Genomic DNA, 144,179 nt, shown 5'->3' with positions numbered 1-144,179 from the left:
CTCCAGAAGAATTCCTGGAGGAATTGCTGGACGAATCTCTCTAGAGGCATTTCTGAAGGAATCCCTGGATGAGTTTATAGGGGATTCCCTGCAGCAATTCCAAGAGGAGTCCCAGGAATAATTCCTTGAGGAATCACTGAAGAAATTCGTGGAGGAATCGCAGGAAGAAATTCTAAAGAAATTGCAGATGGAATCCTTGGAATCCTGGAAGCGATTCCTAGAGGCATTTCTAAGGGAATTCATAAACAGTCCCTGTAGCAAGTATTGGTTCCTGAAAGAATAACAAGAGGAACTCCTGAAGGAATTCTTAAAAGTGTTCATGGGGGAATACTTGGAGGATTTTTTAAAATAATCCCTGGAGTTCCTCCTGAAAGAAACACAGAAGAAATTTTCGGATGAATCCCTGGAGAATTTCTCGAGGGAAAACCATGAGAAATTCCTTGGGAAATCCTAGGAAAGCTTTCTTAAAAAATATTAGAAGAATTTCTGTAGGAAAAAAATATGAAATCCATGTTTGCAATAATTTTTGGGCAAAATATTGTTGGAAACTTTGGACGGACTCCCAAAAGAATGTTTTTTTTAGCAAATCTCTAGTAAAATTCTGGTATTCCTGCTGAGATACTTCGAATTATTCCAGATCGAATAATTGGAGTGGAATTCTTGAAGGAATATATCGAGAAATCCCTGAAGAAATCTCTGAAGGAACACTTACAGAAATACCTAAAAGAATTTCTGTTGAAGGGAATCCCTGGAGAAATTCTTGGAGGAATTATCGGTAAAAGCACTGGAACAATCACTGGAGGAACTTCCAAGCTTGTAATTTGGTAAAATTCTATGATAATATTGAAGAGGATCTCTTGGAGATATACTACGCGAAATTTCCTATGGTTCTCCAGTTTTTTTTACTTGATAATTGTGGATAAAAACCTTAATTATTAGAATAGTTCATTTCTCGCAATATTTTTTTCTGGAACTCAGAATTTTTCGATAATCTTTAAGTTGGCTTGATTTTTAAAAAATAAATCTATCGGTCAGCCCCCCCCTGGCTACGCCCATGTCGTTTCCTATCCGACGACGCGACACGGGAATGGACGAAAACGAACAAAAGGTGCGTTTCTGATAAAATTTAGGTCGCTGACGACCACAACGACGACGATGGCCTGCTCCTGTTTTACGTTCTTACAGTTCAACGGCTACCGATGGACGACAATATTAACGAGCAACAGGCTGCTTGTCTGGATGGTTTTGACTGGGGTCAGATGGTAATGTTTATGGGAATGCATGGTTTGCGTGTTGAGGTTTGCCCGGATAGATTCCGAATAGGTCAATTGAATGGATTCGTCATAGAAGTTCTGCGGTGCATCGAAACGACCAAACTAATGAAATTCAACACACTCTTCACTTTGGACTACTGAGGAAGCACGAAACATGAGAATAAAATGTCAATAAATTTAAGCAATGAAGCAACAATTTGCTTCAATTGTCAACACTGAGTGACGGACGGTATTCGCTGCATTCAAAACAGCGCGTTTGCTGACGCTCTGCGACCGACCCCCTGTCATGAATAATTCATGCATCTCGTCGTTCCCGAGTGTAAATGTTCATTTTCCCAGAAGATCAGCTTTCTTCCGGTTGAGTACCTCATGGGCCATTTAGATGCGGATGATTACCCTAAAGGTTTTGTCTCGAACGCATTACTGTTCCCACATCCCACTCTCGCAGGGTTGTTGTCCTTTTGGGCGACGGAGGCGAAGATCCGGTCAAGGTGTTGTGCGATTATTTCGCTTAGGGTCATAATTGAATTATGGCGGGCTCCATCCGTCTGCCTGGCTAACTTGGTTATCACTATTACCAGGAGGAATCGCTTATTTCACACGATTAAACACGGTACGGCGTGAGACATGATGCGAATCAGTAATGAAGGTGACATCTGCAGCTGACCCTTGGACTAGGGCAGATATTGTACTGCTTTATTCGGAATACCAGACTGGAAGCTGCGCAAGCTAACAAAACATCAAAACTGGGCTGATTCCATATATAGACTGTTTCAGAAATTATAAATACACTTTGTTCATTACATAACATGAACTGTTCTAATGATTTTTACCAACTTTTTTCAGAATATAGCATATTGTACTCCATATTTTTGTATTTCCTTTCAATTGTCTTGATATTTTGAAGAACAGTCGAGTTCTCAAACAATTAACTCCATTCTCCAAATTTGCATTTGCATAAAGGTGTTTTTTAATGAAATTTTATTCCCAGTGAAACGTTTAAACATTTATCCAGAGCATCCTACAAGGTTCTTCTCAAATGATTTTTTAAGCTCTTCAAGCGATCCCTCCGGGCATCTTTCCGAAGAATCTTTCAAAGATTGCTCCTTAGAACTCTCCCCATACATTTCAGAGGAAAACTCTGTAAATATCTTCAGAGATTTCAAAGAATCCTTTAAGAGAGCGTTTTCAGAATCTGTCTAGAGAACTCACTGAGGAGATGTCCAGAGACTCCTTCGTATACTTTGAAGATCCCTTTGTAAAATCATGCTAGGCATCTTCTAGAAAAATTCTACGAGGATTTCTAAAGATTACGGAGGACTCAACCACTGTATCATTTGAGGACTCCCCTTACTTACTTGATACTTGATGGGCTACAACTCGTAGCGGTGAGTCTACGCCGAATGAAGTATCCGCCTCCACTCACCTAGGTCCTGGGCCAATCGCTTCCAGTCGCACTGAACGTTTAGAGTCCTTAGGTCCTCCTCAACTGCAAAAAGTCAACGTGTGCGCGGCCTTCCACGAAGCCGACGACCCCTTCCTGGTTCTCTGCTGAATATAATTTTAGCTTGTCGTTCCTCCGGCATACGAGCTACGTGTCCAGCCCACCGCAGCCTGCCGTGTTGTATTCGCTTCACTATATCCACTATATCCATCTCTTCATATACTACAATTCGTAGTTCATGCGACGCCGCCAGATGCCGTCCTCCAGTTTACCGCTGAGTATTGTTCGCAGCACTTTACGTTCGAAGACTCCAAAAGATCTCCGATCGACTTCTTTCAACGTCCACGTTTCGCCAATAGAATTCGAATTCCAAGTCACCCCAAGAGCCAAATACTCAAAAACCTTTTTGGAAAAAAATCCTGGGACGACACCATCTTTTGTATATATGTACTTCTCTCACCGTACTATCCATCTCATGATTATCACTCAGCTTCAATTTTCAAATATAGTCATTAACAGGATGAACAACACGGTGGCACTTGGGGCACTTCTCCGGGAAATAATCACACTGATGGGTTTGACTGCAGCTTTGCACAACCCTCCTTTCGTCAACCAGACCACGACGGGACGACGGTCACGGTCGCCATGTGATTCGCATCCGCTTTCGCTTGTTTGCCCTTAGTTCAGCGGAAAATAATTGTCACCTTGCTCGGACTCGAACGGGTGTCTTTCGAAATTGAATCACACAGTTCTCAACTCACTCACCCACCCATCGACATAGAGACAGACCTGACGTGACGTGTGTGCCACGTATTCAATCGTTCGCATCCTGCTAGGGTTCGCCCTAATCGGGGAGGACCTTTCATCGCTGACAATCAAAGGATGATCTTGATTTCGTCGTCGTCGTCGTCTTCGTCGTCATCGCAGCCTATCCCAATTAACTGGGTTCTTTCATCTCATCGTGTCGTCGTCGTCGTCGTCGTCGTCGATGAGACGACCACCGACGGGCTGCTGATGAATCGCTTCTTAGTTACGTGAGTAACTTTTTCCCTCCAGAGGGGGTCTAGCTAGGAGATGATGACGAAGACGGCAACAGATTGACGGAAGATGGCATCATGTTGACGACGTACTCCGAGCAGGAGTTTCTTACGGTCGTGCTTCCTGAACCCCAGGAGAGCAGAAGAGGTTAACAATGACGACGACGACGATGTTGATAGTGACACGGATTGAAGAACTCAGTACCTAGGACGAGCTTTTCACACGGTCGTGGAGTGATTGTGCACCTTCACGTCAAAGAGGTGATTGGTGAATTGTTGCACGAAATCAGGGAATTATGTTCATGTGCTAATTTTCGTTTGTTGAAAACACATGTACGATAACTAACTGCTCATCATTATTTCTAATTGGTTTTAAAGGGGGAAATAATGGATTTTTTTTTATCTGTATTAACGAGATTTTTAGCCCTAGGCTAGTTCATCTTGGGACCCACGAAGGAAGAACTCACATTTTGTGAGTTTGTCGGGACTGGGATTCGATCCCAGGTCCTCGGCGTTATAGTCAAGTGTTCAAACCATCACACCAGGTCCGCTCCTCAATAATGGATTTGTTTGCTGCCTAGTATCAATTGCAAGTTACATACTAAACTTCATTCAAAGTCAAGCAGCGTTCGCCAAATTTCCAAGGGCTCTAGAAACCCTTTACCAAATACCGCCAATCTGTAATGGGACAGTACTCCACAGTTGCAGAGTAAAGTCATCGCGATTACTCCAAGTTACTCCCTTTGTTTGAGTACTCCCTTGAGGTTAAACAAAAAAAGGCTAGTATGAGCGCCCTCTCAAATAAAAAAAAGTTTTGCCCTTAAACCACGTGGTAATTTTTCTGGATTTTCATTCGAGATATTGGAATATACTCTGTTGTATTTTCAATATATCTGAATCACCTATGGCCATTTACAAGTTCCTTCATTATGTAAAAACTACTCTGATGTTGGATGATTTTCTTTTGCTCTCTCTAAAGTAAGGAAGTCTCCCATGTGGTTTTTATTATATGTTTGCGCTCATGAAATTCCTTGTGAATATTCCAAGCTTTCGCACCGTTGAAGGTGAAGAAAATTGTTTTTAGCAATGGGAAATTTGGAATTCTTTTTCCATTTTTCTAGCATAAGAATATCACTTCATTGTTTTTTCGATATTTTTGAGAAAATTTTAGTTTCCTTCAGAAGTTTCTCTATTGAAATTCTCCATGAAAAGTCTTCAACGCATTTGTATCTAAAGTTCATTGGAAAATCTTTCATGGACATCCATTGATCGTTTCAGAATTTTCTCTAGAATTTCCTTTGGATGCTCGTTGGAGAATTCTGCAGAAATTCCTCTAGAAAAGCTTCAATGAAATTCCTTAAAAATTTGGATGGATGTTTTCAGGAACACGTACGATTTTTTTAAGTAGATCATCCACGAATTCCATCAGAAATGCTTTTAAGCAATTCTTTGAGAAAATCAAGGGTTCCTAAAACAATTTCACCAAAGATTTCTTCATTAAATCTTCCACAGACTCTTACACAAACTTTTCCATGATTTTTTTTCAGAATTTTCTCTAGTGATTCCTTCAAACATTGTAAGTCCAAAGAAAGCCGTCAATGGATTTCATCCAAAATTTGTCCATGGATTGCTTCAGAAATTACTCCAGGCGTTTTTTTCCTGAAATTTCTCCGGAGATTCCTGCAGGAATCCATGCAGTTTTTTTTAAAGAATTCTCGGTACTTCTTCAGGAATTTCGGCAAGGGATTTCTACAGGGCTTCTTTTTTTTAGAAATTCTTCCAAAAGTTAAAATCTACAGCGATTTTTCTGATATTCTTCCCAGGGTACTGAAGAGTTCTTTAAGGAATCCTTGAAGGAATTAAAGGATTGTCTGAAAAAATTTCTTAAAAAAGCCCTGGAGATATCTTTGGAGACTCCTATAAGAAATTCTAGGATTTTCTGAAGGAATTCCTTGACAAAAAAATCCTTCGGCAATTTCTGAGGTTCTCTCAAGAGAAATTCCTAGATGAATGCCTAGGATAATACCGAGGAGAATACCTGAAAAAACACCTTAAGATGCCTCCTTAATTTTTAGAAAACAATCATGAGAGACATATGAAGAAACTCTGTAAGTAATTTCAAACATTGTTTCACTTGAGAAATATCTGAAGGGATTCATGTAAAAATCCATAGAAGAATTTTTGGAACTCTCGGAATATTGTGTTATACAATTTCTGAAGGGATCTGTACACAAAAATCCTAAACTACTGTCTGTGAAATTTCTGAAGAAAATCCTGCAGAAACAAAACAAAGTCCTTGAGGAATTATTTAAAAAATCATTGAATAAATTGAATAAAATATTTTTTGAAAGAATCTTTGAAATAACACCTGGAAGAACTGGAAAACCCTCTGCAGGTATTCATAGAAAAAATCTTGGAAAATTCCTTGAAAAATGCTATGCAATAGATTCTAGAGTTATTTCTGCAGGATATGTTAAAAAAAATTGGAAGAAAAAAATCTGGAAAATTCTCGATTTCTCAATTTCTAGGGAAAACCCCTAGTAGAATTTCTGAAGCAATCTTCGAATCTAAATCTCCAGTGAAGTTGCATATTTTGAGGAAATGGAGGAATTCCTGAAAAACCTTGGAAAAAGTCCTAGAAGAAATTTTTGAAAAAAATTCAAAAACAATTTTCGGAAAAAATCACAAACTTTTGGAAAACACTCTGACAATATTTCTAGAAAAGTTCGTTCAAAAATTTTGGAAAAGAAAAATGAAGAAAAACGAGCTTGAACTTATGCAGCAATCCTTGAAGAAATTTCAGATTAATTTTCAGATGAAACTTGTGGATCATTATCAAGATGAATATTTTAAAAATTACTTAATAAACTCTTGAAAAAGTTCCAAGAAAATTTCTTGTGGCAGTCCCTGAAATTTTCAAGGAACAACAGCAGTAACAGAGATACATTCTGAAGAGATAGTAGAAGAAATCTTTAGAGGAATTTCTGCTAAAAAGGAGTTTTGGCGTTTTCTCTAGAGATTTTACTGGAGAATTTCCTGGAAATTTCAAGAATTCTTGTTGAGTTTATCGCTTCCGCGATAATTACAGAAACATCTCGTGAAATAATAATGCATGGGGAGTTTTCCCAAAATAAGTCTAAGTTAAGCGCAATAGTGAAGTCATTTCCTGAGGGGCGCTTAAATTTGCAAAACTTGGGTAACCAGATCTGATTCTACCAGTACAGCACTGTTCATTAACAAAGACATTCTATGTATTTACAAGTATTACTTTAAAAGCTGTAGCTCACAACACCCTCGTAGAAGATTATCGGACAACAGCCCAACTAAAAAAAACTGTAATTAAAACTTGCAGCTTGACTCAATTTCAACTTCTATTTACCTTCAATCTGTGCACTTTCTCAAAATATTTACATTAGTCGGATTGCACTGCTGCTTGCACAGTATCCTTCTGATCTACTCTCCCGTTTTAAAATCAACTTTTATCTCGATACTATAAAAATATCCTTTCCCATGGCATCGTGTGTTGCTGCTTCCGGGCCCTCTCGAATCGGAGCGCAATGTCCAACAGCTTTTGGTGTGCATTGGAGAAAAGTTGTCCTCGAATCAGGACGGCTCCCGTTTCACATTCCCTCCCATGTCTTCCAGAAGACCCATTCTAACGAACCGTGTCGTGTTGCATACCCAGAACAGCCCATCTCTTGGTTAGTGAGGACAAACCAAGCAGCCAACCAACTTGGGTAGTTTGTTTTGAGGTTTGGATCCCTCTTTTTTATGAGACACTCCCCCGCCAGGAAGCTTGCCCCACATAGTAAGTACACACAGAAACACTTTCTCACTCCGCAAGTTGTTGTTGGGCAACTGTTGCTGCTCGGGAAGCCCCTTTCATGCTTGCTACGACGACAACTATCCACATAGAGAATGTCTTCTCCAACAAGTTCCCGTGTCGGCATGTAAACATCCCAGGATGAGACTGCTTTAATATTTATGGTGTCTTTTTGTTCCACTCGTTTCGTTAGTTTGGCACCATGCACAAACGAAACGGTGCTGTTGGTGGGGAAATCCCGTTTCCTGAAATGAAAGACTGATGAGGACGACGACATGGTTCTCTTTAGAAGGGGGCGAAGAGGCAGCAATGAATCTAAAAATAGGCCTGTGGTGCCTATACATGACCGACTAGTTTTTCATGACTCTTGCCGGATGCTGTCCTAGCACTACCTACTAACATTGCACTGGAGATGTGTTCTGGAACAGCAAACAACCATGTGATCGGGTGAGGAAAAAAGAGCTGCTTACATGCTATTCAGATGTCGAGTGGCTGGAACATGTTGCGGAGTAGGTACTTGACTCTGCTGGTTTGGTAACACTTTGCAACACAAACGGGAGGCATTGATAGAATGCACTTTTCTAGTCATTGGTATCTAGATTACAGGTCTAACCGATGAAATCGTCAAAATATTCCCAATTTATAAAACTTGAATCATTATTTTGATGTGTGGTCTAATATTGAATAATCATTCAATCTCTCCTACTAAGTAGGAACCAGAAGAGAACGTGCCTCTGGAGCTGACCTACTGATACCTGAAGTAGGAATCATCCATCAGCAACCCGTTAACTGTACCGCGTCATCATCCAAGATTTCATCATATGAATGTCTACTAATCGGAAATCCACACATCAACGTGAACCTCTGCTATACATCCATTTCTCAAACGCTCTAGCACGTGGACTAACTTGCATATCAGCAGTAGTATAAACAATCTGCCGTAGGCGAGTGACTGCATCATCACTTTCTCTCACTTTCAAATAACTTACTCTCGGTAAAGAATCATCGAAACCTAGCTGAGAGTTTCAGAGGCGTTTCCAGGCGTTTCCAGGCGTTTAAGGGTTCTTCAGGAGGTTTCAGAGGGCTTTTAGGGGGGCTTCATATGCTCTCAGGTGAACTTCACGGGAGTTTCAGATGCGTTCCAAAGCGTTTCAGGGCGTTTCAGGAAGTTTCATAGTGGTTTTAGAGGCGTTTCAAAGCGTTTCATGGCGTATCAGGACGTTTTAATACGTTTCAGGGCGTTGCAGGGCACTTCAGAAGGTTTTCGATGAATTTGAGGTGGCTTAAGAGGCTCGGAGGTGCATTTAACGGAGGTTTCATAGGAGTTTTAGGGGGGTTTCAAAGCATTTCAAGGCGTTTGAGGGCGTTCAGGAGGTATAAGGGAGGCTTAAGGGGGCTCCAGAGGCTCGTATATGAATTTCATGGAGGTTTTATGGGGTTTTCAGAGGCGTTTCAACCTTAACCCTCTAATACCCAATCCCGCCTTTAGACGGGGTATAGTTTTAGCATTTTTGTAATTTTTGTTTCGTGAAAAATCAAACTTTATACATTTTTGACTGATATTTAGGGCTGTTCTGTATATCTCAAAATGGTTTTTGGTGTATTTTGAAGCGTATTTACATTTTTTAAAAATCATTGAAAAATTGATGTTTTAGTCCCCTTTTAGAAGTCTTTGTTTATTTTGTATTAAATCGCTACAATTGACATATTTTAAATTTTTCCCAAATCATTTTATCCTTGTTTAATAGTTTAAGGGAATCGAATACACTCTAAAATTATTTTCCTTAAAATTACACGGAAAATAAAATTTTATGTGAAAAAAATTTAAAATAATAATATTTCAACAATAATCATAAAATCTTAAAATGTTTTCATCTCAAAAAATCCGTTCCCCAAATTGGCTTCCAGGAAAAATATAAAAGTGTGGGGATGTTCAAAAATAAAAATTAGAAAAATCAAAAACTGAAATTGACGAAATCGAGAATTAAAAAGAATCATCTTCCAAAACATGTTTAAATCGATTTTAGATGACGAAAAATGATATTTAGATCAAAATCAAAAATTTGGGTATTAGAGGGTTAAAGAATCATCGAACTCATCACTTGATAGATAATATCTACGTGAGGTTGTGTGAGTATGAACCTTAGTCATGAAGCTCTTAGCGACAATCAACTACTTTGGTAGTACCGAATAGACCTGTGCGCCGACTATATTTTGTTCGGCGGCGGCGTGAGTGCCATTTTCAGCCGGCGGCGGCGGCGTCATCGGCGTCACGCCGGTTGCAGCTTTCGGCGGCGGCGGCGGCGGCGTGAATCGGCGTGACCAAAATTTGACCATTTGGCTAAGCAAAGAAGTTGTTATTACGTTCTAGAATTTGTGGTCCGAGCTTTTTGGTGACATAAATATTTATTTCTGTTCGGGTCCGTCATTGCCACCAGTGATTATACATATTGAAACATTGCCTGTATCCATTGCAAATGAAGGGCAATAAAATATTGATTTTGCTATAGTTTTTGTTTTGTTTTCTCAGAACCTTCAGAAGCTAACAAACTTGATAATATGGTCACACTACATATTTACACTAAGGAATCCCCGAATGATTTCTAGGAGGAATCTACGAAAAATATCGAGGATGAATCTCTGAAGGAATTTCAGAAGAAATCCCTGAGAGAATACTAGGAGGAATTTTCTCATAGATCCTCGAAGGAATTTCAGAAGGAATCTCGCAAGGAATTCCAGCAGGAATCCTCGAAGGAATTCCAGCAGGAATCCTCGAAGGAATTCCAGGAGAATTGTCCTCGACGAAATATCAGGAGAAATCCCCGTAGGGATTTTAGGAGGTATCCTCGAAGGAAGAATCCCTCTGGAGAAACCCCCGAAGGAATTCTAGAAGGAATCCCCGAAGAAAATCTAAGAGAAATCTCTGAAGGAATTCCAAGAGGAATCCTTGATAGAATTCTAGAGAAAATCTCGAAAGAATACTAGGAAGAATCATCCCGCAGGAATTCTACGAGGACTCTCAAAGGAATTTCAGGAGGAATCTCTGAAGAAATTTAAAGATAAATCACCAAAAAAAAAATCAAAAGGGAATTCCGATGGAAATCCAGAAAGATTTCTCGACGAAACATCAGAAGAAATTTTACGGGGAATCCTCGAAGAAAGTCTAGGAAGAATCCCCGAAGAAACTACAGCAGAAATCCCTGAGGGAATCCCAGGGGGCATCACCAAAGGGATTCCGGGAGGAATCTCCAAAGGAATTCCACGCGGAATATCAAATGTTTTCTAAGAACCAACTCCATAGGAAGTTCAGGAGGAATCTCCAAAGTAATTCAAGTAGAAATCCTCAAAGGAACTCTAGGAAAAATATCAGGATTCCAGGAATTCCAGGAAGAATCCTGAAGTAATTCCATAAAGTATTACTGAAGGAATTTCAGAAGAAAACCTCGAAGGAATTCCAGGAGGAATCCACGACGGAATATCAATAGGAATCCCCGAAAAAATCCCAGAAGGAATTTATGAAGGAAATTTAGAAGGAATCATCAAAGGAATTCCAGAATGATGTTTTAAAAGAATTCGAGGAGAAATCCTCCAAGTATTTCTAGGAAGAAGCATCGAAAAATAGCCAGGAGGAATCCTCGTAGGAGTTCCATGAGGAACCTCTGAAATAATTCCACGAGGAGTTCCCGCAGGAATTCCAAGAGGAAATCCCGAAAGAATTCCAGCACAAATCCCAAAGAACTTTCAGCAGGAATCCTCAAAAATCAACGAAAAATATCCAGGAGAAATCTCTGAAGGAGTTCCAGGAGAAATTCCTGAGGAAATTCTAGGAGGAATTACCAAAGGAATTCCAAGAGAAATCCCCGAAAGAATTCCAGAAGGAATTCCTTAAGGAATTCAAGGAGAAATCCACGGAGTTCCAGTAGAAATCTCAGGAAGAATTCCCGACGGAATAGCAGGAGGAATCACCGAAGAAATTTCAGGAGGAATCCTCGAAGAAAGTCCAGGAGGAATCCCTAAAGGAACTCTAGGAGGATTCCCCGAAAGAATTCTAGAGAGAATCTTCGAATTAATTTCAGAAGGAAACCCCAAAAGGGCCAAAAGGAATCCAGGAGGAATTCCTGAGGAAGTCAAGAAGGAATATCCGACGGAATTTATGGAAGAATTCCTGAAAGAATTCCTGGAGAAATCCCCGAAGAAATTTCTGGAGAAATCCCTGCAGGAATCTCAGGTGGAACTCCTGGAAGAAATCTGGGAGGAATCTCCGAAGGATTTTCAAGCGTTATACACGAAGAATTTTCAAGAGAAATGTTCAGAGGAAGTCCAGAAGAAATCTTCGAAGGAATTTTAGGAGAAATCACTGAATCAATTCCAGAAGGATACCCGAAGGAATTCCAGGAGAAATCGCCTAAGGATTTCTAAGATAAATCATAAAAGAAATTTCAGGAGGAAATCTCGAAGAGATTTCAGGAGAAATCCACGTTAGAATATTAGGAGCAATCCCCAAGAGAATTTTAGGAGGAATCTCCGAAGGAAGTCTAGGAGGAATCTCTGAATGAATTCCAAGAAAAATTCCTAGAGGAATTATATGAGAAATCCTCGAAGTAATTGCAGGAGGAATCTGCGAAGGAATTCTTAGAGAAACCAGGAAGAATTCCCGATGAAATTCCCGGAGGAATCCTCGAAGGAAGTACAAGGGAACCCCTGACGGAAGTCTAGGAGGAATCCCCGAAGAAATTACAAGAGATATCTCTGTAGGAATTCGAGGGAAATACACGAAGGAATTCCGCTAGGAATATCCAAATGATTTCCAGGCGGAATCCTTGAAGAATTTTCAGCGGATATTTCCTGGTAAGGCGACGAGTTTGCAAGAGGTATTCCCTAAAAAAAATCCTAGAAGAATTCCAGAAGGAAGTCCTTATGGAATTCTTGTAGAAACTCCATGAAAGATCCCTCAAGAATCTCCTGGAGATATGGCTGGTTATAATCCTAAGGAAATTATTGAGGAATTCCTTCAAGATTCTCTAAAGGAATTCCTGAATGAGCTTCTGGAGAAATCTCTGATGTAACTCCTGAAGGCATCCGTGAGACTTCCTGGAAAAATCTCGATCTCAATCTACAATCTGAAAGAACCCCAAGAGCGATCCCTTGATTAACTTCTGGAAGAATCCCTAAAGGAACTTCTCGAAAACCCTGAAGTAATCTTAGAAGGAACTCTTATAGGGTGAAAGCACTAGACTTCGTCACTGCTCTAGTCTTCGCTCTCTAAATACAAAGACCATTTTTTATGTATGAAGTGGCGAGGATTAGAGCAGAATTTTGAGGGGTGGGCAAAGTCTAGAGCATTTACCCTTTAAAAATTCTTGAATATACTTCTGGGAGAATCCCTGAATTTTCCTAGAGGTATCCTTGGATCTTCCTATAAGATTCTCTGAAGAAACTTCTGTAGAGATTTCTGAAGGAACTTCTGTAGGAATCACTGAAGAAATTCAGGACGAATCTCTGAAGAAACATCTGCAAGAATCCCTGCAACTCCTGGATGAATCTCTGATGGAACTCCTGGACTAATTTCTGCAAATACTCCAGTAGGAATTTCAGAAGAATCCCTGCAGGAAACTTCTCACTAGACTCTTGATGGATCTCCAGGTGGCATTTATGAATCCTCCTGAAGAATTTTTAAAGAGACTTCTGGAAGGACTCCTGAACGAACTCCTGTTAAAATAGCCTGGGGAACTTCTGAAGGAATTTCTAATGATCACCCGGAGGTAACCCTGAATCCTCCTTGAGCTATTGGGAAGATCCTTTAGCGAACTCCTGGAGTGATCACCGAAGGAACTTCTGGAACAATCCTCAAAAGAACTCCTGAAAGAATCTCTGATTTTTTTCATGAGGCATCCCGGAATAATTCCAAGAAGAATCCCCAAAGGAATTTCTGGAGGGTTTCTTGAACAAATTCAAGGAGGGATACTAGATGGAATTCCTGTAGGAACCCTTGATGAAACTCCCGGAGTGATCCCTGAAGGATTTTCTTGAACAATCCCTACAAAACGTCAAGAGAAATCCCTTGTTGGAGTTCTAGAGGAATCTCTGAAAGATATCCGAGAGATATCTCTAAGGAAACTCCTGGACTAGTTCCTCAAGAAACTCCTGTATGAATTCTTGAAGGTACTTCAGAAGAAATCCATGAAGAAACTCTCAGACTAATCTCTGAAGGACCGCCTATGAGAATTCCTGAAGGATTTTCTGGATATTTTTTTTATGTAACTCTAGGAGGCATCCCTGAATCCTCCCGAAATATTTTTTGAAGGAACTCCTGGAGTTTTTTTTTCCTGTCGAGATCTTCCTGATAGATCTGCTAAAAAAAATCAATGATAAAACTCCTGGAGGCATCCCTGAACAATTTTCTGGAGGAATCCCAGGTGGATCTCCTGGAGGCATCACTGAATCTTCTGGAAGGATCTTTGAAGAAACTTCTGGAGAGATTTGAATGAGGAATAGCTAATACAATCTAATAAAAAAAAGAAAACAAAAGTTCTAAGAGTTGAGAAATCAATTATTGTAGTCAATCATTTATGATAATGATCATGAGATTTTTTTTTATCTCAACTTTATGTAAACTTAATTTTCTTCGTGCACTCATCACCGGCGCGAAAAATGAAAATCGGCGGCGTGACAAACAGCGGCGTATGGCGCGCCGCCGATACCTCGGTCGGCGTCGGCGTGGGACAAAAAGTGTCGGCGGCGGCGGCGTGGCGCGGCGGCGCACAGGTCTAGTACCGAATACCTATACTCAATGAAGCTCTTGGAGATCCTCAAACTGACAATGAACCCACCACTTGACGACACATAGTAACATGAGGCTCTGTAAGCATAAAACGGGACATGCCACAAAAGTTCAACTTATAAGACGCAGTGGCTTAAATTCCCCAACAGGGGAGGAAAAAATAGCATAAATGTTATTCATAATGCTCCAGTAGATCCTGATTAGGCTTGTAGATCAGCTGGCATTGACTCCAGAGAGTTTTTGGATACGCTATACTATCATAGAACCCACCACTTGATAGAATATAGATGCCCGAGGACTTGTGGATTTAAACCTCATTCTTAATGCGCTTAGATACAACTATAGTAGCCCTCGTAGATTTGATGACCTAAACTCAAGGGAATTCTTGGAGGCCCATAAAGAATTTCGAACTCCCAACTTGATAAATCATAGTTACCTGAGGTTGTGTGAGTATGAACCTTACTCGTAAATCTCTTAGAGACAACCAAATACGTTTTTAGATCCGATGACCCATACTCAAGTAAGTTCTTGGAGATCCTCAAACTGATAACGAACTCACCACTTGACAGTACATAGTTGCATGAAATTATACAAGCATCAATTTTATTCATAAACCTCCAATAGATCACTGATAACGCTTGTAAATCAGATGGCCTTAACTCTAGGGAATTCTCGGATATGCTGTACAATCATAGAACCCACCATTTGATAGAACATAGATGCCTGGGGCTGTGTGAGTATAAACCTCATTCTCAATGCTTATAGATACAACTAGTTGCCCTTGTAGATTCGATGACCTATACTCAAGAATCATTGGTAGATCCGATGACCTATACGCACGGAAGTTCTTGGAACTTGGAAGTACTCAAACTGACAACGAACGCACCACTTGACAACACATAGCAAAATGAGACTATGTAAGCATAAATGTCATTCATAATAATCCAATAGATCGCTGATTACGTTTAGATCAGATGGCCTAAACTCCAGGGATTTCTCGGTTACTCTTAAACTTTTAACACTTAAACACTCCGCAAACGTCCCTTAACACTTAATTCTGCTTTTTTCCCGTACCTACTCTAACTTTATATGTTATCTTGAGTACTCCAACTACTCTGAACATAATCAAATTCCATCTTGGTAACGTTACCTAAATGGTGGGACCTAAATAGAGGTTGCTGTGTAATTCTCGGTGATTCCTGAAGCAACAATTGAATTAATTCCAGCAAAAAGGATTTGAAACTCCTGAACACATCGACGACGGGCCAACTGCAAGGAACAAATCCCAAATGTATTTCTTAAGGTGATTCTGAGGAACTCCTGGCATAGATTCCAGAAGAATTACAAGAATTATTTCGGAATGAACCCAGGGCTGGAAATCTCTATAATGAAGCAATAATAATAATAATTGCTTCAGAAATTCCGAAAAATTCTCAAAGGATTCTTAAAAAAATCCTCACGGATTACTCAAAACAAATCCACTGAAAATTCTCACAGATTCCATCAGAAATTCTCCTAGAGATTCCTCCAAAAATATACCGAAAAATGCCATCAGGAAACCTTTAAATTTCCTCTAGATATTTCTTCGAGAATTCCGTTAGAAAATCTTTCTTGCATTTCTTAATGATTTTTTTACGGAATTCCTTCAGAAATTTCGCCAGAGTTCTTTCAAATATTTCTTGATGGATTCATTCAGCAAATCTTTTATGGCTTGCTTAAGCAGTTCTTCCTTAAATGCCATCAGAAGATGCTCCTTTTAGAAATTGCTCTGGCGATTCTTCCAAAAAATTCACCAAGGATTTCTTCAGAAACCTTGTACAGATTTCCTTAGTGATTTTACCATGGAATCATCCAGGCATCCACAAATCTCTCGAACATTCTTAAGCAGTTCTTTTAGGGACTATCTGTGATTTTTTTGCAGGCATTCTTCAAGAAATCTTCTATGGGTTGCTACAGAAATTGATACAGAAATTAAAAGATTCCTTCAGATGGTTTTCCTAAGCCTTCTTAAACGGTTACATACCTAAATTGAACGCAGGATCATGTGCAAACGAACCAAAAACGATAGCCACTAAACTACAAAGCCCGAAGATGCTCCGAAGGAATATTTGGAAGAATTCTCTTTAGAACATTTTTCCTCCAGGGATTGCTCCAGAATATCCAGTAACTATTCAAAGCATTCTTTAAAAAAAAATCCTTATGGACTGCTTAAGAAATTCCTCTCAGAGGGCATCAGGATAGAGAGTCGTTCAGAAATTCTCCTAAATAGTCCTTCATAAAATACCGTCAGAAAACTATCCATGGATTTCTTTAAAATTTCCCTATTTCTTCGGAGATTCCGTTAGAAAACTCCACATGAGGCTTTTTGGAAGTATTCCAGTGATTTCGTCGGAAATTCTTGAATTTGATTTCTTAAGCATTTCCTTATGAGGTTCTTTCAAAAATTTCCTGATTCATTTATTTCTTTTTGGGGTTACTTAAGGAATTCCTTCAACAAGTTCTTCGGATGTTACTCAAGAGTTTCCTTGCGAAATTCATCTAGCGATTTCACCAGAAAGTTCACCAAGGATTCCTTTTATAACCTTGTATAGTTTTGCTTAGCAATTTTACCATGTATTGCTGTACAAATTCATCCAAGGATTCTTTCAAAAATCTTTTCAGGGATTCCTCAGACATTACTGCAACAGTTCTTGCAGGCATTGTTAGAGATATTCTTGAAGGGGTTCTTCTTAAATTTTTCCTCAAATTCCTGCAGAAAAGCTCCCGGAAATTCTTCCAGAAAATTTTCTACGGATATCGTAAGAAATTCCTTCTAAGTTTACTTTTGAAACTCTACCAGAAACTCATTAAAAAAGATCTCCTAGGGATTCTTTTAGTCATTCGTCGATGGATTTTTTCAGTTATTTCATCAAGAACTTTTACACAAAATCTCTCACGGATTCATTCAAAGATTTTTCCAAGGTTTTAAAAAAATCTTCCATTGATTGTCACAGAAATTCCTCCAGAGTTTCCTTCAGAAATTCTCATAAAAGTTTCTTCCATAGATTTCTGCAGGAAATAGTAAAGGATTGTTTCACGAATTTCTCCAGAGATTCCTCCATTGGAAACTCCTAAAGCTTCTCCAGCAGTTTTTCTATGGATTATTTGGTCGGGGTTCTGCTAAACCGAACCAAAGACCATTTTTTGAAAAATTGAGTTTTCTTTACCATTGGATGAAGAAATTGATGATCTTCCTTCCATGTAAAAATGCAGTAATTCTGACAGCTCTTCGTGGAGTAAATTCAAAATTTCTGTTTGGCAGAACATACAAAAAATAAAATTGCATCCAACCAGAGTGAACTGTAAACCATTCCATGGAATCAGCGAAATGTTTTAGTGTTGGTCCAGATTAAGAACATTTCAAGTTATGCTCATCTCCGTCAAATTTCTAACTTCCAACCGACTCATTGTAACAATCTATGGGAGAACTGAACACGTTATTAGAAATACGGATGTTGGAGGATACAATTATGTTTCGATGGTGCTGATCGCCATTTTTCCAAATCTCATTCAGCCAGACCGAACCAAATCCACTACATTTTAGAATCTATTTATTCTCAACAATACAAAAATCAACTCCTTTTAAAAACCTGCGTTATGTCGACACACCTCATACTGATAATTTAACACAGAAGCCGTCATTGAACAACAAGGCTAATAAGAATAATAAAGCTTGAAAAAAAATCAAACAGTTGGTTCGCTTTGGCTGATCGAAAAATGGCGTTTTCACAAAAACCATGCTAGAGACGAATGTTTAGAACTTGATTCATACTTAACGACAGACCTTCAGCTAAGTAAAATGACCTAGAGGTAACGTGCTTGGTTATCACTTGAAGGACCCAAGTTCGAATCTCTTTAATATTTTCGAACTTTTTTTTGTCTTAGTTCACTTTGGCAGATCATTTTCATGGTTTTCTTCGACCAGTATAAATTTGAAGTACACAAATTGCTCCATTTTCACATCTCAGGACCTCAGGACATGCAAGGACATCATTTTACATAATCACTCTTGCTCTGTACCTGCACATGCACCGCCTATCAAAAAAACATAGGTGGGAAGGGCTGTGCTGGGAGGGCTTCCGCCGTTCATATTTCACACTATTTTGCAACCTCCATGCTACCATAATATACGCGTCCTCTCTGATTCGTGTAAAGAATTGTGAGTGATATCGATTTCAACTTCATAGACGATGAAAAATCGAGTTTTTCTACAATCCGAATGGTTTTCTATGAAACAAAGAAACACAGTCAGCCACACTGAACTATAAACCATATTCCAATGTTTTAGTTCAGCCAGAGTGAACTGAGTGCGAAGTACTGAAAAATTAAATGTAATTTTATCAATGATTTCAAATAATTTACATGTATTCTTCGTCTCTGATGATTAATAAAGGCTTGTAAGTTACATGTGTGTGAAAAAGTTTCAAATAATCTTAGCTGTTGTTTATTTGTGAGTGGTTGAACTTAAAGCTTAATTATCTCGGAATAAAGTTTTTGGCGCTTAGTTCGGTTTAGCAGAACCCCGGCCATTTGAGAGATTGCTACATAATTTCTTTCAGTACTTTCTGTAGGATTTTTTTCAAAGCTTCATTCAGAATATCTGGAGATTCTTTAGCATTGGGCAAATCTGGCTGAGACATCGATTTTTGTGAATCAATTCGAATCGGATCAGCAGAATCGATTCACCGATTTAATCGAATGCTTTGAATAGATGTTTACGCATCGACTCGATATTATAAAATATTACAAAACTATGAAATAATTCGTTTGCTGCATTATTTGTCTAAATAAATTCAATATCAAAATATTAGATTACTTCGCGGCTCTGAATCGAAAATGAATATAACGTAAAGGACAAGGTATTTGGAGTACATAGCTCAAAATTTCTAGAGCACTTTTTTTTAGAACCGTTGAACGGATTTGGATGAAAATGCATCACGCTAATTGTTCAGTGGTTGCCAACAGCGTGATGTATTTTAATCCAAATCCGTTCAACGGTTCTAAAAAACGGTGCTCTAGAAATTTTGAGCAACGTACTCCAAATACCTTGTCCTTAAAAAAGTGCATTCCGAAAAAAAAATTAAATTTTATATTTTTAAATCGAAAGAAAAACCCGAATCCGAATCGAAAGAATGTCCCGAGAGGAATTTTCCCAGAAGCCTGTGATAGATAGTCTCAGAATCCTAAGAGAAGGTTCCCTCAAAATACTGGGCGAGTTTGTCAAATAAACATGAAATAAACTCTCACAGAATTCTGGAAGATAGGATTCTCCAAGAAACATGAAAAGAATTCCTCCAGAATCCTTTTAAGTATTCTCTCAAAACTCCCCTGAAATTTTGGGTGGAATCCATTAGAATGCTGCGAATAAGTCTGTCATAATCCCGAAAGGTGTTCTCTATAATTCTACGAGTGATTCCTCCAGAACCCTAAAAGGGATTATAAGAGGGATTGTTCCAGATTCTTTAGAGAAATACATCTAGAAACCTAAGAGAGATTTTCCCGAAAATCTGATGAGGATTCTCCCTGGAAGGGATTACGAGAACTTCTGGAATGGACTTCTTCAGCATCCTGAGGATTCTCTGGAATTCTGAGAGGCATTCCCACAATAATCAGAAAAATTGCCGCAGATTCCTGAAAGACATTACCCAGAATCTTTGAAAGGGCTCCCCTAAACTCCTGAATGGGATTGCCCTGAACTCTGAGAGTGATGCCTCAAGAATAGTTCAAATTAATACACCAGTATCTCAACAGAATCTTCCTATAATCTAGTCAGGGATTTTTCCTGTTTACTCAGAGATATTCTCTCAGAATCCTGAAAGAGATTTCTGAGAGCAACTGCTTCAGAATACAGAAAACAGAATTCTACTGGAATTCTCGTAAAATGCTGAGAAGGATTACTTCCGAACCCTGAGAGGAATCACAAAATCTATGCGAGAGATTCTTCAAAATCCCAATTTCTCTAGAGAACTCTGCCCAGAATCCCGTGAGAGATTCTTCAATAATTAATAATTCTGAAAGAAAGTGCCCCAGCATCGTGAAAAATATAGCCCCAGAATCCCAAGGATTTTTCCAGAATCATGAGACAAATTCCGCAGAATCTTGAGATAAATTTTCCATAATCCTGGTGGCATTACCCCAGAAAGCCGAATTTTCAAAGAATCTTGGGAAGGGTACTATGTGATGTTCCCCCAGAATCTTAAAAGGATCTTACGCAGAATCCTGAGAAGGATACCACTAGAATCCTGTGTGGGATTCCCTCAGAATCCTATGGAATATTCCCACAGAATTCAGCGAGGGATTTCGCCACAAGTCTGAGAATGCTGAGTATGATTCTCCAAGAATTCTGAGAGGAGTTACTACTACTACGGAGAATACTTTTCGTCAAACGAAAAATTCATCATTGGACCACCGGGTGTCGGAAACGTTATCAGTTGTATAGTGTAAGTTATTTTTAATCTGGAAATCATGGAAAAAAATCGATGGAACTAGTGAAAGAAGTTCTGGAACAACCAAAGGTACTGCTGGAAATATTAAAAAAATACCTCCAGGAAGTCTTCCCCAATTTAGTGCAGGAAACAATTCTCGGAGAGGGCCCATACAGCCGAAGCAGTAAACGTGCAGGGATTCAGCAAGACTATGCTGAGAATAACAGCGCTCTTTTCCAACGTAGTTCAGAATCTTCTCGTTAGTAATATATGCTCGAGGAAATCTTGGTAAAGGTACGGGTACGGAAAGAAATCCTGGAAACATTCGTGGATGACTACATGGACTCCCAGAGAATTTCCAGGAAGAATTCGTGAAATCACTTCCGGAATCTCTTTTCAAGAGCTCTCGATGTATTTATTACAGGAAAAAAAAATCCAAAACAGGTTCGGAAGAATCCTCAAAGAAACTCCCGAAAAAAATCTCTGAGGGGCTTCACAAGAAACCCTGGACAAATTCAAAAGAAATACTCGATGGAACTCCTCAAAGAATTCCTGGAGGAAATAATGTAGAAATTCCAGGGAAAACTCAAAAAGTAATTTCTGGTGGAACTCCTAAAGGAATTCACAAGAGAACTAAAAAAGACATTCATGAATGAATGCTTGAAGGATTTACCAGTAGAGCTCCTAAAGGAACTCCTGGAGAGGCTCCCAAAGGTTTTATGAGTGAAACTCCAAAATGAATTCCTGGTGGAACTTCTAAAGTAACTCTAGACGAACTCTAAAAGGAACTATCAGCAATTTCTTTAGTGCTGATGAAGCTTCTAAAGAAAATCTTGGTGGAGCTCCTGAAGGAATTCCCAGTTAAACTTCTAGAGGAATTCCTGGTGGATTTCATAAAGGAATCCTGGTGCAATCCTGGAAGTATTCTCGGCAGTAGTTCTAGAGGAATTTCTGATTGAACTCCTAAAGGAATTACCAGTGGAACTTCTTATGATATTTCTGGACGAACTCTTAAATAAATTGACAGTGGAACTTTTATAGTACTTCCCAGTGGAACCTCGAAAGGATTATTAGTGAAACTTCTAAAGCAATTGCTGGTGAAACTCTTATAGGTATTCTCGGTGGAATTCCTTAAAGAATTCTTGGCTGCATTTCTGAACGAATACCTGGTGAGACTTCTAAGGGAAATCCACCCGGGTAGAGGTGAAATACTGACGATCAAAACGTGATATTGGTTTGATTGATATAAGAGATAAAAGATCTGAAAATAATATTTAAAAAATGTTCCAGGAACATCTGAAAAATATCAAAATTTGATATGTATTTCAAGATCAAACGAATACCTCGCTGCTATTGGTTAGATCTTACAAAATCTAAATATGATATGATGATGATGTTCCAGGAGTATAATTGTGAAATTATTTTCAGAGATCTTCTATCTCTTATATCAATCATACCAATATCACTTTTTGATCACCATATCCAAATATGCTATTATTTAGATCTTTTCTTCTACCCGGGAAGGTAACACTTCTGAATGAATTCTTAGATCTTCTGCAGGTATTCAAAGTAGAACATCCTTTGAGGAACTTCTGAAGGCGTTTCTGGCAGAACTCCTCAAGACATTCTTGAAGAAATTCCCTAAATAATTTCGGTGGAACTCCTAAAGGAATTCTCAATGGAACTTCTACATAAATTCCCTTTAGCACTCCAAGTGGGAAGCTCAATACTCTGCCAACATGATGAAGCAACAGCTCCACTATGCGGGAGTTGCCCCACCAACATCTCACCAACCAGTAAACGTACAATTACAATCTGCACCGAAACGCATAAACGACGACCATGTCATTAAGCGTACTATTTTCACTAAATTTAATATGTGCTCAACTAATTGGATTATTTCTCGCTCTGCATATATTGTGTTGCGCTTTCCCCGCAGCACAATCCCCTGCCAGGACTTCTTGCTTGTCTCTATGTGGAAGGAAAACCATTTATAACCAACGGGTGAGCAGGAGCTATGCAAACTCGGCATGGCAACCAGCAAGGGCTCCTCCGTAATGATGTGTGTGTTCGTACTGGATGGGATCATATTTGCTCTGCTTCTTCCTTCTGGCTAGCCAAAGCAACGTTAAAATGGGAACCGCCGACTTCCACCACCAGCAACAGCGCCAAGGACGTGTGAAAACTTTTTGTTTTACTTGTAAGCAGATTGAATGCAGTTTGGCACCCTGCAATGCCCTCTGAGCAGAGTGATTTATAGTGGGTGGCCAGACCAGGGATGTGTTGCTCTTTGAGACGAATCTGAAAATCTAGAGGAATAAGAGGAATTCTTGGAGGAACCTGATGGAATTCCTTGCGCAATTTCCGGTGAAATTCCAGGTGGCATTCCTGGTAGAACTCCTAGAGGAATTGCTGGCGAAATTCCTGGAGGAATTCCTGGTGGAATTCCTGGAGGAATTCCTGGTGGAATTTCTGGAGGAATTCCTGGTGGAATTCCTGGAGGAATTCCTGGAGGAATTCCTGGAGGAATTCCTGCTGGAATTCCTGGAGGAATTCGTGGTGGAATTCCTGGAGGAATTCGTGGTGGAATTCCTGGAGGAATTCGTGGTGGAATTCCTGGAGGAATTCGTGGTGGAATTCCTGGAGGAATTCCTGGTGGAGTTGCTGGAGGAATTCCTGGTGGAATTGCTGGAGGAATTCCTGGTGGAATTGCTGGAGGAATTCCTGGTGGAATTCCTGGAGGAATTCCTGGTGGAATTCCTGGAGGAATTCCTCATGGAATTCCTGGAGGAATTCCTGGTGGAATCGCTGGAGGAATTCCTGGTGGAATTTCTGGAGGAATTCCTGGTGGAATTCGTGGTGGAATTCCTGGTGGAATTCCTGGTGAAATTCCTGGTGGAATTCCTGGTGAAATTCCTGGTTGAACTCCTGGTGAAATTCCTGGTGGAATTTCTGGTGAAATTCCTGGTGGAATTTCTGCTGAATTCCTGGTGGAATTTCTGCTGAATTCCTGGTGGAATTCATGGAAGAATTCCTGGCGGAATTCCTGGAGGAATTCCTGGTGGAATTCCTGGAGGAATTTCTGGTGGAATTCCTGGAGGAATTCCTGGTGGAATTCCTGGTGGAATTCCTGGAGGAATTCCTGGAGGAATTCCTGGAGGAATTCCTGGAGGAATTCCTGGTGGAATTCCTGGTGGAATTCTTGGAGAAATTCCTGGTGGAATTCCTGGAGGAATTCCTGGTGGAATTCCTGGAGGAATTCCTGGAGGAATTCCTGGTGGAATTCCTGGAGGAATTCCTGGTGGAATTCCTGGAGAAATTCCTGGTGGAATTCCTGGAGGAATTCGTGGTGGAATTCCTGGAGGAATTCGTGGTGGAATTCCTGGAGGAATTCCTGGTGGAGTTGCTGGAGGAATTCCTGGTGGAATTGCTGGAGGAATTCCTGGTGGAATTGCTGGAGGAATTCCTGGTGGAATTCCTGGAGGAATTCCTGGTGGAATTCCTGGAGGAATTCCTGGTGGAATCGCTGGAGGAATTCCTGGTGGAATTCCTGGAGGAATTCCTGGTGAAATTCCTGGTGGAATTCCTGGTGAAATTCCTGGTGGAACTCCTGGTGAAATTCCTGGTGGAATTCCTGGTGAAATTCCTGGTGGAATTCCTGGTGAAATTCCTGGTGGAACTTCTGGTGGAATTCATGGAGGAATTCTTGGTGGAATTCCTGGTGGAATTCCTGGTGGAATTCCTAGAGGAATTCCTGGTGGAATTCCTAGAGGAATTCCTGGAGGAATTCGTAGAGGAATTCCTGGAAGAATTCGTAGAGGAATTCCTGGAGGAATTCCTAGAGTAATTCCTGGAGGAATTCCTAGAGAAATTCCTGGAGGAATTCCTGGAGGAATTCCTAGAGGAATTCCTGGAGGAATTCCTAGAGGAATTCCTGGAGGAATTCCTAGAGGAATTCGTGGTGGAATTCATGGAGGAATTCGTGGTGGAATTCCTGGAGGAATTCCTGGTGGAGTTGCTGGAGGAATTCCTGGTGGAATTGCTGGAGGAATTCCTGGTGGAATTGCTGGAGGAATTCCTGGTGGAATTGCTGGAGGAATTCCTGGTGGAATTGCTGGAGGAATTCCTGGTGGAATTGCTGGAGGAATTCCTGGTGGAATTCCTGGAGGAATTCCTGGTGGAATTCCTGGAGGAATTCCTGGTGGAATTCCTGGAGGAATTCCTGGTGGAATTCCTGGAGGAATTCCTGGTGGAATTCCTGGAGGAATTCCTAGTGGAATTCCTGGAGGAATTCCTAGTGGAATTCGTGGAGGAGTTCCTAGTGGAATTCGTGGAGGAATTCCTAGTGGAATTCCTGGAGGAATTCCTAGTGGAATTCCTGGAGGAATTCCTAGTGGAATTCCTGGAGGAATTCCTAGTGGAATTCCTGGAGGAATTCCTAGTGGAATTCCTGGAGGAATTCCTGGTGGAATTCCTGGAGGAATTCCTGGTGGAATTCCTGGAGGAATTCCTGGTGGATTTTCTGGAGGAATTTCAGGTGAAACTCCGGAGGAATTTCTGTAAGTGTAAAAGAGCCAACCACCCCTGCCTGAGACTTAAATTACCTCACCAGGTGGGACTTCACGAAAGCGACCACTCACTCACCCACTTCGTACAAATACGCACTTTGTTCCAGTAGGTTTGTTATGCTGGTATGTTGTGCCAGTCAGGCACCTATTGTTTACGTTTACTGACATCGCATCGTACATCACCGTTGCTATCCTGCCTGCCCGGCTCGCTTCTCTAATTCAATTTCCCGGGATATTATAATTTACATTTCAACGATAATTACATGCTTGTCGCGTCGTTCCATGTTTAGTGATACAAAGCTTTATTCACTGGGCTAGGAGGCCACTAATTCACTGCGCTTTGCTTTGATACTCTACACTTTTCACTGCTTATTCCTCACCACTTGTTTCTCACTCCTCATCCTTCACTTCTCACTCTCTGTTCTACACTACTCACTTCTCACTCTTCATTACATCTCGCTTTCCATTCTTCTCTTTTCACTGCCTCTACCCTTACAGTTTAGTGCTCACTTTTCGCTGTTCTCTCCTCACTTCTCTCTTTTCTCTGCTTGATTTTCACTTTTCATTGCCAACTTCTCACTTCTCACATCTCACATCAAATTTCAAAATTTGTAAGCTTCCGAAATTTCACCCCCGATGTCCATAACGAACACACTTATCCTGCATAATCGTTCGCAAAGTTACACAATGGCATATATTAATAACACACCGGTCTCGAAAGCCTCGCGCAGGAAGAATGTCATTAGGCGCAAAAATGTGAAAATGATTTATTCTCTCTGGCTGTGATTATTTCAGCCCCGTCAGTGGAAGAAGCGTTCCCATATTACCTGTATCACCAGGCTGTTGCTGGGCTGGGCTAGGCAACGGGTCTGGCCTGGGCACTGCGCAGGGACGTCTCGCGTAATCGCGTAATGAGTTTTCATCGAGCAACTTCCTGATTGCGAAATAATATTCTTCGATCGGGGCGGGGGTGGTTTCATGTGTTCATGTGCCCGAACGCAACAAAATTACCCTCTCAAGTGGCACTTACTGCTGCGGGTTAATGAGGAAACGATTGGGGACGGCAGCGTTCGAACAGGTGTTCACACAGGGGTTCGATGGTCGAATCGATGGTCAAAAGTACTCAATGCATTCTTTAAAACAGGAAGATAGAAGATAGAAGATAGAAGATAGAAGATAGAAGATAGAAGATAGAAGATAGAAGATAGAAGATAGAAGATAGAAGATAGAAGATAGAAGATAGAAGATAGAAGATAGAAGATAGAAGATAGAAGATAGAAGATAGAAGATAGAAGATAGAAGATAGAAGATAGAAGATAGAAGATAGAAGATAGAAGATAGAAGATAGAAGATAGAAGATAGAAGATAGAAGATAGAAGATAGACGATAGAAGATAGAAGATAGAAGATAGAAGATAGAAGATAGAAGATAGAAGATAGAAGATAGAAGATAGAAGATAGAAGATAGAAGATAGAAGATAGAAGATAGAAGATTGAAGATTGAAGATAGAAGATAGAAGATAGAAGATAGACGATAGAAGATAGAAGATAGAAGATAGAAGATAGAAGATAGAAGATAGAAGATAGAAGATAGAAGATAGAAGATAGAAGATAGAAGATAGAAGATAGAAGATAGAAGATAGAAGATAGAAGATAGAAGATAGACGATAGAAGATAGAAGATAGAAGATAGAAGATAGAAGATAGAAGATAGAAGATAGAAGATAGAAGATAGAAGATAGAAGATAGAAGATTGAAGATTGAAGATAGAAGATAGAAGATAGAAGATAGACGATAGAAGATAGAAGATAGAAGATAGAAGATAGAAGATAGACGATAGAAGATAGAAGATAGAAGATAGAAGATAGAAGATAGAAGATAGAAGATAGAAGATAGAAGATAGAAGATAGAAGATAGAAGATAGAAGATAGAAGATAGAAGATAGAAGATAGAAGATAGAAGATAGAAGATAGAAGATAGAAGATAGAAGATAGAAGATAGAAGATAGAAGATAGAAGATAGAAGATAGAAGATAGACGATAGAAGATAGAAGATAGAAGATAGAAGATAGAAGATAGAAGATAGAAGATAGAAGATAGAAGATAGAAGATAGAAGATAGAAGATAGAAGATAGAAGATAGAAGATAGAAGATTGAAGATTGAAGATAGAAGATAGAAGATAGAAGATAGAAGATTGAAGATTGAAGATAGAAGATAGAAGATAGAAGATAGAAGATAGAAGATAGAAGATAGAAGATAGAAGATAGAAGATAGAAGATAGAAGATAGAAGATAGAAGATAGAAGATAGAAGATAGAAGATTGAAGATAGAAGATAGAAGATAGAAGATAGAAGATAGAAGATAGAAGATAGAAGATAGAAGATAGAAGATAGAAGATAGAAGATAGAAGATAGAAGATAGAAGATAGAAGATAGAAGATAGAAGATAGAAGATAGAAGATAGACGATAGAAGATAGAAGATAGAAGATAGAAGATAGAAGATAGAAGATAGAAGATAGAAGATAGAAGATAGAAGATAGAAGATAGAAGATAGACGATAGAAGATAGAAGATAGAAGATAGAAGATAGAAGATAGAAGATAGAAGATTGAAGATTGAAGATTGAAGATAGAAGATAGAAGATAGAAGATAGAAGATAGAAGATAGAAGATAGAAGATAGAAGATAGAAGATAGAAGATAGAAGATAGAAGATAGAAGATAGAAGATAGAAGATAGAAGATAGAAGATAGAAGATAGAAGATAGAAGATAGAAGATAGAAGATAGAAGATAGAAGATAGACGATAGAAGATAGAAGATAGAAGATAGAAGATAGAAGATAGAAGATAGAAGATAGAAGATAGAAGATAGAAGATAGAAGATAGAAGATTGAAGATTGAAGATAGAAGATAGAAGATAGAAGATAGAAGATAGAAGATAGAAGATAGAAGATAGAAGATAGAAGATAGAAGATAGAAGATAGAAGATAGAAGATAGAAGATAGAAGATAGAAGATAGAAGATAGAAGATAGAAGATAGAAGATAGAAGATAGAAGATAGAAGATAGAAGATAGAAGATAGAAGATAGAAGATAGAAGATAGAAGATAGAAGATAGAAGATAGAAGATAGAAGATAGAAGATAGAAGATAGAAGATAGAAGATAGAAGATAGAAGATAGAAGATAGAAGATAGAAGATAGAAGATAGAAGATAGAAGATAGAAGATAGAAGATAGAAGATAGAAGATAGAAGATAGAAGATAGAAGATAGAAGATAGAAGATAGAAGATAGAAGATAGAAGATAGAAGATAGAAGATAGAAGATAGAAGATAGAAGATAGAAGATAGAAGATAGAAGATAGAAGATAGAAGATAGAAGATAGAAGATAGAAGATAGAAGATAGAAGATAGAAGATAGAAGATAGAAGATAGAAGATAGAAGATAGAAGATAGAAGATAGAAGATAGAAGATAGAAGATAGAAGATAGAAGATAGAAGATAGAAGATAGAAGATAGAAGATAGAAGATAGAAGATAGAAGATAGAAGATAGAAGATAGAAGATAGAAGATAGAAGATAGAAGATAGAAGATAGAAGATAGAAGATAGAAGATAGAAGATAGAAGATAGAAGATAGAAGATAGAAGATAGAAGATAGAAGATAGAAGATAGAAGATAGAAGATAGAAGATAGAAGATAGAAGATAGAAGATAGAAGATAGAAGATAGAAGATAGAAGATAGAAGATAGAAGATAGAAGATAGAAGATAGAAGATAGAAGATAGAAGATAGAAGATAGAAGATAGAAGATAGAAGATAGAAGATAGAAGATAGAAGATAGAAGATAGAAGATAGAAGATAGAAGATAGAAGATAGAAGATAGAAGATAGAAGATAGAAGATAGAAGATAGAAGATAGAAGATAGAAGATAGAAGATAGAAGATAGAAGATAGAAGATAGAAGATAGAAGATAGAAGATAGAAGATAGAAGATAGAAGATAGAAGATAGACGATAGAAGATAGAAGATAGAAGATAGAAGATAAAGGATAGAATCAGTCAAGTAACTTCCTTTCTTCCACCTCACTTTTCACTGCTCATTCCTCATTACTTGCTTCTCACTCCTTATTCTTCACTGCATACTCTTCATTCTACACTACTCACTTCTCACTCCACTCCTCTTTCTTCTCACTTCATCATGCTTCTCACTCTTCACTTTTCACAGCCCTTACCCTTATAGTTCAGTTGTCACTTTTCACTGCTCTCTGCTCAATAGGACACGATCGGTGAATTTTTGCATGCTGAGAAGGTGAATTCTCTGTTTCTGTAAGGAAATCGTACAAAAAGCGTGGGTATTATGATTCCTTGTCCTATTTGATGCTGTTTGAGCAAAACTTTGGAAAACTGTGCTGTTGAAAAGAAAAGAAATGGTGAAAACAACAACACAGTTTTCCAATGTATTTCTCAAATAGCATCAAACATGACAAGGAATCATAAAACCCACGCTTTTTGTATGACTTCCTTGCAGAAACAGAGAATTTATCTTCTCACCTTGCAAAAAATCAGCTCATTACTACAAATCTAGTACTTTACCATTCGTGCCCTATTGTCTATTACCGATTTTTACTTTTCATTGAAAACTCCTCACTACTCAAATCTCAGTGATCATTGCTCACTTCTCATTTCTTAAAAATAACTTCTTACTGTTCAATCCTAACTCCCCCTTCATTGCTTACTCCTAAAATAAAAAAAACTACATTTTTTACTGCTTAAGTCAGCAGACTAGTATCTCTTCACCGATCACCATTTGAACCAAACATGAGTCAGAAAAGATCTGAGTGTGTTCAATTGTTTGAACAAACGCAATTTTTGTTCAATTTTTTTGAACAGAAACAAAAAAATTTATTGAACTTGCGTTTCAGAGTTTAACGTTGCTCAACGATGCCCGTGAGAAGTCTAGAAATTGTTTTGACCAGACTGGAGATCGAGCCTGCCGTCTTCGGGTTAGCGAAGCTTTATTTACTAGGATACCATACATTCACTGCTGTCTTCATCACTCCACACTTTTCACTGCTCATTCCTCACCACTTGCATCTGACTTCTCATTCTTTACTGCTCATTCTTTATTTTACACTTCTCACTTTTCACTCATCGCTGCATCAAGCTTCTCACTCTTCATTTTTCACTGCCTCTACTCTTACAGTTTGGTGCTCACTTTTCATCGCTCTCTCCTCACCTATCGCTTTTCACTCCTTGATTTTCACTTTTTATTGCCAGCTCCTCACTTTTCACATTCTTCCTCTTCTTCGTTATGGCTCTACGTTCCCACTGGAACTTTCACGTCTTACTGCTCATTTTTTAAAACCCACTTCTCACTGTTCAATCATCGATCCACATTTTTTATTGCTCACTTTTCACTTTTCTCTCATCACTGTTCACCTGCTACGGACGTTCTGGCAAAGCTTCGAGTTGTCCACGGCCCAAGTGGTGGTACATGGGAGTATACAAGTAGACCAAAGCTCAAAGTTCTAATTCCAACTACAAACTACACTCGAGTATAAGCAAACTTCAATCACGAACCTCAACTAATCATTCCTCATTACTAACTCTTCTCTCCTCATTTCTCATTTATCACTACTTGACTGCTACTTCTCACTACGTACTCTACACTATTTACTAATTCATTTTTACTTTTAATTGCGAAAAAATTACGTTATTAATTATCTCTCCTCACTTTTCACTGATCACTTCTATCTACGCAATGCTAACTTCTCACTCTTCACAGCTCAATACTCACTCTTCACTGATCATTTCTCACTCCGCAATGCTCACTTCTCACACTTCACAGCTTAATACTTGGCTATTACTGTTCTCTACTACTACTCACTCCTAACTCTTTACTGCTAATTCCTCGTTATTAACTGTTTCAAACTCCTCACTTCTCACTTCAAAGCTCACCCCTCACTTCTCCATCCCCACACCTCACTTATCTATCCGCACTGCTTACTTATTAGTCCCAATTGCACAACACCCTTCATTGGTTACTCCTGCCTCACTGATTTGTCCACTTCTGACTCTTCTGTCACTGCTCACTTCTCAATGGCCACGGTTCGCTTCTCACTCTACCGCTCATTCTTTTTTCAAAATTTTAAACTTCTCACTCCTCACCACCAATACTTTGTGGGACAATTTCACATGTTCTAAGGTGAAATTTTTATAGCAATTCTTGGTGGAGTTTCTAGTGAAATTTCTGGAGGAATTCCTGGTGAAATTCCTGGAGGACTTCCTGGTGGATTTCCTGGAGGAATTCTTCTTGGAATTCCTGGTGGAATTCCTGGACGAACTCCTGGTGGAATTTCTAATGGAATTCCATGTGGAATTCCTAGTGGAATTCTTGGTGGAATTTCTTTAGGAGTTCCTGGTGGAATTCCTGGAGGAATTCCTGGTGGAATTCCTGTAGGTATTCCTGGTGGAATTCCTAATAGAATTCCTTGTCGAATTCCTTGTGGAAAATCCTGTGGAGCTTCTTGTAGAATTCCTGGTGGAATTCCTGGAGGAATTCCTGGTGGTATTCCTGGAGTAAATCCTGGTGGAATTTCTGGTGGTATTCCTGGAGTAAATCCTGGAGGAATTCCTGGTGGTATTCCTGGAGTAAATCCTGGTGGAATTTCTGGTGGAATTCCTGAAAGAATTCCTGGTGGAATTCCTGAAAGAATTCCTGGTGGAATTCCTGAATAAATTCCAGATGGAATTCCTTGTCGAATTCCTTGTGGAACTTCTTGTGGAATTCCTTGTGGAATTCCTGGTGAAACTCCTGGAGGAATTCCCGGAGTAATTTCTAGAGGAATTCCTGGAGGAATTCCTGGAGGAATTCCTGGAGGAATTTCTGAAGGAATTCCTAGTGAAATTTATGGAAGGATTCGTAGTGGAATTCCTCGAAGAGTTCCTAGTGGTATTCCTGGAGCAATTCTTAGTGGAATTCCGGGAGAAATTCCTAGTGGAATTCCTGGAAGAAATAAATTCCTAGTAGAATTCCTGGACGAATACCTAGAAGAATTTCTGGAGGAATTCCTGGTAAAATTCCTGGCAGGATTCATAGAGAAATTCCTGGAGGAATTCATAGAAGAATTGTTAGAGGAATTTCTAGTGGAATTCCTGATGGAATTCCTGGTGAATTTCCTGTAGGAATTCCTAGTTCTATTCCTGGAGGAATTCCTAGTGCAATTCCTGGAGGAATTCGCAGTGGAATTTCTAGAGGAATTCCTAAAGGAATTATTTCAGGAATTCCTAATAGAATTCATGGAGAAATTCCTAATAGATTTCCTGGAGGAATTCCTAGTAGAATTCCAAGACAAATTCCTTGTGGAATGCCTGGAGTAATTCCTAGTGGAATTCCTGGAGGAATTCCTGGTGGAATTCCTGTAGGAATCCCAAGTGCAATTCCTGGAGGAATTCATAGTGAAATTTCTAGAGGAATTCCTAAAGGAATTCTTTCAGGAATTCCTAATAGAATTCATGGAGGATTTCCTAATAGATTTCCTGGAGGGATTCGTAGTAGAATTCCTGGAATAATTCCTAGTGGAATTCCTGGAAGGGTTCATAGAGGAATTCCTGGAGGAATTCATAGAAGAATTCTTGGAGGAATTCCTAGTGGAATTCCTGGAGGAATTCCTAGTGGAATTCCTGGAAGAATTCCTAGTGGAATTCCTGGAGAAATTCCCAGTACAATTGCAGGAGGAATTCCTAGTGGAATTTCTAGTGGAATTCCTAAAGGAATTCTTTCAGGAGTTCCTAATAGAATTCATGGAGAAATTCCTTATAGATTTCCAGGAGGAATTCCTAGTAGAATTCCTGAACGAATTCCTAGTGGAATTCCTGGAGGAATAACTAGTGGAATTCCTGGAGAAAATCCTAATGGAATTCCTGGAGTAATTTGTAATGAAGTTCCTGGAGGAATTGCTAAAAATTCATGGAGGAATTGCTAGTGAAATTCCTTGAGGAAATCCCAGTGTAATTTCTTGAGGTATTCCCAGTGGAATTCCTTGAGGTATTCTTGTTGGAATTGATGGAGGAATTTCTTGTGGGATTGATGGAGAAATTCCTTGTGGAATTGATGGAGGAATTCCTAGTGGAATTCCTGGAGGAATTCCTAGTGGAATTCCTGGAGGAATTCCTAGTGGAATTCCTGGAGGAATTCCTAGTGGAATTCCTGGAGGAATTCCTAGTGGAATTCCTGGAGGAATTCCTAGTGGAATTCCTGGAGGAATTCCTAGTGGAATTCCTGGAGGAATTCCTAGTGGAATTCCTGGAGGAATTCCTAGTGGAATTCCTGGAGGAATTCCTAGTGGAATTCCTGGAGGAATTCCTAGTGGAATTCCTGAAGGAATTCCTAGTGGAATTCCTGGAGGAATTCCTAGTGGAATTCCTGGAGGAATTCCTAGTGGAATTCCAGGAGGAATTCCTAGTGGAATTCCTGGAGGAATTCCTAGTGGAATTCCTGGAGGAATTCCTAGTGGAATTCCTGGAGGAATTCCTAGTGGAATTCCTGGAGGAATTCCTAGTGGAATTCCTGGAGAAATTCCTAGTGGAATTCCTGGAGGAATTCCTAGTGGAATTCCTGGAGGAATTCCTTGTGAAATTCCTGGAGGAATTCCTTGTGGAATTCCTGGAGGAATTCCTTGTGGAATTCCTGGAGGAATTCCTTGTGGAATTCCTGGAGGAATTCCTTGTGGAATTCCTGGAGGAATTCCTTGTGGAATTCCTGGAGGAATTCCTTGTGGAATTCCTGGAGGAATTCCTTGTGGAATTCCTGGAGGAATTCCTTGTGGAATTCCTGGAGGAATTCCTTGTGGAATTCCTGGAGGAATTCCTAGTGGAATTCCTGGAGGAATTCCTGGTGGAATTCCTGGAGGAATTCCTAGTGGAATTTCTGGAGGAATTCCTAGTGGAATTCCTGGAGGAATTCCTAGTGGAATTCCTGGAGGAATTCCTAGTGGAATTCCTGGAGGAATTCCTAGTGGAATTCCTGGAGGAATTCCTAGTGGAATTCCTGGAGGAATTCCTAGTGGAATTCCTGGAGGAATTCCTAGTGGAATTCCTGGAGGAATTCCTAGTGGAATTCCTGGAGGAATTCCTAGTGGAATTCCTGGAGGAATTCCTAGTGGAATTCCTGGAGGAATTCCTAGTGGAATTCCTGGAGGAATTCCTAGTGGAATTCCTGGAGGAATTCCTAGTGGAATTCCTGGAGGAATTCCTAGTGGAATTCCTGGAGGAATTCCTAGTGGAATTCCTGGAGGAATTCCTAGTGGAATTCCTGGAGGAATTCCTAGTGGAATTCCTGGAGGAATTCCTAGTGGAATTCCTGGAGGAATTCCTAGTGGAATTCCTGGAGGAATTCCTAGTGGAATTCCTGGAGGAATTCCTAGTGGAATTCCTGGAGGAATTCCTAGTGGAATTCCTGGAGGAATTCCTAGTGGAATTCCTGGAAGAATTCCTAGTGGAATTCCTGGAGGAATTCCTAGTGGAATTCCTGGAGGAATTCCTTGTGGAATTGATGGAGGATTTCCTAGTGGATTTCCTGGAGGAATTCCTGGAGGAGTTCCTAGTGGCATTCCTGGAGGAATTCCTGGTGGAATTCCTGGAGGGATTCCAAGTGGAATTTCTAGTGGAATCCCTGGAAGATATCCTAGTGAAATTCCTGGAGGAATTCCTTGTGGAGTTGATGGAGGATTTCCTAGTGGTTTTCGTGGAGGAATTCCTGGAGGAATTCCTAGTGGAATTCCTGGAGGAATTCCTAGTGGAATTCCTGGAGGAATTCCTAATGGAATTCCTGGAGGAATTCCTAATGGAATTCCTGGAGGAATTCCTAATGGAATTCCTGGAGGAATTCCTAGTGGAATTCCTGGAGAAATTCCTAGTGGAATTTCTGGAGAAATTCCTAGTGGAATTTCTGGAGAAATTCCTAGTGGGATTTCTGGAGAAATTCCTAGTGGAATTTCTGGAGAAATTCCTAGTGGAATTTCTGGAGGAATTCCTAGTGGAATGCCTGGAGGAATTCCTAGTGGATTTCCTGGAGGAATTCCTGGAGGAATTCCTAGTGGAATTCCTGGAGGAATTCCTAGTGGATTTCCTGGAGAAATTCCTGGAGGAATTCCTAGTGGAATTCCTGGAGGAATTCCTAGTGGAATTTCTGGAGGAATTCCTAGTGGAATTCCTGGAGGAATTCCTAGTGGAATTCCTGGAGGAATTCCTAGTGGAATTCCTGGAGGAATTCCTTGTGGAATTGATGGAGGATTTCCTAGTGGATTTCCTGGAGGAATTCCTGGAGGAATTCCTTGTGGAATTGATGGAGGATTTCCTAGTGGATTTCCTGGAGGAATTCCTGGAGGAATTCCTAGTGGAATTCCTGGAGGAATTCCTAGTGGAATTCCTGGAGGAATTCCTTGTGGAATTGATGGAGGATTTCCTAGTGGATTTCCTGGAGGAATTCCTGGAGGAATTCCTAGTGGAATTCCTGGAGGAATTCCTAGTGGAATTCCTGGAGGAATTCCTAGTGGAATTCCTGGAGGAATTCCTAGTGGAATTCCTGGAGGAATTCCTAGTGGAATTCCTGGAGGAATTCCTAGTGGAATTCCTGGAGGAATTCCTAATGGAATTCCTGGAGGAATTCCTAATGGAATTCCTGGAGGAATTCCTAGTGGAATTCCTGGAGAAATTCCTAGTGGAATTTCTGGAGAAATTCCTAGTGGGATTTCTGGAGAAATTCCTAGTGGGATTTCTGGAGAAATTCCTAGTGGAATTTCTGGAGAAATTCCTAGTGGAATTTCTGGAGAAATTCCTAGTGGAATTTCTGGAGAAATTCCTAGTGGAATTTCTGGAGAAATTCCTAGTGGAATTTCTGGAGAAATTCCTAGTTGAATTTCTGGAGAAATTTCTAGTGGAATTTCTGGAGAAATTCCTAGTGTAATTTCTGGAGAAATTCCTAGTCTAATTTCTGGAGGAATTCCTAGTGGAATTTCTGGAGGAATTCCTAGTGGATTTCCTGGAGGAATTCCTGGAGGAATTCCTAGTGGAATTCCTGGAGGAATTCCTAGTGGAATTCCTGGAGGAATTCCTAGTGGATTTCCTGGAGGAATTCCTGGAGGAATTCCTAGTGGAATTCCTGGAGGAATTCCTAGTGGAATTCCTGGAGGAATTCCTAGTGGAATTCCTGGAGGAATTCCTGGTGGAATTCCTGGAGGAATTCAAAGTGGAATTTCTAGTGGAATCCCTGGAAGATATCCTAGTGAAATTCCTGGAGGAATTCCTAGTGGAATTCCTGGAGGAATTCCTAGTGGAATTCCTGGAGGAATTCCTAGTGGAATTCCTGGAGGAATTCCTAGTGGAATTCCTGGAGGAATTCCTAGTGGAATTCCTGGAGGAATTCCTTGTGGAATTGATGGAGGATTTCCTAGTGGATTTCCTGGAGGAATTCCTGGAGGAATTCCTGGAGGAATTCCTAGTGGAATTCCTGGAGGAATTCCTAGTGGAATTCCTGGAGGAATTCCTAGTGGAATTCCTGGAGGAATTCCTAGTGGAATTCCTGGAGGAATTCCTAGTGGAATTCCTGGAGGAATTCCTGGTGGAATTCCTGGAGGAATTCAAAGTGGAATTTCTAGTGGAATCCCTGGAAGATATCCTAGTGAAATTCCTGGAGGAATTCCTAGTGGAATTCCTGGAGGAATTCCTAGTGGAATTCCTGGAGGAATTCCTAGTGGAATTCCTGGAGGAATTCCTAGTGAAATTCCTGGAGGAATTCCTTGTGGAATTGATGGAGGATTTCCTAGTGGATTTCCTGGAGGAATTCCTGGAGGAATTCCTTGTGGAATTGATGGAGGATTTCCTAGTGGATTTCCTGGAGGAATTCCTGGAGGAATTCCTAGTGGAATTCCTGGAGGAGTTCCTAGTGGAATTCCTGGAGGAATTCCTAGTGGAATTCCTGGAGGAATTCCTAGTGGAATTCCTGGAGGAATTCCTAGTGGAATTCGTGGAGGAATTCCTAGTGGAATTCCTGGAGGAATTCCTAGTGGAATTCCTGGAGGAATTCCTAGTGGAATTCCTGGAGGAATTCCTAATGGAATTCCAGGAGGAATTCCTAATGGAATTCCTGGAGGAATTCCTAATAGAATTCCTGGAGGAATTCCTAGTAGAATTCCTGGAGAAATTCCTAGTGGAATTCCTGGAGAAATTCCTAGTGGAATTTTTGGAGAAATTCCTAGTGGAATTTCTGGAGAAATTCCTAGTGGAATTTCTGGAGAAATTCCTAGTGGAATTTCTGGAGAAATTCCTAGTGGAATTTCTGGAGAAATTCCTAGTGGAATTTCTGGAGAAATTCCTAGTGGAATTTCTGGAGAAATTCCTAGTGGAATTTCTGGAGAAATTCCTAGTGGAATTTCTGGAGAAATTCCTAGTGGAATTTCTGGAGAAATTTCTGGTGGAATTTCTGGAGAAATTCCTAGTGGAATTTCTGGAGGATTTCCTAGTGGAATTTCTGGAGGAATTCCTAGTGGATTTCCTGGAGGAATTCCTGGAGGAATTCCTAGTGGAATTCCTGGAGGGATTCCTAGTGGAATTCCTGGAGGAATTCCTAGTGGAATTCCTGGAGGAATTCCTAGTGGAATTCCTGGAGGAATTCCTTGTGGAATTGATGGAGGATTTCCTAGTGGATTTCCTGGAGGAATTCCTGGAGGAATTCCTAGTGGAATTCCTGGAGGAATTCCTAGTGGAATTCCTGGAGGAATTCCTAGTGGAATTCCTGGAGGAATTCCTAGTGGAATTCCTGGAGGAATTCCTGGTGGAATTCCTGGAGGAATTCCAAGTGAAATTTCTAGTGGAATCCCTGGAAGATATCCTAGTGAAATTCCTGGAGGAATTCCTAGTGGAATTCCTGGAGGAATTCCTAGTGGAATTCCTGGAGGAATTCCTTGTGGAATTGATAGAGGATTTCCTGGGGAATTTCCTGGAGGAATTCCTGGAGGAATTCCTAGTGGAATTCCTGGAGGAATTCCCAGTGGAATTCCTGGAGGAATTCCTTGTGGAATTGATGGAGGATTTCCTAGTGGATTTCCTGGAGGAATTCCTGGAGGAATTCCTAGTGGAATTCCTGGAGGAATTCCTAGTGGAATTCCTGGAGGAATTCCTAGTGGAATTCCTGGAGGAATTCCTAGTGGAATTCCTGGAGGAATTCCTAGTGAAATTCCTGGAGGAATTCCTAGTGTAATTCCTGGAGGAATTCCTAATGAAATTCCTGGAGGAATTCCTAGTGGAATTCGTGGAGAAATTCCTAGTGAAATTCCTGGAGAAATTCCTAGTGAAATTCCTGGAGAAATTCCTAGTGGAATTTCTGGAGAAATTCCTAGTGGAATTTCTGGAGAAATTCCTAGTGGAATTTCTGGAGAAATTTCTAGTGGGATTTCTGGAGAAATTCCTAGTGGAATTTCTGGAGAAATTCCTAGTGGAATTTCTGGATAAATTCCTAGTGGAATTTCTGGAGAAATTTCTAGTGGAATTTCTGGAGAAATTCCTAGTGGAATTTCTGGAGAAATTCCTAGTGTAATTTCTGGAGAAATTCCTAGTGGAATCTCTGGAGGAATTCCTAGTGGAATTTCTGGAGGAATTCCTAGTGGATTTCCTGGAGGAATTCCTGGAGGAATTCCTAGTGGAATTCCTGGAGGAATTCCTAGTGGAATTCCTGGAGGAATTCCTAGTGGAATTTCTGGAGGAATTCCTAGTGGAATTCCTGGAGGAATTCCTAGTGGAATTCCTGGAGGAATTCCTAGTGGAATTCCTGGAGGAATTCCTAGTGGAATTCCTGGAGGAATTCCTAGTGGAATTCCTGGAGGATTTCCTAGTGGAATCTCTGGAGGAATTCCTAGTGGAATTTCTGGAGAAATTCCTAGTGGAATTTCTGGAGAAATTCCTAGTGTAATTTCTGGAGAAATTCCTAGTGGAATCTCTGGAGGAATTCCTAGTGGATTTCCTGGAGGAATTCCTGGAGGAATTCCTAGTGGAATTCCTGGAGGAATTCCTAGTGGAATTCCTGGAGGAATTCCTAGTGGAATTTCTGGAGGAATTCCTAGTGGAATTCCTGGAGGAATTCCTAGTGGAATTCCTGGAGGAATTCCTAGTGGAATTCCTGGAGGATTTCCTAGTGGAATTCCTGGAGGAATTCCTAGTGGAATTCCTGGAGGAATTCCTTGTGGAATTGATGGAGGATTTCCGAGTGGATTTCCTGGAGGAATTCCTGGAGGAATTCCTAGTGGAATTCCTGGAGGAATTCCTAGTGGAATTCCTGGAGGAATTCCTAGTGGAATTCCTGGAGGAATTCCTGGTGGAATTCCTGGAGGAATTCCAAGTGGAATTTCTAGTGGAATCCCTGGAAGATATCCTAGTGAAATTCCTGGAGGAATTCCTAGTGGAATTTCTGGAGGAATTCCTAGTGGAATTCCTGGAGGAATTCCTAGTGGAATTCCTGGAGGAATTCCTAGTGGAATTCCTGGAAGAATTCCTTGTGGAGTTGATGGAGGATTTCCTAGTGGATTTCCTGGAGGAATTCCTGGAGGAATTCCTAGTGGAATTCCTGGAGGAATTCCTTGTGGAATTGATGGAGGATTTCCTAGTGGATTTCCTGGAGGAATTCCTGGAGGAATTCCTAGTGGAATTCCTGGAGGAATTCCTAGTGGAATTCCTGGAGGAATTCCTAGTGGAATTCCTGGAGGAATTCCTAGTGGAATTCCTGGAGGAATTCCTAGTGGAATTCCTGGAGGAATTCCTAATGAAATTCCTGGAGGAATTCTTAAAGGAATTCCTGGAGAAATTCCTAGTGGAATTCCTGGAGAAAATCCTAGTGGAATTTTTGGAGAAATTCCTAGTGGAATTTCTGGAGAAATTCCTAGTGGAATTTCTGGAGAAATTTCTAGTGGGATTTCTGGAGAAATTCCTAGTGGAATTTCTGGAGAAATTCCTAGTGGAATTTCTGGAGAAATTCCTAGTGGAATTTCTGGATAAATTCCTAGTGGAATTTCTGGAAAAATTTCTAGTGGAATTTCTGGAGAAATTCCTAGTGGAATTTCTGGAGAAATTCCTAGTGTAATTTCTGGAGAAATTCCTAGTGGAATTTCTGGAGGAATTCCTAGTGGAATTTCTGGAGGAATTCCTAGTGGATTTCCTGGAGGAATTCCTGGAGGAATTCCTAGTGGAATTCCTGGAGGAATTCCTAGTGGAATTCCTGGAGGAATTCCTAGTGGAATTCCTGGAGGAATTCCTAGTGGAATTCCTGGAGGAATTCCTTTTGAAATTGATGGAGGATTTCCTAGTGGATTTCCTGGAGGAATTCCTGGAGGAATTCCTAGTGGAATTCCTGGAGGAATTCCTAGTGGAATTCCTGGAGGAATTCCTAGTGGAATTCCTGGAGGAATTCCTAGTGGAATTCCTGGAGGAATTCCTAGTGGAATTCCTGGAGGAATTCCTAGTGGAATTCCTGGAGGAATTCCTAATGAAATTCCTGGAGGAATTCCTAGTGGAATTCCTGGAGAAATTCCTAGTGGAATTCCTGGAGAAATTCCTAGTGGAATTTCTGGAGAAATTCCTAGTGGAATTTCTGGAGAAATTCCTAGTGGAATTTCTGGAGAAATTTCTAGTGGGATTTCTGGAGAAATTCCTAGTGGAATTTCTGGAGAAATTCCTAGTGGAATTTCTGGATAAATTCCTAGTGGAATTTCTGGAAAAATTTCTAGTGGAATTTCTGGAGAAATTCCTAGTGGAATTTCTGGAGAAATTCCTAGTGTAATTTCTGGAGAAATTCTTAGTGGAATTTCTGGAGGAATTCCTAGTGGAATTTCTGGAGGAATTCCTAGTGGATTTCCTGGAGGAATTCCTGGAGGAATTCCTAGTGGAATTCCTGGAGGAATTCCTAGTGGAATTCCTGGAGGAATTCCTAGTGGAATTCCTGGAGGAATTCCTTTTGGAATTGATGGAGGATTTCCTAGTGGATTTCCTGGAGGAATTCCTGGAGGAATTCCTAGTGGAATTCCTGGAGGAATTCCTAGTGGAATTCCTGGAGGAATTCCTAGTGGAATCCCTGGAGGAATTCCTGGTGGAATTCCTGGAGGAATTCCAAGTGGAATTCCTGGAGGAATTCCAAGTGGAATTCCTGGAGGAATTCCAAGTGGAATTCCTGGAGGAATTCCAAGTGGAATTTCTAGTGGAATCCCTGGAAGATATCCTAGTGAAATTCCTGGAGGAATTCCTAGTGGAATTCCTGGAGGAATTCCTAGTGGAATTCCTGGAGGAATTCCTAGTGGAATTCCTGGAAGAATTCCTTGTGGAATTGATGGAGGATTTCCTAGTGGATTTCCTGGAGGAATTCTTAGTGGAATTCCTGGAGGAATTCCTTGTGGAATTGATGGAGGATTTCCTAGTGGATTTCCTGGAGGAATTCCTGGAGGAATTCCTAGTGGAATTCCTGGAGGAATTTCTAATGGAATTCGTGGAGGAATTCCTAATGGAATTCCTGGAGGAATTCCTAATGGAATTCCTGGAGGAATTCCTAGTGGAATTCCTGGAGAAATTCCTAGTGGAATTTCTGGAGAAATTCCTAGTGGAATTTCTGGAGAAATTCCTAGTGGGATTTCTGGAGAAATTCCTAGTGGAATTTCTGGAGAAATTCCTAGTGGAATTTCTGGAGAAATTCCTAGTGGAATTTCTGGAGAAATTCCTAGTTGAATTTCTGGAGAAATTCCTAGTGGAATTTCAGGAGAAATTCCTAGTGGAATTTCTGGAGAAATTTCTAGTGGAATTTCTGGAGAAATTTCTAGTGGAATTTCTGGAGAAATTCCTAGTGGAATTTCTGGAGAAATTCCTAGTGGAATTTCTGGAGAAATTCCTAGTGGAATTTCTGGAGAAATTCCTAGTGGAATTTCTGGAGGAATTCCTAGTGGAATTTCTGGAGGAATTCCTAGTGGATTTCCTGGAGGAATTCCTGGAGGAATTCCTAGTGGAATTCCTGGAGGAATTCCTAGTGGAATTCCTGGAGGAATTCCTAGTGGAATTCCTGGAGGAATTCCTAGTGGAATTCCTGGAGGAATTCCTGGTGGAATTCCTGGAGGAATTCCAAGTGGAATTTCTAGTGGAATCCCTGGAAGATACTTACCTTACCTTACCGGTCAGGCTAAGGCCGGGGTGGCCTCTGCTGTACATAGTAGCCGCCTCCATTCCACTCGGTCCATGGCTGTTTGTCTCCAGTTCCGCACTCTGCGTAGGGTCCGCAGATCGTCCTCCACTTGGTCGACCCACCTAGCTCGCTGCGCTCCTCGTCTTCTTGTACCGGTCGGATGACTCTCGAGAACCATTTTAGTCGGGTTGCTATCCGACATCCTGATGACGTGACCCGCCCACCGTAGCCTCCCGATTTTCGCGGTATGGACGATGGTTGGTTCTCCCAGCAGCTGATGCAGCTCGTGGTTCATTCGCCTTCTCCAAGTCCCGTCTTCCATCTGCACTCCGCCGTAGATGGTACGCAACACCTTCCGTTCGAAAACTCCAAGGGCGCGTTGGTCCTCTGCACGTAGGGTCCATGTTTCGTGCCCATGGAAGATATCCTAGTGAAATTCCTGGGGGAATTCCTAGTGATATTCCTGGAGGAATTGCTAGTGATATTGCTGGAGGAACTCCTAGTGGAATACCTGGAGAAATTCCTAGTGTAATTCCTGGAGGTATTCCTAGTGATATTCCAGGAGGAATATCTAGTGCAATTCCTGAAGGAATTCCTAGTGGAATTCCTGGAGGAATCCCTCGTGGAAGTATTTCTTAAATGAATCGCAGTAAATCCAAAATCTTCCTTGTGTTTTGATCTATGAATTTTAGCCAAGATTCATTTCCACCTTCTCCTCTGTGCCACCGTTACGGGTCATAACACACTTATCTATGCGACGCAACCGCCCGAGCGATGGCCCATGTTGATCATGGTTTAATTACGGGGAGGAGTAACTTAATTTGCTCGTAGCCGATGCCTAATTTTCCAAATTTGTTGCTTCCCTCTCGTTCCAGATATTCCTGCCGTTGTTCGGCAGTAGCAAGCCGCAAACCGCTGCACCGTAGCAAGCCATGAACGACAATAGCCCGCACAAGCGGTGACAGGGGCGCGGTGTGCCTTCTTTTCCGCATCCCAGCAAGCGTCGGAATCAATGGCTGCTGTGCCTATCGTCACCACCACCACCACGACCAATAGGAAGAAGACGGGATCTGCACCACATAGCAGGCGGCTGCGGTCATAGCTGCCAGGACTCGAAGACTACTCGTGCAAGAAACATCGTGCCTACGGCGTGCCATCATGGACGTTGAGAGCTATGACAGCGCGGACTACAATGCCACTGATTACGTCAATCGGACAACACCCATCTACTCGATTAATCCGGATTTTATGACACAGTGGTAAGAAACAAAAACCCAACTCTTTTCCTATCGTCATCCAAAATCAATATCCTTTCGATGAGGGGTTTCCCTTCCTTACATCTATACCTAGGATTGTTTCCGTTGGGCTATTTTTTGCTCGGATAATGTCAAGTGGACAAAAAAAAAGCGCGGGTACCAATGTCAGTGTGTGTATGCAGTCAGTGGCATTCAATGGGAAAAAGAACAAAATGCTATTATAAATCCATTTACATGTTTCTCCACCGGAAATGTGCTGAGCAATCGGCAGGGTTCGGTATTCGTGGTGGAGTTAATGGAAATAGTTCCAACGGCAGTAATTCCACAGCACATTGTGAAATCAATACACAATAATTATCTGGAGTTCAACGTAGCTTAGCGGTATGGGTCGATTGTGATATGTCCAATGCCTATTCCCACAATGTATCAAAGTTTTTGTTTTTGATTTACGTGCACAGAACGCATGATGAGAGAATGCCAAGACAGTTTTGTAGGAAATTAGGTATTTTGAAGTTCATGCCCATAACGGAATGCATGTTCGCGCTTTATAGAAAATGGTTTCCGGACACTTAAAGAAACTTGTCACGGACTGTGAAAAATACTAATATATTACACTAACAAAAAAATAGTGTACTTTGCGATATATAACAAGCACTAGGATGTGTACTTCTCGTGGCGGTAGATTTACTTCTGCTTGACTTGTAGTCAACTACCTTACATATACAGATCCAGCTGATCAAAGATCAAAAGATGATCAAAAACAGTACTGCCGATGATGACAACAACTCAAGAGGATCCTTGGATTACTTCGTAATCTTTTCCCCGTCAGACGGATTTGCTGAAGGTCACCTTAGGTAAGAAACACTTACTTTGACGGAGGTCCCCAAACCTTCGTTGAACGCCCGTGTGGCACATCTGATGAACTTCAAAACACTTCAATATTTTAATACTATTGATTTGCTCTCATGTAGCACGCTCGGAAGCAAGCAGATCGCTCGTACACAAGTAACTGACGTCAATGGTCCGCACGGTCACAACTCTGATGTTTCCTAGGGTGAACCTTGATCACCCGAGCTAACTTCTATTTCAGTAGTGGCAAATTATCCTCCTTGAGTATAACCTGGGACGGGACCCGTCAGGTGCTAGTGCAAATACGAAACCATTTGCCTGTCAAAAAGACCAATTCTGATTGGTCGATTTGACAAAAGCAGCGTTACGTCCCATTACGTTCGTTTACAAGAGGGCACTCTGTTGTTGAGTTAGCCGTGTTGCTAGTGATCACGGGTTTTCAAAACCTCGTAAAATTGATAACTAATAAATAACAACATATAATCATTTTTCTCATTTTCTGTGCTGTTTTTGTTCGTAGCATGACATGGTGAAATGAAGTGCAAAACGGTAAATTATGGGCGCAGTGATGTGTATAATTGTGGGCTTCATTTTTACTAATTTTCGAAGAACCCGAAGGTTCGCCGGCAAGGGATGAAAGTCTGTGCGAGGGATGCAAACGAGGAAGATCAGCTCATTCTTTGAAGTAGAATGTTAAATAAAACTTGTCAACAAGTTTTGATTGATTTGCATATGAAAATTGCTGGCAACACTAGAGCAACCCCCGTATGAACAGTAACAAAAATAATAAGAGGGCTTGTATCAGTGAGCTGTCACGTCCCGTCCCAGAGTATAACCATAGTGCTAACAGCTATGCTATCTCGTCCATTCCATCCAATTGCAAAGGTTGAACAATGAACAGGTATTGGTCTGTCCATTTCATCCACAACTTCTAGGTGAACTCCGTCATCTTTCTGAGGTCGAAAATCTGTTCTCAGGAATGGAATTCCACCAAGATTGGGTTCTAGAATAGCCGGAAAGGAGCGAACCTGGTGTGTTGGTTAGAACACTTGACTATCACGCCGAGGACCTGGGATCGAATCCCACTCCCGACAAACTCACAATATGGTGAGTTCTTCCTTCGGAAGAGAAGTAAAGCGTGGGTATCGAGATGAACTAGCCTAGGGCTAAAAATCTCCAGGGGTCTCCAGTTAGCCTAGTGGTTAAGGCTATGGATCGCCAATCCGGAGACGGCGGGTTCGATTCCCGTTCCAGTCGGGAAAATTTTCTCGACTCCCTGGGCATAGTGTATCATTGTACTTGCCTCACAATATACAAATTCATGCAATGGCAGGCAAAGGAAGCCCTTCAATTAATAACTGTGGAAATGCTCAAAGAACACAAAGTTGAAGCGAGGCAGGCCAAGTCCCAGTGGGGACGTAGAGCCAGAAGGAGAAGAAGAAGAAGAAGAATAAGAAGAAGAAGAAGCAGAAGAAGGAGAAGAATAATAATAATAATAATAAGAAGAAGAAGAAGAAGAAGAAGAAGAAGAAGAAGAAGAAGAAGAAGAAGAAGAAGAAGAAGAAGAAGAAGAAGAAGAAGAAGAAGAAGAAGAAGAAGAAGAAGAAGAAGAAGAAGAAGAAGAAGAAGAAGAAGAAGAAGAAGAAGAAGAAGAAGAAGAAGAAGAAGAAGAAGAAGAAGAAGAAGAAGAAGAAGAAGAAGAAGAAGAAGAAGAAGAAGAAGAAGAAGAAGAAGAATTCCGTTCAAGGATGCGGGTCCCAGAAACGTCCGGGTCGTTGCCGATCGTGGCTTTGAGTTCAAGATTGCTCTTTCTGCGTCAGCACTGCACTGTTTGCATCCTGTCGTATTCCAGGCTGTGCGTTAGTCGTTAGCTTGAACGGGCTCTTGAACGACTTCACCACCGATTCCCACGACTCCGCAGAAACCATGAACTGTTAACTTACGAACATCTGGTTTAGCTTAACCAGCATTTGTCGAGCGCCAACAACTGAATATCGGCCGTTTGCTCCAAATGCTGCTAGATGCACGTAGACTATAAAATACGAAGTATGCGATCGGTCGGGCTCGGCTCTGCTTTGATACGGAAAACATGTCCCAACTAGTTTTTTGCTCAGAGATTTCCAATATTGCACTAAAGCACTGCACACATTTATGAACAACCTGCCTTGCGAGATTCCTTGTGCTCGTTGACCAAAATTACTCTTGAACGGTCGTAACTTTCTGCTGTTGACCAGCGTGGAAGTATTTGCGATGATAATAAACTTCGACGATTCTCGTGGAAGGATGGTCGGGTATGCAAGAAGGCTTTCCGCTTTTTAGTTAAGTCGTGACCTTCAGTCGGCCTCTAACGCACAGTATGTTTTCAACTATTTGAGAATTGAGGTCCAAAACTCTAGAGGAACTTGATCCGTACCATGTTAAGCGATGTCTGCAAATTTCTGTGGAAAGCTTTTACACTTTCAAAGCTTCGCCAGCTCCTTAACTGTGTCGTTGGAACCCTGAGAAGTGAACGGTCAGCCGACCAATGAAACCAGCCGAAGTCATCGGGACTCGTACTTAAGTTGCACTGGGTTATCGTAGCCAAATTGCCAAAGCCACCCTCCATAATGTGCTGAATTTTAGAAACGCGAGTTTCCTCAAACTGCTTCTATCTCGCTGGTGACTATGAAAACCAGCAGACGATGTACGCCGAATCTGTTCAGTGACGACGCGACGTTGGTGTTTTAGGTGACGTTCTTGTTGCGATGAAAAAGCAGAAGTACTGATGACAACTCCAGACAAGATGATGAGAGCAACTTTCTTTTCTTCAAATTCTCGCCGGAGCCATCGGAGGTTTGCAAATCTGCATGTGTCAGTTACTGACACGTTCCCATCTGTTGCTACGGTACGCACGTATACCCATGGGCCGTATGCTTCGTTCGATGCATTGCAGAATCCGTGCAGCTCAACGGTTCCCGTGCTACAGTCATTCCAGCAATCCAACCCGTCAGAGAAATGTTGTCCCGTTTATTTCAGCTAAATTTCACACTTCCTCCTCCATTAGGGAATTTGTAGCTAAGTTCATCCCACTTACTATTTTGCCTCCAGAGATCTTCGCCTGGGTAAGCACTGGGCTCACCAAAATGCAACGCATCGTTATCTTTGCAGACTCATTCCAAGCGGGTGAATTAAATCGGAAGCAATCCGTGCTATCCAGCTGAAAGTTGCTGCATCCGCAAGAAGAGGAGCAAGAATTCCGGCCTAAGAAGCGATGGAGGGTGCGCACAGGAAGTTTGTTTTTACGTTGATCCAATTGAGAAGCATATGGAGGAGGAGTTACTCGACAGGGAGAAACCCTTCGCGACGTGGAAAAAGCTACTCACTCGGCAGAAGGCGTGGAAGGAAGAGCAGCTGAAACAAGAACAGGAAATTTGTAATCTGGAACTTCAAATTCAGCGCGAAATGGAGGAGCAGCAGTTGGAGCATGAACATAAGTTACTAGATGTCCAACTGCCTGCACATATCCAAAGAGAAACTAGCTGCTCAAAAAGCGTTGTCGCAACGCAACACCTTTCAAAGTTTTGGGGAGAGCCCAAGGACTGGCCGCTGTTCTTCAACAGCTTTAAATACACGACGGCAGTGTGCGAATTCTCAAATCTGCCGAATCTGAAGCAGTCGCAGGACTGCTTGGAAGGCGACGCTCTCAAGGCAGTTAAAAGTCGGCTAGTTTTACCGGATTATGTTCCGGACGTGATTCGTGACCTTCAGGATTTGTACGGATAGTCCGAAAAACTGCTGAAGACGCTACTGGCAAAGGTGAGGAACGCTTCAGCGCCAAAAGTCGATCGGATGGAGACCTTCATAAACTTCGGCATCACCATGAAGCAGTTGTGCGATCATCTCGAGGCCGCGCAGCTCAGAGACCATATCAACAACCCGATGCTGATGAAGGATCTGCTGCCGAGCTACAAGCTCGATTGGGTTCGGTATAAGCGGGTGAGAATGTTCACAAGTTTCATCGTTTCCGACGTTTCCGAGGTGACGGAATTCTCAACACTGTCGGTGAAGGAACGAGCACGACCAGAAAGAAGAGAAGATCCGAGGATAGCTACGCTGTCGGCAAGCGACTGTATGAAACCGTCACATTCTTAGACGAGGGATCGTCAGCGACGCTGGCGGACGATGCGGTAGCCAAACAGCTGAAGACAGAGGGAACTCCTAGCCGCTGATAATCACGTGGATTGACAGCATTAACCATTTTGAGAACGAATTCCGAATCGTGGACCTGGACATATTGATGTCGGCGAGGGGATCAAAGGAGAATTTCCCACTGTTCAACACGGTATCTGAGCTGCATTTTCCGAAACAGATTGTCCAATGTGCTTTAAGAGGGCTTTCAAGGAAGTTATAGAGGAGTTTCAAGCGAATTCAGATGATTTCAGGACATTTTTGACAAGTTTCTGCAATTCCAGGGAACTTTAAAGAAGGTATCGATGAGTTTCAAAGGGAAATTGCAACCTATGTGATTTTAAACCTCACTCGTAATAAACGATGGAAACTTTCATGCAATGGATTGGGGGGTGCAGTCATTGAAAATGTGCATAAATCTAAAACAAGATATAAAAGAGGGAATATTATTCAATTTCAATTGAAATTTTCAGGTGAAGTTTGTAAACAATGTTTTCAATCGTCAATGGAAGCAAGGCGCCGTCGTCGTCACCCAGTCCGACTGTCATCGTCACCGATGAACCGACGGTGCTGCGCCGTCGCAGATGCCCCTTTGTTTCGCACTCACAAGCTCACGCACGCTCGTTCGACATCGAATGAATTTCTCTGTTATAACTCAATTAATGAGTGTAACAACCGACAAATCTGTGTAATGTTTGTGTATGCTATGCATATTTTACTGAAATAGTCTATTACCCATAAAAAAATTAAGCAAACATACATTTTAGATAATTTTAAAATTTCAATTGAATCCCAGTCGGTGTGAAAATGAGCCGCCAACCGTCGTTGCGTCGAAGAAAGCGACAAGAAGGGCGGATGAAGCGAAGCGCTTGGATGTTGTTGTGATTGTTCCCGTCGTCGGCGTCCGTCCGATGCTGATGGGCGCTCGCTTTCAGCGTCATGTTTTGGTTTCGACGATGTAGGCCCCTGGCATCAAGTCAGTGCTTCGAATAAAAGAGCTTGGTTCGCTAGAACTTTCCTGTGGTTTGAGATCCCATATAACGTTTCAATGACCAATTAGTCTTCTAAATATTTTCTGAACCGCAAAAAAAACTCTTCTAGTCTATTTGAACTAAAAAGATACTTGGGATGGGTCCATGGGCGCAGCCAGAGGGGGGCAGGGGGGCCGTGCCCCCCCCCCTTCCCCTGGCCATCAGATTTTATTTTAATCAAGCCAACTCAAAGATTATCTAACTCAGAGTCCTAGAGAAAATAACTAGAAAAAAAAATTCTAATAATTAAGGTATTAAAATTCATCCACAATTACACTAGTTTACAGCATTTTTGAACTTGGTAAGCTGATGATCATTTTTGGTGTAGAATCATGCCCTGAGTTCGAAAACGCGAAAGAAAAAAATTACAGAAGAGCGGAAATTTTTTCGACTTTCCATACAAGGTTGATGATTTGAAATCGATTTTTGTTCTATTTTTATGCAAAGTCGCTCACTTCAAACATCTCTTTCTCCGTAATAAATGCTCCGATTGAGCTGAAATTTTTACTGTAACTCACCTACATATGGTCGGCGTTAAGTCAGACCGGACCATCTGTTTTTCAATGATTTCGAGAAAACGTCTTGTAAGCACTTGAAATATCAAATCTCTAGCAATATTTTCAGAAATACTATTATTCCTTTATGTAATGACACATCTGCATCAAAATAACGTCGAAAAGTTCAGGTTTAACGAATTCCTCAGCTTATCTTTACCTGCCCGAAAAATCGCGTAGTCCACTCTGACTAAACGCCGACCATATGATATGTCAAATAAACGTCGAGAAAGAATTTTAAAATTGTTTTTTTATTACTGAAAAGAAAAATACATTTCTTCAAATTTTTTTAAGAATTTTGCTAAAATTTAAAGAGATCGTCCCTAAAACACGCCAATATCTTGAATTTCATCAATCTGACGCAAAACTGTATTCAGATGATCGAATGGTTTTGCATTCAGCTTTTAATTTATGGAAAAAGATTTAAAATTGGTTGAACAAAAGGCAATATATTTGAATTTTAGTAAATTACATATTTTGAAAAGTTGTAATACAGGCATACCTCGATAGTATGTACACCACCGCTTCGTTAAGTGTACGTACTCTCGAAACGTACGTACTATCGAATCACAAATTTTTATTTCAAATTTCATTTTCAAATCGAAGAATGTTATTTCTAGAACGTCAGGATTGCCAAAAAATTACATGTGGCCTAAGGGTCCGTTTATTAATTACGTAATTTTGCATGTTTAGGATAATATATTTATTGGAAAAATCTTCTTGTGCTCTGGGGATGCTTCGTAGAGGCATCTCGTGTCTGGGAACTTATATTGATTTTATTTGAGTTATCTTTTAAAACCATCCAAACTGGTCTAGATATAATTAAATCGATCTAGATCAGCTATATCTTGTTATAGAAACATTCTACATGCATTTTCTCCTGCAATATTTATTGCCGTGATATTTTCAAAATCTTCTGAGCATTACTCCTTCTAGGACACCTCCAAGAGTTTAATTTTTTTACGAGAAGGGATTCCAAGAGGTACCCCGGAGCTCTTGGAGGAATCCCAGAATTCTTGGAGGAATTCAAGGAAAAATTATTTGATGAATCTTAGAAAGAATTCCTGTAGGAATCTCGGAATTAATTTCTGAAGGAATCTTGGAATGAATTCATGGAGAAATTCCGGAACGAAATCCCTGGAGGTATTCAGGAAGAAAATCCTGAAGAAATCTTGGATGTCCCGAAAGTATTACAGAAGAAATTCTTGGTGAAGTTTCAGAAGGAATCTCTGGAGAAATCTCTGAAAGAGACCCTGGAATCTCATTAGGAATCGCAGAAGAAACTCCTGGAAGAACACCTAAGGAATCCCAGAAAGAATTCCTGGAGAAATCTCGGAACCAACACTTAGAGGAATTTCGGAACTGAAAGAATCTTGAAACTTGAAGAAACCCCTAAAGCAAGCGAGAAAGCGAAATGTCTTTCCTTAAATCCCACAATTGGGGTTCACCCAGAAACAATTGAATTGGTAAAGCCTATAGGAAAATGCAAGCCGCGGTTGCTAAAGAATTTTTGAAGTTTTTCATGTTTTGTGACCTTTTTGTTTACGTTCGAACCTCCAGGAATTTCATCCGAGATTCTCCAAATAGTTTCTTTTAGGATGTCTCTGGATTTATTTTTTTTGGGCCTCCAGCAACTTCACCCAGAATTTCTCTAGGAGTTCTTCCGGAAATTGTATCAGAAATTCTTACCGAGATTCCTTCAAAACTCCTTGCAACAATCCGTAAGGATTTATTCCTGGAATTTCATACGAGATTCTACCAGGAGTATATTCTGGGAATTCTTCAGGAATTGCTTCTGAAACTTTTCCAGAAATACTACAAGATCCCTGATAAGAACTTCATTCGGTATTCCTTTAAAAGCTTCTCCGAGATCCCTCCAGGAACTTCTTCCGGTTTTTTTTCGAGAGCTACTTCTGATTCAAGTATTCCTTCTGGGATTCCTACAATAATTTCACCAGGTAATCTTTCTGGGATTTTTCCAGGATTCTTTCGGAAATTTCTTCCGGGAATTTCTTCTGGGTGACTGTCATGAATTACTTTAAAGGAACTATTAGAGCTTTTTCTAGGAATTCTTTCAGAAACTGATTCCGGGATTTCTTCGAGAACTTTTTCCAGGAATCATCTATGGACTCTTTTTTGGTTTCTACCAAGAGCTCCATCTGGAATTCCTGCAGACCCTTCTGGAATTCTTTCAGATGTGTGTAATGGAAATCCTCCTGGAGTTCAATATGAATTTTTTGGAGTATTTTGTTTTTGGAATTCTTCATGTAGTTTCTGTAGGATTTTCTTGAATAAACACAGGGAAAAGTAAATTAGTTATAGATCCCTCCTAGAGAAATTCTAGAATAAGTTTGTGGAGAAACCACGGAAAGAATACCTGGAAGAATTTCAGGAAAAATTACTAAAGTAATACTAGAAGGAGTAATGCTGAAGGAATCTCGAAATTAATTTCTACCGGAATCTCTGGAAGAATCTCGGGGAACTTCCTAGTACAATCCTGACAAGAGCTTTTGACGGAACGTCAGGCGGAGCCTCTTAAGGAATCTCAGAAAAAAAACTCCTGGGAAAACCCCAGAGAGAACTTCTGAAGGAATACTAAATAAACTTCCGGAAGAATTTCATTAAGAGCTTACGGAATCCCAAAAGAAAGCTCTGGAACAAATTTGTGGACAAACCACAAGGGGAGTCCCGGATGGAATTCTTGTGGAATCCCAGAAGGAACTCCATGAGGTGAGCGACCAAGCCACCATTAATCCTCCTCAGTTGGGATGTAACGCCAGAATGATGAAGCCAGATATAACTGACAGAAAATAAAGTAAAGAATACTGCAAAAATTACATCAAACGTATTCTTTCATGCCTTTCACTTTGCTACATTTTAAAACTGCTTTAGGCGAAACTGGAAGCATATCCTCGTTTTTTTTTATTAAACATTGAAGCAATATTTTCAAAATCGGTTTTCGTACATAGTTAGAGGAAGGATCAAGGTATCTCCTGATTTTTTTTTCAGGAAAATGTTTTTCATATTGCTTTGTTATAAAAAATAAAAATAAAAAAATCAACAACCAAAAAAAAAATGAGGAAATGCATAGGTTTCCAAACTTTTTAGGTGCGCGACCCCCTTTTGCCAGTTAACGTGCTTTCGGCGACCCGCCATAGAAAAAAATAACTATATTTTGGTGTACGTACTATCGAGGCAAAATGTACGTACTATCGAGGGTACGTACTAACGAGGGTACGTACTATCGAGGTACGCCTGTACTCGATATGGAGCTAAAACTCAAAAACTGTTCTACTTAAAACTTTTTGAAGGTCGGTTTCGAAATCAGCGCTAAATTGTGCTTCAAAAATGTTGGTCGTAGACAGACGTTCACGACTTTCGTTTTATCTTGTAAACTAGTGTAATTGAGAATGTGTATACATTTGAAACAATTGGCTAGAGATGGGTACAAAGGGGCTTCAAAGAACTTCAGGGGATTTTTATTAGGACGGAGTTCTTTGAGTTTTCAGGAGTTGTATGGGAGCTTTGGTGATTTCAGATTTGCTTTAAAAAGGTTAAAGTCATTTAAATTTCAAAGGGTTTTGGACGTTCTGGAGGGACTCAGGGATCTGTAATAAAACAACAATTAAACCCTCTAAAACGTCCTGAACCGCGCCAGGAACCCCTTCAAACCTCTCGAAATCCCCTTCGAACTCCCCTTAAATGCATCTGAAACTTATAAAGTCTTCTAGAATTTCCTAAAGCGACCTTATAATCCCTTTAAATCTCATGGTACCCCCTGAAATACACCTAAAAGCCCCTTGAATCCACCGGGAACCCTCCGGATCGCCCTTAAATCCCTTGAAACTCTCTTGAACTGAACTGAAAAGCCAACGACCCCGTGAAACCTGTAGAACACTCTCAGAAGCCCCTGGAACGATCGTGAAACTCCATGGAACGTCTCTGAATCCCTCTCAAACCCTCTGGGATAACCATTTGGAACTCTTGATACGCGCCCAAGAAACCACTTGTAGCCTTCTGAAACGCTCTTTAAACCTATGAAACCCCATGGAAGGCCCCTAAAAATTTCTTGGGAAGCCCCTGGAACCTTCTGAGTTCAGAAAAAAAGTTCTCAAAACTATTGCCTGAGAAATATTCAAAGGAATTGCTTATAAAATTCCTCTAGAATTTGTTGAATTCTTAAGAATTCTAGAAAAAAAGAAGAATTTTGCAAAAGAATTGCTGAAGGATTTTTCCAAACAGTTGCGGAAAGATTCCTCAAAGAAATTATCGAAAGAATTACTTATGACATTGTTGAAGAAAGTTTGATGTGTATTTACGAAGAAAATGTGATATGGAAAACAAATTCCAATTTACATGGAACTACTTGGCCCCCTTCAGTACCAACTACGCTACAAAAGGAAACTCAATGGCGCAAAAAATCAGCGGCAAATGTTTCCCTTATCAAACACGTAGCCTTTGATGGTCGACTTCTACCAAACGACTTCTCGACTACAAGCAAATAGCTCCGTCATTCGGGCTGGTGCTACATTTTTCTCCATGCACATGATGAAGATCCAATATTGTACCTTTTTTTCTGAGGAAAACCTCAATGATAAAGTGCGAGGAATCTGATGTATAAAGTGAGCTTAACTTTGTAAAAAAAGTTGCAGATTTCCCTCCTGATTCAATTTTCACTGCGTCGAAAGTTTCCTAGCGTTGAAGATGCCCCTCATCAGATAACTTGCCGCCGTGTAACTCTCGAAGTAATTTAATGCTGGTCTTTATCTTTTCTTATACGCCGATGAAGCATCTCTTGTGCCTTGCTATGCTTGATTCACAATCAGGTCCTCCTGAATGTATGAAGCTGTTAAATCCGCTACAGTGTCTCATTTCTCACAGCAGAGTAGGGCTATATGAAAGGCGGTTCAGAAGAAAAGAATCTCATCAGGAGCTGTGTGTGTTGCGCCGAATGTAAGAAAAGGGGATGACGACGACGACGACAAGCGAGAAGACGTTACCCATTTTCCATTTAAAACGAGCGAACGACAATGAAAGCACACTGTTGCACTACTACGCTACGCTACGCTGGCTTTACTCTGCCGGAGCGAAGAAAGCGATTGTCCAATCCTCCGAAGCTGAGACGGAAAACCGGTCGTCGGAGGAAATGGAAACGGTGCAAACATTGATAACAATAAAACTTTTGATAAATGAATTTTTCTCCTCCCTTGGATGTCTTTAACAAAATATTCTCTGCTGCAGCATAATGTGCTCCCTCGAGGAGTGTGTTCTCGCCTCGCCAGTAGATGATGGCACATTGTACCCCGTCTATGAACACTCTGAAAGCGATCTATTCAGTCCCACACCGCACTCAGGGGAACCCAACCGATCAACCAGAAAGGAGGGGGTCCGGAGACGACCCGCATCTGCATATTCGATCCCGCAGGGCATCCGTGAAGAAATTTCACATGACACAGCCAGTGATTGTGTGCAACGCCCCACCACTTCTCCACCCATCCGCCAGTCACGTTGTAATCCCACATTACCGAACTGACTTGTGCAGCAACAGAACCCCAAAGAGTGCGAGCTCGCTCCATTCAAGCGACAGTTATCGATTTTAATTGGCCCTGGGGGCGTGCAGGAATATTTCACCGAGTTTGTCCTACCCCACCACCAAAGCACCGGAGCAAAGTTTGGTTTCCGTCCTTGCCTTCTGTACCGCCGACTACTGGTGAGGACGACAAGGACAACGAGGTGTTGTGGCAACAACATTAGGACTTTGTCGCCCTAGGGCTCCTCAGGATTCATGGCGGCTGCTGAGCTCCGGACGGGATGACAATGGAGTGCGGAGAACTATTTGGAAGAGCTCGCTGAAGTCGGGGCATAGGGGTAGTTGTGTTCTCATTTCGTGGCGTTGGTTTTTTTTTTATCGCTTGCTAAGTTGAAATATGTGAGATATTTGAGACTACGACGTGTGTGGCAAAGAATGATAGATGAAATATTGTGTGATGGGGTTTGGGACTATTTAGGCAGGAGGACCTATTTTGGGCTCTTACGAATAGCTTCTCATAGCAATCCCACCCTACTAATACAAATCCCTTTTCCTTGACGTATTTTTTTTTATAGAATGAGGAAATCTGTGGGTTGGCAACACCTTAGAAAAAACTCATTCTGTCACCACCTTACCTTGCCTCCGCGGTACGCCCGTTAGAGATGACTTCGTAAAGGAGGGGTACCGTACTAGCGCACTCTCACTGTCAAACGTCAGCTAAGGCCAACTCGACTAACTGTTGGTCGGAACGCCATTTCCTCTGGAGGTGAAGCATGATTGTGGATACCGTGGCCGACACAGCGTTCCACTCGTCCACCCCCATACACATCCGCTCTACTATGTTATCGGGAGTATTATCCCTACCGCATACCTCCCACATGATCGACCTCTGCTCCATTCGAAGACATTCGAAGAGCACGTGTTCCGCCGTCTTCGCCCTATTTGTACACTCCGGACATGAGGACGAATCTACATGCCCGAACCTGTGCAAGTACCACCTATAGCACCCATGGCCCGACAGGGTTTGTGTCAGGTGAAGGTTCACTTCGCCATGGGGCCTACATGTCCACCGGGACACGCTCGGTATTAGCCTTTGTGTCCACCTACCCCTGGCCGAACAGTCCCAGACTCTCTGCCATTTCATCATACACGAAATTCTGGCGTTTCGTCGCACACCTCTTGTACCTCTTTCTTCGTAGCACTCAACATCCTCAGCCAGCACTAGTGCTATCGGCATCATGCCCGTAAGCACGCATACCGCGTCTTCGAGACGGTCCGGTATGCACTGGCCACTCTAAGGCAGATCAGCCTTTGTGTGCTTTCTAGTCTCTCTGCATTCCGCTTCACTTTTAGCGCATTCGACCATGCAGCGGCGCTATACCGTAGTATAGACACCGCTACTGACCAACCCCCTGAAGAAAGCGTTAGTTCTTGAAGCCGCCGCCTTTGGTGGGGCGCCACGGATTTGTTTACGAAATTTCAGTCTGCTGGCCAATCTGCCACGTGCGGATGCAGGAGTTCCTCGGGTTCCTCCAAAAATTCCCCGAGGATTCCACGGGAGTCCCTCAAAGATTTCTCCAGGAGTTCCCCGAAAACTCCCCAAGGAAGTTTTCCCAAGAGTTCCTCCTAAAATTTCCCCTAGGATTCCTCCAGGAAGTTTTCCAGGAATTCATCCAGGAATTTTCCTAAGAATTTCTCCAGACATTGCTCCAGCGGTTTCTCTAGAAGTTCTTCCAGGGATTCCTTAAGGGATTTCTTCAGGAATACCCCCTCTAGGTGTGCTTTGAGGCTTATTGAGTAACGTAGACTATGTTCTGTGATCATTCATCGTGTATGAAATTTGGTTGAGAATGTTAGATTTGTGGCACCAACTTCGGAGTATTTTGGAGGCCTTAGCATAGCTCTGGGATCAAAACTTCAACAGACCATGATGAATAGTAATGCATTACATGTCTAGGATCAATGAAAACTATTGATGATTAGCAAAACGATAAAATTTGAGCAATGTGGAATTTATAAAAAAAATACAAAACAAAGCCACGTATTTTCAGCTCCCCGCAAAAGGGGGGAGGGTGCAAAGGGGGGAGATACCATGCATTTCTTAGCTACTATTCCCCTTGACTATAAAAAAAATTCCGCGGTAAAATGTTATAAAACAAAGAAGATATTGCATTTCTACCAAAAGTAGATCGTCCCGGGTGTTTGCGAGTTAAATTTGAATTTCGCATTTCTCCAACAGAAAAAAATCACTGTGTTTTCAGCCTTATGCAACCGCCGATTCAAATCAGCACCACGTCCAGCACCATATTTTTGGCTTCAATCCAGTTGTATGTGGATGACAGCCGTTTCATGGGATTGCTACTGACGCGAGCAGCTTTCGCTTACTCGAGAAAACTGCCGAACTGTTAGACATCATCCTAGATAATGCCGTAACTGCCATGCTTGCCCTCTAACAGGCATACTCGACATGACTACTGAAGTTCAACTAGCCGTCGACCATGACTCCAAGAAGCTTCAGTGACCGACACGACTCGATCGAGCACCCGCCCGTGATGACCACTGCCTATTGTGCAGACTTGCGGTTGTTCACCACCACCTCCTCCGTCTTGTGGTGCGCGAATGTCAGTTGCCTTGACCTCATCCAGCCTTCCACTATGTCTATCGCATGCGCTGCCGCCAACTCAACCTCTTCAACCGACTCACCGTATACCACCAGGGTAACGTCGTCAGCAAAGCCAACCAACTTTACTCCCGGTGGTAGTGCTACTTGGCCTCAATACGCCGTCGTATGCCGCGTTCCACAGTACTGGGCCCAAGATTGATTCTTGTGGTACCCCTGCGGTGACATTGAACTGTTTTTGGCCATCCTAGGTGTCATAAATCAGTACCCTGTTCTGGAAGTAGCTTTCCAAATTTCTCCTTAGGCTAGCCGGGTAGACCTGTGCGCCTCCGCGCCACGCCGCTGCCGCCGACACTTTACGTCCCATGCCGACGCTGACCGAGGTATCGGCGGCGCACGCCGATGTTTGTCATGCCGCCGATTTTCACTTTTCGCGCCGGTGTTCAGTGCACGATCAAAATAAAATTTACACAAACTTGATATAAAAAATTCTTACGATCACTATCAGTTTGACTGCAATAACTGATATCTCATCATCAAAGAGAAAATCTATTTTTCATATTCGACTACTTTTGCAGTTATAGAGGCTTGTCAAAACCATTCTCTAGCAGATTATCATAAGATTATTTAAAATCGAACATTATCATACTATTAATAGAATATCAATAAAAAAAAATCACTAAAGCTATGCCCTTTTGATATTGAAATTGAAAACAGTAAGTTCTAAGAATTTGAAATCAGGTCGTTGGAACTTTGTCAGTCTATTTTTTTTTTCTAATGTTTTAGACAAACTCTGCAGAAGACTCTTATTGAGAATTTCCGAAGAAATTCAAATGCTATTTTAGGGTGTTCAATCAAATACAAAACTTCTAGAACTTTATTTTTCCATTATAGTTCATTTATTATTTATTATTTACATCTCTTCAGAAGTTTCTTCAAAGATTATTTCAGAAAGATACAGTGATGCCTCCAGGAGATCCACCAGGGATTTTTCCAGAAAATTCTTCAGGGATGCCTCCAGGATTGATTTTTTTTTTCAGAAATTATTTCAGAAGAATTCAGGGATGCCTCCAAAAGATACATCAAGGATTCATCCAGAAGATCTTTCAGGGATTCTAATAGAAGGTCCTTCAGAGATTCCATCTGAAGTTCCTTCAGGAACCCCTAAAGGAGTTTTTTAGGAACTAGTCCAGGAGTTCCCTCAGATATACCTCCATGAGATCCTTCAGAAATTCCTCTAGATTGCCAACAAGGGATTTCTCCTGACGGTCTGTAGGGATCGCCCAAGGAGATCCTTAAGGGATTACTCCGGGAGTTTTATCATGGGTTTCTACAGGAATTCCTTCTGGCATCCCTCTTGGAATTTCTCCAAGAACCCCTCCCAAAATTTCTTCTCAGATCCCTCTTCGAATTACTTCGAGATACCTCATGCAAATTTTTCAGCGATTCTTTCAGGAGGATTCATAAATGCCTCCTGGAGATCCATTAAGAATTCTGTAAAAAGTTTCTTCCGGCTCCTGCAGGAGGTCTTTAAAAATTAGTCTAGGAATTCCTGCAGGGATTCATTCTAAAGTTCCTTTAGAAATTTCTACAGAAGTTCTTACAGAAATTAGTCCAGGAGTTCGTTCAGAGATTCCTCCAGGAGTTACTGGGAGCTATGGAGATGTTTCTTCAGAGATTCCTCCTGAATTTCTCCAAGGATTCTCACAGAAGTTTTTTTTTTCAGAAATCTGTCCGGCAGTTTTAGGTGAATGCAGGGATTCCTACATAAGAGTTCCTTCTAAGATAACTTCAAGATATCCTTAGGGGATTCCTCGAATAATTCCTTTATGAATTCTTCCATGAATTCTCCAGGGATTGCTGCTGGAGTGCTTCTAGGAGTTACATCAGAGATCTCTCCAGAAGCTCGTTCCGAAATTCCTACAGAAGTTCTTTTCGAAAATACTGTGGGAATTCCTTCAACTATTTTCTTAGGATTATAGTCAGCCATATCTCCAGGTTGTTCTTGAAGAATCGTTCATGGAGTTTCTACAAGAATTCTTTCGAAGTTTCCTTCTGGAACTCCTCCAGGAATTCTTTAGGGAACACCTCCTACAAAGCCTTCCCCCTACCTACCAGGAAAGATTCCCTTTGAGAAATTCCGCTGAAAATCCTTCGATAATTTTGCCTGGAAATCCTTCGGAGATTCTTGCTGAAATTCCTTGGAATTCCAACAGGGATTTCTCCTGTAACTTTTTCGGGGATTCCTCTTGGACTTCTTTCAGGGGTGACGGGCTTGGTGGTCTAGTGGCTACCGCTTCTGATTCGTATGCAGAAGGTCATGGGTTCAATCCCTGGCCCGTCCCTTTTCATCCTACTTTGTATCTTTCTATCCACTTTATCTCTCTCTCTCTCTCTTCTCTATATATACAACTCATGTATATTCATATGTTCATAGCCATCGCTAGAACCAGAAACGAATTGGAAAAAAGTCGTTTCCCTCCTTTCCAATTTCCACTCACAGCACAGTGTATATAACGCCTACAAGTTATGCAACCAAAGCGTGCTGTGCCGCTTGACCTTATTCACCTCATTCACCACACAATCTGTCACCTTACGAACACTATAAATAACCCCCTATCCATGGATCGCATCACCGACCCAACGGTGACTCCCAGATCTCCCATCCTTTCCGTCTAACAAATACCCCAGTCCGTGCGAGTTGTGGGCACGCAGAGTGCTCTCGGTCTTTAGTAGCAACAACCAGCACACTCTAACATTCCTTTCCCTTCCCAACTGACTATAAGGGCGTGGCCGGCGCCGGTATTGATCGAAAATGTATGAGCTGCTAGAATTGCACTTTGAGAAAAAGTGGAGTGTCCCAGCCCTTATTCATTTGGATCTCAGTGCAATTGGTACCAGCTCAGATCAATAACGGAGTAGCAACCATTGACATGTATAGTCAGATTTGATCGATCGTGATCGTTGATCGATTCCTCTTGGACTTCTTTCAGGGGTTCTCCTGGACTTCCTTCGAATTTTCTCCCGGAATTCCTTTGGGAATCCCTGCTGGAATATGGAAATTCCTCCTTGAATCCTTTCGGATAATTCTCCTAGCATTCTTTCATTCTTTCGTAGATTCCTTTGAGGATTCTTTTGAAATTCTTTTGGGGATTCCTCCTGATATTCCGTCAGGGATTCCAGCAAATTCTTTTATGATTCCTCTAAGACTTCTTTCGGGGATTCCTTCTGGATTTCATTGAGGGATTTTTTTGGGGATTCTTCCTGGAATTCTTTCGAGGATTCCTTCTGGGATTCCTGCGCAGATTCCTCCTAGAATACATTCTGGAATTGATTCTGGAATCGCTTCTGGAATTCCTTCAGGAAATCCTCAGCGAATTCCGTCAGGTATTCCTCTTGGACTTCCTTTAGGGATTCCTCTTGGAATTAATTCGAAGATTCTCCATAGAGTTCCTTCGAATTCCTTCGGATGTTTCTCCTGGACTTCCTATGGGGATTCTTCTTCGAATTCCTTCGGGCTTTCCTCTTGAAAATCCTTCGATTATTCGGTTTGGAAATCCTTCGGAGATTCCTCCTACAATTTGTCCAGGAGTTCCGCCTGGCATTCCTGCAGGGATTTCTCCTGTAATTTCTTCGGTGATTTCTCCTGGAACTACGTCAGGTATTCCTTCTGAACTTCATTCAAAGATTCCTTCTGAACTTTCTTAGAGGATTCCTACTAGAATTCTTCCGGAGATTCCTCCTAGAATTCCTTCGGAGATTCCTTCTTGAATTATTTCTAAGATTCCTTTTGGGATACCTTCAAGGAACCGCCTAGTGTTCTTTCAGGGATTCCTCCTGGAATTCGTTCGGGATTGCTCTTGGAATTCCTTCTGGACTTCCTTCAAGGATTCCTCCTGAAATTTCTTCAGAGATTCCTCCTGATATTCCGTCTACGGAAAGTCCTCTTGGAATTTCTTCTGAGATTCCTCCTGGATTTCCTTCGGGGTTTCGTTTTGTAATTCCTGTGAAGATTCATCTTCAAATATCTTCGGAGATTACCCTTTTGAGATTCCTTCGGTGAGGAATCCGCGGGGGAGTAATTCCTCCGGGAATTCCTCATTGAATTCCTTTGAGGATTCCTCTTAGAATTCCTTCGGGAATTTCTTCTAGATTTCTTTCGGGGATTCCTCTTGGAATTCCTTTGGTAATCACTCGTAGAATTCTCTAATGAATTTCTCCTGGAACTCCTTCAGAGATCCCTTCAGGGTATTTTTCGTTGATTCCTCCTAGAAATCCTTTGGGATCTTTTCTCGAACTCCTTTGAAAATTCTTTCTGGAAATCCTTTGGGGATACCTCCTAGATTGCCTTCATGGATTCCTCTTAAAGTTTTTTCAGGGAGTTCTCTTGATATTCCGTCGTAGATTCCTCCGGGAATTCTTTCGGGGTTTTCTCCTCAAATTCCTTTGGTGATACCCCTAGAATTCCATCGGGGGTTTCTTCTGAGGGATTCTTCCTTCGAGGATTCCTCTCAAAATTCCTTCGAGGATTTCTAGTGATATTCCGTCGGGGATTGCTTCTGGAAATCTTTCAGGATTCCATCTTTGAATTCCTTTGGTGATTCCTCTACTTCACCAATTCCTCCTAGATTTTTTTCGGGGATTTCTCCTGGCATTCCTTCAGAGATTCCTCCTGGGTATTTTTCGTTGATTCCTCCTATAAATCCTTTTTTAGGATTCCTTCTCGAACACCTTAAGAAATTCCCGCAGGAATTCCATCAAGAATTGCTCCAGCACTTTCATTGGCGATTCCTGCTGGCATTCCCTTAGGATTCCAGTTTGATTTCATTCAGGGAAACCTCCCCATTCATTCGGATATTTTCCTAGATTTCCTTATGAAATTCCTAGTTAATTTTATTCAGAGATTTCTTCAAAAGTTTCTGCACGGATCTCTTTAAGAGATATTCTTGAACTATCAGAGATTCCTGCAGAAGTTCTTTCAGGGTTTTATACAGCAGTTTCTGCAGAGATTACCCTACAATTTTATTCATGAATGGATTCCTTTAGGCAGGAGTTTCTTTGGCTTCTGATATTCCTTCCTGAAATCATTCGGGGCTTCCTTAGTTTAAATAGTGCGGCCTTAGGTTCTACGAAAGCAAAACAAAAACTTTAGTGATAATTTATTGCCCTTGATTTGCAATGGAGTGATGCAACATGCACTACACTATCCAAGGAACAGAAGTAGCTGAACAACAGTTTTATAAGCTTAAATTTGCTTAAGAGCCGTTTGTTCAACTCTTGCTCCGCAAAAAATGTTTGTTGGGTAAAGATACGGGTAACGTCACAATATATAAATCTAATCACAGGTCGCAGTGACGGACTAGAACAGAAATAAAAAAAGTTATTCATTAAAACGTAATTGTCGTGAAAAAGACCAGACTACAAATTATAGAGCGTAAGGACAACTTTTTTGCTTTGCCAATGTTGACATTATGGTCATATTTTGGTCACGCCGACTCAAGCCGCCGCCGCCGGTCAAAAATGGCCCTTACGCCGCCGTCGAGCAAAATATAGTCGGCGCACAAGTCTTGGTCCGAGCTCTTTGCATCCTTCTCTTTTTTCTTTTTTTTCCTTCTAAACCATAGGGGGATAAATCTGCTCATCAGACACCCTAACAGGAAGGTTAGGGTAGTGTGGGGTTAAGGCCGTCTTCTACAACACTAGTAGAAGCCAGGACTACTCTCTCCTCGACCCACTAAAACACATTCCTATGGTCGCCAAACCCTACGTCTCTCCGGAACCACCAAGAAAGTATTGCTTCAGAGAGGGGCTAGTGCATATCGCACCCTCAAGGTTAGCTGCCGTAGCCTAGCAGCAACGAACATCGATGACTCGCTTTGGAGAGTCCATCACGGTAGCATGCTGGCGCTTAGCCAGTTTCCCGAGTGGTCCTCGCCACTCCCTTTGTCCTCGGAAGGCGGCAGGATCAACCCCGACCGCGCCCTACTGCTGAGCGGACATCAAGAACTGATGCCCACATGCAACCCGATCTGACCTGCCCGCAAAGGAAGGGTATCACTACCCTTCAGGCCCTATCAGATGCATCCGTAGGTTGCAGACAGCAGGGTCTCGCCTACCCCGACCCTTGCCGGGGACCCCTTTCCAACCGCGGGCTCAGATCCAACCCAGTAGACTGACGCCACGACAGCACCGCTACCGGGACTTCCTCTCCGCGGCCACATAATCGCTGTAAGGGTCGATCTCGACCGCAGGGCACCGGTATGACCTACGAAGCCGACTCCGAACCCCTGGACCACCTCTTATACTGCATCTGGACTAGCCACTCTCCGAGTCCACGCGCCACCTCCTCTGTAGCTCCCAGACGATATGGGTGATAGCCGTTGAAACGTTAGTTCTAAGCTGGGTACAGATCGGGAACGTACTCTAAGGCCTTGCCAAGGTTTTATGGGACGGAAGGCAGCTCCGACATTAGCCCATCCGTTGTTTAAGGTTAGTCTCACCCGCCACCAGCACACCTCTACTCCACGGTCATCGAAGAGTGTACCATCTCGTTGACCAGTTCCATCGCGTGCGTGCCAGTATGCCGTAATCAGAAACTTACTGGCATTGCTCCTGATGTGCCAGAGGCACCTCTGATCAGGCTAGGACACTTTGGAAGCGGTGCCGAATCGCTTGTACAGAGTTGATGCTTCCGTTGTTCGGTTTCCCAGATCCTGACTGCCGGTGCAGTCAGGTGCCCAAATTTTCTGGGCCCATTTTGATGAGTTCAGCTGCGATGTCATCTTTACCAGCTGCTTTGTTGGTTTTGAGCTGGTGAATGGCATCCTTAACTTCCCTCAGTGTGGGAGTTGGTTCATTTCCGTTCTCTTTGCTGCATTGGTGTCGTCGTTTCCTTCGTTGCCGTGGGCTCCTGTGCCTACGTTCTGCACGTCGTTCAGATGCTGATCGAAGTGCTGCTTCCACCTTTCGATCACCTCACGTCCGTCCGTCAAGAAGCCTCCGTCTTTATCCCTGCAGATTTCGAATCGCGGCACGAAGCCGTTGCGGGATGCGTTGAGCTTCTGATAGAACTTCCGTGTTTCTTGGGAACGGTACAGCAGTTCCATTTCTTCACACTCCGCATCTTCCAGGCGGCGCTTTTTCTCCCGAATTAGACGGGTCTGCTGTTTCCGCTTGTGTTTGTAACGTTCCACGTTCTGTCGTGTCCCTTGCTGCAGCATCACCGCCCTCGCTGCGTTCTTGTCCTCCAAAACCGTTCTGCACTCTTCGTCGAACCATTTGTTCCGTCGATTCCAATCCAAGTACCCGATGGTGCTCTCGGCTGCGTCGTTGATGGCTGCTTTCACTGTACTCCAGCAGCCCTCTAGAGGGGCCTCTAGAGCCGAGGCTGATAATTACCAAACCCACGAGCGAACGTGCTGCCAGAGCCCCAACACAACAGATGACTGAAATTTTTAAATTTCTGACACAGTTTTGAGTCTTTTCGGCTCCGTTATGCCATTTTTTTGAGTCGACGGTGACTTGAGATGCTGCGTAACTTTCTTTATGCAGTTTAGTTGAGAAGCTGAGGCTAAATATTTTTTCAACTCAATTACAATTAGAACAAACTGGTATTACGTGGTACGGAGTGAAGGTTACGTGGAAATATACTAAATCTGAAATTCCTGATGGTGACGCACAAATGCATGCTTTCAGGATCAATTATCTGCGTTGATTTGTCCATTGAGCCTCTGCATAACCCGCTTTGATGCACTCCACTTCACACCCAAAAGCGATTAGAAACTCGCTCGCACTCGGCAAAACCAAATTCGTCCAAACAATATGCATGCAATCAATTATAGTGAAGTGCATTTATTCAGAGCGGTAGCACGATTGTAGTGACTCAACGACGATGTGTACGATATAGTGATTTGTGTAATGGTTTAATTAAAATCTGCACAGCCGCTTCAATAGAACCACCACACCCACTGGGGTCTGACGATTGACTGAGTTTGTTTGTCATACCAATATTACCAGCATGATAAGCCTGGATCAGATGGGAAAATATACAGAAAACGTTTATTCGACTCTATTTAAGCGTTTGGAAATAGTTTAATAGATTATTACATTTAGAATCAAACAAGAATCTCAGTTGATCTGAAAGTTGTTCTACGAGCTATTCCCATCTTCAAGTTTGGGACCTTCATGCAGGAAACATGAAACTATGACTGTAGAGAGAAGTTCCTCAGCTTGGTAGGGATATGCTTTGAACGCCTATCCAGTTGAAGTTCACCTCACCACTGTCTCGCTTCCAACCAATTTCACCTGTTCCCGATCGGGAGCAGTGATGCTAAATAGTCTCCCAGTCTGGCCCAGTTTGTAATTACCGGGAATAGCTTGAACTGTGCGTATGCATTGTTGAAAGCCGTTTAGATGGTCGGCCACGAATTCAATTTTCATTCAGGCTGCGCCCAGTTCACTAGAATCGAGTAAAAAGTACTGACTGACTGCTCTTGACACGTGGTAGATTGAGTTGAAATTAAAACCGTAAATCATCGAGTCTGATTTGATTCCATCGCCGGTGAGCTGGGCTACGGCCTGTCTGACTTATTGCTCTTGAAAGCGTTGGTGAAAGTCCAGGTTTTTTACCGGCTTCAACATCCAAAGAGTAGAGCCGTTACGGATGCAATGATGGCTTACCTTCCCCTGGCAGAAGGATAACGTGGGGAGCTTTGATTGCAATCAACTGGTTGATTGAATTCCTGCTCCTCAGTTCAACGGAGAGGGGACCTAGCTAGGGAACAGGTGCGCTGTCAGTGATGAAAACAGAGTACAAAATTGAATCTTTTTCGAATTTCTTCTTTGACTTCTTATTCTTATTATTTGTTTGTTAATTTTAAGGACACTAATAACAAAAGTACATTTGTGACAGGTATTTAACATTTCCATAATAAGTTAATTAAGTTAGCATCGGTCTTACGACTTTCTTTCTGAAGCCTGTATGAATCACAAATTTTACTAGCGAATTCTCGCTTCATTCTGGATCTGATGAATTTACGATTTTTTGCCAATCAACACATCTGGAATCAAACTCTGTCGTACTCAATTCATGCTTGCTTGTTAAACAACAAAGCTTTTCATGATACGGCATAATAGCTTATCAAGCTTTTTTGCGAACAATAGGGATACCACAGATCAAAGTGCATGATGCTGCGATGAAAACATTCACTCGCATAGCTTTCAAGTACATTACATTGTTAATACCAATTTGGGCTTTTGTGGGATGGGTTTCATGAGGTTTTTGCGATCCAATATTTCTCTCTCGAGCAAAGTTTCGCCCATCAGAATAACTCATCACAGATTTATTACCTTCAACAATGTAATATGTCCGTACTCTAAATTTCACTGAACATTCTAGAGTTGAGAAAAATACGGGATACCCTCCATGATGAACCATCTCCCGAACGCTATCTAAACAACCTAAACGGTATTTTGGCAAAAACCGCCCACACATCCCTTCCGAAACCGAGTTTGCGGTACGAGTGCGTGTTTTGGCAATAAATTCCACCTTTTTACAGCTAGATGAACGAGACGAGCTAGCAGCAGCAGCAACAGCAGTAAAATTGCATATTTTGCGGTACCAGCGCGCTAACGTTGTTGATGTTGTTGTTGTTGCTATCCAATAGATACGCTGCTGAGGCCAACCGACCTCCAGATGTACAACAAATTTGCGTGCACCGTAGGTTTTTGTGCGAGACATCAAACGCGGCTTCTGTGTGCGAAGCGAAAACCTTTGCACAAGTGATCCCGCATCGATAAATCACGTCAACGCGCAGCGAGAACAGGGGGATAGGTATGCACTGCCGGGGAAATGGTTTTTGGGACATCGAATAGCACCAGAATTCGTGAAAATCGTACCTCAGCCGATGAGCCCAATTTGTTCCATATGAGAATCCGAATACTGGAATCTTTTTTTTAATCTGTATTTACGAGATTTTTAGCCCTATGCTAGTTCATCTCGGGACCTACGCTTTACTTCCCTTCCGAAGGAAGAACTCACATTTTGTGAGTTTGTCGGGAGTGGGATTCGATCCAAGGTCCTCGGCGTGATAGTCAAGTGTTCTAACCATCACACCAGGTCCGCTGCACTACTGAAATCTTTACAGAATGCCAAATTATCGCTAATGAACTTTGAACCGTTATTCGATCTAAGTGATACCGGAATGCAATAACTACAAAATGTTTCGTGCAATTCTTGTAGTGTGAGTTTGATCGTAATCTCTCGCAACACTACAATTTTCCCAAAGAAGTTAAAATAATCGATAAAAACTAACAAGTTATGACCGAATGGTTGACGTTCCATTAAATCTACTGCAATGTAGCACCAGGGTTTGTCCGGCATGTGAGTCTGGATCAACGGTTCGGAAGGTCGCAAGGATAAGACCAACGTGCAATATTGAGCTTGAGCTTGAGTTTGATTGACCGCCCGTAGATGCTACTCTAGTATCGTCAGACCAGCTACACTCACACAAGGAACCAATGGGTTATCTGCCGGGGACTAGCAGGCATCTTCAGTGTGTGAGCGTTGGTGATCTTCTATTTTTAAGTGACAATGGCGCCTGCCACGTCAGGTGGCAGGTTCTGTTCTAGCGATGACTATGAACATGTGAATATACATGAGTTGTATATGTAGAGAGCAGAGAGAAAGTATATAGAAAGATACAAAGTACGAGTAAAGGGACGGGGAAAGGAATTGAACCCAGGATCTTCTGCATATAAATCAGAAGCGGTATCCACTAGACCACCAGAAGACCAACGTGCAATATATACGATTAATCCAGTTGACAGTGTATACAGTGTATAGCTGTTGGGGGGCCGGATCACAACGTCCGAGGCCATACTGTCCCGGTCGTTAAGTCGCGTTTTTTTTGCGAAATAACATCCGAAAGTTTGGATGCGTCATAATATCCTATGTGCCTTCTTTCCTTGGACTTCGTGACATATCTACATGTTGGGACGTTATGCCCCGTAAAAATGCGCCATAAAGTCCTGGGACATTATGGCCTCGGACGTTATGATACTGCGCCAGCTGTTGGGCCTCCCGCCGGCATGACGCTGGCTGCAAACTTTCCGCCCCTCATTAGGGACCCCGGAAGCCCCGGAGATGGTGGAGGACCTATGGTTATGATGATCGGTGAGTACACTTGTGCTAGATACACGCCCTTCATAGACTCCACAGTTAAAAAAAAAAACTTGAGGCCTCTACAGACTGAACATTACTAACATTTGACAACGGACAACACATATAACACCCAGTGGCCCAGTGGAGAAATTTCCGTTTGACGAAAAGTTTTCTTCGAGAGAATCCTTGAGGGCGTTTACCAGAAAATTTATAAAAGATTATTCTCGATAGAAATTCACAATGCTGATGATGCCGTAAGAAGCCCTAAAACTGTTAGTATTTTAAAATCACTCCGAGAAAGCTAGAGACAAAATTTGTTAACAAACGAAAACTCATTGAACACTGCTTACACCTAAAAGCATGAAGGGTTCGAAAAAAGAGGATAAGAGAGTTGCCATGTGTATACGCCACGTCAAAAAGAGAAATAAAAGAGTCCAATGAGGGAAAAGGAAGGAAAAGAGGGGAGCAGGCTACTGGATCGACTAGCGCTAAAGCTAAAGCCTATTGTAGTCTTGAGTTCATAGCGAACGGACAAGAGAAACCTCTCCACCTCTCCACCTAGTTAAAGTGACCGTTGAAAGTTTGTAGTCGGTGCTACTTAAACTAACAGTTTACCCGAGTGCAATCTGAAGTTGGAATCAGGTATATTAAACCACAGACAAACAGACGTAACACTCTGCGACATGTATTTAACGATTAATTCAGATTTCATTCGATTTGCGCGATCCTTCCAAGAGGCGCTAGTGTTCGATCGCTTTCACGTTTGCCAGTGTACACGTTGCTGAATGATGCAAACGAAAATTACAGGCAATTTGTGTAGTAGTGTGCGTGTTAGATAAACGTCAAATCAAAATTCAACATGGCCGACCGTGTCTCGTGCGGTTATACCAACAGGTGGCAATGTGCTCATGAAAAAGACACCGGGCAAAAACTTTTAATTAATGTGATTAAACGATAGTTAGTCGTTTCAAATATTTTCCACGAATCCCAGTAGCTCCCCTAATACCCAACATAATCTTTATCCCTTATTATGACCCATTAGCGTTTTCCTGCTAAAGATCTCCCACGAGCCGCCAACTTCCGTGGAGAACCTGCGAAAGCGGCCTCGAAGGTCTGCTTTAGGGCCTCCGCCTACAGAGAGCCTCGCCCGAGGACTAGCCTGAGAGTTCGTAGTGTCCTCTGACCCCGGGTGCAACACTGGAAGACCCCTGTACTACGCAGCATTGGTCTCGTCCATCAAGCCGCCTCCGAGAGGACCATTTGGTACCCTCCGAAGACCTTCTGAGCCTGCCAGGACATTCAAGGCCCGTGCACAGCCGAAAGCCCCGCCAGGACATCCAGGATCCTCCACGTGCTGCTCTTCCGCCGGCCGGCCGAATCGAGACGTGTTACACGCCACACCTCCCACATTCACACACCTCGTAAGTTCAAATAAAACAGTTCTTGGACCCTTGATGAGCTCACGCCGACTCTAAGAGTCTCTCGTGCTAGGTCTGGTCCATCTGACCCGCCGGGTAACAGAATGAAGATGCTGATACCCTGGCTTCTATCGGTCGTGACGAAGAACTCCTCACCCGAAGAAACCGGGGGCGATGTCAAGATGTGGCTTAGACACAGGATCGGAGAAGCGCGGGATCCTCTATGATCGAGACAAACACTTTTCACCCGGAAGATTAAACCGAGCCCGCAGCGTTGGTCCGACCTGGCATCTCAAAGAGACCAAGTTTTACTGCCCATGCGCGTAAATACAGCGCATTTGGCCCCTCAGCTCCAATGTCGTACTCGCTTGTTATGCACTACTGGCACACTGGCATGACAATGCACTGTAGTTACGCCCTTGTTCCTGCCTAGACTGTGAACAGGGCATACTACACTGCGACCACTTTCTATAGCCGCACCCTCAGTTTCACATGTCTAGCAATATCAAAGATACAATCGATATGGAAAACAATATGCATCTGATAGTTATTGCAAAATATGATGTTTGCAAGCATAACTTTCTTCATGTGTATATTTTCCATATCAAAAATACAGTTTTTCGACAATTTGGGCGACCATTTTTTATAGCCGCACTTCGGGTTTTCCTTAGATCAGCTGCTTTATCATAAAGTATGCTCATTATTACTGCTTTAAACGACCAAATAAAGCTTATCAAGATCAAACCAAAGAAGTTTAACGAAATACTTAAGTAACAAGGTCTTTTAATACGAGAAATAGGGCACAGACTTGGTAAACTGGTGTTTTATGGATAAGTTATTAAAGATATCCCAAAAAACTAAAAAAATCGAATTAAATCTCAAGTATAAATGCTGCTGACTTAAAACAATCATTGCATTATACTTCCGGTTTCAATTTTTTGCGTATAACCCTTATTAATCTAATTAAATTGTAAAAAAATCGATTTTTTAAGCTTTTAAATGGAAAATTCATAAGTTTTTGTGTATCAATCCTGATGAAACTTGGAAAAGACATCGTATACAACATCAATATACAATGAAGATACTTCGGGAATTCATCAAACTCAACTTGGAAGGTCAGCATTGTCTTCGCTACCATTTAAACATAAGATGAATATTTTAAATTATGAAGACGATTTGTAATAACAGCTTTTATCCAACTTTCCATTAATTTGACGATATTTGGTTAAGTAAAAATGATGTGTTTCTATCAAAAGATTTCAAATATAGATGTTTCTGTTCATTTTGGGGCAAAAGAAAAGAAAGGGGTTATGATTGTAGTTTTCCTGTAGTTCTGGTTGATTTTATATCATAAATTGTAAAATTGGGCTAAATTTAGTGAAGTGCTGGCGCAAAATTAAGCTCTTGCATCCATTAGGATTATTTAAATCTGTACTCATGAGGATCATTAGCAACTGTTTAGTTGAATTTTCAGTGATATAATGTCATAAACATTGCGAATTCATCCAAATAAAGCGAATATTAGGCTAAATTTAATTCTAAAGTTCCAGAAAAGTGGTTGTTAAATTGGTATTACTGCCTTAAATCTTATAAAAATCATCCAAGAAATCATGTTTCAAATAAATATTGCCGATAGGAAGCAATACAATATATTTGTCAACTTAAAATATTGTTTTTGTGATTTAAAGAGAACTTTTAAGTAAAAATAGTGAAAGTTAACTAGTTTTTTGTACTAAGAAAACTAATTGGTTGATTTTTTCATTGCTTTTTGTTACTTTTATTTCCAATTTGTTTAATTCTGTCATTTGAGACAGTTTGATCAAATGATTTCTTATAAAAAATCAGATTACCGAAGAAGAACCCGTAGTGCGGCTATAGAAAATGGTCGCCCAAATTATGGAAATAACGTGTTTTTCGCTTAACAAACGAATAGTTTACAATACCTATTCATGTAAATCATATATTTTACAAACACTAGTTGATACACATCGTTCCACATATCGATTGAATCGTAGAAATTGCTAGAAGTGCGAAATCGTGGGTGCGGCTATAGAAAGTGGCCGCAGTGTAGACGTTCCCATTGTATGAGCGGCGTTGGCAATTTCTTCGTTACTTCGTTGCTCTACCTGTTCAGATCCGAATACGGTAGAGCATTTCATAGAAAACTGCAGAATCCTAGAGGACCTACGGACTCAGTATAGTACATACATATTACGGACATCCAAAGCGCACTATCCCCAGATGAGGTCTGACAAACAACGCTCAAAGTAACGTCCATTGTTGAGAGCTGCAAACGATTCAAAGTACGAAGGTCTAATGATAAAATGGCGCAGCGGATATTGGTGATATCGATGTGATTTTGAAGGGAGAAATTGATCATTGGCAAACCTCTCTGAAAGATTCGCAGGGCCATTGGAACAAGATTATCGTGAACATGCTAAGACACAGATTCCGCATACCGAAGTTTAGAATCGAAACCATGAAGGTTGGCTGCAACAATCACTTCATTCTCAATGTTGTAAAAAGATTAGAACAAAGTGACTAACCAAGGTCCTGGAAAATGTTTCGTGTAACACTTCACACTTTATTGCTGCAGAAAACAGCGCGCCTTGCATCACGCACAGTACGCATCTGTTGCCCTCTGTGCACACCTTCGTTGTCGTCGTCGTCGTCGCATCGCGGTTTTGATGCGCCCGTCCAGCCAGCCATCAGTAGCCCCAAGCTGGATGATGGGCTAGAGAACACCAGTAAACACTGACTGACGCACACCGTAGCCTATTCATATCTTGTGTTTGGCAGCGCCAGCACTGGGTCCGTGCAGCACCACCGACCGGCACTGAATTCCACAGAGTTGGGGATGCGATGAATAATAAAACATTTTCACGCCGTTCCCTTGTGTACCTTCTGGGTTGAGCTGGTTTAAATCAATACAAAGCGTGGTGGCAGCGGTGGCAACAACATGTATCGCTTCTCTTCAAGCTCGAGCAGCAGTAGTGGACGACGAGGTTGGTTGTTGGGATTCAGCTGATTTACGAAACGGTTAGTCAGGGCAATGCATTGCAATGTAGGGCCAGTGCAGTGCGTGGAGGCTCGTCGTCGTCGGAAATATGCGGGTTCGAATTAGCATTTCAAAGCGTCCGGGATCAGCGTAAATCATGTATTTCATCCATCGGGAGAATCGCTGTCGTGTACTTCAATAGTTTATTGGAGAAACAAGGAGCACATGGCAGGGTCATATAATTTGTATTGAATATTGCATAATCCTTTTAGCCATTATAACTTCGTTGATATCCCGTATTAAGTTCTACTGTTTCGGATTATGAAAGCGTCGGAGATGAACCAGCCCCTGGCTGAAAATCTCGATAATAAAGATAATAATAATAATAATTATGAAAGCGTTATTAAAATAAAACAGAACAAACTCACCATATACCTTCAAGGGTGTGTCTATGGCTATGACACAATAACATTATCACAACCAAATGGGGCTCATTTAAACCATGCTGAGGATGATGTTCTTGATTTTCTAATGGATCATCCTTGACTTCCTTGGGCATAGATTATCTTCGTGCCTGGTACATGATTCCGTTATTACGCATTGCTCCAGGATAAATTTGTTGTATCATCCGGAGGCTGAAACCGAAACATATTATACTTGCCATCATGTTCTCTGGGGTGTTATCTCTGAACGATGTCAATGATGGAAAACATACTTATTAACACAAAACCCATTATCCTCTAACGGTCTCCCATTTCGCACAAATCCTTTCCTGTATCCCAGATTTTTTTTTTATACCAGCCTCTGGCTGACCCATCGATCAATCATCGACAAGTTGTAACCTCATGTCGACCGCCATAAACTTTGGGATTTTAATGAAAACTGTCCCACCATTAAAGCGAACCGATTTTCCCGATAGGATCATCCCGGTTAAATTGACCGTTATGTTTCTTATCTGGCGTTGGTCAGTCACTGACCGCCATCGACGACGACGACGAAAGGGTTATCCGGTTTGGCTGTACCGTGCAGTGCACAACACGTTATCAGCCATCTCCGTGATGACGGGGATGGCCAGCATCCACGCTGGTACAATTTTTGTCCCTGATAGCTTCGTAGATATTCATCATTAAGAGATGAATTATAAGCGTCCCACGGCGGCGGCGTCGTCGATAGGGAGGGCAATTTGCTCCAAGGCGTGACGCTATTGCGATGAAGCATCGCCACACAAAAATGGGACACCGACTGGGACTGGTTATGTCTCCCACGCCCGCCATACTCAACTGGACCGTGAGAATGGATGCGAGACTCCACGGCATCCACTGCCGTAGGGACTCGTGATGGACTAAGATTTGTGGGGTTGAAGAGAGGTGTGTGGCTCCGGACGTGGTACGGGAGATTCTGCTGTAGAAATGGAAAAGAAGCAGGGTCTGGTCCGCGACGTTAAGCTCTAGCACCATTAACGGCTTTCTTGTTTTTCCCTGGAGAATTCAGACGAGTCTTTATCTACCGACTGGATATTAAAGCTATAGCATCGCTAAGAAGTATTCGAACTTCCTGAAGAATGACAAAGGAGAGAATGGTAAAGAAGTTCCTTGCAAACCATTCAGTAAACTTAAAGAACAAGTTTATCTGCAATTCTTGCAAATATTGAATGATAGAGTGCGAAGAAAAACCCTCGAAAAAAAACGTTTTTCAGTCGCTTCGACAATTGGGCTTGATAAGTAGTCGCTTCAAATTTGCACATATTTCAGTAAAAAATGATAAGGTCAGTGCGCATGCTACAGTAAGGACCCGATTTTGTCAGCCCCATTCTGCGACAAACTTTTTGCTTTCGTTATGTTACGGACAAACTTTAATCAATTAATTAATCTTTATCATCAAACTACAGCTGAAATGCAGAACATAGAGGGATAAAAAGTTTGAAAAACTGTTTAGATTTTTGAGGGGAGCAAAAAATGTGTTACAAAAAGGGGCTGACAATATCGGGTCACTTATGTATGTGAATTGATGAGCTCGTTCCAAGCTATTGCCATCTTGGATATTCAGGTCGCCATTTTTGGACTCCAGACATCTTCCCCATACAAAATATACCCATATTGCATGGTTTAAGGGCATAAAACTCCATTAAACAGCTGCCATCTTGGATTTTAGACCGATATCTTGGATATTCAGGTCGCCATTTTGGGCTCCATACATCTTTCTCATACCTCCTCCTCTCCTCTTCTTGGCGTAACGTCCTCACTGGGACAAAGCCTGCTTCTCAGCTTAGTGTTCTATGAGCACTTCCACAGTTATTAACTGAGAGCTTCCTCTGCCAATGACCATTTTGCATGTGTATATCGTGTGGCAGGCACGAAGATACTCTATGCCCAAGGAAGTCAAGGAAATTTCCTTTACGAAAAGATCCTGGACCGACCGGGAATCGAACCCGTCACCCTCAGCATGGTCATGCTGAATACCCGTGCGTTTACCGCCTCGGCTATATGGGCCCTTCTCATACCAAATATACCCATATAGCATGGTTTTAGGGCCTAAAACTCTATTGAACATCCTCCATCTTGAGTTTGGAGCCACCATCGTGGATTTTAGACCGCCATCTTGGATATTCAAGTCGATATTTTTGGACTCCAGACATCTTCCCCATACAAAATGTACCTATATTGCATGGTTTTAGAGCCTAAAACTACTTTATGCAGCCTCTCTTGGAGTTTAGACTGCCATCTTGAATACTCACATCGCTGTTTTTGGGCTTCGGACGTCTTCTCCATATAAAATATACTCATATTGCATGGTTTTAGAGCCCAAAACTCCATTAAACAGCCGCCATTTTGAAATTTGAGCCGCCATCGTGGATACTAAGGTCGCCCTTTTTGGACTCCAGACATTATCCTCATACAAAATAAACCTAAATTGCATGTATTAGGGCGTAAAGCTCAGTTATACAGCCACCATCTTGAATTTGGAGCCGCCAGCTTGAACTTGAACTTGAAGACCGCCATCCTAAATTTTGGGCCGACATCGTAGAATTTTCGGTCTCCAGTGTTGATTTCCGCAACAAAGTCCGTCAACCATGCTAAAGTTCACAAAAATCGTCGCAGTTTGATGTGTCGCATGATGGGGCTTGGCTCAGTTTTATATACGGCCAGTTCTACCGGTGCTGGTCCGGATCACATGAATGGCCATAATTGCGGAACGCCTTGACCGATTCGAACCATTTTTAACCTTCACGTACCCGACCTAATTTTCAAAATTCTGGCATTCCGTCAATTTTCATCCGATTTTTTGGAAGTCGCCCTTAATCGATCATAAATTGGTGAAAGTTTATTGCACTCAATATCCTCAATATCCTGAACCATTCCGGAGATATTCTGGATAGTACTAGGATCAGGGGGTGGGGGAGGGATATGTTTTGCCAAATGACCAAAAGTGATTATTTCGTGTATTATTGTGTTTGAGAGGCCCCCGCGGAACCTGTTCCTGGTGTTCCGGAGCGGCCATATCAGTTATTACATGCATCAGTATTTTTTCTGCCCTATTCTCTCGAAATCATGAAGATTGATACGTTACACGGCGTGTTTACGTTGAAAATCAGAAGTGTCCCCAATGAGGCCCCGCGGAACCTGTCACGGGGATGGTTCATACACAAACACAAACGAAACGATCATTTTTAGCCATTTTAGTCCCCCCCCCCCTGACCCCAACACAATCCGGAATATCTCCGGAATGGTTCCGGATATTGAATGGCCACTTGAATACAATAAACTAGCACTAATTTATGATCGATAGAAGGCAACTTGAAAAAAATCGGATGAAAAAAGACGAAATGATAGCATTTTGAAAATAAGTTGTCAGGGGTCGCGTACGTGAAGGGTAATCGCAAACAAAGCGCTAAAATTCCGATTCGATTCGAGCTATAATCCGAAAAATCAGCCAATGAGAAGCGCCTCAAAAGTAAGTTAATTTTTGCTGAGCACAGACATACATACATACACACATACATACACAAATACAGACATCTCTATTCGTCGAAATGAGTTGATTGGTATATAAGACACGACTCTCCGAGCCTTCTATTGAAAATTGGTATTTTGAGTGGACGATGGAAGAATGTTCAAAACAATATTCGCAGGTATCTCTGTGAGAACCTTTAGAAAATTATTGAAGCAATTCTTGGAGGATTTTCCTTGGAATATCTGAAGTAATCTATGGATAATTTTTAAAAGAATCTCTGGAAAATTCTCAATAACTTATTTTTAGAGAGAATTCAGGAAAGGTTTTCTAACGGTATCCTTGTAGAAGTTTCTGGCAGGATAATCTATAGGCATTTGTAAAGTTATCATTGAAGGAGTTTAGGGGAATAGCTGAAGAGATTTTGAAAGCGAACCTCGGAAAAAAATTAACTTCGGAAACCATTCAATTATGATTGTTTGATTTTCTGAAGGTATCCACGAAAATTTTTCCATAAAAACAAACCTATTTTTATACACGGCGGAATATATAGTTACAAAACAGATTACACTCATTCAAAGAGGATATTCTGCTTACAGGGTTCGAAAAGCCAGTACATGATCTTGAATGTATTTCTGAAATCCGGGGAATACTTTTTGAAAAAGTTATAAGGAAATTTTCTAAAGGAATTCTTGCAAAAGTTTCGGGATGAATCTCTAGAATTTGTGGGAAACAGTTTAAGAAATGAATACAGGGCCCATATAGCCGAGGCGGTAAACGCACGGGTATTCAGCATGACCATGCTGAGGGTGACGGGTTCGATTCCCGGTCGGTCCAGGATCTTTTCGTAAAGGAAATTTCCTTGACTTCCTTGGGCATAGAGTATCTTCGTGCCTGCCACACGATATACGCATGCAAAATGGTCATTGGCAGAGGAAGCTCTCAGTTAATAACTGTGGAAGTGCTCATAGAACACTAAGCTGAGAAGCCGGCTTTGTCCCAATGAGGACGTTACGCCAAGAAGAGAGAGAGAGAGTTTAAGAAATGAAAGAATTTCTGAAGCAATCTGTGTAAGATGCATGTACTTGAAGAATCCATGCAGGTATTTTTGAAGAACTCCATGACAGATTTTCTAATGGCATTTATGGAGGATTTTTTAAAGTAATCTATGCAATAATGTCGGACAGCTTTCTAAAGGAGCTCAAGTTTCTGGGAGAAGTTTTAGAGTCATGAGGAATTCTTGAAGGAAATTCTAAAAGAATCTTTGCAAATTTGGAGAGAGAATCTCCAGATGAATTCATTAAGTATTCCTTGGAGTATTTTTCAAAAGAAATCCAGTGAGAACTTCTAAAATAAATCAAAAAAGAATAAGCAACGGAAGAATTTTCAAAAAAATCTCCGGAAAGTTTATGAAAGGACTTTTTGAACACATCTTGTGCGAGAAATTTTTGTATAAAAGCTAGACAGAACAACTGGAGGAAGTTCTGAAAATATTGGCAAGATGTTTTTATTTAATTCTTTGAAAACATTTCAGAAGAACTTCGAGATGAATCTCTGAACGAGTTTTCACAAAAATTGAAGGAGATTTTTCGGTGAAATGTGTAGTAAAATTTTAGAAGGAAACGCTTTATGAATTTTGAAAGCATTGTGCAAGAATCCCTAGATATATTTTTAGGAATCCAATGAAAAATTTTCGAAGAAATCTCTTGAGAAATTTTCGAAAATAAATTTGAAACATTATCCACACAACCCACAGAAGAGTTTATAAATTTCTCTACTCGAATTTTTTAAAGAATCCATGAAGGGTTTGCTAATAAATTCATCTACAACTGGTATGAGAAACTTCTGCAAAAATCCGATATGAAACTTCATGAAGCAGCCCATGGAAGATTTTCCAAAATAACTGCCCCTCGAAAAAAAACTTCAGAAGATATTTCTGGAGGAGTTTGTTAAGCAAACCCTTACCAAAATCTCCAGACTTTGGATTTTTTTTTTTGAAACAAGTAGGAACAACAAAAAACTCTGAAGGAATTTCTAGAACAATATTTTAAAGAATTTCTATTATGAAAAACGAAAAATTCCTATGAGTTTTCTGGAGAAAACATTGCAAAAATTTCTGAATAAATACATTGAGGTCTTGTACCGACTTTTCGAACCCTCTAAGCAGAATACCCTCTTCGAATGAATGTTATCAGTTTCGTACCTTTTAATTCCGCCCTAATTGCTTATCCTTTGACAGATACGCGTATTTCGACTACCACTTGTAATCTTCCTCAATGTCAGTTATCCACTGGATACCTGACATTGAGGTATTTTTTAACTTAAGGCAAATTTCCTCATTTTTTAGTTTTTGTTTTTTTTTTTATTAAATAAAGTATTGCTGTGTGCATTCAAAATGCAAATATCAAATGCGTGAACACCAAATACGGTAAGATTTTCTAACAAGTAACCCGATGTCAGAAGCAGCTTTTGAATCCTAGGCTGGCGGTGATATTTACTATGGTTGCTAAGTTGCCTTTGGTAACACTGTGTTACCGCTTTTGAAGCGCATTTGAACACCGTTAGCATCCTGAACGCACACAGCAATAGTTATAGTTTTTCGACATATCATTTAAAAAAGGTTTTTGTAAAACTGGTAAAAAAAGTTCATCAGAACATAAAATTAAGAGATATTTCGATCCTTCCTCTAAAAGTATATGGAAACCATTTTTTGAAAATCAGTTACTCAGTTATTTATTGAAACAAAAATCGAAAACCAAACAATGAAGAAATGCATCTAATTTCAAATTTATATTCTGGTATTTTTGGTAGACACTCTATACTAACTTGGCGTATACTCAGCTAATTGAATTTCAAAATTTGTAGCAAATTCCATAGAAAGGTCATTGTAATTGGAATGTACGTTTCAATGGATGAATTCCTGGAAAAATCTGTGACGGAATTTCCTGAGAAAGTACTGAAGGAACTGGTTGAACAATTTTTTGAGAAATCACTACTGAAATTTCTGAAGTAATAGTAAGTAAAGTAATTCTAAAGATATTTCCGAAATTTCAGAAGGATTTTAATAAAAATAAACTGAAGAAAATACCAAATAATACCAATAAAAAACAGGAATATTTTAAGATTCAATAGATGGATTTTCTGAAGAAATTCCAGGAGGAACAACTGCAGATACATCTGGAAACCACTGGGGAAATACCTAGCAAAACCCCTTGAGATATTTTTGGAAAAACATCCTGAAAAACCTCATAATGAAATTTCTGGACATTTTTTTAATGAATTCCTAGAGGAATCCATAGAGCATTCCTAGAGGCTTAGACAAAACACTGGAGAAATTTCTGATGAAATCTCTGTGTGAATTTGTGCAGGAATCTCTGCAAGAATGTCTTCCAGCCTTTTCGTAAGAATCCCCACAAGAATCACTAAAAGAATCTATAGAAAAAAAAACCTGAAGGAATTCTTGGAGGATTTTCTAATACTCTCTTAGGAAATCCTTCGAGCAATTTCTAGAAGAGAAATGTCTTAAAGGAATTTCTAAAGGAATATAAAGAAATCTTGTGAATTTCCTTGATAATCTTTTGTGGAATTTCCAAGGCAATTCTTGGAGAACATTCTTTGGGAAGCTTCTGAGAAAATTGTGAAGGAGTTCTGAGTTTCCGATTCTTGATGTGTCCGTGAGCCATTCAAAAAAAAATCATGGAGTATTTTTGATAAAGTTCATGGATGAATGTTTTGAAAAATTTCTGGATGAATCTGTTTAAAAAAAATCTGTAGAAGTTCGTAGATGAATTTCTGGAACAATCTATGCAAGACTTTTTCAAAAGAATTCTTGAAGTATTGAAAGGAATCCAAGCAACATTTTTGGATGTTATTCGTGCAAGACTTTCTTAAGGATTTCTTGGAGAAATTTCTGGAGGACAATCTTAAGTCTAATGGAATCCCTAGAGGAAAGTATTTCTGACTGAATTGCAAAAGGATTTCCTGAGAGATTGCTTAAAGTAAATCTCTGTAGAGTTTCCAAAGGAGTCCTTGGAAGAGTTTCTTTAACACTCACTGTAGATATTTCTTAAGAAATTATTAATCGAATCTGTAATAAAAGCCATGGAAGATTTTTTTGAAAGATTCCCTCGAAAAAAATGTTAAGGAACCCAAAAAAGAGTTTCGACAGCAATTCCTGCAGCAAATTCTAAAGAAATCTCAGCAAGATTTGTGACAGAAATTAAAATTTCTAAAAAAACCTAAAAATGTTCCATGAAAAATAGAGTTAATCTCTATTTTCTAATCAAATGCCTGGATGGATTTCTGCAGAACCTCATTCACAACGTTCTTACACAACAATTTGTGAAACTTCTGGAGGAATCCCTAGTGGATTTTCTGGAAGTTGCTGTGGGAATTTCTGGTGAAATACTTGGAAGAATTTCCAAAGTAACCCCAGTACAAATGTTTGAAAGAATTTTTGAAACATTTTCTTAAAAACTCTGGAATAGCTTCTGAAGGCATCGCTGAAAGTTTTATTAAAGAAATCTCTGGATCAATTACTGATGAATTACATAAATCGTAGAAATTTGGGTCGATTTTGAAACTCCATACATTTTGTATGGGATGAAAAATTGGAGAAAAACTTTAAACCTCATTTACTCGAAAGTTGTTTTTTGTCACTTACACCCCTTTGCTTCTAACCCCCTCATTTGTGAAAACTCATGGAGGAATTGGTGAAGCAATTTATGCCAGATTTCGTAAAAGGATTCTTTGTGGCACTGCTGAAGGAACGCATGGAAGAGTTTCTGAAATAATCTGTTACTTGGTGATTTGATTTGGAAAGCTTTCTTTGTAGAATTGCAACAAAAGGCTACCGAGCAGATAGTGGTACAAACCTAGACTATTTGTACAGAAAGATAGTTCGGCAAATACAGCACAACCAGTAACCACGATCTATCAAGTGCTTGTCACGAATATCTAAATTTCTAAAGGAACACCTTGAGGAATTTTAGAAGGGATCCCTAGATGAGTTTCTGAAGCAATTCGTGAATGATTTTTTTAAGCAGTTTGTAAAAAAATGTAGGTAAATCCTTGGAGATATTTTCAAAGGAATCTCTGAATGACTTTCTGAACTTTTTGAATTTTTTGGGACATTTATGCAAATGATGTTGTCGTGTACGTCCATTGCTCAAAATATTGGCTCTTGAATCATCCATACATATTTTTGAAGGCAAAAAATTTCGATCGTAACAAGCTAGTGAGATAGTGATTTATTCGTTATTTAGCGAAAATCTAACTACATAAATAAAAATGGAATGGTGTTTGTATGTCACGAATAGGCTTAGGAACGGGAGCACGGATTCAAAAAATTCGTTTACTAATAACTTATACATTTGTGCAGAACTATGACGTGTTCGTACGAAGAAATAATTGGAAACAGTGACCAGGAAGGAAAGAAAAACTGGAAAATCTGAAATTACGTTTTGAGGGGAATTTTTCATGAAACCGGTTGTCAAAAACACAGTAGGCATGTAGTACGACGTTTACCGGGACAGCTAGTTACTAATATATGCCAAAAACCCCGAGTCTTTTATCGAAAACTCAGTTTTCATGTACCGTCGTGCGGGGCTTCTTTATACACTTTTTCATGGTTTTTCAACTTTATGACATTATAACTCCCAGACTAGTGAATGAATTTCCGCAATTTTCATACACAATAATTGTGAGTATGTGTGTAGGATGTATGCAAAATTTGAGCTAAATCCATCAATAAACAAAAAAGTTGTTCATACACCAATCGGACACATCTCATATAGAACCGGATAGGGGCTACTTTGGACATTTTTATCTATAACAAAACTGCATTTCATATTCCAGGGTTATTTGGAAAACTACATTGTACCAATACTGTAGTATACTGTATCATACAAAAATATGCGTTTTAAGATGGTTCTGTGCTACCTTTGGTATTATGAGCAGCGTGATATTGCTATATAGATAGCCTGAAAAAAGAGACCATCAATCCTTTATTTGGGCGAAACGGTCATTTATAACGTATAACGATACAAATATTCGATTGTATATGCTACGTTGATACATTTTGAATGAATCGATCAACCCTTTGAAATTTATGAACTGTAGAAACAATGCCTACAGACCAAATGTTCTGATACGTTATGTATATTATATTGGTTTATTCGATGTTTTTTTCGCGTCCTGACAAGCAACAAACGGTCTGTTTGAAAAATAATTTCAACCAAATGAAGGGAAAACTATTGCTTTATAATAGTTCCTAAGACACAGATTTGAACCATATTTTGAATTCAAAAAATCCACATTCAAAAGTGTCCAAAGTAGCCCCGCATTTCAAAAGTAGCCCCGCACGACGGTAGTTTTTTAAATGTTTCGGTGCCTTTTGGCACAACTTGAATAAAAAAAAAAAAAAAAAAAAATAAAATTGATTTATGTAAAATTCAATTTTAAAGACATTTTGAAAACTGAAATGTCTGCTAAATTGAGGTACACCTGGAACATTGTATAGTCACATAGACTAGAAGATGTTTTTAGAACCATCATAAAACCAAAATAAATGGTATAAGGTTTTATTTATTTTTTTTATTTATTTATTTATTTAGTCAATCAGCGTAGACTAGTACACATATTTGTACACATTTCTCTTATCTTCTAATGTTCTTATATATTTTGAAAAGAAAAAAAGTTTATGTGTAAAATTAAAATTTAGATTGAATACCCGTTGCGTGTTGTGTTGCGATTTCGAATGGTATTAAAATATTTTCTTAGATTTTGCCGAGACATTGTAAAGTCGATTGTTTCGCAATGCTGATTGTAAATATCCATCATTCGATTCAAAGGCCCAAATTTGGCATAATTAGTTCTGTGATGGTTTGTATGAAATAAGTTTCGATTTCTTAGTTGCCTTGAAGGAATGTAAAAGTTTAATTTCGATAAGATTTCAGATGCATCAATCCTTTGCGAAACGATATCATTTACGAAAGCAACCATTGCTACTTCACGTCGCTCTTTCAAAGTTTGTATGTCTATAAGCATGCAGCGTGCTTTGTATGATGGTAGAGGAAATGAAGTCCAACCTAATTTACGAAGAGCGAATAGAAGAAATTGTTTTTGTACAGATTCGAGTCTTTCTTCATGTGTGATTGAAAATGGTGACCATACAATGCTGCAGTATTCCATGATTGATCTTACATATGACACAAAAAGCGTTTTGATTGTGTATGGGTCATGAAAGTTGTAGCAGAACCGTTTTATGAACCCTAACATGTTGTTCGCCCTGTGAATGATAGTATTGTAGTGGTCTACGAAAGTTAGCTTAGAGTCTAATATTACGCCTAGATCCCTAACTCTATCACTTTTTTCCACAATTTGATTTCCTAATGCGATTGAAATATATGGTGTTGTTCTTTTTCTGCTAAATGATATTAGGTTGCATTTCTTTACATATAGTTCTAATAAGCTCTTCTTGCAGCATATGTAGAATTTGTCTATTTCATTGCGGAATACATTGATGTCTTCTTCATTTCTGATTTCCAGAAAGAGCTTCATGTCGTCGGCATAAATTAATACATTCAGTTTGTTGAGAATGAAGGAAATGTCGTTTACGTACATGATAAAAAGAAGGGGTCCCAAATGAGAGCCTTGAGGGACACCCGAAGTGACTTGAATTGGTTTCGATTTGGTTTCATCAAATTTAATGATTTGTTGGGGGTCTGTTAAGTATGATTCAACCCATTTAAGAAGGCCTGGCTCAAATCCAATTTTTTCCAGTTTGAAAAGCAGCATTGGTATATCGATGCGATCAAATGCTTTACTAAAGTCCGTATAAAGAGCTTCTACGTGGTAAGACGTGGTAAGACGTGGTATGACGGTTCTAATAACCTCTACAAGACTAATTGGTCATCAGAATGTTACTTGGGATATGAACGTGGGACACTTGGGCGTAGAATGGAAGTGCAACGTCCCCACTGGGACAAAGCTTTCTTCCCAGCTTAGTGTTCTATGAGTACTTCCACCCTTATTACCTGAAAGCTTTCTCTGTCAATGATCATTTTGCATGTGCATATCGTGTGGCAATATTTCAATAAGGTACACCGGGGCAAGTTGAAACGGGTGGGGCAAGATGAAACAGCGGGCTAACATAATGTTTTCTAATGATGATAAACAGTTTGATCGCCATAACACATAGTTTTTGATTCAAACCATCTTTTGGCGAAGGATAAATTTCCAAATTGTATTGAAATCTATTTCAAAACTTCGTGTTTCATCTTGCCCCACCCGTTTCAACTTGCCCCGGTGTACCTTATAGAGAGTCATGAAAATCACCCAACAATTTTCATGAGATTTTCCGGAGTGTTTTGGTTGCTTCGGGATCATCCTTCCTTATCAATATTTGTGAGTTGAAAACTCTAGGCGTAGCTGAAGTTTAGAAGACCGAACAATGAACCCGTGATTTAGTTTATCATTTGACTGTTTCAGAGGGATGGAGTTTAAGGCTCTTGTAAACCAATTGACAGTCGCTGTAAAAGATAATAAGTGAATTTCCGCCTAATAGATGACTGTGCAACAATGCGTTCCTGTACAATTCTTGTAATTTGCATTGTCAAATTGTAATTGCTTCCATGAACCCCCAACACCGGCGAGGTACCCATTCAAAACGATTACGAAACCTCTGCGCGAACGTTAAATAACAGCACCATCATTCCGAGCCAAGCTGGAGGAGCATTTTGAACCAATTTAAACGGCACTCGAAAAGCCTCCAGCCGAAAGCATCCAGAGAACCTCGACGACGCGACGCTCGAAAACTCAATCAACCATTGCAAATATAATGAACGTCGTCGTCGTTGTTGTCGTGGTCGTCGTCGTCGTCATCCTCCCCGGGATAATGATTGATGGCACAGCGATTACTGCTGCGGATTGATCCCTTAAAAAATTGTGTGGTCGTTCGATATGAATTATTATTGGTTCGGGGGGGTTGAATGGGGCAGCTTTGCACCCCTTTGTGGCTCATCGTTCGCCTAAACGGTTGATTGCTTTCGAAGGTCGCGAAGGCGCTTGTACAACGGGATAAATTGCCCGACAACGCTGCCAGTAGTGATGAATTGAACGCAATTCAGTGCCAATCGATTGGAGACCTAATTTGAACTGCAACGGCAGTTTGGAAAAGGAAGCGTTATTGACTAATTACGCAAAATTCACTCGGGTGAAGAGGGCTCGAGCTGTGGATGAGTGTAGTGGCTCAGCATAAAATTTCCATTAATCAATTTTTCTTCAACCACCACCAGTCACCACGCAGTTCGTTTGATGTTGATTTTCTTACCTACCACCCAATGAGACGATTCAGCATCACCAGCACGCGATGTGAAGCCCTTGGTGCGCTGCTCCCAAGGCAACGATTGGAAACGTAATTAATTCCAAACTCCCGTCCGCTCAGTGTATCTGTTTGACTTGACGGGGGCGTTCTGGTAAGCTTTCGATACTTTTTATTGCTTTCACTTCCTGGTTCTTCGGCGCAGGTTCCTTGGTTGGTTCTGTTGGCATGTATCATTAGTCCGTCTCGTATTCAATATCGAGTGGGAATTCCAATCAATCGAATTTTACTCAAATCTCGCTTTGAAGCTATTTGACATTGCAATCTCCCTTGTTGGAACCAGATCACAAAGCGACGGGGCGTTCGATGTGCATTGAATAGCTTTTGTCGTGGAATTTTCTTCGGCACTGTCCACGTTCGATTGACTGTCACAAATGGAATTTTAATTGACCGGTTTTCGTTTTGCATTGGGATACACCTGACATGACATTTCCTTGTCTGTATCCGGATCGATTCGATGGCCGGAAAAAAGCTTTGAAAAATCCTTTCCTTAACTGGAAAAGCAACCCTTTAAGGGCCGATTTCTTCACCTTGGCTTAAGCGTTAAACCAGGTTTAACCATATGGGTAAGCCTGGCTTACCGGTTAAGCCGAGGTGAAGAAATTGGCCCTAAAACACATTTTTGTATTTTTAAGCTAATTTTAGTAAACCATGATTAAAGTGGAATTACCGAATAGAAAATTGTTTGAAGAAAGCGGATTAGGAAACGTTCAGCATTTAGGGAATGAAGAAGGTTCTTTTTTCTTTCTCCAAACTATGAGGGGGTAATCTAGTTAGCAGACACCCGCGCGGGAGGCTCAGGTAGTGTGGGGCTGGGGATCGTCTCCAACAGCAAACGAAGGAGACATGACCACATCCTCGACCATGGGCTAGTTCACGATGCTCCTACGAGCCTTGCAGCAACGAACATCTTGTTACGCTCCAGATCCAGGACATCCAGATAAGGTTTGGGCACATTGCCCTCTTCCTGGGTGGCGTTAGCACTCTATTTGTCCTCGGAATCTCCTGAAGGCTTAAGCTCTAGTAGCATACGGAAGAACTTGCCGACATGGGACCTTCACCTGCTCCGGATCTTACCGAGAACCCCTATATATCCGAAAGGTCAGATCCAACCCAGTAAACCGGCGCCACAATAGCGAAGCTACCAGATTGTTCTCCTCGCGGTTGCTTGTTCGATAAAGGGGTCTTGAGATCGAACACAGGGCACCGGTATAACTTCCGTAGCCGACATCGAATTCTTGGACCACCTTTAGAGTGGTGCCAGAACTAGCCACACCTTGAGTTCTCGCGCCATCTCCTCTGCAGCTACGAAACATTTGGACAATTTCCAAGGATACGGCATTCCAGCCAAGATCGACTTTACACATCCTCAGGACCAGATTGTCCAGGATCGTGTCCCCACCATATGTGGCAAGCAGATGGTCCAGCATTGTTCGAATACGCGGGTGCACGAAAAAACGTGTCCCGCTGTTTCTTCGCTGTTGCACCTCAAAGCGGGCATTTGGAAGAACCCGCATAGCCCAAACAGTGCATCGGAGCAACCATGGCCTGAAATTACCTGAGTCAGGTGGAATATTACTTCCCCATGGCGCATATTGCTCCAACTATATCGGAATCAACCTGGGGGCCACCTTCCTTTGGTGGAACTATTCCACGCGCGCTGCCATTTGACCATGAAGGGCACTCTGGAAGTCCTGCGTATGCCTCTTGTGCCGCGCATTTCGAAGCACTTTGTGTTCTCTCCGACAAGGATACCAATAGAGACACCATACCAGTGATGACGAGAATGCATCGTGTGACACGGTGCGGTACGCGATGGCAACCCTTTAATTTTACCCCTATATGTAATTACTTTCCAGTTTACTACCGTAGCTGTGGGTACTTAGTGCCATACCCCGAGCCGGGCTGTCATATCGACGAGGACATCAACCGTAATCTTGTGCTTTCTGGCATACACCACAGAGCTATTGAACATCATCCGGGACAGTGTCACTATTGCTGTGGAGGCTCTTTTGCAGGCATATGCAACGTGGCTACCGTAGGTATGCTTATCGTCGATCATTACCCCCAAGTGTTTGCAGAGCGCTTCGACGTGATAGTGCAATCACCTACACCGATCACCGCTTGCTGCTCCGACTTTCGGTTATTCACAGCCACCACCTCAGTTTTATGGTGAGCCACTTCCCCGCAACTGCGATCGAGTGGACAGCAGTCACTCCTGAGGTTATGTGAAAGCACTTCCGAGCCACCTCCGTACCGTAAACTAGCATTCGATTCTGGAAGTAACTTCCTAGAATCTTACAGGTACCCAGGTATCCTCAGACACAGGAGCGCCACGGCATTAGTCGCCCAACTAGCGCTATTGATCGCGTAGCTTATAACAGGGCCCCTACTACACAGCAGCGTAGTTTGTAACCGACAAGCGTCTATGATCGACCTCCCCCTCTGGAAGCCGAACTGACTGCTCGAATGACCATTTACATCCTCGGTGTGCCTTAACATTCTGTTGAGGATGATCTTTTCGAGTATCTCCCGGCAGTGTCGATCAAGTATATTGGTCTATATGCCGACAAGTCTCCGAGTGGCTTCCCGACTTTCGCAATAGAACCAGAGTCAGCCACTTCCAAACTTCTGGGGAAACTCCCTCGTTCAGGCATTTCTGCATAGCGGGCCTGTTTATCTCGCGAGCCTTTGTAATATCTATGTTTAGGGTCAGATTCGGAACTTCGTATGGGCCTTACCTACGCTAAGGGAGTTTGCTATGCCCACAAGTGTCACATCGGTGACCCTCTCCTAATCGCCAGGCCCACTCCCCGGCTGTACTACGAAAGGAGGCCAAGGACTAGGATCATGACGCTGAACAGGCCCCTCGATGATCCCCTCCAACATCTCTGGAGGCTGCTCTGTAGTAGCCATAACACCTCTCGTCTTGGCCATTCCGATCCTGTGGGCATCACCCCACGGATTCGCATTATTGGCACTCTGACAGAGACCCCCAAAGCAGGCCTTTTTGCTTGTCCTTATCTCGGTCTTCAGCGCGGCTTTTGCAGCGGCGAACACCACCCGCTGTTCGTTTCGCTCTTCCTCTTATCGTGCTCGCTGCATCCGCCGCCTAGCCCGTAGGCAGGCGCGGCGCAGGTCCGCAATCGCGTCGGTCCACCAGTACGCCGGTAGCCTCCCATTTCTAGGGTGGACTCGCCTAGACATGGTCGCATCACACTCAAGTGAGAGCACCGCTACCAGCTCATCGCCGTCTAAACCAAGTAAGTTTCGCTCACGACTACCCCTAAATACCCCTTCGTCGAAGTATGATGCCTTCCACCTGCGAGGGCCTGGTCTTGGCCTAGCCGCCTCTTCTTTTACCCGCTGCCTGCTGTTGTTGTAGTAGATACTGTAGCAAACCGCCAGGTGGTCGCTGTGAGTGTAGCTATCGTCTACCCTCCAGTTCGAACTACTTGTTAAGCTAGAACTACAAAAGGTAACGTCAACAATTGACTCCGCTCCGTTTCGACTATAGGTACTCTTGGTACCGACGTTAGCCAAGTCGACATCTAAGATGACCAGTGTTTCTAGCAGGATCTGACCCCGCTGCTTCGTGAAACGGCTTCCCCATTCCACAGACCAGACATTAAAGTCACCCGCTATTACCACCGGCCTTCGCCCTGTTAGCATGGTCGTTATGCGGTCTAGCATTTGCGTGAACTGCTCGATCAGCCACCGCGGAGGCGCATAACAGCTACAGAAGAAGACCCCGTTAAGTTTGGCGACCACGAAGCCCTCATAGGTAGTAGGCACCAACTCCTGGACAGGGTATGTACCCGTCGTCCATATCGCCGCCATTCTTCTGGACCCATCTGTGACCCAGTTGCCGTTGCCGGCGGGTACTCGGTATGGATCCGCTATGATGGCGATATCCGTCTCCCACTCAGAAACCGCCTGACAAAGCAGTTGCTGAGCCGCATCACAGTGGTTCAGGTTCAGCTGCGTTACCTGCACTGTGATTTGTTCACTGTGGTTTTCTTGAAGGCCGGGCACCTTGGACCACCCGTCGGATGTCTGTTGTTCGAGGATTTCCCGGTACAGATCATGCAGATGGGTGGACTCGTGCAGCTTTGGGCCTTATGACCTTCAGCGCCGCATCGCCTACACAGTTTGCGCCTGTCCGGGCCTTTGCAGTCCCACGACTTGTGCTGATTCCAGACACCTAAAGCAAACCTCTGGTGGCTCGTGGAACGTCAGGTCGTGACATACGCACCAACCCATCCTAATGTTTCCTACTTTAACGGACTTTTAGCGTCCGTCACAGGTAGCTGTACCGAAACTATCTGTGTTCCTACTGGCCCCATCCGTAGCCTAACGGCTGCGGTTGCCACCTGTACATCGCACTGTTGCCGCAGTGCCGTGACGAGCTCTTCCACTTCGGTGATCTCTCGCGATTCAGCTCCAGGATCATCTCGCCCGTACGAGTACGTCTAATACTGTGTACGTCGGCTCCAAGACCCTCAAGCTTGGCGTTGCTTCGCATCGCCTTCAAGACGTCCGAGTACTTGGACTGTTCCGTCTTCTACCGGCGGATTCGTCTTCTTCTTCTTCCGCCCTACCTACGTCCAAGGAGGGTCCTCCCCTATGTTCGCCCTACTCTGTAGCTGCTGAGGGCCCACCAACGGTCGCAACCCCTTGTTCCCATCGTTCCGGGACGGGCCAGCCTTTTCAGGCCCACCCTTCCCAGCTTTCCGGGGACCTTCTGGCACTGTTACCGACCTTCGAGGTAATTATGCGCCTGGCTTTGCGGGCACCGCCAAACAGCTCCTCACCTGATGGCTGCCTCGCCCGCTTCTGCGAGTGCTTGTCCCGTTTGTCGTGAGCAGTCACTTCCACTTTTTTCGGACTACTTGCGAAGGAGAAGGCCTCCGTTTGGGTAAAACTTAGGCACTTTCTCCTTTGCAGGTTCCGCTGCTGCAGCAGAGTACTGCGTGATCCTGCTTGGCATCATCGATCGACACCCTAAGTCGAAGCAAGGCCGTTTTCAGGTCTTGCTTATATTCGACTTGGTGGACGCAAAGTCGATGATTTTCCCAAGCTGCTGCTCAGCCACCTCTATTGTGGGCCGTCCTTTGTTATCTTGGCTGACGGCCCTCAGCAGCCACGATCCGTCCATTATCTCCACCGGCTGGCTTTCCGGGAAGTGGACTGGAGCTCCCAGCGCCTGAGCGCCTTGTCGGAGACATCATCAACCCGTTCCTTGCGAAGGGGCTGATCGCACCACTACTACCTGCACCTTAATTCTGGTTTTTCTTTGGTTTCATTATTCATGACTTAATCCTACGAGTTGCACGGGAAAGAATGTCCACCACGCCAGAGCCCTGTATTAACGCGGTAAGGGACAGCTTACTATGGGGATGCCCAGGTACCCCACAGGCTTTTTTCATCCCCTCAATAACTCATTCCTCGCCACGGGTCGCTTGACACCTTGAATTGGGGTTAGTAATCCTATTCTTAGCCGGCTGACGCAAGCGGCTGACTCGCAAGCGGGGGGGTTCGTCAGGCCCCAGGACTATCAGTAGGTCGGCTCCAGAGGCACGTTCTCCTCCATTTGGGAACATAGTCCCTGCTGCCCATGAGTTTATTATGGGCCTACGTGGCTGCCATCCTGCCATTGTTAACTTACGAAGTCTCAACATGGCGAGCAGCTTAAGGACCTTGATGATGTTTGGACACAGTACCGTGAGGGGAGTCCAGGTGCCCCGCAGACTCCGAGATCAAGCACTTTTTTCACCTACTTAAACGTTCATCCCTCGGCACGGGTTGCTTAACATCTTGAATTGGGGTTACCCTTTTTGATGGACCTTTAACACTGGAGCACATGTTCCGTAGTGCTATTCAAAGCCGGCAGCTACACATCATAGGGGAGGGGTCTACAAAAGAGTGAGGAGCTACGTCTGTCGCGAGAGCAAATACTACATTGTAAGACAAAATATGTAATATGAATTCATGTAATAATAGTTTAATAAAATTGCAGTATTGAAGCTGCTCGAAATAGAAGCTGCTGTCGGTATGTGGTTTAGTTCAGCGACAAGTCGTCCTAACAATGTTTATTATATATAAGGGAAATGTGTTACTAAGGGTGAACATTTGGAATTTGAACCTTTCTTCACCTTCCCGGCTTCGTACTGTTGAAGTAAAAAAGATTAACTTAGTAAAAAGTCATATGTTCAAATGTCACGTCCAAGTGCAAAACTTGTCCCCCCATCCCAAACCATCGCTTCTGAGATGGATAGGTAGGTATAAGAAAATTAATTTAAGCAATTGGGGAGAAGTTATTCAACTTTAATTACAAATCTCACCCGCCCGGCACCCGAGAGCCGAATCTTCAAGATGCTGTAAGATGCACACAAAGTTGGTCTTTATCGTGGTTCTGCCTCTCGGTTGCGAGGGAAATAGCGCACTCGCCACTTGGCTATTACATACAGTGATAAGCCTTCACAAGCTGGCGAGTAGTGGTACAGCTCCGTACGTCTAGTGCAGGGGTTTTCAACCAAAGCTAATTCATGGAATTTGAACAGGTATTTTGTGCTTTTATTGCATCTATGTATTGTTTACTGCCAGTTATTGAACTATTACCCTGATGTATTTTTTTTTTTCATATGACGGAGTCTTAAAAGTTTTTGCAATTCTCTTGAAGCCACGCAGAAGGTTGAACACCACTGTCACTTCTCCAACCGGCAAAAAGGACAACGCAACAGTGCGGCAATGATTCCTTGCTCAAACAGACGATGGCAACGACGACGGACGTGGGGCCACTAGTGCAATCCTCATCCGGCACTCAGCATGGCGAGCAAACGTCCTCATCAAATGAGACTCCAGTGCCCGCCGCCGACGACGACGACGTTGAGAGCACTCTTCTCTGAAGTGGGTCCTAAAGGGAAACAGCACATCGTCGTCGGGTCGGTCGGTTCCCAGTTTTCCTCACGTTGCGTTACCGATTCAAGCAAACAGTCGAAAAAGATGTAAACACCCCCAAACAGACTGAGAACGACGACGACGACGAGGTGGCGATGCTCTTCACTTGTGTGGTTGTGGCCCTTTCGCCACGCAACAGGTTGAACCCATCCACAAGCAAGCGAACGGATGCGAGCGGAGTGTGACGTCAACGACCGACGACGGACAAGAGTCTTACCTCATTGTTGTGGAAAGTGCGGTTCTCCGGAGGAACGTCGCCATCGTTCCTCCGCAAGGCACCAAGAGCGAGGGCAAATGAGCCCAGGACCGTGTAAGTGGTGTGCACCTGCATTTAATTAAAATTTAATCAACAAGTTTTGCCACTCACACGGGATGCACTCTCGGCTTCGGTTTGGAAGCGAAGGGCCTGTTGCGTGTAGCCACACTGTTGAACTGGTGAAGCCTAGGTTGATATAATTGGTTTTAAGGGCCAACGCGACTGCCAACACCGAAATGCTTCTGGTTTGAAGTTGTGGGTATCTCAAAAAGTACTTAGCGAATAAAAATGATTTATTTAGTGTAACAACAAACTAGTTGAAACCTGACTAGCATTTTTTCCTTGTAACACTTGAAAGTGGTGGCTGCAGTATTCAATTGCTTACCTGCTTCTACTAACATTCCTGCTTGTACCTCATCCAGTACGAGTTACAGGCCTGTTTCATCTTTGCCGAGTTGCTGTTGGCCGACTTTTAGAAAATATGCTCTATCCACTATATCCTTCTAGTTGACCTGCGCTAAAATTTTACTATGACGTCAATACTGTCGAAGTAAGGGAGTTTGCTAAAACACACTAGAACTTGTTTTCTAATAACTTTTCATGACCAAAAGGTGATATAGAAGATGTTTTATGTGTCAATCTTTGGATATCTGCACCCTCCCGATCAAACAATGTCTACAAATCTACACTCATTGTTTTTATCTCTCAGATTTTTTGTTGTGAATGCTTCTTTTAACCCTTTGATGCCGGAATTTTTCCAAGCGTAATTATGGAGTTTTTTCTACGTTTTTCCGTAGTTTTGGTGGTCAATAGCATAAAAACGGTAGAATATTTTTTCTGGTTATCCTAGGTCATCCAAACTATTATTGAGTTTAGATCTTTAAATCTACGGGTGTAACGGTAACTTCTTTCATTATACAAAGCTACGATTTGTAATCTACCATGTCCTCTGAAAGTTCAATAGACAGTATCAGATGAGCCAGGATATCCTAAGTCATCATAACTGTTCTTGTAACGGTAACTTCTTTCATTATACAAAGCTACGATTTGTAGTCTATCATGTCCAGTAAGCCTTCTGAAAGGTTAAAAGACTATCAGGTCAGTCGGAATATTCCAGATCCTCCAAACTGTTCTTCAGTTTAGATCCTAAAGTCTACGGGTGTAACGGTAGCCTCTTTCTTTATATAAAGCTACGATTTGTAATCTATCATGAAGTCTTCTGAAAGTTAGATTGGTTGTTTTTGGCAGCCTATTAATTGCACCCATAAATAAATTGAAACGCTTCATAGAAAATCAAAAAGCGCTCCATAAAGAATGAACATATGTTCCATAAAAATGTACAATGTTACCCATAAATTATTGAAAACGTTCCATACTTTATAAAAAATGTACCGGTAAAACATAAAATTTTCTCATTAAAAGTGAAATTTTGCACCAATAAATAATACTGAAATGCTCCATAATAAAATACAAATGCTCCATAGAAAAATGCAAATGCTCCATAAATAATTAAAATTGTACCCATAGAAAATTGAATATTGCTCCATAGAAAAATTAAATTGCACCATAAAAAATTAAAATTGCACCATAGAAAATAAAAGAATTCTTTTTTGTATGGAGCATTTGTATTTCATTATGGAGCATTTCATTATTATTTATTGGTGCAAAATTTCATTTTTAATGAGAAAATTTTATGTTTTGCCGGTACAATTTTTATAAAGTATGGAACGTTTTCAATTATTTATGGGTAACATTGCACATTTTCATGGAGCATATGTTCATTCTTTATGGAGCGCTTTTTGATATTCTATGGAGCGTTTGCATTTTGTTATGGTTGCAATAACCTTTTGCCGTTGTTTTTATCAACTAAGCTTCAGTAAGGACAGTAAGAAAGCCCATAATATCTCAAAAATATATAACAACGCTTGGCAATAGCTATTATCACAAATGTAGACCTCAAGCTATGGTCTACGGAGTAGTGTCGTTCATCTGGAATATCTCAAAACTATCTGGAAATGAGTCATGATATGTCAAGGGGATTAGAGATTACAGTTTATTGTTCATTGTGAAAAACTACTGTTACTATCAAGCGCTAAACTTCAGGATAGTTTTGACGACCCTCAAGGTCTCAAAGGCTCATAATAAAATATAGTATAGATTAGAATAGAATAAATATAGACTTCAGGCTGTTCCAATCACCGCGATTGATTATTAAACGTTACTCAGTATGTCGTATAAAGCTGATGTTACGAGTGTAGACCTGAAGTTCTGAAATCAAAGATAGTTTGGCTGACCTGAAATATTCCCATAGTGTCTCTAAATGACATTTGAGATATCAAGAGCTTCACGGATCTCAGCAGATTATGCTATGCTATTATTTATGGTTAAAACACATTAAGTTTTTCTTGTAGGACTCCATTATAGAACAGTTTGGACGACCTTGAATGTCCCACGGATAAATATGCAACGTTACTCAGTATAGGAGATATGGCTATTGCTACGAGTGTAGACCTGAAGTCCTGAACTAAATAGTAATTTGGCTGACCTGGAGTATCCTTGTAATGTCTCTTAATGGCATTTGAGATTTCAAGACTTCACGGATCCCAGCAGATTATGCAATACATACTATTATTTATTATGAAAACACTAAGTAATTCTTGTAGATTTGAAGGACTACATTATAGAACAGTTTGGACGACCCTGAATGCCCCAAAGGTTTATAATAAAATGTAGACTTCAGATTGCTCCAGTAACTGCGGTTGATTATACAACGTTACTCAGTATAACAGATATGGCTACTGTTACGAGTGTAGACCTGAAGTATTGAACTCCAGGGCAGTTTGGCTGACCTGGAATATCCCTATAGTGTCTGAAAATGACAGTGTAAATATCAAGAGCTTCACGGATCCCAGTAGGTTATGCAATGCTATTACTTGTGGCGAAAATACATAAAATTATTCTTGTAGGTTCGAAGGACTTCGCCATAGTACACTTTGGAATACCTAGAACACCCAAGAATATAAAACACTTTTTTGTATTCTTGACTTAGCCTTCGTCGTGAATACATATAAACGTAACCCACATTCAAGTTCAGCTTTTAGAACTACTGGTATGTTAATTATGTCGTTTTTCCAAATTCCATAGTGTTCAGGATGTTCTAGGTAATCAGTGAAGTCCCAAATACAAATATTTTCGTTTTTCTCTAATAGAGGGCTCAATTTGCAACAACTTTACGATTTTCGGTCAAATGTTTGGTAGTTCTTTCAAAGATTTGTTCACAAATTTATTTGAAAAATACTTTGTCAATTAATCCAAGAACTTCATCAAGAATCCCCAAGAAATCTTTTAAGCTTTCGCCCAGACAATTCTTCCCGGAAATCGTTTAAGGGCTTGCCTTGTAATTCATCCAAGAATTCATCCAAATTATTAGGACGTTTCCCCCAGAAGTTTCTGCTCTGATTTTTTGAAAACTATTTTAAAAATTCCTGAAAAAAGTATTTAAAAAATTTCTTCAAATATTCTACCAAAGTACACTCCAAAAAAGGAATTTCTTAAATATTTTTTCTTACTTCCAGTACTTCTTCCACTGATCTCTACAGGTTTTCTTCCAAAGATATCTCAAGAATTTAATTCTAGGGTATTCTCAGAAATTCTTTCACAGAATCTTCCTGGCAAGTGTTTGAAGATATTTTAAGGAATTCTTGCAAAAGTTGCTCCGGGATTTTTCCCAAAGATTTCCTCAGGAATTCATTTAAAGATTTTTTCTGGAATTCTTATAAGGATTCCTTGTAATATGTTTCCAAGGACATCTCTGGGAGATCTTTAAAATATTTTTTTAAACTCCCAAGGATTTCTCCAGAAATTTCTGTTGGGTTTTCCGCAGAGGTTACTAAAGAAATTCTTTATTAGAACTCTTAGAAGGGTTCTTGGGTGAACTTATGGAGAAATCTTAGAAAGTTTTCTTGTAGGGATTTTTGAAGCAATCCTTGAGGGTATCCTTTCGAAGAATTAGTAGAGAAGCTTCTGGAAGATCCCTCGGAGAAATTCCAGGAGCGATCCATGGGAGAATTCTTGAAGAACCTTGTGAAGAAAGCATAATAGAAGCTATTGGAGCAATTATTGGAGAAATCCTTGTAGAAATTACCGGAGTATTCCTCATCACAGTTCTCGGAGAAATTCATAAAGGAGTTCTTGGAACAATTTCAGGAAGAATACTGCTAGAGTTCCCAGATGAAGTAATCCTGCAGTACATTTTTGTGTATTTATCGGAGGAATTCCTGAAGAAATGTCTCATCCATATTGAAAGAATTTGAATTCCTGAAGGAAGTACTAAAAAACTTCAGGATGAATCGCAGTTATAATATTTGGAGAAATTCTTAGAAGAATTCTTTGCCGTCTGTTTGGAGAATTCATTGGAGGATTGTTTGGAGGAGACCTTGAAAGTACCCGGATAAACCAATTAAAGAAGTCCCGGAGAAATCATAGGAAGAATTAGTGATAAACTGTTTGAAGGTTTCATACAAGAATATCTGAAGGAGTCTTTGAAGATTTTCTGGAGGAATATTTCTTCAAAGAACTCATGAAAAGAACTGCGAGAGTTTCCTGGAAATCCTTGGAAGATTTCCTGGAGAAGCCTTAGGAAGCATCGCAAAAGGAATCCTTGGGAGGATTCATCCAAAAATTCTTGAAGATCACTGAAGGATTATCGGAAAAATATGGAGGAGTTCATCGAAAAATTTCCAAAGGGATACTTGAGGTAGCAAATTGCACGAATTGAAGATATTGTAGAGGATATGCTTGAGCAATTTATGGTGCAGTCCTTGCATAATAAATTATTGGAAAATTACTAAGATAAATCGTTGGAGGTATGCTCGGAAAAAATCTCTAAAAACTGGTTCGAACAATTTCTGGAAGAATCTGCGGAGAAATTCCTACAGAAATATCAGATTTTGGAAAAATCTTAAAGAAACACCTGGAGTAATTCATGAATGAGGTCTAGGATAAATCGTTGAAAGATGTCCTCCCTAGGAGATATTTCTGTAGAAAACCTGTACAGAATTTCTGAGATTTGGCCTTGCTGAAATTTTCGAAAAACGTTCTTACAAAATCGATTCGACCTGAACAATTCATGGAAAAAAGTGCTGGAGGAAATACCCTTGAGAAATCCTTGCAAGACCTGCTAGATGATTGCATGAAGGAATCCCTTAAGGGTTGCTGGCAGGAATTTTTGGAGGAATCCTTGGAGAACTCCAAATGAATTCTCCTAGTAGAATTTCTAGAAAAAAAAACTCCTAAAATATCTTGTGAAACTCTTATAATAAATCTGGAAGAACTCTAGCATAAATTCTTGGTGAAATTGCTGGAATAATTTTCTCCTGAGAAAGCTTCTAGGAGAACTCCTTAAATAATTCGTAGGAAAATCCTGGTAGATCTTCCGGAATTACATTTTGAACTGCCGGTGAAACAGAAGAATTTCTGGAAGGGTTTTCCCAGAGGAGCTTCTGAAAGGCATTCTAGAGCAATTCGCCAATTCCTGTAAGAATACCCGGAACAAGGCTCTGAGAAATTACTACAATAATTATGAAAGAATTATCATTAGCACTTCTTAATTAAAACTTTTGGAAGAACTCTTCAAGGAATTTTTGAAAGATCTCCCGGTGGAGTATCTGGAAGAATTTTTGCGGCGAGGCTCTGAAGTCATGTACAGTCGAACACTTGACATTTAAGCAGTATGTTTGTCGCAAACGAAATAGGCCTATCTGCCCGAAGATAAGCACAGCAGTGTAATTAAAAAAAACTGCTCGTCCTTTCTGTATCCTTTGAAAGATATTCATTTTTTTTTTCTTTTTTTTTTTGAAAAGTGAAGTAATTGTATAGTATTTATTATATTTAAACTAGTGTTTCAATTGAAACGAAAAATATTTTCCACCAAGAAAAAACTCAGGAGATACCTTGATCCACACGCTACATGTGTACGAAAACCGATGTTTAAAATATTTCTTCGTTATTTATTAAAAAAAAAACAAGCGATAAGGAAAAGCGTCCAGTTTCGCTTCAAGCAATAATTTCTGAAAAGTTTCTGGAACGCACTCTGAATTTCTAACGAAACACCCAAGAAGAATTTCTGAAAGAATCGCCGAATCTTTGTGAAAAAAAAATCTCCTGGAATTTGGGTGAATTCCTAGAAAAATCTATTTAGAATTTTCGGAGAAATATTATGTACACCCGAGCAGAATAGAAATATGTTATTTTGACATAATAACTGTATAATGGAATCAGTAATTTTTGTGTTATTAACATATTTTATTGTGTTATAAACTTGTCTGTCATAAGCGGCAAAATAACAAAAATCATGACAAAAAATGTTTCTGGAAGACCAATTTAATAATGTGTGTGTTTTGTTCGATTTAATAACAACTTTATAACAATGAAATTTACAGTGAATTTGAAAACTTGTTATTGTTGTGTTATAGTTAATCACAAATTTGAACATTTTCAATAGTAGAATAATAACAAAACTTATTCTACAACAAAGTATATTATTGAAATGTTATCTAGTGGAAGGATCTAAAAAACTTGATCATAACAAAATAGGATTGCTCAACAAAACATGTTATGAAAATGAAACGCTTTGATAAGTTAATAATAACAAATTCTGATCTAAAAACAGGCTGTGTGATTCTGTTATTATGAATTTGATATTCTCCTCTGCACGGGCAAGTATTTAATTATATAGAAATCCATGAATTAACTTCCTATAGAATCCCTTGAGCAATTCCAGAAGGAATTTCTGAAGAAACCTGTGGACTAGTTTCAAGATTATTTTTTTGTGAAAAAAATGTTTTCAAAGAATTCCCAATGGAATTTCTGGCAGTGTCCCTGGAGACAATCCTGGAGAATTTTATAGGAATTTCAACCTTCCTTGTGCATTAGGGTAATTTTTAACTCAAACCGTGCATTATGTCAGCGAGCTGTTTGCAGCGTGATGCATTAGGAAGATTAAGAAGCATACATGCAAAACTCATAAAATGAATTCCAGCAAGAATGTTCCTTTCGCGATAATCAACGCACTGATTTGGTAGAATGAAACTTTAAGATTTGTCTGATTCAGTTTCTTTAACTTATAGGACTCAGTATCAAAACGAGGACTAGGGCAATCTTTCTTCCAACGCGCTACTTATAGTTCTACCTTTACCACAAAGACACTCTTCTTGCCAGTGTCACTTTGTCGTATGCTGTTGGCCAAACAAAACACACTCGTTATGGTGTGGCAACAAGCCATGAGGTTCACCCTGCAAAAGTATACACAATATACTCTCGCCCTCCATCAGCCAGCCAACCAACCAGCCAGCCACTGACTGGCTGGTGTGGCACCATTTTTGTCGGGTTCCTTTTGAAAGCTTCTTTTTCAGGGGGCTTACGAGAAAGCAAGGAAGGCATCGCTGACACGGTATCCCTTTTCAAGAAGCGGTCTCTTCTGAACAAGCATCAGCACCACCCACCCGTCCGTCCGTCCCTCCGACCGGTTGATATTTATAACCCTAGACGACATCTGTGCGCCTTCAACCCCTGCTGGTCTTCTTCAGTCCTCGCAGTGCAAGTCGATGTAGATGTGGGTTCACTAAAGTGTGAGCAGATCGCCTTAATCTATATTTTACCTACAACATGATGCTGCTGCTCCCTCAGTGATGGTCCCCAGTGCAAGTTGAACGGATTGAACTCGATATGGTCTTCCTCCCGGAGAAACGACCCCAATCTGTCTATTCCCTCAACAGGAAGCGCAAATCTGATTCACACGAAAATACGCTCGACGTACGACCGGATCCATCATCCATCGACCTGTGATTTAGTTTCGAGGAAATATGTTTGCGTTCTTTCAGCGTAGCATCAGCGTACCTAGTAGTGGTAGAGCTCGAACGCTGGGAAAAATATGATTTACGAGTGCAATCGCGCTCTTGATGTGATTGTTGAACGAGAGTGCATTTTTCAAGCTTGTCAATGTGATATTCATCCCCGGGTACCGTTTGATGGAGTTCAATTGAATTTCCCGAAGAGTTCCCTGGATAGGAAAAACAACTAGCTCGCAAAATCAGTGGAAACAAGCGGTTGAACTTTCTCCTCCGTAGATATGGAATAAATTGAACGTTACAAATTGATGACGACGTCGTCGATGCATTTCCTTTTGAGAAGAATTGATTTATAAGTGGAATCCACTTCTAACTTCTAGGAAATGAATCACCGAGATGGGTGTAAGGCTATATTCGAAGCGATGAATGCATGGGTATCCAGCAAGATTTTGTTGTGAAAATGTGGCTTAAATCGCCGCATAACATGTCCTAGACGTCCCTGGACATATGTCCGGCATTTTTGCAACATGCCTTGCCCATCGCATTCTTACAGCTATAGCCACCTTATGTATGCTGCGTTCGTGGTACTAACTTCTCCGCAATACACCATTCTTCTACACGCCGCCGAAGATCGTCTTTAGGACATCTGCGATTGCCACGCTCCTGAATCTTTTTTAACAGCAGATCCTTCAGGACCTGTAAGTATGTACTGACCATATTCAATGAATTTCTCCCCTACCTCGAAGGTATCGCCGCCTAACGTGACATTTCTTCCTAGAGGAATCCTGACGGGTTCGGTTCTACTTGAAACCCTTATTTAGTTTGGCACATCGTCCATCGTTGCTTTGGTCAGTCTGGTCAATTTTCCAGGAAAGCCGTTCCCGTCCATCATTTTCCTTGAAACTGTGCGGTCGTTACTGTCGTACGCCACCTTGAAGTCCATGAACAGCATTCGAACCTGGTATTCACGGAAGTTTCTAGAGGATTTACATTCACCGTAAGGTAAAGATCTGGTCCATTGTCGACCGGCTTTTAATCAATTCACGTCCGTCCGTCAGGAGGGTCCCGTCCTTAATCCGTGCTGGCGTCTAGAACATTAGGGTAATGGCAATGGGACCAACACCTTTCCCTTCAACACGAACTTAACTCGTTAACGCCCACTGTGTCTCACAAAGCTGAGAAGATTCTCGTCAGCATCCTGTGATGATTCTCGCCAGAACCCTGAGAGGAATCTCGCTAGAAACCTGAGAGAATTCTCGTCAGAATCCTGAGAAGATTCTCGTGAGAATCCTGAGAAGATTCTCGTGAGAATCCTGAGAGGATTCTCGTGAGAATCCTGAGAGGATTCTCGTGACAATCCTGTGAGGATTCTCGTGAGAATCCTGCGAGGATTCTCATCAGAATCCTGAGAGGATTCTCCTCAGAATCCTAAGAGGATTCTCGTCAGAATCCTAAGAGGATTCTCGTCAGAATCCTAAGAGGATTCTCGTCAGAATCCTAAGAGGATTCTCGTCAGAATCCTAAGATTATTCTCGTCAGCGCTGGTTACCCCTTTTAATCACTTCAAGTCCGTCCGTCAGGAGGGTCCCGTCCTTAATCCTTGCTGGCGTCTAAAACATTAGGGTAATGCAGTGGAGCTCATCCTGCGGCCCGCGGGCCGCATGCGGCCCTCCAAGCCTTAAGATATGGCCCGCGGAGTACTTAAAGAGGAATCGAACTTTTTGAACGATTATTTGAAATAACTCGTTAAATTTATTAAGAAATCAAACAAACAAATATTGCTGATCAGTTTTCACAGTGTTGAACACAAATTAAATGATAAACAAACAAAAAGAACAATCCGTTCTGGTAAGATTCGAAATCGCAACTCCGAAATATTTCGTCATTTCAGCTAAGTCACGCAGTTGCAGTTTTTAAGCGCAATCAAATAAGCGCTGAGCAAATATTTCACATTTCGCCACACAAAGCACGAAGTTTTTGACAAAATTCTCAGCAAATCTCAACTTGGTTACCAATATTGTTTAATTTTCACTTTTTGTTTAAATTCTGTTATAAGACTCACACATTTTTCGAAACAAAACTTACGAATCCAATTTGAATTGTCCAAGTGAAGCTCCTGAACGAACTTAAAGAAAAAAATCTCAGGCGAGATTCATAAAGCGTGCCCTTTTGAAGAAACTTTTCGATACATTTTTGGAGAAACTTCAGGAACATTATTGGAGAAAAAAAAATATATAGGAGCATATCCTAAAAAAAATGATCTGGTGCCACTCTAACAGAAATTTCTTAAACAACTTTAAAATAAATTCTTCGAGCAACAAAAAGAGAATTTTCAAGAAAAACTACAAACAAGATTCCAGGACCAACTGCATCAAGACACTAAAGATGCAAGAACGCCTGAGGAAATAAATTTGAAGCAACTTATGCAGCAATTTTGGAAGATAATGTTGATCAAACTTCCGGAAACAATTGTTAAAAATCTAATTTTTGAAGAAATTTAATGATGAAGTATTTCATCAACTTTAGAAAAGACTTATGGAAAGAATTTACTAAAATCTTCAAGAAACTCCTGGAAAATTTTCGGAAAAATCTGAAAGCTATTCTAGGAGAAATTCTTGGAAACGGTGATTAATGAGGAATTCCTGAAGTAACTTCCGGACAGTTCCAAAGGCCAATCTAAGAGGAGCTCTTGGAGATGTTCCAAGAGAAGTCTAGAAAAACTGAAAGAAACTTCAAGAAATTTCTCAACAGCCTTCTCGAGCAACTCCACAAGAAATTTCAGGAGAAAATCCAGCAAACCTTTTTGGAGCGAATCAAAAGAAATTCTTGTAAAAGCAGCTTGACAAGTTCTTGAATGGCTTTAAGGCAATTCTAGGGGCAACTTCTAAGTTGGTTTTTTGAATTTCAATTTGAAGCTCAAACTTTTTTCTCAACAATACTTATGAATCTAAATTGAACAGTTCGGATTTTTAATAAATATGTTTTAGAATTATTCTTTTTGTTGTTTTTGTGCATCGATGTTTTATGCGGCCCGCAGGTCGATCCCGAATTTCAAATTTGGCCCGTGGTATCCTCCAGCCTGAGCACCACTGGGGTAATGGCAACGGGACCAACACCTTTCCCTTCAACACGAACTTAACTCGTTAACGCCCACTGTGTCTCACAAAGCTGAGGATTCTCGTGAGAATCCTGAGAGGATTCTCGTCAGCATCCTGCGAGGATTCTCGTAAGAATCCTGAGAAGATTCTCATGAGAATTCTGAGAGGATTCTCGTGAGAATCCTGAGAGGATTCTCGTGAGAATCCTGAGAGGATTCTCGTGAGAATCCTGAGAGGATTCTCGTGAGAATCCTGAGAGGATTCTCGTGAGAATCCTGAGAGGATTCTCCTGAGAATCCTGCGAGGATTGTCGTGAGAATCCTGCGAGGATTCTCGTGAGAATCCTGCGAGGATTCTCGTGAGAATCCTGCGAGGATTCTCGTGAGAATCCTGCGAGGATTCTCGTGAGAATCCTGCGAGGATTCTCGTGAGAATCCTGCGAGGATTCTCGTGAGAATCCTGCGAGGATTCTCGTAAGAATCCTGCGAGGATTCTCGTGAGAATCCTGCGAGGATTCTCGTGAGAATCCTGCGAGGATTCTCGTGAGAATCCTGCGAGGATTCTCGTGAGAATCCTGCGAGGATTCTCGTGAGAATCCTGCGAGGATTCTCGTGAGAATCCTGCGAGGATTCTCGTGAGAATCCTGCGAGGATTCTCGTGAGAATCCTGCGAGGATTCTCGTGAGAATCCTGCGAGGATTCTCGTGAGAATCCTGCGAGGATTCTCGTGAGAATCCTGCGAGGATTCTCGTGAGAATCCTGCGAGGATTCTCGTGAGAATCCTGCGAGGATTCTCGTGAGAATCCTGCGAGGATTCTCGTGAGAATCCTGCGAGGATTCTCGTGAGAATCCTGCGAGGATTCTCGTGAGAATCCTGCGAGGATTCTCGTGAGAATCCTGCGAGGATTCTCGTGAGAATCCTGCGAGGATTCTCGTGAGAATCCTGCGAGGATTCTCGTGAGAATCCTGCGAGGATTCTCGTGAGAATCCTGCGAGGATTCTCGTGAGAATCCTGCGAGGATTCTCGTGAGAATCCTGAGAGGATTCTCGTGAGAATCCTGAGAGGATTCTCGTGAGAATCCTGAGAGGATTCTCGTGAGAATCCTGAGAGGATTCTCGTGAGAATCCTGAGAGGATTCTCGTGAGAATCCTGAGAGGATTCTCGTGAGAATCCTGAGAGGATTCTCGTGAGAATCCTGCGAGGATTCTCGTGAGAATCCTGTGAGGATTCTCGTGAGAATCCTGAGAGGATTCTCGTGAGAATCCTGAGAGGATTCTCGTGAGAATCCTGAGAGGATTCTCGTGAGAATCCTGAGAGGATTCTCCTGAGAATCCTGCGAGGATTGTCGTGAGAATCCTGCGAGGATTCTCGTGAGAATCCTGCGAGGATTCTCGTGAGAATCCTGCGAGGATTCTCGTGAGAATCCTGCGAGGATTCTCGTGAGAATCCTGCGAGGATTCTCGTGAGAATCCTGCGAGGATTCTCGTGAGAATCCTGCGAGGATTCTCGTAAGAATCCTGCGAGGATTCTCGTGAGAATCCTGCGAGGATTCTCGTGAGAATCCTGCGAGGATTCTCGTGAGAATCCTGCGAGGATTCTCGTGAGAATCCTGCGAGGATTCTCGTGAGAATCCTGCGAGGATTCTCGTGAGAATCCTGCGAGGATTCTCGTGAGAATCCTGCGAGGATTCTCGTGAGAATCCTGCGAGGATTCTCGTGAGAATCCTGCGAGGATTCTCGTGAGAATCCTGCGAGGATTCTCGTGAGAATCCTGCGAGGATTCTCGTGAGAATCCTGCGAGGATTCTCGTGAGAATCCTGCGAGGATTCTCGTGAGAATCCTGCGAGGATTCTCGTGAGAATCCTGCGAGGATTCTCGTGAGAATCCTGCGAGGATTCTCGTGAGAATCCTGCGAGGATTCTCGTGAGAATCCTGCGAGGATTCTCGTGAGAATCCTGCGAGGATTCTCGTGAGAATCCTGCGAGGATTCTCGTGAGAATCCTGAGAGGATTCTCGTGAGAATCCTGAGAGGATTCTCGTGAGAATCCTGAGAGGATTCTCGTGAGAATCCTGAGAGGATTCTCGTGAGAATCCTGAGAGGATTCTCGTGAGAATCCTGCGAGGATTCTCGTGAGAATCCTGTGAGGATTCTCGTGAGAATCCTGTGAGGATTCTCGTGAGAATCCTGTGAGGATTCTCGTGAGAATCCTGCGAGGATTCTCATCAGAATCCTGAGAGGGTTCTCGTCAGAATCCTAAGAGGATTCTCGTCAGAATCCTAAGAGGATTCTCGTCAGAATCCTAAGAGGATTCTCGTCAGAATCCTAAGAGGATTCTCGTCAGAATCCTAAGAGGATTCTCGTCAGAATCCTAAGAGGATTCTCGTCAGAATCCTAAGAGGATTCTCGTCAGAATCCTAAGAGGATTCTCGTCAGAATCCTAAGAGGATTCTCGTCAGCGCTGGTTACCCCTTTTAATCACTTCAAGTCCGTCCGTCAGGAGGGTCCCGTCCTTAACCCTTGCTGGCGTCTAAAATATTAGGGTAATGGCAACGGGACCAACACCTTTCCCTTCAACACGAACTTAACTCGTTAACGCCCACTGTGTCTCACAAAGCTGAGAAGATTCTCGTCAGCATCCTGTGATGATTCTCGCCAGAACCCTGAGAGGAATCTCGCTAGAAACCTGAGAGAATTCTCGTCAGAATCCTGAGAAGATTCTCGTGAGAATTCTGAGAGGATTCTCGTGAGAATCCTGAGAGGATTCTCGTGAGAATCCTGAGAGGATTCTCGTGAGAATCCTGAGAGGATTCTCGTGAGAATCCTGAGAGGATTCTCGTGAGAATCCTGAGAGGATTCTCGTGAGAATCCTAAGAAGATTCTCGTAAGAATCCTGCGAGGATTCTCGTGAGAATCCTGCGAGGATTCTCGTGAGAATCCTGCGAGGATTCTCGTGAGAATCCTGCGAGGATTCTCGTGAGAATCCTGCGAGGATTCTCGTGAGAATCCTGCGAGGATTCTCGTGAGAATCCTGCGAGGATTCTCGTGAGAATCCTGCGAGGATTCTCGTGAGAATCCTGCGAGGATTCTCGTGAGAATCCTGCGAGGATTCTCGTGAGAATCCTGCGAGGATTCTCGTGAGAATCCTGCGAGGATTCTCGTGAGAATCCTGCGAGGATTCTCGTGAGAATCCTGCGAGGATTCTCGTGAGAATCCTGCGAGGATTCTCGTGAGAATCCTGCGAGGATTCTCTTGAGAATTCTGCGAGGATTCTCGTGAAAATCCTGCGAGGATTCTCGTGAGAATCCTGCGAGGATTCTCGTCAGAATCCTGCGAGGATTCTCGTGAGAATCCTGCGAGGATTCTCGTGAGAATCCTGAGAGGATTCTCGTCAGAATCCTAAGAGGATTCTCGTCAGAATCCTAAGAGGATTCTCGTCAGAATCCTAAGAGGATTCTCGTCAGAATCCTAAGAGGATTTTCGTCAGAATCCTAAGAGGATTCTCGTCAGAATCCTGAGAGGATTATCGTCAGAATCCTGGAAGGATTATCGTCAGAATCCTGGAAGGATTCTCGTCAGAATCCTGAGAGGATTCTCGTCAGAATCCTGAGAGGATTCTCGTCAGCATCCTGAGAGGATTCTCGTCAGAATCCTGAGAGGATTCTCGTCAGAATCCTGAGAGGATTCTCGTCAGAATCCTGAGAGGTTTCTCGTCGGAATCCTGAGAGGATTCTCGTCAGAATCCTGAGAGGATTCTCGTCAGAATCCTGAGAAAATTCTCGTCAGAATCCTGAGAGAATTCTCGTCAGAATCCTGAAAGGATTCTCGATAGAATCTTGAGAGGATTCTCGTCAGAATCTTGAGAGAATTCTCATCAGAATCCTGAGAGGATTCTAGCCAGAATTCTGTGACAATTCTCACCAGAATCCTGAGAGGATTCCCACCAGAATCCTGAGAAAATTTCCACCAGAATCCTGAGAGGATTCCCACCAGAATCCTGAGAGGATTCTCATTAGAATCCAGAGGATCCTCATCAGAACCCTGAGAGGGTTGTCGTCAGAATCCTGAGAGGATTCCCGTCAGAATCCTGAGAGGATTCTCATTAGAATCCAGAGGATCCTCATCAGAACCCTGAGAGGATTCTCATCAGAATTATGAGAGGATTCTAGCAAGAATCCTGCGAGGATTCTAGCCAGAATCCTGAGAGGATTCCCACCAGAATCCTGAGAGGATTCCCACCAGAATCCTGAGAGGATTCTCGTCAGAATCCTGAGAGGGTTGTCGTCAGAATCCTAAGAGGATTCCCATCATAATCCTGAGAGGATTCTTATTAGAATCCAGAGGATCCTCATCAGAACCCTGAGAGGATTCTTATCAGAATTATGAGAGGATTCTAGCCAGAATCCTGAGAGAATTTTAGCCAGAATCCTCAGAAGATTCTAGCCAGAATCCTGAGAGGATTCTAGCCAGAATACTGAGAGGATTCTAGCCAGAATCCTGAGAGGATTCTAGCCAGAATCCTGAGAGGATTCTATCCAGAATCCTGAGAGGATTCTAGCTAGAATCCTGTGAGGAGTCTAGCCAGAATCCTGTGAGGATTCCCACCAGAATCCTGATAGGGTTGTTGTCAGAATTCTGAGAGGATTCTCGTTGAAATACTGAGAGGATTTTCGTGAGAATCCTGAGAGGGTTATCACCAGAATCCTGAGAGGATTCCCACCAGAATCCTGAGAGAATTCTCGTCAAAATCCTGACAGGATTCTCGTCAGAATCCTGACAGGATTTTCGTCAGAATCCTGAGAGGATTCTCGTCCAAATACTGAGAGGATTCTTGTGAGAATCCTGAGAGGATTCTCGTGAGAATCCTGAGAGATTCTCGTCAGAATCCTGGGAGGATTCTCGTCAGAATCCTGACAGGATTCTCGTCAAAATCCTGACTGGATTCTCGTCGGAATCCTGAGAGGATTCTCGTCGGAATCCTGAGAGGATTCTCGTCCTGGATCCTGAGAGGATTCTCGTCCTGGATCCTGAGAGGATTCTTGTCAGAATCCTGAGAGGCTTCTCGTCAGGATCCTGAGAGGATTCTCATCAGAATCCTGAAAGGATTCTTGTCAGAATCCTGAGAGGATTCTCGTCAGAATCCTGAGAGGATTCTCGTCAGAATCCTGAGAGGATTCTCGTAAGAATCCTGAGAGGATTCTCGTACACGCAGAGCTCGATGTACACAGAGAAACGATTAACTTTCACGCAGAGAGCGAAAAGACAAAAGAATTTTCACGCAGATTTGTGTAACACCGGATCAGCACATTTTTTGTGTTGATCCAGTCGTACACAAATCTGCGTGAAAAATCCTTTGTCTTTTTGCTCGCTGCGTGAAAGTTACTCGTGCGCTGTGTTGTTTCATTTAAGGGTGTAAGAATCCTGAGAGGATTCTCGTAAGAATCCTGAGAGGATTCTCGTAAGAATCCTGAGAGGATTCTCGTCAGAATCCTGAGAGGATTCTCGCCAGAATCCTGAGAGGATTCTCGCCAGAATCCTGAGAGGATTCTCGTTAGAATCCTGAGAGGATTCTCATCAGAATCCTGAAGGGATTCTCGTCATAATCCTGAGAGGCTTCTCGTCAGAATCCTGAGAGGATTCTCTTCAGAATCCTGAGAGGATTCTCTTCAGAATCCTGAGAGGATTCTTGTCAGAATCCTGACAGAATTCTTGTCAGAATACTGAGAGTATTCTTGTAAGAATCCTGAGAGGATTCTCGTTAGAATCCTGAGAGGATTCTCATCAGAATCCTGAAGGGATTCTCGTCATAATCCTAAGAGGATTCTCGTCAGAATCCTGAGAGGATTCTCGTCAGAATCCTGAGAGGATTCTCGTCAGAATCCTGAGAGGATTCTTGTCAGAATCCTGACAGAATTCTTGTCAGAATACTGAGAGTATTCTTGTAAAAATCCTGAGAGGATTCTCGCCAGAATCCCGAGAGAATTCTCTCCAGAATCCTGAGAGGATTCTCTCCAGAATCCTGAGAGGATTCTTGCCAGAATCCTGAGAGGATTCTCGCCAGAATCCTGAGAGGATTCTCGCCAGAATCCTGAGAGGATTCTCGCCCGAATCCTGAGAGGATTCTCGCCCGAATCCTGAGAGGATTCTCGCCCGAATCCTGAGAGGATTCTCGCCAGAATCCTGAGAGGATTCTCGCCAGAATCCTGAGAGGATTCTCGCCAGAATCCTGAGAGGATTCTCGCCAGAATCCTGAGAGGATTCTCGCCAGAATCCTGAGAGGATTCTCGCCAGAATCCTGAGAGGATTCTCGCCAGAATCCTGAGAGGATTCTCGCCAGAATCCTGAGAGGATTCTCGCCAGAATCCTGAGAGGATTCTCGCCAGAATCCTGAGAGGATTCTCGCCAGAATCCTGAGAGGATTCTCGCCAGAATCCTGAGAGGATTCTCGCCAGAATCCTGAGAGGATTCTCGCCAGAATCCTGAGAGGATTCTCGCCAGAATCCTGAGAGGATTCTCGCCAGAATCCTGAGAGGATTCTCGCAAGAATCTTGAGAGGATTCTCGCCAGAATCCTGAGAGGATTCTGGCCAGAATCCTGAGAGGATTCTCGCCAGAATCCTGAGAGGATTCTCGTTAGAATCCTGAGAGGATTCTCATCAGAATCCTGAAGGGATTCTCGTCATAATCCTGAGAGGATTCTCGTCAGAATCCTGAGAGGATTCTCGTCAGAATCCTGAGAGGATTCTCGTCAGAATCCTGAGAGGATTCTCGTCAGAATCCTGACAGAATTCTTGTCAGAATACTGAGAGTATTCTTGTAAGAATCCTGAGAGGATTCTCGTCAGAATCCTGAGAGGATTCTTGTCAGAATCCTGAGAGAATTCTTGTCAGAGTCCTGAGAGGACTCTTGTCAGAATCCTGAGAGGATTCTTGTCAGAATCCTGAGAGGATTCTCGTCAGAATCCTGAGGGGATTCTTATCAGAACACTGCGTGGATGATAGTTAGAATCCTGAGAAGATTTTCACTAGTATTTTGAGAGGATTTCCATCAGAGTCCTGGGAGGATTCTAGCCAAAAACATGAGAGGATTCTCATCCAAATCTTGAGAGAATTGACGACAGAATCCTGATGGAATTATCGTCAGAGTTCTGAAAGGATGACAGCAAGAGTCCTGAGGAGATTCTCGCTACCACTTATTGTCACAGTCCAGAGAGGATTCTCGTCAGAATCCTAACAGGATTATTGTCAGGATTCTGAGAGGGTTTTCGTAAGAATTTCTCATGAGAATCCTGAGAGGTCTGGTCTGAATCCTGAGAGCATGATGGTAAGAATCCTGAGAGGCATGCAGATAGGTATTCTAGTACCATTGTCTGTGGATTTTCGTGTGTTTCATATCAATAATTGTGCACGGAATCGTGTTCTGGTGTAACGCATTTCCTTGTACACATACGCGCCAACTTGTGACGTAGTTGGGGGGGCGAGGCATCTCAAAATCAACCAAATTCGTAAAATTTCGACGCAGTTCATCTAGTTTTGGCATATTTACGTGAAAACTAGTGCATTGAGCTAAAAAAAGTTGAATTTTGTCCAATTTTGGAGAACTTCGCCCCCCCCCCCCAACTACGGCACAAGTTGGCGCCTATGCTTGTACATCGCAGTCATGTCTGCAACTGCTGCAACAGCACTGCAACTTCGTCTACCAACAACAACCCGTCGATACTCGGTTGGACAGAGTTATTCCATATATTGGCACAGAACTATTTGACGTCGCCAATCTCTGGAAAGCCTTCACTAAAATCAAGTTTGTCGTGCGTTTGTTGATCTCTAGTTTTACGGTTAAAGCTTCGAACCGTCAATGGCTGGAGTCATTTTGCAATATTTTGGAAGCAGTACAATTTCCAATTTTTGTTGAATTACTGGAAAATGTATGTATAGTTTACAATCATTTTTATGCAAGTGATAAAAAGAAAGAACATTTCACTGTTATAAAAGACAGATAGTTTTATCATTGCTTTGGTAACATATTGGTTGGAAAGACACCAACTAGTAATACCGACCAGAGAATCCACTCCATCATCAGATAATTATAATTGAGTCCAATTTTAGTTGGCCTCTTAACCGTATCTCGTTCATCGTATCCATTCCCCTCTGGAGAATATTATTAAAGCATTGCGAAAAACGTTCCACTCGAGTAAAGCTCCACAGTCCACATCGCAGAGAAAGCGTAATTTTGTGGAAATAAACCTTATAATTGAATGAAAAGTTTTGAGCCTCGACCGGCTGGTTGGCTGGCTGGCTGGTCGACTCGGTTCAACTCGACTGCACTCGAATGGAGCTTGACCGGGCCACCGCCAACAGTCGGTAGCGTCCTGAAATCAACCACCATTGCAGCTGTAAACGGTGCTGGATAGTCGCCTGAGACCAGCTGCTATTCGCCAGCCTCATAGTCAGTGCAGTGCGGGTGGAATTCCTTACGCTCCGGTACTTAGGCAGGCCAGGCCACATTCGTTTTACGGAAATACCCTGTAACAAGACGAAGAGTTTGCAGTGAAGCTAATAAGTTTACGAACAGGAAAAAATGCAGTTGGAGTTTTCGGTTCCACCACCGACAGGGTTACGAACCGCTTGGAAAAGGCGAAACCTCAGAAAACAGGCTACGGAATTCAATTACACAGCTTAGATTAGATTCAGCAGATAATTAAATGATTAAAAACTCGCTCCCCGTCTGTTCGTCTTTTCGTGCTGTGGCTATGGGGTGGTGGGTGGGCGACGGTTGGTGGGGAGATACTTCATCTCTGGGTGGTGGAGTAAATTCGTTGCGAAACAATCGCCTTGCTCGGAAGGAAGAAGAAGCCGGATTTGTGCTGTATTTGCTGGATGGTGTGAAGTAGACGAGGGAGATTTGGGAATGTGGAAAATCTGTTAATAGGATTTTAATGGCTTTTAGGGTTCACGCTGGAGCAGATGAGTTTTTCCGACAGGCCACAAATTTGTCAGACGGTAGCTGGTCGGTAGCTGGGAATGGTTTATCGATGGATAATTTAATTATTGGTAGCTATAAAATGGGCCAGATATTCAGGATCAACGACCGCCGGCTTTGATCTAGCGCCAAAGTGGCCTAAGTGGATGATTGTCGATGGTTTTGACCCTCAGCTGAATGAAAAAGGTGGCGCTCGCTGATAAAAACACAATAATATTGTTTGATGATGAGGTTATACCGTTGTCATAAAACTGTCTCATCAATATCGATTCCAGCGAGCGTCTCGTTAGCCACAATAAAAGCGATTTAATTAAGACTAAATTGATCACCCGTTTTTACGATTCCCTTGTTCCTATAGTATCGTCTGGGTCAGTAAACCAACAACAGGAGCCTGGAAGTTTCACATTCACTTTGTTGTCATACAGACTGAGAGGATATTTGATATAGGATTTGAGATAAACTGTGGCTAGCAAACCCATATCCATTTCAAGTTAACATTTTCCCATCCATTCTGCTTGGCTGGAACGACTCTCATCTCCCCCCACTGGCGAAGGAAAATATTGACTCTAACCTACTTCCACTAAATCTGTGTCACTCTTGTCTTTCCGTTGTTGGCTGGCACATGCCGGATCTGGTTCACGTCTCCGCTACTGCCAAGGGGAAGCAAATACTCGCACAAACGAACCTACTACACCGTGTTTGCCGTCGAACCAGAGCGAGAAAAGTTTTATCTCGAAGCCACGACGACGCGACGGTGGCGACGCCAGTTAAACGACGGAAACTCAACTTTTGCGCGCACATACACACAAACAGACATGCAATCATATGACGTGGGGAAATACTGATGATGATGATGATGATGATGATGACAACAATGGTGCCACTTTCAGGTATTAGTTTTTCTGTCGCAACATAGTACGGCTACCAACTTTTCACTTCGCGTGGAATGTCTTTCGGTGCTTATTGGAGACATCTTGCATGTTCCAACATCTAGAAGACCACTGAAATTTGTCTGGCCCATGTTTTGACAACCACGTATGGTACCGACGCCCGTCATTCCGTTCGTTATCATGTAACAGCCACTGATGGGGTATGGTGCACCTGATAAAGATAAGAGATTTGTCGAAACACGTCGCAGCATAGCAACCAAAACACAAGCAACTGACAACATCTTCAGCAGCACTGAACTATAATAATGAAACATTTGGTTTACGGCAAGAACATCAATAGTGCTGGATCATTAGATATTCTAGCCAGTGGAGAAGTTACATTCCAAAGATGGAAGCAGTATTACAACAAACAGCTTTTTTGAACAGTGCACACATAGTTACTAAATCTGAATTTATGACTACGTCAGCATCAGGATGCTACGGTCAAAACAAAATATCACGTCGAAAGTGTGCCGGATATTGAATTCAGGTTGAGCCCAAAATAGACGTGGGCTAGATGGAAAAAGAATCGAGGGACAATTATTCAATCGCATTATTTAAAGGATGTTGTAGTTCTTTTATCATATTTTACATGATATGCAAGCTTATTTAAACATGAGTAATCGATACTAAATTAGCCATGAGGCGTTAGGCGAGGTGTAAGAATAAAATCAATCATAATATAGACGGATATTAGATGAAAACACAACCTGCTTTAAGTAAAAGATGTGGCTCCGTAGTCGTGCGGCTAGGGCCACCAAGCATTTAGTCGCATCGTGCTAAGGAGCGTGGGTTCGATTCCCGCCCCAGCTGTCAGGAAAAGTTTTCGGCTGTGCCACTGGGCGTTGCATGCTAGTCCGTTGTCTAGTGTCGTGCTTCCTTAAAAGAGCGAAAACCCTTAATGGAAGTACTAAACGTGTCCGTGTTTTCAAACGACTTCCAGAGATTGGCGACGTCAAACAGTTGTGGATCAATCTATAGGGAAACCCAATCCAATAGAGGATCGATGAATTGTGGCTGGTAGAAAAAGAGTAACTATGTACTGAAGATGAAGACATGACTGCGATGTACAAGGAAATGTCAAATAACTCAACGTACATATGTACAGATGGGTAAATTATTGGTTAAATTGGGAAAAAATCCACAGCTCAGGTGAGATTTGAACTCACGACCCTTATTCGCTAGACAAGTGCTTTACCAACTAAGCTATCGAGCCAATTAATGACCCGGCAACTTAGTTGTCATAAGGTTCAATTCTAATCTCATCGATCTATATCATCTTCCCCTAAACCGGAAATATAACCATCGATAGGCAAACAGTTTCAAACAATAAACAAATCGCTTTCGCTCTTCGTACATATGTACAACAGAGATGGTTATATTTGCGGTTTAGGGGAAGATGATATAGATCGATGAGATTAGAATTGAACCTTATGACAACTAAGTTGCCGGGTCATTAATTGGCTCGGTAGCTTAGTTGGTAAAGCACTTGTCTAGCGAATAAGGGTCGTGAGTTCAAATCTCACCTGAGCTGTGGATTTTTTCCCAATTTAACCAATAATTTACCCATCTGCACATATGTACGTTGAGTTATTTGAATTTCATAATTTGACCACACGGATTGGTATTACCGAAAATTTGCACTTCAAGTGAGTCAAGGAAATGTGTTATATCAGAACACGATTCCGTGCACATTTATTAAAATGAAACGCAAGACAATTCACAGACGCATAACGAATGCTTCAATATGGTGCTGTAATACCTAGCCGTGTGTCTCTCAGGATTCTGACAAGAACTCTCTCAGGACTCTGTTGAGAACCCTCTCAGGATGATAGTGAGAACATTTTCAGGATTCCGGTGAAAATACTCTCAGGATTCTAACAATAATCCTCTCAGCATTCTGACAAGAATCCTCTCAGTATTCTGGAGAGAATCCTTTCAGGATTCTGGAGAGAATCCTTTCAGGATTCTGGAGAGAATCCTTTCAGGATTCTGGAGAGAATCCTTTCAGGATTCTGGAGAGAATCCTTGGAGAATCTGGAGAGAATCTGGAGAGAATCCTGTCGAGATTCTGGAGAGAATCCTGTCAGGATTCTGGAGAGAATCCTGTCAGGATTCTGGAGAGAATCCTGTCAGGATTCTGGAGAGAATCCTTTCAGGATTCTGGAGAGAATCCTGTCAGAATTCTGGAGAGAATCCTGTCAGAATTCTGGAGAGAATCCTTTCAGGATTCTGGAGAGAATCCTTTCAGGATTCTGGAGAGAATCCTTTCAGGATTCTGGAGAGAATCCTTTCAGGATTCTGGAGAGAATCCTTTCAGGATTCCGGAGAGAATCCTTTCAGGATTCTGGAGAGAATCCTTGGAGAATCTGGAGAGAATCCTGTCAGGATTCTGGAGAGAATCCTGTCAGGATTCTGGAGAGAATCCTGTCAGGATTCTGGAGAGAATCCTGTCAGGATTCTGGAGAGAATCCTGTCAGAATTCTGGAGAGAATCCTTTCAGGATTCTGGAGAAAATCCTTTCAGAATTCTGGAGAGAATCCTTTCAGGATTCTGGAGAGAATCCTTTCAGGATTCTGGAGAGAATCCTTTCAGGATTCTGGAGAGAATCCTTGGAGAATCTGGAGAGAATCCTGTCAGGATTCCGGAGAGAATCCTGTCAGGATTCTGGAGAGAATCCTGTCAGAATTCTGGAGAGAATCCTTTCAGGATCCTGGAGAGAATCCTTTCAGGATTCTGGAGAGAATCCTTTCAGGATTCTGGAGAGAATCCTTTCAGGATTCTGGAGAGAATCCTTTCAGGATTCTGGAGAGAATCCTTTCAGGATTCTGGAGAGAATCCTTTCAGGATTCTGGAGAGAATCCTTTCAGGATTCTGGAGAGAATCCTTTCAGGATTCTGGAGAGAATCCTTTCAGGATTCTGGAGAGAATCCTTTCAGGATTCTGGAGAGAATCCTTTCAGGATTCTGGAGAGAATCCTTTCAGGATTCTGGAGAGAATCCTTTCAGGATTCTGGAGAGAATCCTTTCAGGATTCTGGAGAGAATCCTTTCAGGATTCTGGAGAGAATCCTTTCAGGATTCTGGAGAGAATCCTTTCAGGATTCTGGAGAGAATCCTTTCAGGATTCTGGAGAGAATCCTTTCAGGATTCTGGAGAGAATCCTTTCAGGATTCTGGAGAGAATCCTTTCAGGATTCTGGAGAGAATCCTTTCAGGATTCTGGAGAGAATCCTTTCAGGATTCTGGAGAGAATCCTTCCAGGATTCTGGAGAGAATCCTTTCAGGATTCTGGAGAGAATCCTTTCAGGATTCTGGAGAGAATCCTTTCAGGATTCTGGAGAGAATCCTTTCAGGATTCTGGAGAGAATCCTTTCAGGATTCTGGAGAGAATCCTTTCAGGATTCTGGAGAGAATCCTTTCAGGATTCTGGAGAGAATCCTTTCAGGATTCTGGAGAGAATCCTTTCAGGATTCTGGAGAGAATCCTTTCAGGATTCTGGAGAGAATCCTTTCAGGATTCTGGAGAGAACCCTTTCAGGATTCTGGAGAGAATCCTTTCAGGATTCTGGAGAGAATCCTTTCAGGATTCTGGAGAGAATCCTTTCAGGATTCTGGAGAGAATCCTTTCAGGATTCTGGAGAGAATCCTTTCAGGATTCTGGAGAGAATCCTTTCAGGATTCTGGAGAGAATCCTTTCAGGATTCTGGAGAGAATCCTTTCAGGATTCTGGAGAGAATCCTTTCAGGATTCTGGAGAGAATCCTTTCAGGATTCTGGAGAGAATCCTTTCAGGATTCTGGAGAGAATCCTTTCAGGATTCTGGAGAGAATCCTTTCAGGATTCTGGAGAGAATCCTTTCAGGATTCTGGAGAGAATCCTTTCAGGATTCTGGAGAGAATCCTTTCAGGATTCTGGAGAGAATCCTTTCAGGATTCTGGAGAGAATCCTTTCAGGATTCTGGAGAGAATCCTTTCAGGATTCTGGAGAGAATCCTTTCAGGATTCTGGAGAGAATCCTTTCAGGATTCTGGAGAGAATCCTTTCAGGATTCTGGAGAGAATCCTTTCAGGATTCTGGAGAGAATCCTTTCAGGATTCTGGAGAGAATCCTTTCAGGATTCTGGAGAGAATCCTTTCAGGATTCTGGAGAGAATCCTGTCAGGATTCTGGAGAGAATCCTTTCAGGATTCTGGGGAGAATCCTTTCAGGATTCTGGGGAGAATCCTTTCAGGATTCTGGAAAGAATCCCTTCAGGATTCTGGAGAGAATCCTTTCAGGATTCTGGAGAGAATCCTTTCAGGATTCTGGATAGAATCCTTTCAGGATTCTGGAGAGAATCCTTTCAGGATTCTGGAGAGAATCCTTTCAGGATTCTGGAGAGAATCCATTCAGGATTCTGGAGAGAATCCTTTCAGGATTCTGGAGAGAATCCTTTCAGGATTCTGGAGAGAATCCTTTCAGGATTCTGGAGAGAATCCTTTCAGGATTCTGGAGAGAATCCTTTCAGGATTCTGGAGAGAATCCTTTCAGGATTCTGGAGAGAATCCTTTCAGGATTCTGGAGAGAATCCTTTCAGGATTCTGTAGAGAATCCTTTCAGGATTCTGTAGAGAATCCTTTCAGGATTCTGTAGAGAATCCTTTCAGGATTCTGTAGAGAATCCTTTCAGGATTCTGGAGAGAATCCTTTCAGGATTCTGGAGAGAATCCTTTCAGGATTCTGGAGAGAATCCTTTCAGGATTCTGGAGACAATCCTTTCAGGATTCTGGAGAGAATCCTTTCAGGATTCTGGAGAGAATCCTTTCAGGATTCTGGAGAGAATCCTTTCGGGATTCTGGAGAGAATCCTTTCAGGATTCTGGAGAGAATCCTTTCAGGATTCTGGAGAGAATACTTTCAGGATTCTGGAGAGAATCCTTTCAGGATTCTGGAGAGAATCCTTTCAGGATTCTGGAGAGAATCCTTTCAGGATTCTGGAGAGAATCCTTTCAGGATTCTGGAGAGAATCCTTTCAGGATTCTGGAGAGAATCCTTTCAGGATTCTGGAGAGAATCCTTTCAGGATTCTGGAGAGAATCCTTTCAGGATTCTGGAGAGAATCCTTTCAGGATTCTGGAGAGAATCCTTTCAGGATTCTGGAGAGAATCCTTTCAGGATTCTGGAGAGAATCCTTTCAGGATTCTGGAGAGAATCCTTTCAGGATTCTGGAGAGAATCCTTTCAGGATTCTGGAGAGAATCCTTTCAGGATTCTGGAGAGAATCCTTTCAGGATTCTGGAGAGAATCCTTTCAGGATTCTGGAGAGAATCCTTTCAGGATTCTGGAGAGAATCCTTTCAGGATTCTGGAGAGAATCCTTTCAGGATTCTGGAGAGAATCCTTTCAGGATTCTGGAGAGAATCCTTTCAGGATTCTGGAGAGAATCCTTTCAGGATTCTGGAGAGAATCCTTTCAGGATTCTGGAGAGAATCCTTTCAGGATTCTGGAGAGAATCCTTTCAGGATTCTGGAGAGAATCCTTTCAGGATTCTGGAGAGAATCCTTTCAGGATTCTGGAGAGAATCCTTTCAGGATTCTGGAGAGAATCCTTTCAGGATTCTGGAGAGAATCCTTTCAGGATTCTGGAGAGAATCCTTTCAGGATTCTGGAGAGAATCCTTTCAGGATTCTGGAGAGAATCCTTTCAGGATTCTGGCGAGAATCCTTTCAGGATTCTGGAGAGAATCCTTTCAGGATTCTGGAGAGAATCCTTTCAGGATTCTGGAGAGAATCCTTTCAGGATTCTGGAGAGAATCCTTTCAGGATTCTGGAGAGAATCCTTTCAGGATTCTGGAGAGAATCCTTTCAGGATTCTGGAGAGAATCCTTTCAGGATTCTGGAGAGAATCCTTTCAGGATTCTGGAGAGAATCCTTTCAGGATTCTGGAGAGAATCCTTTCAGAATTCTTTAGAGAATCCTTTCAGGATTCTGGAGAGAATCCTTTCAGGATTCTGGAGAGAATCCTTTCAGGATTCTGTCGAGAATCCTTTCAGGATTCTGGAGAGAATCCTTTCAGGATTCTGTCGAGAATCCTTTCAGGATTCTGTCGAGAATCCTTTCAGGATTCTGTCGAGAATCCTTTCAGGATTCTGTCGAGAATCCTTTCAGGATTCTGTCGAGAATCCTTTCAGGATTCTGTCGAGAATCCTTTCAGGATTCTGTCGAGAATCCTTTCAGGATTCTGTCGAGAATCCTTTCAGGATTCTGTCGAGAATCCTTTCAGGATTCTGTCGAGAATCCTTTCAGGATTCTGTCGAGAATCCTTTCAGGATTCTGTCGAGAATCCTTTCAGGATTCTGTCGAGAATCCTTTCAGGATTCTGTCGAGAATCCTTTCAGGATTCTGTCGAGAATCCTTTCAGGATTCTGTCGAGAATCCTTTCAGGATTCTGTCGAGAATCCTTTCAGGATTCTGTCGAGAATCCTTTCAGGATTTTGTCGAGAATCCTTTCAGGATTCTGTCGAGAATCCTTTAAGGATTCTGTCGAGAATCCTTTAAGGATTCTGTCGAGAATCCTTTAAGGATTCTGTCGAGAATCCTTTCAGGATTCTGTCGAGAATCCTTTCAGGATTCTGACGAGAATCCTTCCGAGATTCTGAGGAGAATCCTTCCATGAATCTGAAGAGCAGGCTTTCCAAATGTACATCCTTCTCGCAACAGCCCGCGCAAGGCTGAATCGACACTCTCTTATGTGTGCAGACCATCTCTCGTTACCGTGTGCAACACCATCAGTGAGAAATGTATCGCCAACGCACACGCATGAGCGAAAGATGTATTGAAACAGCCGCTGCTTCGGCTGCTTGCCTGACAGTTGCATACTCGAGTCGTTTCGAGCCGAGTGGGAAAGGTCGTCAGTATTGTTGGCCGCATGGCGATGACAATCTTCGGTTAACCAAGCCGGCTGTCGCGTAAAGGGTGTCATAGGCTGTCACGGGAGCACATGGCTTAACGCTAAAAGTTATTCACAAAATATGTGCTCAATAAATATTTTTTTTACAAACATGATATGCCTTTCACAAGATGCCCCAGGGGCGAAAAGAAGTTTGTGCCAGCGTTTGTCAAAATTGTAATCTGGCTAAAATATACCACTGATGTGAGATTCAACTCTCTTTTATATTGAAAACATGGCAGTGCATTTCACATGCCAATAAAAAATAATGCTATGTTAAATAATACTCTACTAGAATAAGGCTTACAGGCACATATTCTCTATTTGAAAAAATACATAATACATGAAACGCGTCGATAATTTTGAGCGTGCGATATACCACGATACTCGAACTCGACTGGTTCAATAGAAGTAAAATGCCCGGGCCAAGCGCAGCGATTTTCGTCACTTCGTGTCCAGCCAACCAGAGACGGTTTGGGCTAGAGCCGAGGTTGTCATCGGCGAACGAACGCACAGCGAAAGCAGACGATGTGAGCAGTTCCCGACAGTGATGTTGTAGGTCGCATGAGTTTCGTTATGTGGGCTGTCATGAACCATGCATTCACAAGGCTGTCATGGGAATAAGAGTGTGACAGCCATCAAAATGCTATCATGATGCGGTACTTTTGGGAAGGCTGCTGAGGAGTATCCTTCCTTGATTCTGAGGAGAATCCTCCTAGGATTTTGAGGAAAATCCTTTCAAGCATGAGATGCTAGCAGATGAAATTCCTTTCGCCAGCAAACATCAGTTCGTGTTACCAAAGCATCCGATCACCGACCTCATTATCAAGGCCTATCACGAGGAGCTGGTGCACATCGGTCCATCTGGTCTACTGGCGGCCCTTCGTCTGATGTTTCGGCGTCCAGCAGTCGTACGGAAGACTACGAGATCCTGCGTCTTCACTGTTTTCTTCCAAACCAAAGCTTTCAGCCAACTTATGGGAAGCTTGCAGTCATTCTGGGTGAATCAAGCACATCCTTTCGAAAAGACTGGCGTAGACTACCCAAATGTCATTTAACTATTCTGGCCACCCCTGGATGGTCATTCTAGACAAGCAGGAGAAAAAAGATACACTTTTTCCTTGATAAGGTGGTGTTGCCTTCCCTCAATCCAGTAATAAGAAAAAGAAATTAAAATTATTCCGAACAAAAAAAAACGAAAAATGTAAGTCCAACCAAGAAAATGGCAATAACGACTGTCGCGATAGTAGACTATTCAAAATGGGTAGGACCTGCCTCGCTCGCACCAAGTCGTTCCTCATTAAGAAAACCCCGAAGGGATGGATGGGATCAAAGCTAGCCCTATTGGATGAGAGGGGAGATTGTCTGTAATGCTTAATGGAACAGAAAGCATCTACGATTGGTGATAAGTTGTGCAGTTGGGACGCCTACCCGACTAGAATATTGTAACAAAAATGTAACATAATCCTACCAAATCATGATATTTATAAATCATTGTGATATAATCATGTTCAACATCTTTGGTGTTTTCAAAATACTATAACTCAATTATATCGCATTATGTTATAAATGTTGAATTATAACTTATTTTATTATAATGAAGTTTTGAGTCTTCGATATTTGAAAAATTATGTTACAAAATTGTATCAAATTTTGATAGAAAACGGTTATCCTGAGGTTAAATTTTATATCAAATTTTGTTATAATTTTGATATAATTATAACAAAATAGATTGTAATCTTGGTTAGACCAGAGTACCTTTTGTTACAATTTTAGCTATTTGAACATCGTCCTGCTTCTAGTTTACAACATAATAAGTTATAGAAAAATATTTTAATATCATAACACAATATGATATAAACTTGATATAAATTTCTAGTCGGGTAGCAATTTGAGACCACATCACAGTCTTCAGACATGGGGCGTCCGTCCCCATTTTCCCTATTTTCCCACCGAGCAGCGTTAAAGTGAGTGACACGAATCCGGCGCGGGGACCAAAAGAAGCGGAAATGACTTTTCTTTGGCCTTGGTTCCGTTTCTTTTGCAGAATGCAAAAGAGCCGTTACTCCGCGGATTACTTATGGGTACCTACAGGATGATAAGATGCGGGAGCCAGGTGGGGAAGGGTGGGCATCGTCGCCACCGGTAAGTAAAATAAATACAAATCTCGCGTTTAGTATCATACAGGCGTATCTACAATGATCGATTTCTCTTCATCGATTTTCTCTTCGGATTATTCCGGAAAATACAGACAATATTCGGATGATCTCTCGGTGTATTTCGGTAAATGACGCCTAGGACTAGCTTCTAAAACAACAAAAACAATCGAAAACGATTTGCCGGCCAAGTTATAGACCAAAGAGAAAATCGATTAAGAGAAATCGATCATTGTAGATACGCCCGTATGATACTAAGCGCGAGAAATACATCTTAATGTGGCCTGCCTGCCTGCCAGTGTCAGCCGTAGTCCAAGAAAATGGTGGATGGACTATATGCGGACTCACTCAGGTACAGAAGCAGCGGCTTTGTTGACTGGTGAGAAATTTGTCCTCGAGGGACACGGACGGATGAGCAGCAGTCTACGTGGACCAGCGAAGATATACCTGTTCGAAAAGTAGAGAAGGTGGCTTCGCTTGACGACGCTTTCATTCGGTGGAAATGTTTCTGGATGGGTCATTTAGTGTGGTTTTCGTTTGTTCAAGATTTAGATGAAGCATGGTGCTCTAGAATTGGAGTATCGTTCAGGCAGTGTTGTCATCTAACAAACAGAATTCAAACCATTGTATGGTCGTAGAAGAGCAACGATTTCTTCTCAAACATCGCTTCACTACCTTCCGACAATCGCGCGGTCCGCCACCACCGTCAGCGCCTGGCTTATCTAGGACCAAGGTTGTGAATGTGAAGTTACAGATTATACTATCGCTAAAACAGGGTTAAGTGTGATTGAGTTGTCACTAACCGATCTAAACTTCCCCATCTGTTCCTCCTCATCCCCCACCATTCCATTCAACGCCACCAGAACGCACTCTCAATCAAGATATCGCCTTTGTCTCTGTATCTCATTCCATGCTCTCTCTCCACTCTATGACGGACGGACGGACGAACAGGAAGCTGAAGAGAAAACAGGAAAAGTTCTGCAAGCAACTCTACAAAAGATTAAATCTACTAAATTTCCCGGAATGTCAAAACTTGCTCGGCATTCCCTCGTACCACCGGTTGTACGAGAAGGCATCAAGCGGCGACAGCAGCTCCGGTGGCACCGGGGGCGTCGGAAGCGCGGACTTTGATAATCTGCTCGAGTACGGCAACTGGTTCGCGAGCAGCAGCAGCAGCAACGGGAGCCTTCTGGAGTGGAACAATGGCAGCGGCGGAGGCGGTTCTGTCAATGGCACCTCTCTGGATGGCGGCTTTGTCATCAACGGATCGCTGATGGGTGGAGGGGAGGGAGGTCTGGGACCGGTGCTGCCACCGTTCGAACTCTGGCAAACGGTCCTGATAGCGATATGTCTGGCGATTTGCATAATACTCACCATAGGTGGCAACATTCTTGTGCTGCTGGCGTTCATCGTGGACCGGAGCATCCGACAGCCGAGTAACTACTTCATCGCATCACTCGCGGCTACCGATATGCTAATAGGTGAGTTGTGTTGTTTGAGGAGGGGGCGGGGCTTGCGTTGATTTTTATTACTTGGAATGACTTGCATTTTCCTTTCTCTTCCGCAGGAACCGTTTCGATGCCATTCTACACGGTGTACGTCCTCATGGGCTACTGGGATCTGGGCCCGTTACTGTGCGATTTGTGGCTGTCGGTGGATTACACCGTGTGTTTGGTGTCTCAGTACACGGTGCTGTTGATAACGATTGATCGATTTTGCTCGGTGAAGATTGCGGCCAAGTATAGGAGCTGGCGAACGAAGAACAAGGTCATCTGGATGGTTACGATAACGTGGATCATCCCGGCTTTGCTGTTTTTCATCTCGATTTTCGGCTGGGAGCACTTTGTGGGGTACCGCGATTTGGCTCCTGGCGAGTGTACGGTGCAGTTTCTGAAGGATCCGGTTTTCAATACGGCTTTGATAATCGGATACTACTGGACCACGTTGGTGGTGCTGTTTGTACTGTATGGAGGGATTTACAAAACGGCTTATGATATGCAGAAGAAGAGCGAAGCTAAGCAGCGGAAGATGCAATCAATGGTAGCCCTGGGGAATGCCATGACTGGGTTGACAGGTCAAGCAGCGGGTATCGGGATATCTAAAACGCAGAGTACTTTACTAAGTCAGGATAAGCCATTGCCACTGCCAACTACACCAGCGTCGAATATGATGCTTCCTGCAACGTTGGCCTTAGCCTCGAACCAAATGCAGAAAGAAGAAGCCGGATCCAGTAGGAAAAGCTCAATGCCAAAGCCAAAAGACGAGAAGGTGGACGATCAGAGGAAGAGTAAAGAAGAGAAAGAAGGTGACAAGAGTGAGCGATCTAGTAGTCCGGCATTCGATTCGGACGATGAGAGCTCAGCGAATACAAAGCAGCAGCAGGAGGAAGCGCGAGTTGCCAAGAAGCGGACTTCACTGGCTGGATTGCTCGTAGGAGCTTCAGCGACTGTTCTGTCGAATAGGTACAACAATGGGGCGGTGAAAACAACGACAACTCCTACCAGTGAGCAAGGAAAGCCGAAAAGGTCTCCAAGCAATCCTAACAAGAATGAAGGACTGCCAAAAATCACAGAGGCAAGCATAATGGACTCTGACAATACGGATGGGAAACCTCAGGTGTCCCCTCTGAAGCCGACGCCGGTGCAGTCTCCCATTTCGCCAGTGGACATCGAACCAGTGGTGGTGGCCAAATCCGAGCGAGCTCCGGAGATTTCCCACACAATCTTAACGCCACCCTATGGTTTTCAAGGTAGCCCTAGGGCTTCCGACAGTCCACCGTCCAAATCAGACAGGCCTCATAGTATAATAAGTCAAGGGGACTCGACCGTCACGTACGACGCCATGGTCAGTATGGACGGTGCCGACCTCCGATTCATGGACGAAAGTTCAGTTGTGGTTCCCTCGCCGCAGTACGAGAGTCCTCCGTCGGCATTCGCTGTCGTGCAACCTCGCTCGCCAGCACACTCCGCTGCCCAAAGCATAGCAAATCCTTCACTTCTCCAGAAGGCTCTCATTCGAGCAACGGCGCAATCCCAACAGCCGCCTCCAACCGTTCTCCTACGTACCATCGACGTAGGTCCCCTCTCCCCCACGGGCCAACAGAACACCATACAGCCCATCAATAAGTTTAGTACAACAGTCACAGTAGCCTCTCAGAACCCGGACAAACCGGTCACCGTGTTGAACAGCTCCTGCACAAACCACCCAACCGTAGATCAGGCCTTACCGCAGCACTCGTCGGCGGACAGCCCGAGCCTTAATTCGAGAATGCGATCAAACAATCCTACGTCGGTTTCAAGCACTTCCTCGAATCCCAAACCATCGACGGCCCCCGCAGCCCCGGAACAACCCACGCCAACCACCTCGACAACGACCAGCAGCAGCACGGCAGCGCCTGCCGTTACATCACCCCCTCCCCAAACCAACGCCCTCCCACCCAGCACCGTGCAAACGCAAGTATCTTCCTCGACGACCAACAACACCCCGAGCGGAGCAACGATCACCATCAACCCCTGCCTGGAGCGACAGACCTCCAGCAAGCGGGACTTCATCCGGTCGATCGGCAAAAGACTGAAAGGCAACAAGAAGGCCGGATCGCTTGGGGTGGGCCGGCAAAAGTCCAAATCGGAGAATCGGGCCCGCAAGGCGTTCCGGACGATATCGTTCATCCTGGGGGCGTTCGTGGCCTGCTGGACTCCGTACCACGTGCTGGCCCTGGTCGTGGGGTTCTGTAGGAACCCACCGTGCATCAACGAGCACCTGTTTATGTTCTCGTACTTCCTGTGCTACGCCAACAGCCCGATGAATCCGTTTTGCTACGCACTTGCCAACCAGCAGTTCAAGAAGACTTTCACGCGGATCCTGCGCGGGGATCTGCATATGACTTAAGGGGGGATGGGTGGGGGGTATTGTGGGGTGAAGGATGTGTTTTCTGTTAGGCGGAACGAGGCTGGACTAGTACAGTGGAGGTTTGATGGTATCTTTTGAGTTTCTTGTGAAAATTTGTGGATTTGGGGCTGAAGCAGTTTGGGTAGTTTCTCATGGCTGGTCTGCCAAGCCAACTATGGAGATTTGTCACTTGTGTACTAGTGTGCCAGGTTCAGTAGAATAGACAACAGTCTCTGTATTCGAAACAGCATGGCTCACTACCCAGGGTATACCAAGTATTTGACAATGTTATCTGTAATCCTAAATATCAAGTCATGTCCTTTGAGAATTTGTACATTATTGATGCCTTGTAATATCTAATATTAGCTGTCCTTTGTTCGTTCAAAACTACAAATCAGTAGATTTGATAAGTTAAGACTAAAATTGATTAACTCAGTTCATAGCAGTTAAGCAGTTGTCTCAAGTTTTCCAAATTATCCGAAACTTCGAATCAAAAGTTCTTCATTCTTGATGAACTAAGGCTCGCATCGTGGGCACAACTATGATGTATTTAATGACGTTATATTGAAAATGTGGGATACCTTAAAAGTACAGTCAGGAAGCCAGAGTAACTCATAGGATAATAGTTTTATTATGGTTTTATGATGGTTCTAAGAATACATCTGAGCCCATTTGTCCTTTACAGATTACATTCATCACAATAAAATGATGTTAGAGAAATATCACTTTGATGTCGAATTACAAAACGTTTGTTTGTGGCTTTAATTATCTGCAAGTCGATCTATGACGTAAATTTTGGAACCTTTAAAATATTCTGACCAGACAACAATTTTTGTAAACTATTCCTAGGGGAACCTTTTGGAAATACTATGGAAAATGCTCATGAAGTATCCGGGGAGAAATCTCCGAAGAAATATTTAGAAGAATGTCAGAAGGACAAACCTTATGTAAAAAGAAAACCTAGTAGATTACCAAAAGTGATCCCTAGAGAAATCTGTTAGGAAATCTTTATAGAAATTTGTGAAAGCATCCTTAAAGGAGTTGAAAAAAAGACAATGCATTCCAAACAAACTGCTGAAAAAAAACATGAGAATGCCTCTGAGAAGTTTGGCAAAATTCTAGAAAATTTGTAGTTGCGTTGACAGAGAACTTTCCAAATTTAAAATTTCTGCGAAAATTATTGCAGAAACTCCTGAAGAAATTCCAGGGCATAATATCAGGAGAAAATCTTGAAAAAAAGTTTATCAATTACTCAAGTATTTTTTAGTTAAATCGCCATGAATACCAGTCTATCCATCATTTACCTGAGGGAGAGGGAAGAGAGCAATAATGGATGGGATTGGGAAAAAGAAGGTAAGGGAATAGGATCGACATAATGAAAGCGTAAGGGAAGCCTACATACCACAACGGGTTCAGAACAAAAGAATATCCTGAAGAATCAGACTTCTTATGTCAGTTTAACTTATTCAAGTTTTTATCGAGTATTCGGAAACGCAGTTGCGTATATGTTACTGCGGTGGTGAAATACCAGCGTAGCCATTCGTGGAGGATTCCACTCTCGAAGAAATTCCTGGATGAAATCTTGTTCATATTCTTGCAGGAAACCCTAAAAGAACTTATTGAAATTCCTGGAGAAGTTTTAAATGTTGGAGAATTATCAGGTAGAATTTTTGAAGTGGAAAAATTGAGTGATAAAATTCCTAGAGAACTTCCTAGAGGAGTGCCCAAGCAGACTCTCTTAATGGACGCCTGGAGTAGAAATTTCTGGAAGTACTTATGCACGAAGTCTATCATGAAGTCCACGATGGCTTCCTATTCTGTAGAAATATTAAAAAAAAATGTAGTGTGGCTTCTGTTGTAAACTCTTTAGAAATTTGTTTTGGGTATTGCTTTAAAACCTAATGGAGAAAATAAAAAAAAAATGTTCTTTTAATTTTTTTGGGGAAATATTGTTTGAAAATTTCCAGAATGAATATATTGAGCAATTTCTGGAGAAGTTTGTGCAAAAGTTAAAAAATCATTAAGGAAGTCTGAAGTACATTTTAAAGTAATCACTGCAGGTATACCTCGAAAAAATCTGGGAAAAAATCTGAAAACTGATCTTGTACTTTTTTTTTTTGAAAAAAAAACATATAAAATTTCAGGCAAATAATTACAAGAGGGGTTTTCTTAGATTTTTCTGTAGGTTTCCCAAAAAATAATGTTTGAAAGAATTTCAAAAACACAAAAATTCCCTACCAAATACCTGAGCAGAATTCATGCAGGAATTATGCAATTTTTGGAAATGAAAAATCATAGAGAAAATCCAGTGGAAATTGCTGGGAACACTTGAACAATTTTCTGCACAATTTTTTTTAGAAAGTGCTAAGGCATTTCTTATAAAATTTCAGGAAGCATCTCTAAATGTCTGGAGAAATTCTTAAAAAAAATATCTGGTAATTGCCAAAGTTATTTCAGCAGACATTCGTGAGGGAAATCTTGGCCATATCCAGCTGAAAACCAAAGATGATTCCTTGTGAAATTCTTGGAAAAAAAAATTGGAACAACATCTTAAGAAAATACACTGAAGTTTTTTTCTTTCGACGGTATTGATACCGCGTAAAAAAAACTTTAGTGTACAAGAGTAATTACAGAAATGATTCCCGAAACGAGAAAGGATTCGAATCTAGGACAATTCCTGGAAAATCTGGGTGAAATGCTTTGCAAAATTTCTGAAAAGTAACACCTGAGGGAATTCCCAAAGAAATTTTTGAAACAATTCCAAATGGATTTCATGAAAGTTGAAAGTAATTCTTGAGACATCTTTAATCGAATTTGTGAAAATTTCAACATGGATTTTTTTTTGTAGACATTTCTGGAAGAGTACATCGAAGAATGTTTTGGCACATCATCAAAAACACGTCCGGAAAAGTTCCTGTAGAAAACTGTGAAGAATTTTTCGACGAAATTAGTGAAGCAATTTCTGGAAAACATTCTAGAGGAATTATTGGTAGAATCTCTAGTGCAAGTCCTGGGGATATTTGATGAAAAAATACTGAAGGAGTCGAGAAATTTCGAAACGAACCCATAGGATAATTTTTTTTAAAAATCATAGAAAAATCCCGAAGATAATGTTTAACGAAATTCCCTGGTCAACCCCTAGAGGAATTCCTTGTGATATTCCTTAAATAATTCCTGAGAAACTTCCTGGAGAAACTTTAAGTCAAACTTCTCAGCGAACTACTGAGAAAATTTTGAGGATTTTCCAAAGGAATTCCTAAATGAATTTCTGCAAGACTGCCGGGAAAAAATCCTGGAGGAATGCATGGAGAAATTCCTGGAAGAACTCTTCAAGGACCTCCTTGTAAAGATCCATGAGCAATTTTAGGCAAATTCTCCTTCTGAAGAAACTTTTCAGAACTTCCTTGTGCAAGTTGTTGAGGAATTTCTTAAGAAATTCTTAGAGAAATTCCAGAAGGAATTCCCGAAGGAATTCCTGGAGTAATTTCGGAAGAATTATTGGAGGAATTTCCGGGGGAATGCCTGAGAGAATTCACTGAGGATTTGTCGGAGAAATTCCTGGACGAATTCCTGGAGAAGTTCTTGGAATTGTCAGAGGAATTCTTGAAAGAACTCCCGGAGAAATTCCGAAAGGAATCCTGGAATTTCCCGGAGGGATTCTAGGAGGAATTCTTGAAAGAATTTTGAAGGAATTTCTGGAAGAATTCTTGCAGGAATTCCGGGAGAAATGACATGTGGAATTCCTGGAGGCATTTCCTGAGGAATTCTTGGAGAAATTCATGGAGGAATCCCTAGAGGAATTCCTGGAGGAATTCTTAGAATAATTCCCATAGGAATTTCTGGAGTAATTCCCAGAGAAATTCCAGGAGGAATCCTTACAGGTGTGTCTGTAGAAATCCCTGGAGGAATTCTGGGAGAATCTCTAGAGGAATTCCTGGAGGAATTCCCGGAACAAATCCTGTAGAAATTCCCAGAGGAATTCTTGGGGGAGTTCCCAGATTGATTCCTGGAGAAATTCCTAGAGAAATTTTTGGAGGTTTTCCAGGAGGAATTCTTGGAGGAATTTTCAGATGAATTCCCAGAGGAATTTCTGGAGGAATTCCAAGAGGAATTAATGGAAAACTTTTCAGAGCAATTAATGGAGAAGTTCTGGAGGAATTCCCAGAGAAATTTCTGGAGGAATTCTTGGAATGATTTCCAGGGGAATTACTGGATAAATTCCCAGAGAAATTCCTGGAAGGATCCCTAGAGGAATTTCCAGAGGAATTCCTGAAGGAATTCCAAGAGGAATTATTGGAAAAATTTTCAGAGCAATTTATGGAGAAGTTCTGGAGGAATTCTAAGAGCATTCCCAGAAAAACTCCTGGAAGAATTCCCAGAGAAATTCCTGGAGGAATTTCCAGATAAATCCCCAGTGGAATTCCCTGAGGAATTCCCAGATGGATTCCACGAGGAATTCCCGGAGGAATTCACAGAGGAATCCCCATAATAACTCCTGGAGAAATTCCCAGAGTAGTTACTGGAGGAATTTCCAGAGTAATTCCTGCAGAAATACCTAGAGGAATTCTCAGAATAATTCATGGAGGAATTCCCAGAGAAATTCCTATAGGAGTTCCTTGAAGATTTCCTGGAAAAATTTATGGATCAATCCCTAGAGGAATTCCCGCAGGGATTCCTGGAAAATTCTTTGAGGAACTTCCAGAGGAATTTCCAGAGGAATTCTCAGAGAAATTCCTTGAAGAATCCCTAGAGGAATTCTCAGAGGAATTAATGGGGGAATTTCTAGAGGAATTCCTGGAGGAAATTCTAGAGAAATTCCAGGAGGAATTTCCAAAGAAATTCCTGTAGAAATTCCCAGTGGAATTCCCAGGGGTATTCCAAAAGGGATTCCCAGAGGGATTCCCGGGGGAATTCTCAGAGGAATTGGCAGAATAATTTCTAGAGGCATTCCTGGATTTATTCCTGAAGGAATTCCCAGAGCAACTCCTGGAGGAATTCCTAGATGAATTCCCAAAGGAACTCTTAGAGGAATTTCTCTAGGAATTCCTAGAGAAATTTCTAAAGGAATTTCCAAAAGAATTTCTGGAGTCATTCCCAGAGGAATTTCTGGAGGACTTCCTAGATGAATTTTGAGAATTCTCCTGATAAATTTTCGGAAAAATTCCTCGAGGAGTCCCTGATAGAATTACTAGATAAATTTCTTAATGAAATTCTAGAGAAATTCCGGGAAGAATTCCTAGTAGAACTCCTGGGAGTAAATCCTGGGGGAATTCCCAGAGTAATTCCTGGAAGAATTTCCAAAATAATTCCTGGAGGAATTCCCAGAGCAACTCCTGGAGAAATTCCTAGATGAATTCCCAGAAGAACTTTCAGAGGAATTTCTCTAGAAATTCCTAGAGAAACTTCTAAAGGAATTCCCAAAGGAATTTCTGGAGTCATTCCCAGAGGAATTTCTGGGGGACTTCCTAGATGAATTTTGAGAATTTTCCTGTTAAATTTTCGGAAAAAATCCTCGAGGAGTCCCAATTGAATCCCTAGATAAATTCCTTAATGAAATTCAAGAGAAATTCCGGGAAGAATTCCTAGTTGAACTCCTGGGAGGAATCGCTAGAGGAATTTCCAGAGGAGTTCCTGGAGGAATTCCCAGAGAATTTCCTAGAGGATCTCCCAGAGGAATGCCTGAAGGAATTCGCAGAAAAATTTCCGTAGAAATCCCTTGGGAGTTCCTAAAGAAATTCTTATAGGAATTTCTGAAGGAATGTCTACAGGAATTCCTGGAAGAGCCCCTAGAGGAAATCCTAAAGGAATCCCTAGAGGAATTCCTGAAGGAATCTCGAGAGAAATTCCTGGAGGAATTCACAGAGGAATGCCTGGAGGTATTCGCAGAGGAATTTTCAGAGCAATTCCTGGAGAAATTCCCAGAGGTATTCCTAGAAGAATCTTTGGAAGAATTGCTTGAGAAATTCCTGGAGGAATTTCAGGAGGAATTCCTTGAGAAATTCCTTAGGAATTCCTGAAGAAATCTCTACAGGAACTCCTGGAAGAATCCCTAGAGGAATTCTCGAAGGAAGTCCAGAAAAAAATCCTAGAGGTATGTCTTGAAGAATCTCTAGAAGAGTTTCAGGATAAATCTCGGCAGGAATTCCTTGTAGAATACCCAGAGGAATCTTGAACGAATTTTCAGAGGAATCCCTGGAAGAATCCCTCAAGATATTTCGGAAGGAATCTCTGGATGATTTCTCAGAAAAATCTCTAGGGAAATTCCTGGAGGAATTTCTAAATTAATCCCTGCAGGACTTCCTGGTAGAAGGCCCAGAGGAATCTTGGAGTAATTCTCAGAGGAATCCCTGGAAGAACCCCTTGAGAAATTTCTGAAAGAATTCCTGGAGGAAATCTCAGAAATATATCTAGGGGAATTCCTGGAGGAATCCCTGGATGAATCCCTGGAGTTATCCCTAGAGTAATCCCTGGAGTAATCCCTAGAGTAATTTCTGGAATAATATCGGCAAAAGGTTATTGCAACCATAACAAATTGCAAATGCTCCATAGAAAATCAAAAAGCGCTCCATACAGAATGAACATATGTTCCATGAAAATGTGCAATGTCACCCATAAATAAATGAAAACGTTCCATACTTAATAAAAAATGTACCGGTAAAACATAAAATTTTCTCATTAAAACAGAAATTTTGCACCAATAAATAATACTGAAATGCTCCATAATAAAATATAAATGCTCCATAGAAAAATTAAATTGCACCATAAAAAATTGAAATTGCACCATAGAAAATAGACAAAGGCTCCATAAGTATTATCAAACTGCACCACATAAAATACAATTTGCTCCATAAAAAATTGAAAATTCTGCATAACTTTAAACATTTGCACCACTGAAGCAGTGCAATGTAAAGCAATTCAGCCCTGTCGAATTAAATTATGAAAATATGCTATCTATGGACGATTTTCAATTTTTCATGGAGCAATTCGTGTTTTCTATGGTGCAGTTTGATAATACTTATGGAGAATTCATCTATTTTTATGGTGCAATTTCAATTTTTTATGGTGCAATTTAATTTTTCTATGGAGCAATATTGAATTTTCTATGGGTACAATTTTATTTTTTTTATGGAGCATTTGCATTTGTCTATGGAGCATTTGTATTTTATTATGGAGCATTTCAGTATTATTTATTGGTGCAAAATTTCACTTTTAATGAGAAAATTTTATGTTTTACCGGTACATTTTTTATTAAGTATGGAACGTTTACAATTATTTATGGGTTACATTGCACATTTTCACGGAACATATGTTCATTCTTTATGGAGCGCTTTTTGATTTTCTATGGAGCGTTTCTATTTGTTTATGGGTGCAATAAATAGGCTGCCAATAATATCTGGAGGAATATCTGGATAAATTCATGCAGGACTTCCTGGTAGAATCCCCAGAATAATCCTGGAGGAAACTTTAGGGGAATTCTTGCAGGAATTTCCAGAAGAATGCCTGCAGGAAAATCTGGAGGAATTTCTGGAGGAATCCCTAGTAGAATTCCTAATGAAATTCTTGAAGGAATAATTGGAGGAATTCCTGGAGAAATCCCTAGGAGAATTCCTGGAGGAATCCCTAGAGCATTTTTTGGAAGAATCTTTAGAGGAATTCTTGAATGAATCTCTAAACGAATTTCTGGATGAAATCCTGGAAGAATTCGTGGAAGAGCCCCAGAGGGAGCTTTTGAAGGAATCCAGAATAAATTTATGTAAAAATATCAGAAAAAACTCTCTGAGGAACCCCAGTAGGAGCTTCTGTAGGATTTAGGACAATATCTCTTGGAGAAGTCCTAAACGGAGCTCTTTGAAAGAGTCTTTAATTTCAAAAGTAATGTCATAACTTCAAGACGAGTATTTGAAGGAAATTCCAGGGATTTTCCTGTAGTTCATCTCATGGTTCAGCTATTTGCTTGCAAAAGGCTTCATAGACAATTCTAAACATTTCAGATGATTTCCCAGAACAAATCTAGTTCATATTAGCCACAATTCGTGCAAATAGTGGTATTCTTCAAAAATATTTCCAATAATGTCCGAGTGCAGATATTCATTTACCAATGTAGCAAATGGTGTTCCTCTCCGGAGCCACCATACAGCCAAGTAAGTTTTCTTCCGAAATTCTCCAAGGGATTTCTCTAGGAAGCCGCAGGGGAATTTCTAGAGTAAAACTCAGAAAATTCCTGGAGGAATCCCTATGGGAGGCCCTCCAAGATTTCCCAAAAGGAAATCCTTGTGGAATCAATGGATGAATTCTCGAAAAAAAAATCAAGCATAGGGGTAATTTCGGGGTTCAGAGGAGCTTTAAAGAAAGACATTCCGGAAGTGTTTTAGGGTATCTTTATGAGAAAGCTTAAGGTGGTTTCAGGGAGTTTCAGGAGCGCTTTAAATGCATTCCAGAGCAATATTAGAGGGGTTTGAGATATGGTTGCGTGTTTAAACCCTCTCCCTTCCAGAGGCATTTCAGAAGCGTTTCAAGGGGTTCCTGAAATGCCTTTGGAATCAAAGCGCCTTCGAAATCCAATTAAAGGTCCAAGAATCCTCCTGAGACTCCGTGAGACCCCCTGATACGTCCCTGAAACTCCTTAATCTGAGACCTCCTCGAACCTGAAACCTCTGGAATCTACCTGTGCCCCTCTGTAAATCCCCCGAGTCCCCCTGAAATCCTTTAAAACGTCCCTGAAACTTCGTTAAATTCCTGAAATCTGTTGAAAAGTCACTTTACTTCCCTCTGAAAAATCCTAGAACGAAACCCTAGAAAAGCCATCCAAAACTCCCTGACTGGAATTTTTCGAGGATCCTGAAGCAATTCCTTTAAGAATTCCTGATCAATTTACTGATGAAGTTCATGAAACTGGAAGAATTTGTCGGAAAGTTGCAGGAAGAAAATTCATGTAGGAATTACTGTGAAAGCCTCTGAAGGATGTACTGGAGCCTTTGGAAACAATTCTGGAGAAATCTCTGACCGATTTCTGAAAATTTTTGTGTGACTCGGTAGTACTACCTTCCTTCCCCCACTTACAAAATGATTCAGATAACGAAAACAAGGGAATTATTCTAAGAATGGTGAATACGTAAGCAGAGGGTAAAGTAAACCATTGTATGTGCCATTTTGAAGTGCTCTGATGTTTTTCCTCAACTTCTCCACTATTGGTTAAATAGAATAACTTGAAAGAACTGAAACTATATTTTGTTCCTTAGATGTTGTTCATTAACTATGAAGACTTTCTGGTGCAATTTGGGAAATGGATCCAACCAGATTCACATGGACTAAACATGAAGAAAATTATTTTCAAACTACCTCATGTAGGCAGAGTTGCCAACCTTCCTGATTTATCTGGATTTACCCATTTCGAAAAATAGTTTTTTGCAAGAATTTGTAAGGTTTTGCTTGGAATTTGTAAGGTTTTCCACACGATTATAATTTGTCCAGGCAAAACTTCTCAAATCATCACGATTTTTTAGAAAATTGGCCTGGTGCCCTTGCATGTAGGATGTTGCTGTGCGATGATAGCTTTTGAAAACGGCGAAAAGGCTGAATTGTGCATGGTCCTCACAATCACAACATTTCGCCAGAATCTGAAAAGGCACCACCAGAACCCTCCCAGTACGGAAGAAGAAGAAGTTCCGCGTTGAAAATCATCACCGCTAGGTAAAACCAATATCAATTTTAAATGTAATGATATAGACAATAATAATGTTAAAAGGAAAACCCTTACCCGATAAGCTTAGTGCATAGATAATCTAAGATGTCACGCATAAGCTCTCCGGAGCATGATTACTTAGGTTAAAACTATTAGAGCCGACGTTATCTCAAATACACTTAACTAGGGCGATAAGTTCGTTTACGGAATAAGGAACAGTCACACATACTCACAGTCTCACAGACACACACACACAAACTAGGAGAAATGAATCAGTATTTGGATAAGTGTGTAAATAGTTTTTAGAGAATACTAGGAGATCAAAACGCTACATGACTTTTTTTTTGCTGCGAAACGAAAATGTGGTTCAAGAAAAATTGTACTTAAGGTATTAGTAATAACACTGCTGAAGTGACATTGTTTGACTAACCGTTAAGAGAAAGTATCATGCGCCTCCATTTTATAAGAGATTATTTTTAATAAGCGCTTAATCTAGAGAATCGCTGCAACAGCAGACAAAAACAGTGTAAAAAATAAGAACAAACTGAAGTATTATTTTATAAAAGAAGAAAATCGATACACACTAGTAATGATTAGCAAAAGAAGCAAAACAAAAAAAAAACAAATAATAGGAAGAGAGAGAAGATAAAACAAGAAACCATCGTTCACTGTTTCGCTGTTTATGAAAGACAATTAAGTGTGATTAGATAATTTTCCAAATAACGGTACTTATTTCTCTGCTGATGAACAAAAAAAAAACAAACACAACACAGAACAAAGTACACCTTATGAAGGAACGAATCCCTGTAGAAAGAAGTTGATGGATATAGATAGAAAGAAGGAAAACCGAGAGAACGGGCGAAGCGTGAGCTCGTGAATAATTCTAGTGTTAGTTCAAGGCAGCAGCGCAAGAATGCTACGAATGCTTTACACAAAATAATTTCGTTACACAGCCCAGCACATACAAATCCCATTCACGACCAATCGTGCAGATATGCACCGGCACGAGCTTTTCCCCGCGCCGTGCTACGTTCCTCCTCCGTCGAACGTGTGATTATCGTTCGTCGGAGGGGATCAACCGAAAAAAACGGCACTTTTTTCCCTGTTCCTTTCAGTTCCCAGCCACTTGTTGTCGAACTGGTGCTGCACTGGTCGTGCACGCACGTACACACATACACACATACACACAGACAGACAGCCGGTCGAACAAATGCCAAGGTGCGGGAAAAGTTCGTCCCAACCCAACGATGACGACGACGCGATGCAATGGGGAAAACGTGAACCTGTTAAAATTGCTTTCTTCCGTTGGAAAATATTTTGCTGCCGCTGCTGCTGCTGTGCTCCTTATCAAACATTCAGAAGGTTGAAAAACAATTGTTTCTGCCGAACGTGGTGGCATGACGACGATGGGACGGTGGAACGGGTCTTCGTCTCTGGTCGAGTCGAAGCCGGTTTCTTTATTTTTGGGTTTCTGTTTGTTTCTCTTCTTGAGGAAATTTAAGGTCTAAGAATGGGACTACTTGAGGCGATTTTGCGCCCGCAGGAGGTGGAAAATGAGGCGACTTAATTACTGTTCATCTGTTTTTTTCGGGACAGGTAATGAGGAAAAGACGGTATGCAAATAAACAGCGTTTTTTGTGTGGTGTAGGATGTGGGTGGATTGCTAAGTACCGCGTCGTATAAATGGTAACAACGTAGGTCGTCATTTGCAGAATGAGATTTCGGTGTTACTCAACCAATTAGCGATGGTGAAGGTCAATCATTTAATGCGCCAAACTATACTGAAGAAGGATATTCTGAAGTAGCTTTACATTACCTTGTGGCATATTAGGTTATGAACCAAGGAACCAATAACTACATGTATCAATCTACAACGTGTAGTATGGAATTAGAGTAATTCTCAAATGTCGAGCAGTATTAAAAACTGGTGATCGATAAATCGGTAAGAAGTTCTTCGATTGAATGGATTGACCATAATAAAAAATGAAAAGCATAGGGATCGATTAAGAATACAGAAAAAACTGCCAGATTTGCCATGTTTTATACGAACCTTTCACAACTTTCTGTGCTCAGTTTTATTAAAGTTTTAAGTATAGTTTTATTGAAGTATTAAGCGTCTACATGTTGCCAAGAACCATTGTCACCATGTTTATTTACTCCATTGCAGAATAGTGCGGTAGATTGTAGGATCCAAAAATAGGATCATGATCCGTAATACATATTCTACGAGTATGGATGGGAGAGATAATTTAACTTACCATTGACTTGATCTCACATCGTTACAGTACTGTATGGTGGCTCCGGAGAGGAACAGCAGTTGCAGTATTTGCAAATGCAAATCTGCACACGGACATTAACGGATGAGCTTCTCGAGTTTGGCCGAGAGTTTTTTCTTATTTTTGGCGTAACGTCCCCAGTTGGACAGAGCTTGCTTCTCAGCTTCCACAGTTATTAGCTAAGAGCTTCTTCTACCAATGACCATTTTACATGTGTATATCGTGAGGCAAGTACGAAGATACTCCATGCCCAAGCAAGTCAATGATATTTCCTTTACGAAAAGTTCCTGAACCGACCGGAATTCGAACCCGTCACCCTCAGCATGGTCATGCTGAATACCTTCACAGATGTGGTCATATGGGTCGATAGTTATTCGCATTGGAAAAATCTTGGTAAAATTACGGCACCGAACCGGAAATGTCTCGAAGAGCTGTCGCAGCTCTGGACAATATTGAAGAGTACCATTACCTGGATGGCGAATTTGAAACGAATCAGTGATAAAAAAAAAGTAACTACATCGAGTTACTTGACAGCTGAACCTTAAGGCTTTTTTTTATGGGGACTCCTTTCGAAACTTATTCCAGAATTCGTTCGGAAGTTTTTTTTTTTTAATTGCTCAGGGACCTCCTTACTCTAGGAGGAAATTCTCAAGGACAACTTTCTGGGACACCTTCAAGAATTCCTGCCAAGTTCCCTTTGGAAATTTCTTCCAAGATTTGTCTAAGAATGCCCACCGAGAATCCTCCAGGAATGCTTTCTTCGAGATACCTCCAACAGTTCGTTTTCTTTTTTTTATTCTTTCCATGCATTTACGGGAGGCTCCTCCCGGAATTTCCGCCAAAGCTTTCATTCTATGGTTTCTCTAGCAGTTCTTTCCAAGAATCCTTCAGGAGTGCTTTCTGCTTTTTCTCAGGGATCTCCTTCGGATATTCTTACTGAAATTTATTCTGGATTGCTTCAGAAACTCTCTCTGGGATTCTTAATGGATATCTTCTAAGATTCCTTAAAATACTCTGTCCGAGACTCCTAAACAAGCTCTGGATATCATCAAGGAAATTTACTTGGGTTTCCTCAAGGCATTTCATCCGAGATTCCTCCAGAAGATTTTCTGAGATTCCTATTGAATTTCCTTCAGAGAATGAGGTTCCTTTTTGAATGTCTCAAGAGATTTTTTGCGGCACTTTCAGAAAAAAAACCTTAAGAAATATGATCCCAGAAGGAATCATCAAAGAAAACCCATAACGAACACCTGGAGGAATTTTACAATACTGCTGGAGGAATTCCTTAAAGAATTGTTGCAGAAAGTTCAAAAAGAACTAATAGGAGAATTCTATATGGCATCTAAAGGATTTCCGTTATAAACTCCAGGAGAATGTCCATAAGGCTCTGTACATAAAATACGTAGACTCATTTTTGACCACCTCAGACCCCTCGTCCTCCCTTAAGAATATCTTCGTTGCATCTGAGAGAAATGCAGAATAAAATTCCGGAATAATTCCAGGAAGATCGGCAGGAATTACAGAAAAACAAACTTCCTGGAAAAAATCCGCAAGAAGATAAGGAGATATATTGGAGAATCCAAAGATGGGCGTCACAATGGCTGCGCTTTGCAAACACTCAAACTCGTATTCCAAACAATATTGCTCTCATTGCTTGCTGACTCGTGGTAAATGTCGAGCATTTTCGACTTCGTCTATTTTGTGAATGACGAGATCATTGCACTTGAAAACGCGAGTCAAAACTGAGGAACTCCGGAAGAAGTTCTTAGAGGAATTTTGCAATACAATTTATTGGATGAAATCCAGTAACAATTTCTAGAATTTCTGAAGAAATTTCAGAAAAGCTATTTTGGAAAGAACTTCTAGAGGACTACTGGTAGAGTTTCCGGATGAAATTGCTGGAAGGATCCCAGAACGAACGCCTGGTGTCATGTCAGGAGAAAAATCCGAAGGAATACAAGAGGAGTGAGGAATCCGTGAAGGAATCGTTGAAGGAAACTTAGCAGTTCCTGAGGAAATATCAAAAGTAGTTAACGGGGAAATTCTGGAAAAAGTTCCTAGTGGAGCCCTGGAAAAATTTCCTGCAAGAACATCAGAGAGAATTTGGGAGTGATCCCAGAAGGAACTCTTTGAAGAATACCGGTAGGAATTCCCACAGGAATCACACATGGAACTCCTGGAGGAATTCAGAAAGGTATTCTTTGAAGAATGCCAGACGGAAGTTTTAAGTAGAGGAATCTCGTATTGAATATCGGAGGAAATACTTGAAGGTGTCGCGAAACGTACTCCTTATGGAATACCGGTAGAAATCCCGGTTGAATTTCCTGAAGAGATATCAGAGAAAAAAACTTCCGGTGGAATTGCTGCAGAAACTGTTGAAGCAATCCGTGAATAAATTCTGGAGAATGCTCTAGACAAAAAACCCAAAAGGAATCTTAGAGGGGACTCCAAGAGAAGCCATAAGAAGTAGGAATCATAAAAGAAACTCCTAAAGGACCTCCTGGTTATCCTGTAAAATGTTGGAGGTTAATATCACAGAAGATATTTCGGAAAAAACCAGTGAAGGAACTCTTAAAGGGCTAGGATCAACTCCAGGTGGGAACATCTGGTTAATCTCAGGAAAAAATCCTGAAGAAATCTCACGAAGAATGCAAGGATGGACCCGTGAAGAAATTCTTCAGGGAATTCTTGAGTGATCTTCGGTAGCATTCCAGTAGAGGAGTGTTTCTACTCTTCATGGGGTCATCAGAAGTGCTGTTGTTCAACAGGAGATATTGGATGTAGGACCGGAGTATGGTGGCTCCAAAGAGGATACGACATGCAGGGAAGGTTGTAATCAGTTAATCCGTCGAACAGGAAAAGGAAGGACGATTAGGTTAGTGTCGTTGTTCATTTGGAGCCAAAGTTGAATAGTCTTCTTCCTTTTCTTGACGTAACGTCCCCGTTAGAACAGAACCTGCATCTCAGCCTTCCAGTAGCTCCTTCTGACATTCCTAAAGAGGATTCGTCGGAGATTTCTACGGGAGTTCTGGGTATCCTACGGTAAATTTATTCGAAGTTTCTCTAGGATTTCCAACCGAGATTGCTCCAGGAGTTCCATCTGAGATTCCTGTAGAAGCTTCTTCAGTAGATGAAATTCTTTGTTGAATGTTTCAAGATTTTTGTTTACTGGGACTTCCAGAAGGAGTGTTATATCGAAGGATATAAACAGAAGAATTTTTATCAAATCTGCTGGAGGTATTCCTTAAAAAATGGAATTGTTCCTCATGATTCTTCTGCAGGAATTTTCGAAGGCACTCATGTAAGAATTCCATATGGAAATTATGTTGCATCTTTATAAAAATTCCTGAACGAATTCCGTTACAAACTCCTGTACGATTTTTATTATAAACATCTGACATAATTTCAGAATGGCAGCTATAGTATCGCACAATTAAAAATAAGAAATAAGCAAATAAACTTGATCAAATTCGCCTGACACTTTGTATGGGCGAAACAATAAAAAATCAGGTTTTTATGGAAATACTCGAAATTCTATAGAGATTTTTCAATAGTTTTTCGTGCAGATGATAAAAAGAAGGAACATCTCTCTATCATAAAATATACGTAGAAAGTTTTCATCAATATTTTCGTGAGATATTAACTATTGCTAATTTTTGCCGTTTTAGTGCGCGTTAATATTTTAGTCATT

The 144,179-nt window shown here is 41.6% G+C and overlaps 1 protein-coding gene across 1 annotated transcript; it reads left to right on the top strand.

The window, feature by feature from the left end:
• Positions 1-43,313: 43,313 nt before the first annotated feature.
• LOC109416093 (5-hydroxytryptamine receptor 2A) lies at positions 43,314-133,464 on the top strand. Its single transcript, XM_029867621.2, has 3 exons — positions 43,314-43,849; positions 125,594-126,123; positions 126,210-133,464. The coding sequence occupies exons 1-3, from the start codon at positions 43,749-43,751 to the stop codon at positions 128,528-128,530; spliced, it is 2,952 nt and encodes a 983-aa protein (XP_029723481.2). The 5' UTR covers positions 43,314-43,748; the 3' UTR covers positions 128,531-133,464.
• Positions 133,465-144,179: the final 10,715 nt, after the last annotated feature.

This window comes from Aedes albopictus, chromosome 1 (assembly GCF_035046485.1).
Source record: "Aedes albopictus strain Foshan chromosome 1, AalbF5, whole genome shotgun sequence".
Taxonomy (NCBI): domain Eukaryota; kingdom Metazoa; phylum Arthropoda; class Insecta; order Diptera; family Culicidae; genus Aedes; species Aedes albopictus.
The sequence above is the reverse complement of the archived record's forward strand: the minus strand, read 5'-3'. Positions and strand labels throughout refer to the sequence as shown.

Excerpts from the sequence above, each read along its gene's own strand:
- LOC109416093 (XM_029867621.2), top strand. The coding sequence starts at position 43,749 with ATGGACGTTGAGAGCTATGACAGCGCGGACTACAATGCCACTGATTAC. Across the intron at positions 43,850-125,593 it reads CCGGATTTTATGACACAGTG|GAAGCTGAAGAGAAAACAGG; the intron begins GTAAGAAACAAA and ends ACGGACGAACAG. Across the intron at positions 126,124-126,209 it reads GGCTACCGATATGCTAATAG|GAACCGTTTCGATGCCATTC; the intron begins GTGAGTTGTGTT and ends TCTCTTCCGCAG.